At 45.2% G+C, this 143,651-nt stretch overlaps 4 protein-coding genes and 1 long non-coding RNA gene across 10 annotated transcripts; 2 read left to right on the top strand and 3 right to left on the bottom strand.

The window, feature by feature from the left end:
• The first annotated feature begins 18,401 nt into the window (after positions 1-18,401).
• On the top strand, positions 18,402-29,140 carry LOC147198477 (uncharacterized). The gene is made up of 3 exons (XR_015102290.1): positions 18,402-21,768; positions 28,388-28,528; positions 28,710-29,140. It is a non-coding gene; the product is annotated as an uncharacterized LOC147198477 (long non-coding RNA).
• A 7,806-nt stretch (positions 29,141-36,946) lies between these two features.
• nr4a2a (nuclear receptor subfamily 4, group A, member 2a) lies at positions 36,947-125,350 on the bottom strand. Of its 6 annotated transcripts, none has more exons than XM_086123750.1 (14): positions 125,254-125,350; positions 116,543-116,679; positions 116,322-116,403; positions 90,838-91,092; positions 50,879-50,991; positions 48,845-48,971; positions 47,836-47,993; positions 41,471-41,997; positions 40,170-41,286; positions 39,208-39,337; positions 38,882-39,045; positions 38,419-38,621; positions 38,157-38,335; positions 36,947-38,072 (listed from the first exon to the last, which is right to left on the bottom strand). In XM_086123750.1, exons 9-14 carry the CDS (start codon positions 41,127-41,129, stop codon positions 37,813-37,815), a joined length of 1,896 nt encoding a protein of 631 aa, XP_085979876.1. In that variant the 5' UTR covers positions 41,130-41,286; positions 41,471-41,997; positions 47,836-47,993; positions 48,845-48,971; positions 50,879-50,991; positions 90,838-91,092; positions 116,322-116,403; positions 116,543-116,679; positions 125,254-125,350; the 3' UTR covers positions 36,947-37,812. The 6 variants fall into 6 exon arrangements, with proteins under 6 accessions (XP_085979876.1, XP_085979879.1, XP_085979877.1 ...); XM_086123753.1 differs by having other exon boundaries at positions 47,861-47,993; XM_086123751.1 differs by lacking the exon at positions 48,845-48,971.
• Positions 125,351-125,539: 189 nt separating this feature from the next.
• Positions 125,540-132,100, top strand: galnt5 (polypeptide N-acetylgalactosaminyltransferase 5). Its single transcript, XM_086123701.1, has 10 exons — positions 125,540-126,765; positions 126,847-127,013; positions 127,343-127,462; positions 128,311-128,446; positions 128,701-128,820; positions 128,900-129,017; positions 129,453-129,782; positions 130,322-130,402; positions 130,679-130,831; positions 131,300-132,100. The coding sequence occupies exons 1-10, from the start codon at positions 125,864-125,866 to the stop codon at positions 131,444-131,446; spliced, it is 2,274 nt and encodes a 757-aa protein (XP_085979827.1). The 5' UTR covers positions 125,540-125,863; the 3' UTR covers positions 131,447-132,100.
• On the bottom strand, positions 132,093-135,762 carry ermn (ermin). The gene is made up of 3 exons (XM_086123704.1): positions 134,509-135,762; positions 133,873-133,995; positions 132,093-133,277 (listed from the first exon to the last, which is right to left on the bottom strand). Exons 1-3 carry the CDS (start codon positions 134,765-134,767, stop codon positions 133,015-133,017), a joined length of 645 nt encoding a protein of 214 aa, XP_085979830.1. The 5' UTR covers positions 134,768-135,762; the 3' UTR covers positions 132,093-133,014.
• A 95-nt stretch (positions 135,763-135,857) lies between these two features.
• Positions 135,858-142,262, bottom strand: cytip (cytohesin 1 interacting protein). Its single transcript, XM_086123703.1, has 8 exons — positions 141,888-142,262; positions 140,796-140,833; positions 140,646-140,700; positions 139,657-139,759; positions 138,289-138,382; positions 138,006-138,072; positions 137,847-137,913; positions 135,858-137,355 (listed from the first exon to the last, which is right to left on the bottom strand). Exons 1-8 carry the CDS (start codon positions 142,140-142,142, stop codon positions 136,910-136,912), a joined length of 1,125 nt encoding a protein of 374 aa, XP_085979829.1. The 5' UTR covers positions 142,143-142,262; the 3' UTR covers positions 135,858-136,909.
• Between the last annotated feature and the right edge of the window lie 1,389 nt (positions 142,263-143,651).

Below are 143,651 nucleotides of genomic sequence, written 5' to 3'. Positions count from 1 at the left end.
CGCGCGCACACACATACGCAAATTATCTAACTCTTCAGGAGTCAGCTCTAAAATAACAAACCATCTTCATCCTCGTTATTTCCTCTACTATTAGTGCAGTGCCTTGACTCACAAGTTTAATTTGAAACATCGGAGCCTTGAGGTACAAGTGACCCGACTGACAAGTTTGTCGAGTGCACAAAACATGACTGGGACAGCTGAATTTTTTTCACAAACGCCCTCCAGGGTATGATTGCAATATTCTTTTTCGGCCATGAGACCGCCCGCCACCTTCAAATCGTCAAAGTATCACTTTAAGCCACTAACGTACAAAAGGACAATTGTTTTGTCACGAGGAAGGTAATTTAGTCCATGAAGCTGCTCGCTCATGACATCATCGTTAGCTGGCTCCGTGTGTACTGTTTCAAGTCTCGCTGTCTAATTGCTTCTTCACTCTCACGTCCCCATGACGTGGCGGTGATAGATCTCCATTTTCGCTCGCAATTTGTTACACTCCTTGCTATATAATTGGATCAGATTAATTATGATGATGAATGTCTTTCTTGGATTTCAGCGTGTAACCATTCATTGTGAGGCTGTCCTGCTGAAATTTGATATCAGTGTAACACCCCCCCCCCCACCCCAAAAAAATTGTCTCAATCAGTCAACGGAGACATCTTTCCCGATCCAACGAACCCCTGGTTATCGTGGGGGATGCATTCCGAACCCACGCTAAACTTTTTGATATAGTTTTAGCCCTAGTTGTCGTTCTAACTTTCGTGTAATATTAACTTGTGCAAACAAAAATAAGCCTGGCTCACTCGCATTTTCAACGTGCACGCATCAAGCTGTCTATTTGTTTTCTGTGACCTTTGCTCTAGTTTGGCCGTCTGAATCTACGGCACTCTTGGCGGACATCTAACTTAGTTGCGGCCCTCATTTTCTCAACCGCGAACATTTTCTCCACCGCGTTCTGTCCGCAGGCCCGCTAACCTGCACTGCGCAGCCCGTGTTTACCCCCGCAGGCGCCCTCCGAGTTCAATTTCAAGTTTAATAGTTTATTAATGAGAACTACAACGGCTAACCGAGGCCTTAAATCCGAACCGAGCTTCTTCCCCACCTCCCAAAATGAAAGAAAAAAAAATACTGTCCAGTTAAGGCGGATGGACACGAGTCAATTCCCTGTGCATGCGAATGGCTCATTAACGGGGCGAGGCGAGCCCTCCGCGTTTGTATATGGCCGCCGTCGGTGGACGTGCAGAATGGATTTATGGTGTCACTCAGCCCTGGAGGACGACTAATGAGGGTGCGCCAGGCTACCGGCGTCCGAGTGGGGTAATTCCACCCTCAATCCATCCAGCAGGGAGGAGGCAGCAGGAGGGTGCGGGTGGTGGTGGTGGGGGGGGGGGGGTGCGTGGGGGTGCTGCTGCTGGAAGGAGGACACATCCCTCATTATGTGATTGTGTCCCAGGAGCTTTCTTTAATATTTTAATAAATAACATCAGCCCAACAAGAAATTAATGAATAGTATCATTAATAATGAGCCGGCGCCTTGTCGTCATAGGACAGATATTAAATCGAAGCGGCGCACGCGAGTAGGGGTGGGGGAGGGGGGGGCGCGCCGGAGGGGGTGCTAGGTGGATCTCTAGAGCTTTGGGGATTGTTCCAGAAGCAAACAAGGCCAGTGTATGAGGCGGCCGTCCCTCTGTGCCAACAGCTTTTACAACAGGTTGAAAGTAATAAAGGAGGATTTTGCAAACGAAGGAGTTAAGCCGCGGGAAATCTGCTCATGTAGATCGCCGTGAGTGGCGCAGCCAAATGTGATCCTTAATTAAACTTTAATCAAGACGACGCTGTTTGCGAGGAGATGTCGTTTAGAAGAGAGAGAGAGAAAAAAAAAGGAGAGGTGTTCCTAGCCGCCCCCACCCGTCTTGTTTCCAGCCAGTCACCCCTCCCCTTGTCGTGGTCATAAACCCGCTTATGTACCGACTCACCAAAACCTGTTTGTTTGTTTGCTCGTCTCGACAAGCCCGCTATCGCTCCTCTGTGTGCTTTTGCCTTCCGCTCGACATCGGTCCGGATTTCTCCACACCGCCTCGCTTGATTTGCTCGCAGGAAGTCTTGCCCTTTTCCGATGATGCGCGAGCACCGGATGTGTCTGCGGCGGAATTAGCCCGCTCGTTGCGACATAATGTGACGTGAATGTTAGTTGCTTCCATGACAGCGCTGGAAATCACAGCCGAGATGCACTTTATCACATGGGGCTGTCAAGTGGAATGAGAGCAACACGCGCAACAACAGTCCGATCGCTTCTAGTGTTGATTTTCTGGCTTCGCCGTCAAATGTATTTACATCATGACGTAACCTGACGCCCATGAGGATTCATAATCTGGATGGGTTCGAGTTGATTTGCTGAAACCTTTTTGTAAACGCCACAAGGAAGTGAGAAGGAAAAAAAAAATGTACCGTATTTTCCGCGCTAAAAGGCGCACCTAAGCCTTCCATTTTCTTAAAAGCTCACGGCGCGCCTTAAAATCCGATGCGCCTTGTGTACGGTCATTACGGTAATATTTCGGCCCCCAAAATGGCTTCTTGCTCGAGACATGCTGACAACGCAGTGTTCAAACTCAAGGCAATCGGTTACGCAGTTGAACACGGAAATAGAGCAGCGGCAAGAGAGTTCGACGTTAACGAGTCAATGTTCTAACTTGCTGTTGGGATAGGGAACTGTGTCGCTGCTTAATTCAATGCGTTTTACTGACGTTTGATCGTTCTGTTGGTATTTCCTTGCGCGTAGCTCCATCTAGTGGATGCATTGTAGATTGCACCTTATAATGCGGTGCGCACTGTGTATGTAAAAAATTACAAAATAGGCCATTCATTGAAGGTGCGCCTCATAATCCAGTGCGCCTTTTAGTGTGGAAAGTACGGTAAAGCCTGGTATTTTTACTCGTTTTTAATACGTAGTTTTCATGGCACAAGAAAGGGACAAAAAGATGCGGTAAAAAATATGTTAAAAGTCGGGATTTGTGGACCCTGCGTAAATGAGGTTCAGGTTTGTTTTCTGAACATGTTCACAACGAAGCATCCGGTTTCTGGACTGGAACTCTCCTTAAACTTGTCCAATAGGATCACAAATATGAATATGAATAGTTGAAATGGAAGGAAAATCCAAAACAAAGCCATGGCAATGTTCACAAATAAAGTTCACTTTTACGGAGGTATGAATAATTTTTGAGCTTGCCTGTGCGTTTTTATCAGTAATGCTTTCCCTCCCTTAAACGCTGGCCATAGATGCAGGATGGATTTATAATTTCTATCGCGTTCAGCAAATCAGACGATTACTCGGCTACATTGGAACCCGTTTGCAAACATTGGCTTCTTTTCATACAAATTGGCTTTGCGACGCCTTTATCATCAAGGTAAAATATATTCATTTACAGATAGCGGAAATGGGTCACGTCGTTTGCATAATGGTCTGCATGATCGAATCTGCTACAATACAGTATGAGGTAAAGTACTTACGCTTAATCATTGAGCTGGAACCGTATTGTGGAATATTAGACGGGATGCATGTATCGTTGATGCTTCTGCCTTTGGGGTGGGGGGGGGGGGGAAGGATTAAGGCAGTTAGCCCACACTGGTGAATAATTACACTAGAGAAGTTGACCACTGTTCTCGTGGTTACAATACTATTATATATATACATAAAACATTTTTTTTTCCATTTTCTCATTCATTCTCAGAATTTCGTTTTCTTTGCCGTTTGGACCATATGTCCCTTACCTACCACCAATATTGATGCATTCCCAGTTGCATTCAAAAAAAATGCCAGTATTTCCTTCATAATAAAAAGTGGATTACCGTGAATCGGAGGAAAGCGTCACCAGCTGTCTCGGAGAAATGAGGCCGAGCTGGGCAATGTCGTTTTCTTTTCTTTTTTTCTTTTTTTAAATGCTAGAAGTGATATGATTAATTGCATGGACTTCAATGCACCTCAATGCAGCCGGTAGTCGTCGAACCCGCCAATACACAACCGATAATGTGTGTTTACAAAAAAATCAAATCAAATCTAGAAGGCCTCGACAAAGATTGAATAATCTAACAATAACCATAAGTGCTTTTTCACGCGGCGTGCCGTCGGCTTTCTCACCTACTTGTACATACATACGCGATAATGTATAAGGAGTGCGCTTCTTGAATTTCTAAAAACTACGACGCCGGCCTCTGTGAATAGTTTTTTTTGTTGTTTCTTTTTGATGAAATACTTCCAAACGATAGTTTGGTCAATAACGGTTTCAGTCTCCGATGTATCAACAGCACAACTACTGTGAAGTTGACTTCTGCAACTCGGCCCGAAAAGCTGAGCGCCGCCAGACAAAGACAAATCACGAGCGCTGCCATTTCCATCGCGCTGTACATCTTTGAATCATGAATGGCGAAACAATGAACCAACACCGGGCTCGTGGTCGGATGAAAAGAAAGAAATAGATAAATAAATAACGTCTTGCCTTAGCAAGACGTTATTTATTTTAGATTACTCAGCTTGCCTCCCCAAGCCGTCGCCGGAGGAATGACTAATGCGTAGAGCAGAAAAGAAAGAAGGGGTCATGGTGTAAAAGTGTCGCCCCCGGGGTCAGAGCGGTGACACTTAATTGTTGCTGCTGTCATGTGTCACTTGTGAGAAATTTCATATCTCACCCTCGTTAGCCCCCCTCCCGCCCGACTGCTTTTAATCCCCAGCGTGGCAGACGGATCAGCGCTGTGCTGTGATCAAGATGTGTCAGATTACCCCGGGTTGGCTCCTGTCACCGTGATGCCAATCGTGACCGCAGACGCTCGGACCTCATGCGCACTCGCAGGTCTGCCATTTAAACGGCGCCGCGTCACGTTCGGACTTAGAAGCTCAGAAGCGCGCTCGGGTATGCGGGCTGCCGCTTTTCACTTGGGATGGGCATCTGCCAAGCAATCCATCCATTATTCGGCCCGGTTTTGGTTTCTCTTACTCTGCTGGGTGAAAATTAACCCAAATAGCGAAAGCCGGTACCGGTCCAAAGGGGCCTGGATTGCATTGGATGAAGGATTTGACCCATCTTTGAAAGTGTAAATTCTTCAACTCTTCAGCCAGCCCAAATCCAAGCTTCAACTCCAGTCTCCTGGGTCAAAATATTTCAACCCAACCTTGGGAAAAAGTGAGCCAAATGTCGCATTGTGTCTCCGGTGGTATTACCATCAGTGCATGGGGGGGGGGGGGGGGGGGGGTAAAACAAACTCAGTTGTATGTTTTGCCGTTCCTGTTTGTCATTGCTTACAATTCCTTCCTTCCGTTGTTCTTTTTAATTTGAGAACTCTTTGGGAATAAGGCAATCGATACAAATGGCATTATGCCCGGGCAGGTTCATAAATCACACCTCACTCGTCATATTGCTTTTCATACCGCCGGCACGCTGAAGCACACAACAGCATGAATCTTCGCTTACTTACATTTTTTATTTATTTTATTTTTTTGTATCGGAGTTTAAATATCGGAGGTTAAAAAAAACACACACACACAAAAAAGATCATTTTTCATATACTGTAGTACATGATGATTTGAACGCCTTCAAGTAAGTTTGAGTTTGAGTTTTCAAAGACCACGCTGAAGTTCTGACAGCGAGGCTGGTGTGATTTGTTGCTCGTCCAAAGTGGCAACATGTCAAAAAAGGTTTTGGTTCATTTCAAGTTCCCGATTTCAGGGACTATGGAGCTTCTACTATCAAATCGTCCGCCAAATTGTCATCTTGGAATAAATATCACAAAAATGACAAATTCATACCACCAGCTGAAAGGCCTCTGTCCAAAAGTCTCTGTTTTTTCGTTTTTTTTTTCCATCCCATAAATTCATCAAGCCTGTTCACTCCTTCCCTGGCGAGGACGGACGTGATGTCCAATCACGTCGTCAGTTCGATTGGAAATCTGTAGCACAAAAGTAGAGTATTTAGTTCAAGGCGATTGAGGAAAATCGCATGCATGTTTAGGGACGATTAAGTCATTAGCGTCACGTTGGGCGAGCAAACACTTTTTGATAATTGCAGTCAATTTTTCCCCTTTCAGACAATCTTGAGGATGCCTTCTGCTCCGGTTCTGCTCCGCATGCGGTCTACGGATGACCGCCGTCATAATCAAGCCGCAAGCGGTGAGCCTTCGTCTCGGGTTGGGGCTAATTTCAAGTGGGAGAGGCTCCGGCAGAACGTTTCCGTATGTTTAATTCGGCAAAACGGTGAAAAAATGTTTCAATCCAATTTTAGGGGAGTACAAATTGAAGACAAAAGGGCGCGAGATGACAGGCCGGGATGAGAAGTAAAACGCAATCAGCGGCCATCTTTTATTTCCCCACTCTGTCACGCGAGTGTCGGGGATTTGCTGTCATAGAGGACGTGGAAGCTCAAGAGCTGCTGATGACCGAGAATTAATCAGTTCAGGTTTTGGTGCTGGTGAACATGAAATGTCAGCCGTCGCCCCTCAACTCGTGTTGGTGATTTCTTTGAGCCCAACATCACAATAATCCCGCTCTCCGTCCCAGTGAAGGTCAAAGTTGGTCGGTGAGCCGAGAAATACCGGATGAGAGCCGGCCGGCTTCCTTCGACCGGCGCGGCCAGTCTAAATTACGGCATTAGTATATTGATTGGAGATTGACGAAGGGCAATCACTTTTACCGCCGTGACAAGATTATTCTATCCTACTTTTTACGTATTATTATTTGTTGTCTCTGAGTTATTCCGGCAGCGCGGGAGGTGACAGGTTGAATTTGTGCAATAAAGCGGTGCAGTTAGGCGAGCCAGTGAGGCAAAAAAAAAAAAAAAAAAAAAAAGAGGAGGAGACGCCATCCCTGCCGGCGAAGCTGCCATCCTAAATAAAGAAAGATTTCGGCCCGAACGGAGCGCTGATCAATACGTTCATACAAACACAAGCGCATCATTTGTTAAGTGTTGGGTGATAACCTCAGCGGGTCGCACATGAGAAACCGCGGCAGCGAGAGTGAGTGAGGGAGGCTACAGAAAAAAAAAATGAGAGAGATAATAAATTACAGATAATAGAGTTTGGGATGATTTGTAGTATGCAGGAGGGAATTGCTCCATTGTCTTCCAGCCCTTGGAAGAGTTTGCCAAATACAAGTTGTGGAAATGAGCTCGCTGATATTAGAACAGCTGAGTCATGGCAATATTTTATTCTTTCTAACGAGTTCTACGACTTGGTCTTGGGTCCTGGTCTCATAGGTCAGATTCAAATTGACATCGCAGTGGAGTCGAATGCCGGGCTTGGTGTGACATCTTTTTGTTCTATGGCCTCGACATAAATTCAGTTCACATGTTGAAGGTGATCGTTTCGCGAAACGCGAAAGGGTGAAGTGATAAAGCCGCAGATTTGTTTGCAGGATTCCTCTCATCTGATTTAGGACTTTGGGAGTTCTGTTTACGCCACAAAAAACTGCAAGTCCAAGTTCACAACTCTGAGTGAAGTAGATCAAAAGAAAACCAAAAAAATAACTCTTTTACATTAATTCGTGGATCTTTTGCCGTTAATTGGATGAAAGACCTAAATTACAAACATTTATGCATAATAAATCTGAGATTGTATATCAAAATATGGATTTGTTACGCAAATACGGAATGCGATTAGTGCCAGCAAGAAAAACTCCGTTTGTCGAGTTCTTCTGTTCATTTTTTGAATTGTCTGGATGCCTTGTGGCAGGCAACATACTGCCTCTCACAGGTCAGTCTTAGTACTACAACGGGTATCTGCTTCAGTTGACGGCAAGCGGGCAATGTAGCCACAAAAACGATGAGGATTTTCCACAGCTTCAAAGTACAACCAAACAAGACGGAATAAGTGTATGTAGAAATGTACACTCAATTTTTGCCGCAATAAATGATCCGATACGCCGTGTACCGAATCCCAGTTCCTACGCAGCTAATTAGCGGCTCTGTGCAAGTGTGCCCGACCACTAAACAACAATCCCTTCATCTTCACAGTCAATACTAATAAACCCCAATTCAAACATCATCGCTCGGTATCAGCGCGCGTCCTCGTCCGGGAGATAACCACCTAAATCAGACCAATTAGAAAAGCCGGCGAACAGACACGACTGGACGGGTGGCGGTCTTGACGCAGCGTGGGCGCAAAAGGCCGGTGGGACCCCCGCCATGTTATTGGGAGGAGACGCCGGCGCCTGCGTCGTAATGATGGCTAAACGTGCGCCGCATTCACTTACGGGCGGGGGGCGGGGGCGGGGGGGTGGATTGCAGAGACGGGGCGTGACCTTTGCGATATTGACCTGCTGGCTGCCTCCTGCTGGCCCTCCAGCAACAACACAACACGGGAAGAAATTATACCCGCGCCTGTGTGTGTGTGTTTGTGAGTATATGCAACAGTATGTACTGTATTTATGGTGCGTGTGTGTGTGTGTGCTTGTGACACACAGAGGTCTCGCACTCCACGTGCCAGATAGATTGAAATAATCGCCCCCCCCCCCCACCCCACCCCCCTACTCGCCGATTCTTGCCCTCCCAGCGCCGCCTAAAGCAGAAATGAGCACTTGTGAGGATAATTAAAATTGACGATCGAGAATCGACAATTGGTTTTTGAAGACCCTCGCGAGCAAAGCCTCACCGCTGCGGCACACACACACTCGCTGCGCGCCAGTCGCCGCAAACGCTCGATTGAATTCAAGTGTGACGCGTTTATCGTCAGACTGAAGTTTACGTACTGCGGATGAAAACGCTGCGCTCATGAGCCTTCGTCGTGCTGTATTTGCAACTCCGGTTTGCTCTTGGGGAAGAGTAGAATGCAAGAGGGGTGCATTAGACACTTGAAAATTGTCTGAAGTCAGGCCATCCCCCGGCGGTTTTATGATATTGGCGGAGCTGCCAGGACACCTCAAGTTGCCTTAGCGCCGGCGCTAACGTGCCGCCGCACGGACTCCCATTTGTGAGTTGCCGGTGCTCGTGATTGATCCGGAGTGATGTGCGGCATGTTTTGCAGCGTGTGACACATGACGGCTGTTGGATTATCGCTGACACGCGTCGCTTTGAGGCCAGAGCGGGGCCGGCCGGCCGGCTTTGCTCCCGTGAATGAAGAGAGCAGATGAGAAGAGCCTGCGCCGGATGACGAGCAACACACGGCGCAGAATTGAGGAAAGGAGGCGGGGGGGAAGGGGGGGTTGGGGAGGGGGCGGCGGCGTTGAGGCCCCAAAACCCCCCGCCAGGATACCTTCCACAGATAAATATTGATTGTGGACAGTTTTAATTACTTCCTTAAATTGAGCAATTTTGGTTTTCCCAGTTGGCTCCCTGCAAAAATCCATGTCGGCTCCTCCATTGAGGGAGAGGGAGAAGGTTGAGCATGGCGCCCCATAAATCACCGCCGATACATAATTCATTGGAAGCATGCGAAAAGGACAAGACGAGATGCTTTAGATCATTGAAAACAGCAATCGCGCCGCTCTTGCCATGTAGTCTGTTTGTGTGCTCCACGTCTCATCTGAATGATGACGAACGATGCTCGGGCTTCCTCTCCCTTTATTTATTTTTTATTTCTTTTTTCTCCCGCTTGGACCCATTTCAAATCCGAAGGAGTGGTCACAATCGAAAGGCCATTATGTTTTTACAGCCCGATGGAAACGCTGCTTTGGTATGGCCTACTAATTCCCATCGTGATTTTCGCCCACACATCTTCGGGGGGGGGGGGGGCGTCGTGAACAGTGTATTTTTTTTTTCTGCCAAAAATCCGCATCAGCCAAAAAACATTTTTTTAAAAATCCATATGTTCAGGCCCTAACATGCCAGGCAGCACAGCTGTATACTGGAAGAGATGCAACGTCAGCATGAAGAAGGGTCAGAGAAGGCCCCCAACCAAACGTACCTAATTGTCATGATCTGTTATCTTTGTTGACTTTGTCTTGGTTTGATGTTGTTTATTTTTAATTTTTTTCCCATGTTTTGTCATGTTTTCTCCCTGCGTGTCATGACATGGTTATTCGTTAGGGTTTCGTTTCCACCTACTCTCGCCCGCCGCCGTTCTTTGTATCGACCAGTCAGCTCCCTCCAACCACTTGTGAAATGCGGAATCTATTGCAGCCCCCCCCCACCCCCCCCCCCCCGAGCCCTCCACAATAAGCAAATCTGTCACTATATTAAAAAAATGCTGACACCTTTCTATTGGGAGCCAACAGCAAGCACTTTTCGTCAGTGTCGCCTCCACGGCAGCTTCTTCTTTTGGCTAATCTGCAATTTGAAACTGTACTTTCGAACACTTCCACATGACACCCCCCACCCCCCCGCCCGCCTCCCTCAACTCCCTCCTCCATTGAGACCCTTGCTCTCCATATCACCAAATGGATTGTTCAGTGGAATTGCACAATTCCGAGCAAGGCATCATCACCTTGCATTGTGAAGACCTTGACGCTGACCTGTGCACGGAGGCGTGGGAGAACGGATTGTTACACTCTGTTTATCAGAGATGCTGCCACCAACAATTGGCCGGGAGGGGTTTTTTTTTTCTTTCTTTCGCAATGTAGGTAGGTGGCTAAAGCGCTGACCTTAATCCTGAAGGGTTGTGCTGTTATAAACAGAAATGCGTGTGGTCAGCCGGCCGTTTGTCCGTCCGTAACGCAATGCATACAGAGTGAGACATTAAATGTAGATAGACTGCATCAGGCTCGCATGGGATTCAGGTGGTTTGCTTTATTCAATAGAGATGCATAAGGAATAAACAGACCGGCTTTGAGTGGGAGAGAACCGCAAACACAAGCGCTTTGTGTTTGTGTGTGTGTGTGTGTGTGCGTGTGCGTGTGCGTGTGCGTGGTGGGGGAGGGGGATTTGTGTGTTAGTGAGTGAGATCTTGTTTTTGTTGATACTAGTGGCGGGCCTTTCACCTGTTTATTGCCACTCCCAGTTGAAGTTTACCGCCAATATAAACATCAAATCAAGAGAATTTCACTTTGTGCATAGATTTGCCTTACGATGCCCCGATGAGCTAAGAAACAATGCGAAAAACGACACGCGGGCTCACGAATAGTACCACTGTCAAGACAGTCTCAACGTTTCAGCAGCATGTGTGAGAAGCACAAACAGTGGAGCAGCACATGTAGACCGTTACGATAGCACAACTCACGGACCTGTATTCTTTATTGTCGGTGAAAAACAATCGCTTTTAATGTGTCTTATCTGACTCACAAAAATCCACAAAAATGGCGGCAACTTGTCACATCGCTAATTGTACCGCCCGCTGTCGAGAACGGCTTGATTCTAACTGCCACAGACCTGATTTGCTAGTTGAACGTTAACGCTTTGCTCTGCCCAACCACTCAGAGGACATAAAAATGCGGATATCAATTGGGGAGGAATTCTGATTTCTGATTGGTTGCAAAAACAGCCCCATTTCTAATCCGGTTTATCAGACCGTACTATTGATTTTAAGGACACTGGGCAAATTAGACGGACATGGCAACACATACCGTGGAGGCTGAAATGTACATACAGTAGCAGTATGGAAAAAAACCCCTGCAAAATCCAAAGAATAGACTTTTGGGGGGGGGGGGGTGAACATGATATCTAATTAAATGTAGCGTTGTCAATTTGCTTCATTTCGGTCGGTCGCCAAGAGTTATTTTAATGTCTATTTACACAATATATTTGAATTTGTTTATCAAGTTTTTGGTATTAATTTATTACACATTTGCCTAGCATAAGCATTGACCAAAATATGAATATAGAATAAATCTGATATTTTTTCATTGCAATGCAGATACAGTCATTGCTTGTAATAGAAAAATACCTTTAAAAAAAAAATTAAAAAGCATTTTAAATCATACTATTAATCGTGGGGGGGGGGGGGTGAGGGGGGGGCACAACGACATTACTTTGCAAATCGTTCAGCCCTCGTGTGAAGACTTCTTCAACAAACTGGAATGAATCATTTGTCTTATTCAAAAGCAGCATGCGATTACGTCGTTTTCTGTCAGAGCGAGGGTGGCGGTCTGCGTGTGTGTGTGTGTGTGGGGGGGGGGGGGCTTTCGAGAAGCCCCTCATTCTGAGCGCTAATGGATGATTGGTGGCTGGATAGGAGGCCTCACTTCTCCCTTTTATCCCGGCTTGCTTTTGACCCGGAGAGACGGCAGTAATGGGCCCGCCGGAGGGGTAATCATTTCACTCTCGATAAGTTGGAACACCTTTTTTTTTTTTTTTTTTGACGGAGGGAGCTCCCGCGGCCTCCACTTGGTTTATCGCCCCCACACTTCGAGAAAAAAAAACTTCAAGAGGTTTGGCTCCTCTCTCGAAGCTCAAAGGCTCCATCAGCTTCAGCTCCCTCACTCGCCTTTCATGTGCACATAAGCCGCTGAAAGTGCCACGAAAATAAATAAACCCGCTTCTATCTCTCAAATTGTGATCTTATGAATTGGATTGAGCCACTTTAAAAAAAAAAAAACAAACAAACACACACACACACACGATTTGTTATTTTCTCCTGTTTCCCTCCTTTCTGGCGTAATATCCGTTGCTGATAAATGGCCCGGATTGTCGGGCCGGCGTGTGCGCGCGTGATAAGGCGCACACCTGAAGTGACGGAGAACTTTTATGTAAGCACACTGTGGAAATTGTTTGGCCTTCTTCGCTTGAGGAAAATCCCCCATGTTTTGCTTGATTACATTTTGTTATGGTCCCCCCCCCCCGCCCCCTCCCAGCCTTCACCACTCCTTCCCTTCACACGCACACACACACACAATTTTTTAAGCCTGCCCAGATTACTGTTTAATAGGGATGATATTGTGTCGGCTTTATTGGCCATTTGCAGCTGCACCGCCGCTTCATTTAATAGCTCTGTCGGTTGTTAAAAGGATTAGACAGCTGCCTGCCGCACGGCTGTGTACGGTGGGCCTCCGTCCAGAAAGCTCCAAAGGCCATGGGAGGGAAAATCGGACGATCGGGTCGGTCCAAAAGGTGCGATCGGAGATGCAAAAAAAATGTGGCCGGTCGCATTCAAATTAACCGAAACCACCCCCCCCCCCCCTCCCGCGTCTTCCTTTTTTTTTTGTGGCGTGACTCTGATTATTTCCCGTTCCATATCTGAGTGACCTTTAGAAGGCCAGCGGCACAACCCAGAATTGATTAAGTAAAATTGATCCCCCCCGCGCATTCAAAGGATATTAATTAGACACGGAAAACAAGGGAATGAACACAAATTGCTCGTAGCTTCAGCGTCATAACAAATAAAACATCCGGGTGGATTTGGAGAAGTCTGATAATATGTTTACAGCTCCCAATTGAAGTTTTTCAACAACTTCGGACACTGACTGGCACTCTGAAACCGAGTGTGGCAAAGTAGACTTAAAATATCAAGACATACCTTGTGCATTACGATAAATGTGATGAGCATTTTTTTTTTAACGAATCCATACCGTTTGTCTGTCCCCACGTCGTCTGTTATTTTTATGCATCCATCCGTTTTCAACAACGCTTATTCCGAAGAGGCTCACGCGGACTGACTGGAGCCTATCCCAGCTGACTTTGGCCGAAAGTCGGATGACCCCCCCTGAGCCGGTACGCGAGGCACATCTGGAGACCAACAACCCACGCTGCCCGCACGCAAGTCAGGCGAGTGTACCGCTACACCATCACAGACACATTTCAACCAATTTTAAAGTGCTGAAAATGACTTGAGAATGAATGATGGATGGTTGTTGTTTTGTTTTGTTTTTTTAAACATTTTTTTAAGAGAGTAACGAATGAAAATAAGTTAGATCCGCTTGAGCGAGCCTGTTTGGTCAAAATGCTTCAGTGCAGAAGGAACTGCTCAGCCGCGAAGGTATATGCGCGCCGATCAAACTGCTTCGTCAGCTCATCGGTTTAGTTATTGCTGCACTCGTGGCTTCAAGACCTTTGAAAAAGAGTGCGCAAAAGACCTCCGTTATTTGCTTTTATGAAATATTCAAGGCTTTTTGTCATCGGCGTGAGTATAGATTTGAATGCGGGCGACTGGTGCTGGTTGAGTCGTGCTTTTAAAGTTGCCAAGATACTTGCAGCATACTCTGATTGTACGATTGTAAAGGCGTGTTTAAAAAAGAATTGCCGTCAATGCTAAGAAACATGCCGATGGAGTATTTCATATTTATGTATTTCTATATTGCGGATTTCACTTATTGGTGGTGGTGGTGGTGGTGGGGGGGTGATCTGGAACGTAATGCATGGGGGAAAAAAAACATTAAAAGGTTTTCATGAAAGCTTTCTTTTCTGCTGAAGCTGCCGCCTGACATTTTGCGACATCCATACATTTTTTTTCCTTCTATGCTGCCATGACACCAATCATAACAAAAAAATCAAAACGATCACTTGAAGAGTAAGAAAGAAAAAAAAATCCATTTGCCCTCTGCCCGAACAAATTTGAGGAAGCCTTCTCTTGCCAAAGCGAAGGCCGATCAATGTCGTGAATATACCCCTCCCCTCCATCTTTTTTTTTTTGTTTTGTTTTGTTTTTAATTTCCTCCTGCTATTAAATCATTGTCTCGATTTGAAAGAACAGATCAACACGACACGCTCCGGCTGGAGATCAATAGCGGGCCGGAGCGCGGGTGTCACGGCGGAACGATGACGATGAGACGCGGCGCTTCGACGGCGGCCGCCTGGTCGGCGAGCCTTGGACGAAAACACAAAACACGTGGCCGAGCTAACAGCTGTTAACTACGCAAGCTGTGCCCCTCCCCCCTTAACCCCTCCCCCTGCCCCCGCGCGCTGTCAGTTAAATATTCCGGGAGGAACGTGTTCCGACACGGCCGTACGTACGGGCTGAGAAGCCTTTACAGCAATATTGCTCTGACAATTGGCAGCCGGAGAAGCAGGGACATGAGGGATGCTCCAGAGTGCTAACCTATCCCTCTCAGCCCCCCCACGGGAGCCACTTGGCCGGCTCTCATCCACATAATTATAATAAATTTGACATTTCATAGATAATATTGATTTCTTTATTTTAGCATTTCACCATAGGTGACAGTCCAGTGTCAAGAATGAAATTTCTATTGATCTTCCGCGCATTAATCCCTCATGTGTATGTGATCATTTTTATAAGACCTTTTACTGCACATAAATCAATATTTCATATTTTCAGCCACGCCAGAGGAGATGTCATATTTGTAAACTGCGTCTTGACACTAGCAATTCCTTTCTTGTTCGGCTGCAACTGTGCGAGACCAGTCAATTTGGGGTTGGCGGGGGTACAGACAGCAAAAGGGGAGGCGGGGGGGGGGGGGGGGGCGCGGGGGGGGTGTATGTAGTCTGTGTCTGGGCCATGGGAGGAGCCGCCGTGTGTTCTGCGCGCTGATGATGAAACATCATCCTTTGAACTCATTTGCTCTCGGCGTGACGCCGTCGATCCGGAATGAAAATGAACAGGCTAATCATTCCGATTGATCAGCTGAGCAATTTATAAAGAGTATTGAACATCTCGAGCGGCGGTCCTGTTTTTCATTTATACTCGCAATGGCTGATGTTGATCAATTAGGCAAAGAAACGGGGGGGGCCCCACTTTGAACGCGCGGACGTCCACTTGAACTTGTGTCGAGCTTTCATCTTCAATGGAAAACAGATACAGGAAGGATGATTGGGAAGGTTTATGGAGATCTTGATGGGGATGGGCACTTTAAGTGCCTGGGGGGGGGGGGGGGCGGCACATAGGACCACACCTAACCAGAATGATGACAAAAATGCTATTTCAAATATGGACAGAATACAAACATATTTGTAAGATACGTACTCATAATGCATTTTATTATTATTATTATTTTTTTTTTTTACAATCCATTTTTCAAAGCACGTTTAAAAGATCCACTATCTTAACCCAAATCTTTGAATCAAACAACAAAGGTGTGGGAGTTATTTTTTGGTTATTGTCACCCCCCCCCCCCCCCCATGCTAAGGGCTCTTGCAAAAAAAAAAAAAGTAATAATAATAACAATAATAATAATGACCATTCAAGGACGGCACAAGACTGCACAACAAGAAACCGATTTTTTTTTCCCTCCATAAGAATCAACTCACTCAAAATTCGAACATTATGGAACCATGCTTGTCCTACCAATTATTCCAAATCGGCAAAAAAATATATATTTATTAAGCCTACACATGTTGTGGTATGCGGCTATAAAAGACCCAATGGAAGCGCACCAAAATCCACTCGTTAGTGCTTTTTAACAACTGGTACTTTAACACACAGAGAGCAGCAACGCACACAAACAGTTTACGAAGAGAATGTCCATTTTTTTTTTTTTTTTTTTGGTATGACGCATGAAGCTTGGATTTCTATCCAAGCTTCATAGATGGAGTTCCAAATGATTCCACCGAACTGTGCTTCACAACTCAGCCGTAGTGGATTCAAACAAGTTAGGCCGGAACCGCATCGCATTTTGCGCACTTTTGGAATCACCGAGCCAAGTCGACATTGAAGTTGCGGATGAAAAAGAATTGGACCGCGCCGTACTACTGTCAGTGCCGGCAGTGTGGGAATCCGCCCCCCCCCCCCCCCTCCCCACAGAGGACTTGTCACCGTCAACGATCCCTTCCCGGGCCGAGAATTTAAATACGATTTCCTTACTGGCGGCGGCGGCGCATATAACATGACAATAGGCATGGAGAATGCGCCGGTGTTTGGTGAAAAATATGAGCGCCTGAATGGTGCAGACACCTGACCTTTTCCCAGTCTCCCTTAACATGTCCCTTCCATGCAATCAGTTGGAGAACGCCGCGCAAGAAAGGCCAGTCCATTAAGAGAATATGCTAATTTTGCCATCTGCTCCTAATTGATGCCATTTTACCAAGTAAACAAGACTTCTGTCTACAATGGATGTGTTTCTGCCAGTTAAGGATATGTCAGATCAGCTTTTTCCTGTAATTTTCTCTCTGAGAGCTATTGCTGTGCCATTAGAGCAAATTATAAGGCTCTCCTTTTAAAGAGGGATGCTTTTCTGGCTCCGCGTTTCCCCTCCCCCCCTCTCTCCCCCCACTCCATCCTTTCTTTCTCCCTCTCCTCCTTAACCCTTGGAGTACCCGCACAACCAATCAGGATTGCACGTTGGCGAGTAATCTCGTTTAGGGAGCAGGGATGCTTTTAAAATGGATGTAACCGTTTGCTCGAAGATAGATTCATAGGATTTCGGATTTATTGGTTCATGTCATTGTGAAACTCAAATAAATACTTTTTTTTAAATGTAGGATATCATTTTTTTATGACATACTATACTGTATATATGGCGGGTGGCCCGGTGATCCAGTGGTTAGCGCGACGACCTCACAGTGCGGAGGCGCCGGGTTCAATTCCAGCTCCGGCCTCCCTGTGTGAAGTTTGCATGTTGTCGGCGTGGGTTTTCTCCGGGTACTCCGGTTTCCTCCCACATATCAAAAACATGCATGGCAGGCTGATTGAACACCCGAAATTGTCCCTGGGTGTGAGTGTGGATGGTTCTTCGTCTGTGTGTGCCCTGCGATTGGCTGGCAACCGGTTCAGGGTGTCCCCCACCGACTGCCCAAAGATGGCTGGGATAGGCTCCAGCACCCCCCCCCCCCCCCGCGACCCTTGTGAGGATCAGCGGATCGCAAAATGGATGGATGGAAATATAAAAGGCAATTTGTTGCAAGGGCTATTAATGGGTGAAAATCCGTTTTCCTTTCGGTCATCACAGGGTTAAAGCCCCCCCCCCTCCCCACCCCACCCCTTTTGTGCCAGTGACCGCACATTTTTCATGGGAGTGAGAAGCCGTCGGTGTCAGACCGTTTGAGCCCGCTGACAGATTGCCGACCAAAGTGTGAGTGAGTGGCCCCGACGCCGCCGAGGTTTGTCAGCGACGTCGACGCCACTTTGGCAGCTAACACAACATTGGCCCGCGCGCTCGGCAGGACAGCGCATGAACGCGGCCTGTCGACGAGGCGTGATGTGTTATCTGGGCGCCCTCCATCCCATCCTTCAGTTCCTCACTGGGGGGCCGTGACTGAAGCTCTATGAGGACCCTCGATGCGCGCGCTTGCCTAGATTCATCTTGCCTGTCAGCCGCGTAATGCTGTATGAGCTGGTTCCTCCATTCAAGTAATGCTGATGAATCTGCTGTCCAGATGCCTTTTGCTCCACTTTACAGCGACATAAGGGGGAGATGGGGGGGGGGGGGGGGGGCTTGTAGACCCATCAAGATGAACCTTCATCTTAGGCCACAGACGAGCATTTTTCTCCTCCTGCAAAATTGCTCTTTCGCAAACAGGCTATCATAGTGAAGCGTGAGGAAGAGGAGGAGGAGGAAGGACAATGGGCGATTGTTTGTAAACCCTCCGACTTGAGCGTGAGCTGTGTCAGAAATGTTACAGGACTGACACTCCATCTGGGTTGGAGAGGCGATAGCCCCAGTTCATCCCCTTCAATATTTTATTTGATATTCTAAAATATATTTCGAAAATATTTTCTCAGCCCCCCCCCCCCCCCTTTAGCCCCGAGAGAGTAAACAAATTCTGGAGCCATCCCTGGCGTATGGTCTCAGCGTCATGTTGGATGTTGCGAGGATGCGGCTTTAAAAATACGCCAAGCGGAAGGACAATTGATTGGCAGAGAGTCGATTTGAACGATACGCCTGCTCGGATCGTGTCTAAATAGTGGCGAACGGTAGTCTCGTGCAAGTTCCGTCAGATGCATTTCATTCATAAATATGACAAGAGCAGGGCCGAAACTCTCTGAGTCATTCGAGAAATCAATTCATCGAACGCGTTCTCATCATTATAATAGTTTATAAATCATCCCGCGGGTGTCGGAGGGCCACACGAACGATCGGCGGTGGGAAGTGATGCATGAAGTCCGTGGACGTATTTAAGTCGCAAGCAGTTCATTAATGAGGGAAGCCGCTTACGTTGTCTGTTGCAACACTGGCAAAGAGCAGTGACAATGGCGCAGAAATACGTTCATGCAAGATGTGAGGGCGGCAGGGTTGGAATCGTTCATGAGAATTAGTTTTGCTTTTGTTTTGACGCTAGTTTAATTTCAATTAGTTTGACTTCATTTTTTGAGCAGGTTTGTTCCTTTTTGTTTGATTTCATTTTTTTTCTTTCAAAATGCTTCATTTAAGTTGAGTTTTTATTAGTTTTAGTATTAGTTTTATTTATTCATTCATTGTATGGCATTTTTGTCGAGTACACTACAATTCACAAACAACTGTTTGGCTTTCTTTAATACCGAAATAAATATATTTAAAATGAGCCCTGAAAACCGATCTATGATACGGTTTTGATTAATTATATTTATTTAAGATAAGAAGAAAAAATCAGAAAACCTTTATTAGTCTCACAATGGAGAAATTGCCCCCCGCCCTTCCAAAATATTTTTTTCATTTTAATTTTATTTCATAAATAGATAGCTTGTCAATTTAAGTTTTTGTTATTCCTTTAATGATAAGAAGCTTGGAAGCTCTTTGATTGGTGACGAATGAGGCCGGGCCATTGTCACGCCCACAATGGCGCAAACCACCGTTGTTGTTGTTGTTGTTTTTTTAAAATACGCCACCTTGCGAGCTTCTTTGACATTAGCAACATTCAGAGTCACCCACCTCCGCAAAAATTTTCCCCATGTCAGATTTGCGCTGGCTGCGAAATACAACCCAATGTCTCCATGACCTCTGACACAGATGTGTTTTTAGGAATGCGAATATGGTTGGAACAATGAATTCTTCACGCATTTTGATGCTGAGCTTGTTTTTTTGGGGGGGCAGCTCTATACTTCTGTCGCCAAGTCTGACAGTCTCTTGTGAGAAATCCCTCAAATGCTTTCCGTGTAGAACCTTGGTTACATTTCTCCCTCGCTGCAGCAGCACCCCCCCCTCCACTCCCCCCGGTTCCCCGCCCCCGACAGGCCATCCAGGCTGTGAGTGGCACTCGGTGTTAAATTGTCTCTCAAGGAAAGGCTAGTTTAAAAGGCGCGAGCTGGCAGCGGCGCGGACCTCTCAGCTGGCTGTCGAAACAGCGCCTCGCGTGTGACTGACAGTGACAGCAAGGCAACAACACGCCGCTGTTTTTCTTTTCAAAATACTCAAGCAGCCTTTAACAAAGCAACCCGCCCGCACGTCAAAACTTTTACGCCTGATTGTCACCTGCGAACCCGCTTCGAAGCTGAAGATACCATCTCATTGTACCGCCAATAAAACTATTCGTGCGTACGTAAAGATTACGTCCGGTCTTTTAAAACAAAACAAAGTTTTCATCTGTGATTTATTATCACTTGTTTCGAGAGTGACCTTTCGAAATCCAATATTTATATATATAAATTGCGCTCCCTCCAAGCAAGGGGACAAACACGAGTCATCAACGAGCAAAAGAAGACATTGGAAAACGTTGCGAAAGCTTCACAGCCCAAAATTAACAATCTGTATGGTTTTATCCGATTTGATTAAAGGCAAATCTTCCTATTTCGCGATGCACTTAGGGATGACAAAGCACGGCTGTAAATATTGATTTGTTATTTTTTTTTGTGGGCCGTAACCAGGTAAACAATATGTATCTGCATGTATTTGCCGGGCAAATTGAATCCAAATACACATATTGCATCGAGGGTCTCGGACGACAGACGGCAATTGAATTTGTCAGTCAAGAATTCAGTTAAAGAGTCAAAGACCTTTGCTCTGCTGCTGGACAAAATGATCCTCATGTCCTGAGGCACGGATACTAATGCCTCACTTGGCTTTCTTATTGCTCTCCCCCTCACGGGAAATATTTTTCAATTCATATTTTCCGTCACCGCGGTACCGTGGCCATGCGATTGGCCTCTCTGCCTCACAGTCTGAAGAACCGGGTACGAAACTCTGTTGAAGCAAAGGCTCCACAACACGAAACGGCCCAGCTTAGTGAGTCACTTATAGTCATTGTGAAACTCTTCTTCATTTATTTACGCATGAGTGTATTATGCTGCCCCCACGTGGCCAAGTCAAGGAGCTGCAATGAATACATGATGCACTTTTTTTTTTTTTTAAATCAAAGATGGACGTAAACTTCTAGATTATTATTATTTTTTGTGTGCCTTGTTTTTCTCCTGGGCATTAGGTTTGCAAAATAACAATAATATGATATTGGAAAAATCGTAATATTGAGGGAGGAAAAAAAATGACATTGAGAAGATTTTTTAAATGAAGATGGTTCAGCCTTAATATTGGATAGATATACTTCACTTAAAGATTGCACGTGGAAATGGACAGCGTTCACTCCAAATCGGACACTTGGAGCTGCAGTGTAAATGCAGCCTTTGTGACTTGCAATTAACTGGCAACCCATCCAGGATGCCATCAAGGCCAAATGAGCGCGAGCACTAGCAAGTAATAATAAATAAAAGCGTCATTCTGAAGCATTTCATGCATTCTGATGACTCAAATGAGAAGGCGGCCGGCTGACTTAGTTAGTTTGGGGCTAGTCATTCGAGAATGGCCACTGCCTTCCATCGAGAAGCTTTTTCCATCCACCTCCTATATTTTGTTGTTCTACTTCTTCCTTTCATAACTTTGCTGCTGTGAATTGGGAATTTCTCCATTGCGAGACTAATAAAGGTGTTCTTATCTTTTCTTATCTTGTCTTACACGGCTCTGCGCGGCGCCAAGGCCACGCGCGCACGTGCGCGCGTGTGAGCGTTGCCGTGACTTTCCCCTCACGCGCGTGTCGGCGGAGAGACACAAGCCAGACCGTTCCCTGTCAGTCGGGAAGCGACGGACAAGCGCAGTGGGACGGACGTTAATTGGATCAACTTGGGATGGTAAGTAGTACCCGCCCGCCCGCGCGTGCGAGTGTCTTGTGTCATTGACATGCCGGAACAAGGAGACGGGCTGACACCAGGAGACAGGCCACAGCGGACCCGAGTGCCCTGTTACAAGAACCCGCCCACCCGCGTGGCCCCCTCCCCAGCCCACCCCCACCCCCCCTCTCGCAACATTGTGACCCCGCCCCCTCACCCTCTCACACTCAAAGCTGGAATACAATACGGCGTTGGTGTAGCTGACTCGCCGCTCTCCATCCGTGTCAGCCCTGCAGCCGCTCCGGTTGTGTGCGCGTGTGAGGGTGTGCGGCGGACAGGATTGATTAATCTTACACCGGGTGAAAAGCGACTTATTACAGCGGCAACTGGGGGGAAAAAAAGAAAATAGGATGGATTTCACTTTTGAAATCACTTTTTATGATGTTTCTCATACTGATCTATAACCTTTCCGATATTACCGGGAGCATTTTTGATTGGCTGTGAGATATCACGTGTGGCCAATTATGGTTATAAAAGGGCCTTGAAATCAATTTACAGATTTTTATCCGATTTCTTGAGGTGGCCTGGTGGCTGAGTAGTTAGCGCGTTGACCTCACAGTGCAGAAGTAGCGGGTTCAATTCCAGCTCCGCCGTCCCTGTGTGGAATTGGCATGTTCTCCCCGGGCCCGCGTGGGTTTTCTCCCATGAATATTGTGTTTGCGTAAGATCAATTCCGCTGCAAAAAAAAATAAAAAATCCTAACCGTTTTTAGCCATCTCAGAGGGCAGCCATTTTGTCATTTGTTGTCGACTGTTGCTCAGGCTTCAACCAATCACGGCTCACCTTTTTTCTGGGTTTGGTCATGTGACATTCACAAGTTGAGCACTAATAGGCACTGGGACGTCATTTTCAGTTGACAGTAACCGGCAAAATGGCCGCCCGATGAGATGGAAAAAAAAATCTAATTCCTTAAATGCAATATTAATCGGAATGCCGCGATTGGAACGGTGACATCGCATGGAAGACATTTTAAAGAAAAAAAATGGATTTAATCATTGATTTACATTTCTGCTCATGGTCATGATGTTATGTAACAGAATAAAAGGATCCATCCGAGAGGCCAAACCCAGAAAACGGGCGAGCTGCGAGATTCGCAACGCGAGATTTAAAGGCACTTTCGTGTCGGCTCCGGTCGACAGCAGAGGGCGCTATAGGACACATTGGCAGCCACATGAGTTGGATGAAAACTGATGGATTCATCCGCTTCATTCTCATTCCACAAAGGCAAGGTGAAACCGAGCGGTGTGTTTCGACGAGTGGAGGCACATGATCGCAAAGAAAACGCTTGCCTTGAAGTAACGTGACTGTTGTAAATCCGCCAGTCGGGATGAGGGACATGCATGAGCCGCATCGGGGAAACTCGGTGCGGCTGGCGTGTGCGACGTTTGCCGAGCAACATCCCGATCGAGGCTAATACGACACAGTCACCGAGCGCAATGAAAAAGACCCCAGAAGCGTCTGTGTACCTTGCAATCATTTTGCTAGCGCGGCTTCTGGCAGCTGCACTTCCTCCTCATCTCGCAGATCCCACCTTTGGCATTTTTCTTCCTTTCCGTGCACCCCCACCCCGCCGCCCCCTCCGCCTCCCGCCATCACAAAGCAGGCTGACACACTTCACTTTTCTTCTTTTATAGGGATAAATGAAGATGAAGAGCAAAGCGGCGCGGCGCTTTGATTCATGGACGGCGGGAGGTTTTGTGGCTTTTCAGGCGGCCTGCCTACCCGTAGCCTGCCCGCTCACTCGACGGCCGTCAAAGGCGTCGGCAATGGCTGATTATCGCACCAAATATTGATCTCTGGCCGCACGCGTGTCGAAATTCCACCGGCGCGCTTTAATCAGAATCCCCGCCCTCCCTTCCCGGCGCCGTACAGGAAGTGGTGGAAGATATGTAAGAACCTTCGGGGTGGGGGAGACTAATTGTGGCCTCTTCTCTTCCCTTGTGAGTTCGGAGACGACTCCCGACTGTCTGTCTAATGTGGCCGGCCTGTCACGTAGCAAGGTGGTGGTGGACCCCAAAAAGCAGGCAGGAGCAGGGTGTATTTGAAGAATTGTATTTAAAACAAAGAAAACTACATCCAAAACAAATAAAGTCCAAAGTATCAAACAAAAACCATGACTAAAGCTAAAACATAACAATGAACTAAACATGACAGAAACTAAGAGCAAACAGCAACACGCATGACAGTAGCAATAAGCAAACAATGACCCGACACCGAGTGTTCGGGCTGGGAGTCCTTTTAAAGCCCTAATTAGTTATGACCAACAGGTGTGCAGCTTCCGGGGGAGCCCTACAGTGCCACCTGTTGGTCCCTAAACCGAATCATGACAGTACCCCTCCCTCAAGGGACGGATCCCAGACGTCCCAAAGTTGTCCAAAAGGGTTGCCTCGCCGGGGAACAGGAACTATAAGCGACGGTGACCTTCACCTCGCCAGGGAACAGGAGCAAAAGCGACGGCAATCCTTTTGGCTGGGCGTGGGCCCGACGTGGACGGAGCTCGACGTAACGGGGGACAAGGAACAGCCAGACGTGAACAGGGGCTCGGCCTGACGTGGGCGTGGACGTGGCACGGCTCGTCGTCGACGTGAATGCGACTCAACTCCAACGGACACGTGACGAGCCTCGGCTCAACGTAGACGCGGACGCGGACGGGGCTCGGCCCACCGTAGACGCGGCTTGACGAGACGAAAACGGGACGGCCGCATCACCAGCGCCGCCTGAAAGGGGAAAGGGGTGTCGGCCGCAGACGCGCTCCGCCAGGCACATGGTGGAACAGGGACCAATCCGTAGTACCTGCGGGGTCCAGGGGTCGGGTCATTCTGTCACGTTGCGAGGTGGTGGTGGACCCCAAAAAGCAGGCAGGAGGGAGGAGCAGAGTGTATTTGAAAAATTGTATTTAAAACAAAGAAAACTACATCCAAAACAAACAAAGTCCAAAGTATCAAACAAAAACCATGATTAAAGCTAAAACATAACAATGAACTAAACATGACAGAAACTAAGAGCAAACAGCAACACGCATGACAGTAGCAAGAAGCAACAATGACCGGACTGGAGTCCTTTTATACGACTAATTACCAAATGGCCAACAGGTGTGCAGCTGCCGGGCTGCACACCTGTTGGTCCCTAAACCGAATCATGACGCGGCCTTTGTGATCATAGGACTTATTTTCCTCGTCGGAACGAAGTGCGATGGCCTCGCCGCTTGCGCTCATCTCCGTGCGCTACATTTTTACCTGAAATGCTCAGTGAGCTAGAAACAACCCCCCACCCCTCACAAAACCAATTTGACATCTAAAGTGAGGATAACACTGCCTATATTTTTTTTGTTTATCTGTATATTTTTTAAAATATGTTTATGAAAATGAGTAGCTCTGAGGCATTTCACAATAAAATACTGTGAATTGTATATTTGTAACATATTAACCAATGAGTATGACTGTCCGTTTTCTCCCCTAATACTAATCCCTATACTAATAACTTTATTTACCCTACGAGCGCAAAATTCAACCTTACGACGACACTACCGCGCCGCGTTATTTACACCGCGAGAGGCCCAACGAGTGGTCATGCACCGGTAGCCTCGCGGACGCTCGTCGTAGCACGAAAATGCTCAGGACTCGTTTTGTCTCATGTGTAACATGTAATTAAGTTCTACACGCGGTGTGCTGAAATATTCTACCGCGGTGGGAAATCAAGACGGTTGCACTAGTGCCCCCCCCCCCCCCCCTCCCCGTCATTCTACTCGTGCTATTCAACTGACAGCGCTCGCAAAAGGGACATTCAGCTGGGTAGCAAAGTTATTGAATACATTTCTCCTCTTTGTCCTTATTAATAAGACGATTCAAGGCACTGGTAGACTGTGTGACATTCTAGTATCGTTTTTGTTTTGTTTGTTTTCCCCCCACGACTGCTTTGGCACGGAATCAACAGACTGGTTGTACATGACGATGCAGAATATGATTTAATTTTCTTTTTTTGAGGGGCAGTCTGAGCTTCCTTCTTCCTTCCTCTCTTTTCCCGATAAGTCACCCACCGGTTTGCCAATCGAAGCGTCGAGCGCTCTTGACCGGCAGCGCGGTTGAGGCGCGAGCGGAGTGCCACGAGGCGCCTTTTATTTTTTCCTATTTGGTCGTTTCACGCTACGCCGCGCCAGCCTCTGACCTGCGCTCGGCCGCCGGGGGGGGGGGGGGACTGCGGAGCCGCGCGGCTGAAAACGAACACGCGGCGCGGCAACCGCGAGGTCGCGCGAGCCGTTTGAAATCACCTTTGATTCTCCGCGTGCCATCTTTAAGAATCGGGCGGGACAGGAAGTGGCGACGTGACGTCAGTCGTGTGAGATTTCTTGTGGTTCTTTAAGGCTGTCCCTCAATCATGAGAGCCGTGTTAAAATGTGAACATTCTGCCGCTGGTCTCGGAGTCGGCGACGGTGTAGTGGTCCACTGGCCTGACTTGTGCGCGAGCAGTGTGCGATCGGTTCTCGCTCTCTGTGACGTTGTGAGTGGTTGTTGTGCGCCCCGCAACTGGCTGGCGACCAAAACACTTGTTTTTATTTCATATCGCCCACTTACACGATTTTTCAATGTTAGTTTGAGTTCTTTCGTTTGGGGATTTTTCTTCCGGGCGGATTCTGCATTCGAATCCAATCCAACGCGATGCAATCGGCTCTTCTAATGCGTCCGAGGCATTTTCTTTTCCGGCGCGAATCCAATCGGATGCCCCGCTATGCAGTCCATGCAATATTCATGGCTGATCCATTGACTGCTATTCAAGCGGGAACTATTTGAAGAGGGAAAGTTCATGTGCATTTTTGATGGATTGTGCATGTCTTGGCCTACTCTATATGGATAGAGAGCTTGTTTGAAGGTCACTGATTCTCTTCAGTCAGACGCTCGCTCGTGCTGCTTTTTGAGGCGGCGGCGTTGGCGGGGAGACGCCGAGCTGCGCTCTTCACTCCATATTTCTCGAGTGCTTCCAGGACGACGAGCTCGGCTGACCTTGGGTCCTGCTGGAGATGAATCTCTCTCGCTCGCCGTCACCCAACGAGGTGGACGACTGCCAGCTTTTCTTTCTTTCCTCTTTTCTTTCTTTCCTCTTTTTTTTTTGTTCTCCCAAAGTCCACTTCCCCTTGCTTCCGACACTCTCAGCTTTCTGATCTTTTCCGCGTTGTTGTAGTGCATGGCCTTTAAAAATTCTCCTTGACTTCACCGAGGCGCCCGTGAAAGTGATGGCGTCGACGCCATACCCAACACCAATCCCTCCACTTGCCCCTTTTGTCAACGCACACATTCACACACGCAGCATGCTGACCCCGAAGGAATCCGCCACTCCATCTCTTGTCGGCTGAGCTTTTATTTTACTTTTTTTTAAATCATCACAACTTGTGTCGTACGCGCCGGCCGCCACTTTGACTTGGCAAGTAAACAAGTGCAGCGACCTTGCAAATGTGGCCGACGGCGCCGTTGATTTTGAAAGCTTGTTGAGAAAGTGGCAAACTTGTTGACTTGGACAGCCAACAACAAAATGAATTTGAACCAGTTCTGTCTCTTCAGAACTGTCTCTTCATATTTCATATCATTATGAAAAACATACAGTAAGTATGTTTTTTTTTCTTTTTTTAAAGGGCAATACTATAGACTGCTATTTTTCTTCTTTAAAATTTTTGGGCTGGAACAGATTAATGGTCTTTCCATTCATTTTAATTGGGAACAACAGTGCCATCTGGTGTAACGCTGCCTTCTGGGAAGGCGCATTCACCTTGTAAAACGTTTGCAGCGTCAACATAGCGCGGCACTCGTGTTTAGCGCGTGTGAATGGGGCTTTCAACGTAACACGCACAATTTGCCCGTGAGACGTCACGTGCGCACGGCTGTGTTGAATATGTTCCGTTTACAAAATGTAACAGCCACTGAGGGCATATTGCGGCGAGGGTGCACCGGCCCGCGCTGACATTTTACGCCATGGCACGATGGCGTGAGCGGCGCCGCTCTCACACATCAGACCTTGTCTTCAATGAGGGAGATTGCGCACAAAATCGGGCAATTGTCAGATGAATCTGGATTTTTTGGGCGGGGTGGGCGGAGGGACTACGTGGCTCCTCCTCTACAGTTGTGAGATGTCAATACTTGTTGTCAATACAAATTGACTAAAGTGATATTTTTACAAGCTGTTAAATACCTTCTGTGACACATGAATGAAGATTCTATCATGAGGTGTAATCTTCCACAAAAGCCATATTCCATTTTCGTGTTTTATTTGGTCAGAAAATAATTTTATCAATCGAGCAGAAATAAACCAATAACGCAGGCAAAAGGCGTTTTTAGCCGAAAAAAAACGTCCATGTATCGTAAGATGTTTTTAGCCGAAAAAAGAATGACCGTGTATAGTAAGGCGTTTTTAGCCAAGAAAAACGACCCAAAAAATTTTTTGGAAGAAAAAATTGAGAAAGATTCAGAAACAAGTTTAGAAAAAAACAGAAAATAATGTTTTTTACTTTTTTTCAAGTTAGATTGTGGTGATGTATTTAAAAATGAAGTTGAGTTGAAGTGTTCTTTGAAATCAAGCTTTATTTCTTTTGCAGAGGAGACAATCACAAAAGCAGAGGACAAAGTTGCAAGTTGGATGGCTGTCTGCTTGTTGATGGGCGGCGAAGTGGTCAGCTCTTGAGAAGAACGTGGGACAGGTGTGTTGACCTGAGAGGAAAGGCATCTGTGAGTTACACGTAAGTAAATTTCTTGTGCAGACAAAGATATGTTGGGCATGAAACTTACCAGGGAGATAGACTGTTGGGTCTTTCGAGAGCAGGAAGCCGATCATGTTTACTGCTGCCTGGGGAGAAAAAAAAATCAAAAATGTAGTCATGATGGTGCATTGAACAAGTGTAAATGTCTCCTACTTTTCAGGCTGGTCCAAAGTTTGACTTCAGCACTTTGCCAATAACAGGAAGAAGAGCAAAAAGTGTTGTCTGCAGGTCTGTGCTCGTAGGTGGACTCTGGCGGTGAGCAGGTGACTCCCTTTTGTGGCCGGAGGACCCAAGAACGATCTTCCTTCAACTCTGAAAAATGAAATGGTCTGCAGGTCTGTGCTCGTAGGTGGACTCTGGCGGTGAGCAGGTGACTCCCTTTTGTGGCACGGAGGACCCAAGAACAATCTTCCTTCAACTCTGAAAAATGAAATGAGGCTTGGTGTGTTGGGTCTGTCTCAGTGACAGATTGAGGCTGCTGTTGTCTTCTTATCTGATCCAAACAATGTTGTCTTTTCCTCTGATCAAAACAGTGTCTCCCCCTAGCGGACATTCCACGAATTGCACCCTATTAAAAATATTCATTCCGTGTCTTTTGTGCAATTTTTTACTTTTAAATTATCCTGCGGGCCTGATCAAACCTCCTTGCGGGCCGTTATGTGTTATACACCCCTGATGAATAATAAGGCATTTTTAGCCCAAAAAAATGACCATGTATAGTCAGGCGTTTTTAAGCCAAAAAAAAACGACCGTGTATAGTAAGGCGTTTTTAAGCCGAAAAAACGACATAGTATAGTAAGGCGTTTTTAGCCCAAAAAAACGACATAGTATAGTAAGGCATTTTTAGCCCGAAAAAAACGACATAGTATAGTAAGGCGTTTTTAAGCGGAAAAAAAGACATAGTATAGTAAGGCGTTTTTAGCTTAAAAAAAAATGACATAGTATAGTAAGGCGTTTTTAGACCAAAAAAAACGACAAAGTATAGTAAGGCGTTTTTAAGCCGAAAAAAACGACATAGTATAGTAAGGCGTTTTTACTTAAAAAAACGACATAGTATAGTAAGGCGTTTTTACTTTAAAAAACGACATAGTATAGTAAGGCTTTTTTAGCCCGAAAAAACGACATTGTATAGTAAGGCGTTTTTAGGCCGAAAAAAATGACAGTATAGTAAGGCGTTTTTAGCCCGAAAAAAACGACAGTATAGTAAGGCGTTTTTAAGCCGAAAAAAATGACATAGTATAGTAAGGCGTTTTTACTTTAAAAAACGACATAGTATAGTAAGGCTTTTTTAGCTCGAAAAAAACGACATAGTATAGTAAGGCTTTTTTAGCCCGAAAAAACGACATAGTATAGTAAGGCGTTTTTAGCCCGAAAAAAACGACATAGTATAGTAAGGCGTTTTTACTTTAAAAAACGACATAGTATAGTAAGGCTTTTTTAGCCCGAAAAAAACGACATAGTATAGTAAGGCGTTTTTAGGCCGAAAAAAACGACATAGTATAGTAAGGGGTTTTTGAGCCGAAAAAAACGACATAGTATAGTAAAGCGTTTTTGAGCCGAAAAAAACGTCATAGTATAGTAAGGCATTTTTGGCCCGAAAAAAACCACATAGTATAGTAAGGCGTTATTGGCCCGAAAAAAACGACATAGTATAGTAAGGCGTTTTTGAGCCGAAAAAAACGACATAGTATAAGAAGGAGTTTTTGGCCGGAAAAAAATGACATAGTATAGTAAGGCGTTATTGGCCCGAAAAAACGACATAGTATAGTAAGGCGTTTTTGAGCCGAAAAAAACGACATAGTATAGGAAGGCGTTTTTAGCCCGAAAAAAACGACCATGTATAGTAAGGCGTTTTTAGCCCACAAAAACGACCATGTATAGTAAGGCGTTTTTAGCCGAAAAAAACGACCATGTATAGTAAGGCATCTTTGGCCGAAAAAAACGACCATGTATAGTAATGCGTTTTTAGCTGATAAAAACGACCACGTATAGTAAGGCGTTTTAGCCGAAAAAAACGACCATGTATAGTAAGCCGTTTTTAGCCGAAAAAAACGACATAGTATAGTAAGGCGTTTTTGGCCCGAAAAAACGACATAGTATAGTAAGGCGTTTTTGGCCCGAAAAAAACGACAGTATAGTAAGGCATCTTTGGCCGAAAAAAACGACCATGTATAGTAATGCGTTTTTAGCTGATAAAAACGACCACGTATAGTAAGGCGTTTTAGCCGGAAAAAACGACCATGTATAGTAAGCCGTTTTTAGCCGAAAAAAACGACATAGTATAGTAAGGCGTTTTTGGCCCGAAAAAACGACATAGTATAGTAAGGCGTTTTTGGCCCGAAAAAACGACATAGTATAGTAAGGCGTTTTTGGCCCGAAAAAAACGACATAGTATATATAGTAAGGCGTTTTTGAGCCGAAAAAAACGACATAGTATAGTAAGGCGTTTTTGAGCTGAAAAAAACGTCATAGTATAGTAAGGCGTTTTTAGCCCAAAAAAAACGACAGTATAGTAAGGCGTTTTTAGGCCGAAAAAAGCGACATAGTATAGTAAGGCGTTTTTAGCTAAAAAAACGACATAGTATAGTAAGACGTGTATGCCTTACTATACTATGTATAGTATAGTAACGCCTTAATATACTGACGTTTTTTTCGGGCCAAAAACGCCTTACTATACTATGTCGTCATTTCGGCTCAAAAACACCTTACTATACTATGTCGTTTTTTCGGGCCAAAAACGCCTTACTATACTATGTCGTTTTTTTCGGCTAAAAACGGCTTACTATACATGGTCATTTTTTTCGTCTAAAAACGCCTTATTATAAATAGTCATTTTTTTTCGGCTCAACACACCTTACTATACATGGTCGGTTTTTTCGGCTAAAAACGCCTTCCTATACATGGTCGGGTTTTTTGGGGTTAAAACGCCTTACTATACATGGTCGTTTTTTTTTCGGCTAAAAACGCCTTCCTATAGTAGGTCGTTTTTTTCGTCGAAAAACGTCTTACTATACATGGTCGTTTTTTTGGCTAAAAACGCCTTACTAAACATGGTCGGGTTTTTTTCAGCTTAAAACGCCTTACTATACATGGTCATTTTTTGTTGGGGTTAAAGAGCCTTACTATACATGGTCGGTTTTTTTTCGGCTAAAAACGCCTTCCTATAGTAGGTCGTTTTTTTCGTCGAAAAACGTCTTACTATACATGGTCGTTTTTTCGGCTAAAAACGCCTTACTAAACATGGTCGTTTTTTCGTCTATAAACGTCTTACTTTACATGGTCGTTTTTTTTCGTCTAAAAACGCCTTACTATCCATGGTTGGGTTTTTTCGTCTAAAAACGCCTTACTCTACATGGTGGTTTTTTTCGACTAAAACGCCTTACTATAGTAGGTCGTTTTTTTCGTCTAAAAACGTCTTACTATACATGGTCGTTTTTTTTTTCAGCTTAACACGCCTTACCATACATGGTCATTTTTTGTTGGGGTTAAAACGCCTTACTATACATGGTCGTTTTTTTTTCGGCTAAAAAAGCCTTCCTATAGTAGGTCGTTTTTTTCGTCGAAAAATGTCTTACTATACATGGTCGTTTTTTCGGCTAAAAACGCCTTACTAAACATGGTCGTTTTTTCGTCTAAAAACGCCTTACTATCCATGGTTGGGTTTTTTCGTCTAAAAACGCCTTACTCTACATGGTCGTTTTTTTCGGCAAAAAATATAGTAAGGCGTTTTTAGTCCAAAAAAAAAACGACCATATATACAGTATAGTAAAGCATTTTTAGCCCAAAAAAACGACCACGTATAATAAGGCGTTTTAAGCTGAAAACAAAACGACTCTCATCGTCCACTTTGTACCGGCTCATTCGCGACCGACATATCACTACCAGATACAATACAATACATTCCTATTTATACAGCGCTTTCACAACAGCAGCAACTGTAACAAAGCGCTTAACAAAACAGTTAACATAAAGTAAAATAAATAAACACAACACATAACATAAAACACGGACAGTCGTGCAGTCCTAATCACTTTTCCGTCACACGCTTTGTTGTTTGAAACAGTTTAAGATGAAAGAGGAGAGAATCAAAGTGTCCTTTTCCCAGTGGATCAGAGACGTCATGCTCAAAATGTGCACATGTCGGCTACAAGCTAAGTTTCAAAGTCATTAAATAAATAAGGATAAAGCTGGCCAACATGTGTCATTTAAAGCAGATTGTTAGGTTTGCTTGTCAGCCTCCCCGGGGTCGGCCCCGGAGAGCGAACGCATCATTTTAATGTCTCACAATTCACTTCTTCTCAAGCCACTGGCTCCTACCCGCCTGATGGAGGCATTTTTCGTCACTTAGGGAACACGCAGCATGCGTCCTCCTTAACATGTCCTCCATTTCTATCAGGTATTTAAGACTGGGTTTTTTTCCCCTTTGCACTGCTCCAGTGAGCACTGAGCACTGGCTTCATTAAAACTAATTGAATCGGAAACATGTCTGCCCAAGGAAACATTAACTCTTTCCATATAGGACAGTTCCGATTCCGTTTAGTCAATAAGGTCAAAGGAGCGAGCCCACGTGTTCAGTATTGATACACGCTCAAACTATAGGCACGTTTAATCGAGTCACAGTGCGGCATCCATCACTGCTGAAATGTATTGCGTACTTTTGGGATGATGATCTGCTCTTTTGGGAATTTTCCTGTCCAAATGCTCAGAAACACGAAGAGAGGAATGACAGCGGTGCCCATGGTGTTGCAATACTGTGGCCTCCCGCATATCGCAGAGATGCATTCCAGACTTAACGGAATAATGTTTTCAAGACCGTTTGTGTTATAAGTTGTAGTCAGAAGAAGGACAAGGTGATCTGAAAAAATAAATACTCGAGTAATGTACAGATCCCAAAAGTCAATCGACTCAAGTAGCATCACAAAATATTTATACTTGATTACTTGCCACCAGGGCGGCCCAATCGTCCAGTGGTTAGCACGTCGACTTCACAGTGCAGAGGTACCGGGTTCAATTCCAGCTCCGGCCTCCCTGTGTGGAGTTTGCATGTTCTCCCCGGGCTTGTGTGGGTTTTCTCCGGGTACTCCGGTTTCCTCCCACATTCCAAAAACATGCATGGCAGGCTGATTGAACGCTCTAACTTGTCCCTAGGTGTGAATGTGAGCGTGGATTGTTGGTCGTGTGCCCTGCGATTGGCTGGCAACCGATTCAGGGTGTCCCCCGCCTACTGCCCGAAGACAGCTGGGATGGGCTCCAGCACCCCCCGCGACCCTAGTGAGGATCAAGCGGTTCGGAAAATGGATGGATGGATGGATACTTGCCACCAATGCTTGAAACGATGATTTGACAGCGTCCATCCGAACAAGGGAATAAGTGCGCACGATCGCAGCTGCGGAATGTCAAGTAAATACGCATGAGCGATGCGAGCGGTCGTCAAGTTCGGTCAATCTTCCTTCGGCGACCAAGCCGACGTCGGCGGCGCTAATGGCCATTAGAGGCAGGAAGGAGCGCGGGCCTTTGATTGGGGGCCTCGTCATCGCTCTTCCTCCTGCCTTCATCCTTCATACGCGGCTGCCCCATCGATTGCCTGTTTAGTGCTATGACAGATGAAGCCCCCCCCCCTCACCCCCTGCCCGACCATCACCACCAACGCACACGCCTGACTGCTGTCCCAATCAATCCACATCCAAGAGGTGCGTTGCATCTAGGTGCCACTTTGCCAAAGTTTAACATGTTAGTTGTGTTGATGTTCGCTTTTAATGAGTAAAAACAGAACTCTCAAATATTGCGCTTGATTTAAAAACAGAAACTAACGACATCATTCAAACTAATGTCAAGAATCACAATTTTTTATTTGGATTTGATTTGATTTTTTTTGCGGCAATTCAAGACACATTGTGCTGCTCCTTCTGTTATGCGCGCCTTGGCCACCGGAGGGCCGTTTTCTTTGAGGGTCCTCTCCCACCTTACCGCATTTTCTAAAAGAGCCCCCCCCCCCACCACCACTCAGGTGATTCAATGCCACACCTCAAATAAAGAAAAAAAACTAGCACGAGGTGCTACAGTAGTAATGTCATTTCCTCTGGTCATCCCTTTCTTTTATTTTATTTGTATCAGTAATTTCTGCCTAACTAATGCCTTCCCCTTAAGTGCAATCGATCCCTCGGCTGCTTGTGAGTGATTTTGATTTTAAAGGCAGCCTTTTTTCAATTTATGATGCTGCTAAAGTGTATTCTTACCACACGGCTGTATTTCCTCAAATAGTCGCCTCCACTCGAAGAGACTCCCGTGTATTTTTTCACCACACCTCAGACATAGAAAAAACACATTATTACGTGACACTTCCTACATTTCCTAAGGCAAGTCCTTTTCGGGAGATGATTTTTCAAAATGTCTCAATAAATGCCTCCTCTCTAATAAACACCGTACCCCAATCATCCGTATCTATATGTCTGAATTTTTCACGTCGTTAGCAAACGTTTGTCACTTAATTAATGCAGCCATCCATTCTCTTGCTACACTTGGCGGTTGTTTCACGACTTTTGATTGCTTCCACGTTGCCATCTAACGACTGTAAGCTGCTCAGGGATCACCGTTCGGAATAAAAAGTCAGTGAAGGAGCACGACGAGTGAGCATCAGCGTCTTCCCCCCCCCCCCCCCATCACCCCATCACCGTGCAACACAAGCGTGAGGAAAAGTGTGCAGGCATGCAGAAAGGTTGCCGAGCCCCTCGCTCGCGTGCACGCGCGCCCACTCGTAAGCGCAGCTCTAAATGATTCCGGATTGGTTCTCTCCTCCTCGCCATCATGTCAAGTGTGGCGAGGAAGTGAAGTAATGGGGGGTGGGGGGGGGGGGGTCCTTAATGAATTTGGTCCTCCATCACGCCCGGACGTAATGACGCTCATCTTTTTCGCAGCCAAACTGTACTCGGGAGTCAACTCGCGCGACACGCGCGATGCGCCGTTTCGACAGATCTGCTAAATGTCAGCAAACCGCTTCTGAGCGCAATCTCAATTTGCTTTGGAATTAGCACGAGCGGCGCTAATTATTTGGACAATTCATTGCTTTTTTTTTTTGGTCGACGCACAGCCAAAAAAAGAGGAGGGAAGGAGCTGCTGCTCTCTTGATTTGGGATGAGAGTGGATGTGTCCCAGACATGCCTCCTCGCAGCCTGCGGGGCTTCACTTCTTTTGCGCTCGCACACTCAGCCAAAAGCTTTGTGACAGCACACACACACACTCTCACACACACACGCGCGCGCTGTTCTTTTCTGGCTGTGCATGGCGAAGGAAGGAGGAGACAAAAAAAAAAAAAGGAGGAGAGAGGTGAGCTCAAACATGCAAGTCGCTGTGGCTTCGAAGCAACCACAACGTAAAGGATGACAACTGATCATTTTCAAATGAGCTTTGAAGCCAGTTTTGCACAGAAGCATCGGCATGCGGGTTTTGGGTTCCTGTTCGTAATTTGACTGACTCGAGCGAAATCAAATTAAGTCTGGTGAGTTAAATTAAAGTTTCAATAATTTCAAAAATTCAAGTGATCATCATTGATTTGTATTACTGACGCGGCTAAACTCATTAAGAGGGTTTAAGCCTTAAACTCTCTTAATGAGTCAACTTTTGGTTACTTGTGTTGATTTTTCTTTGGCTATTAGACCCACTTAGATTGATTGATTGATTTTACTCGAAATGACGAATGATGGCATTATTGTCGTTTTCTTTCTTTCCTTTTTCCTTCATAAAGCACAGTTGTGAAATTTGACTTGTTGAGCGAAAGATGAGCGAAATTCGCAGAAAGTCGAAAACGGTGAACCAACGGGCAGAAAAGCGACCAATTTGCCCAAAATGAACTTTTCAACATTTTCTAAAACTCACGCAAATAGTGATTTTTAACATTACGGTGCTTTAATAACCTATAATTGTGTTTTAAATACGGACCTGCACGCCGGTGTCATTTCTTAAACGAAACGTTTAAATTCGCAATATTTTTAAACGTGTACACAACCTTTCAATATAAACAAAAAAATATATTTTTAAATTTCAGGAGCAAACGCAAGAAAAAAATGTTACAGGCCTTCACGTAGGATCGCCTCGTCGATTTACGTTTGGTACCATCGGATGTTTTTTTTTTTTTTTTTGCCTTCTTGATGAATAAGAAACGGATTCTCTCGATTTCAACGTTTTATTCTTAAACATTAAATAATCGTTTCCCCTCTGCAATCTGGATGAAAGCTCTGAGGCCTATTACACACTTCACCCCCCCCCCTCCGCCCCCACACACTCCCCCCCCCCCCCCCCCCGTGTAAAATCCAAAAAGGTGGACAAAGCGTGTGTTTTGCAATTTCCCCCTCTCTGTCCCCATGCTCGTCGATCGGACGACAGAAATGCTCTTAAAGCATATCGAGAAAGCTTTATATTGAACAGCAACAATACTTACAGCACACATACAAACGAGGAATGTGACACTTGTACAAACACGATGGCTCCCTCCCTCCCTGGCTGTTCGTCTATACACAAGGAGATCAGATATATAAATGTGTGTGTGTGTGTGTATGCAGATATATACACACACACACACACACACACATATATATATACACTGTATATATTTAGATACGAGTTTGAGTGCCAACTACATTGGTATCAAATCTAGCAGACTACATAGTGTCCGATCGGCTGTATAGACATCGCCTCTGCATGTGCCTATAGAGGAGCAACAAAAATAAATATTCAGAATAAGACATGCGTCGTTTTTTTTTGTTTTGTTTTTTGGAAAATGTTTGGGGGGTGGGGGGGAGGCACGATTTGAAAAGGGGGGGGGGACATCATTATAACAAAATTTGTTCATATTATAAACTGATGCGTCATCTATTCGGTAATGTACAGTGTCCGCATATACATTATATATACTATATATATATACATATATATATAAATGGAATATATTTGACATCTGGAGGTGCTGATGGAAAGATTTGTTGTTGGGGGTTATTTTTTTTGTGACCCACTCAAGTCGTTGGAATTCAAATGCGCAATGTTTGCATTCGATCGGTTTGCCATGCAGCGTCAAAACAAGTGTGAAATGAAAAGGATCAGAAAGGTGTCGGCAAGTTTAGGAAGGTCCTCGGAGGAAAGAAAGGGTCCCGCCAGTCCTGCTTTTGCAGATGTCCAAAAAGAAGAAAAATCAAATTGGGAACGTTTGGGGGGGGGGGGGGGGTCGGGAAATAGTCTGCGTGGGAGCCGCGGCCTGTTTTTTTTTTTTTTTTTTAGAAAGGCAGCGTGTCGAGGAAGAGTTTGTCGATGATGGCTGGCGGAGGCACGAGGTCTTCGAGTTTGAGGTAAAAGATGCGCTGCAGCCCCTGCGTGCACAGCGTGCGCAACTCGGGCAGCTTGCCCAGCAGCTTGGACAGATAGTTGGGCCGGTTCAGGCCGCCGCCGCCCGTGAACGTCACTTGGTCCTTCAGGCAGTTGACGATCTTATTCTGCAGCTCCTCCACGCGCTTGGGCTCCCTCAGCCCGTGTCTCTCTACAAAGCACAACCATCATCACCATCATCGTCAAAACGGCGACGGAGGTTGTCCGATGGCGCCGCGCGCCTCTTTTGCGTCACCTGTGACCATGGCCAGCGCGGCGATGCAGGCGAACGCCGAGATGTCCACGCTCATGCCTTGCAGGTTGGACGAGAACTCCACGATGGCGTCCACCCACTCGCCGAAGCCGCGCACGCACTGCAGCCTGTGCAGCACCACGCCGTTGCAAAAGATCAGCTTGCCTTCCACCGGGTTGGACCTCGAAGCCGGCAAACGCGCTCTCGTTAAAAGCCAGCAAACCCGGATTGGCGCTATAGCGACCGAACGCGGCTCCTCGCGTACCTGTACGCCAGCCTGAGGACGAAGAGCTCGAGGAAGGCCGACTCGAAGAGGAGGTCCTGGTCCGGCTTGGGCAGGTCGCAGAAGCCGGGGATCTTCTCGGCCCAGCCGCGGATGATCTCCATGGAGCCGGTGAGCAGGTCGTAGAACTGCTGGATGTGCTGCGTGTTGTCGCCCGCCATTTGGTAGTCAGGACTCGCCTGGAACTGGAATGCCATTTACACACACACACACACACACGGCCGCTTAATGAAGTCCCTTGAAAATATATAATCCGTGAAATTGCACACTGGGTCGTTGGGCGACTTTTCATTTTTTATTATTATTATTATTAAATTCCGCCCTCTCGACGTAAATTACTCGGCGGGAGCCACTTAAAAGAAAGTCAGAGTGTCGGCCTAACGCGTCGCCAAGTGCTTCTTTCTTCAGTTTGGGAAGAAACGCGCCCCCCCCCCCCCCAACTCACTCTGGAGTAGTCCAGCGCGGACATGGAAGGGTTCGAGTCCACGTGGGCCCTGACCAGCGCGCTGATGAGGCTGACCGGCGGCGACGGGGGGGAGGGCTCCTGGGGGCTTTTGGGTTTGGATGGCAGGCGTCCTCGTCGACCTTTCAGATTGTCAGTCCTCACCACTGCAAAAAAAAAATATAATAATAATCAGCATCGTCACATGCGGAAGGCGTCGAGCCGCGCGCTAATTGCCACCGTGACGTCACATTGACCAAAAAAAAAAATGAAGTAACTAAACCGTGCGTAAAAACCACAAGGCAAGTTCGAGTCGGGCCCGCACGTACCTTCTCTCACCATTCCGACCACAAGGCACTTCTGGAAACGGCAGAACTGGCAACGGTTTCTCCGGCGTTTGTCCACTGGGCAGTTCTTATTGGCTAAGCACACATATTTGGCATTTTTCTGGACGGTGCGCTGCAACGGAGACAGAAACACAATCTCTTCGTGGGCCTGCTTTTCAGACGCTCTTGAAAAGAAACACATCGACTTCGATTTGGAAGCATTGTGGGAGGCACTTGGAAATCAGGACGATTGCGTGCGTAAATTGCAAGCACGCAGCAACCAACATTCTACCGGTGACGGGTTTTTTTTTGACGCATTCCAGAAAGAAAAAAAAAGTGGAGGGAAAGGATCATTTCGTTTCGTGATTCGCGTTTAAATGTTAAAAGCTTCACACGAATGCAGGAAAGAACGGGAACGGGCTGTTTTTTGGACATAACGGAGATTTTAGGCATCCTGTACTTTGCGCTAGAGGGGGAAAACAAACGAAGAAGAAATAAAAAAAAGGTATTTACGTGAAACTGTTGTGCATTATATCGAGGATCCACATTTAAATGGGACATGTTCAATTTGGACATTGCGCGAAGCAAACCACAGCAAGCTAATGACTTTTTGACTTATTGCGCAACCAGGATTGCCCGCTCGAGACACAGAAAAAGTGTCGGCAAATCGTCCACTGTGGTGGGCCTGGTTTTTTTTTTTATTATTATTTTTTTTTTTATGAGCGTCTAATTGTGACTAGTTCAATTCGGAACGTGCCTGCGGGAAGGAACATGTCTGGAGTACAGCGAGGTCATTTTTACGCATCCGGGACTGTGCTTGGAAAAACAACAAAAAAAAGGTCGAGGGATAAGATCACTTCGGGGGGGGGGGGGCGTCTTTCCTCTTAGATCTTAATGCGAAAGGCTTCATTAGCACGCACGACAGGAAACAAGACCGTCGCTTTTTGCGCATCCCTCTTGCCCACCTTAAAAAAGCCCTTGCAGCCCTCGCAGGTTCGAACCCCGTAGTGCTGGCAAGCCGCGTTGTCTCCGCACACCGCGCACAGCCCCTCGTTGGACGGCGAGCCGCGGGAGGGCGGCGACGGCACCTGACTGTCCACCAGCTGGTGCCCGTGGCCCAGCTGCAGCGAGTGCGGGAAGGCCAGGCCGCCCTGCTTGCGGAGGCCGCCGGGCACCGCGAAGCTTTGCGCGTCCAGGCCCCGGTGGTGCACCGCCGCCGCCGCCGCAGCAGCCGCGGCGGCGGCGGCCGCCGAAGCGGGGCCGTCGTGGCCCATGGAGACGTGCAGCGGGCCGTCGAACCGCATCTGGCAGCTGGACACGGGCGTACCGGGTGGGGACTGCTTGAAGGAAAAGAGGGAGAGCCGCGACACGGGATTCTTGCGCTGCTCCATCATGTAGTTGTGGTGGAAAGTGTGCAGCGAGGGGCCGGGGTCCTCCCACATGGCGCCGGGCTGCACCTGGAAGTTGGGCGTGTTGGGGGCGTGCGGTGACGACGGCGGCTTGAAGTACACGGGCCCCGCGTGGGCCATCATGTCGTCGGACTGCGGCGGCAGGTGGCCCTGCTGGTGCGGGTGCGAGTGGTGCGGGTGATGGTGGTGGTGATGGGGGTATCCGTGCATCTGCACGTCCTCCACCTTGATGGGCGACTGCTCGCCGCCGCCGGCGGCGTGCGGGACCTGGTAGAGGCACGGCGGCTTGACGTCGTAGCCCGCCGCCGCCGCGTTGTAGTTGTCCACGAAGGTGCTGAAGCTGGGCAGGGAGGTGGTGGCGGTGATCTCGGTGTTGGTCAAGTCCATGCTAAACTTCACGAACTCGGGAGTGAGGAAGTCGCAGCTGTACTCTCCCGCGGCGTGGTAGCTGTAGCTCTGGGAAGCGGGGCTGGCTCCTTGGGGTGATGATCCATACTGAGCCTGGACGCAGGGCATGGCTGCCGAGGCACGGGAGCGCAAACTTGGCCAGAGGGGGCTTTTGTTTGGGAAAAAAAACGCTCGCTTTCACCTCAACACGGTGCCGGGCTCACACTTGGGACAAGATACGCGACTTGGGACGACCGGTCGGATTTCGAGTTGGCGGGATCTTGCCCTAGAAAATGACACCACAACAGGCATAAAACTACATGCGTGTACCGCAAAAGTTAACACTTTGAACTCGACGTTTCTTATTTCTTGCACAGAATAAATGTCACTCGTTTCACTTGGCGACCTGCGCGCATGCAATCAACACTAACTAGAAACGGATAGCGTTGCCAAAGAAACACATTGGGTACCTCTTTTCGCATCCAGCTGTTCAATCCATGCAATAAGCATTCAGGAGGGCTGCCGTCTTCCCGAAAATGTGCTTGGAAAAGAACAAACAGGAAAGTCGAAGCAAAACCTCCCAAATCATGAAGCCCCCCCCCCAGCCTGTGAGCGACACTTGCCTCGACTAAGCCACTCCAAGCCAATGTGGCTTTGTTTATGTGAGCTACGGATGCGGTGGCCCACGTGTTTGCTGGCGTGACGTCATTGACGTCAACACCGACGCGGGCCAATCGCGGAGCGAAGTGGGAGGGATGCTGGAGCAGTGGGGGTGAAGGTGCCGGTGGTGGTGGTGGTGGTCGAGGGGGTGTCGGCGGCGTTCTCCAGCCCTGCCTGGTGAGCGTGTTTGTCTTGTACTGTGCGATCTATGCTGCTTCCCACATGGACATGAAGCTGAGATGTAGTGGGGATAAAGGCGGCTACGCTCAGCGCTCAGTTTGAACAGGACTTAAGACGAAACACTCTCCACGCGCTCTGGTCTCGTCAAAGCGTATTGCTGCCACACCAGACAAAAAAGAAAAAAAAAAGTTAGGATCAGATCAGTGTCAGACTAAGATTGGCTTCTATATTGGGCAAAACAAAACGAAGCGCTTTCGGTTCAGCTCGCTGGCGGAGCTCGACATGTGTCTTATCACATTATTATGTAAAAATGATCAACGTTAACACGTATAAATGATCACATGAAAACATGAAATTTATCCCGGTAAGATTGAGAGGTGTAAATCCAAACTTTAATCCAACAGCCAACACCAATACAATTGATTTTATGTTGTGGGCGGGGCATCACTTGTCCAACAGATGGTTTCACAATTTAGTACAACATTTGATGAAAATTGGCCCAACCTCTGACCTAACAGTGTCAACCCAACCATTGAGTTTTAAAACCGAGTCAGCTTTAAAAGTGTGTACAACCAACGGTGAACATATTCAGAAGACGAAGCTTTTTCAACGACTCTACGCATCGAAGTGGGCCAAGCTTGTCTCTGAAATTCAGGCTTTGAAATAACTGCAATTACAACAGACATCAGTCGGTGACAGTGTTGCATCACGTTGGATTTGAGATCAGCACAGCTTTTGAGGTGAAGATAAAGACATGACAAAGACAGACATTACAACTGATCAATATATTTTGATCAGTTGTAATGTAAAGTAAAAGTTTTAGTAAAAAAAATTTTTGTGTGTAGATTCCAAGCCTGTAGCATATCAGGTTTTAAAGTAAAGTCTGTATTGCGCAAGCTCTTAAAGGCCAAACTTTAAAATAAAAAAAAATGAAACTATCTGAAAAACTTGATGTGCTGGGGGGGGGGGGGGGGCATTCTTATAATCTGCAGCAAAAAATAGGACGAGGGCCATCTATGATTGCAATTTGCTGTTGGGCAGTGTAATTCTCGTAAAAATGTCCTTTATTTTCATCTTTGTCAATTAATTTCACAAATCAGCTTTTGGTTATTTTAAACAGCAGTACAGAACAAAGAAAGTTGAAAAGCCGTTTTGGAATTGCAGTTGATTACACAAAATTTAGTGACTTTTGTTTTTTATTTTTGGGAGCTTGCACTGCACAAATACACCAAATCTACATATATAACACTATGTATACATTATGTATATGTAATAAGCATTTATTACATATACATAATGTACATAATGTAATAAACATTTGTTACATATACATAATGTACATAATGTAATAAGCATTTATTACATATACAGTACATAAAAGAAAAAAAAAGAAAAAAACAAACAAAGCAACTCGATCAGCTCGAAAAACCAATTCAAACAAGTGATTTCTGAGAAAGTCAACATGAAATGAAAACAAACCCGAATGAAAATATCCAAATATATTACAACCCCTCGTCTGGTGCAAACCGAGCATGGAGCCATCTAGCTCATGGCCTGCCTTTGGTCCCCTCGAAACGCCGCAAAGAGGAGGACCCCCTACCGGAGTATAATGCCCACCCCACTAGGAAGCGCAGCACTGGTGTGGCATAAACCTCATAAAGCTGGAGGCGGGCGGGTGATATTATTGTACCTTATCGTCTGACAGGATTTCTTTATTCCTCAATTGTGTTCCAAATTTAGACTTCAACTTCTGGGGGGGAGGGGGGGGGGGAGATGCGGGTGTGGGGGGGGGGTTGTGTGTGTGTATGTGTGTGTGTGGCGAAGGGTGGGAAAATAGTGCTAATTAGTGGGGGCCTTTCACCAGTTATCGCAGGGGAACCAATTTAGTGGCCGCTAGAGGGAGAAGCCTGATTGCGCAGACTCTTACGGAGACTGATGAAAAAAAATAATAATAATAAAAAAAATGAACCCAAGTTGATACGTCATGGCCAAAATAAACGTATTGTATTGCAGCCCATCTCGAAGTAATCTCACACCAACACCTTGTGTCCAATAGTTGCTGTGGCTGTGTGTTTTGGGCGAATATTAGTGTGGGCAGAGGGCCAAAAAAAAAAAAAAACCTCCACTCGACAGCATCCTGTTATTGTGCAGGGAAAAAAAAAGAAGCACGCAAAGGCAAGCGCGCACCAGGTGCACTCAAGGACAGGCTGCGGAGGAGGGTATTGCACCGGCGCCTAGAGGGCGCTGGTGTTCACTGCTTTCTGATCGTGGAAAGGAACCCTTTTTTTTTTTAATGAACCTGTCCCTTCATGGCTGTGCCGCACCGCCCTAACCCATAATTGTAACTATTGTTAAAATGAACCATCAAGGTGCTCTTTTTGAATTTTTTTCAGATGCGATGACATCATTGCTCGCCATCTGAAGCGCAAGCATAAAGGCAAGTATGAATTTAATTGGTGGTTTGAGCAGTTTATTTACTTTGACTGAAGGATAGTCAAGCGGTCTCTTTCTCGTGCATAAAAATGACCATTCAAGGATGGCACAAAATTGCTGAACAACCAACACAAAGTCCAGGAAGTCATTTTGCACTTTTTTTTTTTTTTTAACAAAAAGAAAGTCTCTCAGAATGTTTACATTACTGAGGTACCGTTTGTCCTGCATATCACTCCAAATTCACCAAAAAAATATTAGGAGTACTCACGTCGGAGTATAAGACCAAGTTTACGTGCAGCGTAGACATTTTTGCCATCTAGTGTTGATTGAATTACCACTTAAAACAGATTTTTTCCCCACAAAATTCTTTTTGTTCCTATTTTCGATTTTTACCGTCTCTCCTGTGATCCCCCATCCCCCAGTTTTTCATGTCAAACATATTGAATGTTTATCGGCGATTTAATGTTTTGAATTTGTAAAACAAATGAACTAATTATCATTTTTATTTAAATTCAATTTTTTTTTGACTTTTTTCTTTTTTTTTAATTAAAGGGTCACACAGTGAGGTCGCATGCGGCCCAGAGCTGACCAGTTACTGACCTATCCTACTTGTCCTACTAATATTTCTCTATAAATACCTGTGCAAATGACAATCGCCGATGTTAGTTCAAAACGTGATGCAGTCAAACAAAAACAATGTTAACATTGAACAATTTGGCTGAAAGGGTAGTAAGATGTAACAAAACAATTGTGAGCATTTTTTTGGGTAGTCCACTTAGCCCGCAACTGTCACACACATCCCTCGGGAAGAAAAAAAAAGCAAAAAAAAAGCTCTTCTGAGGCAGCTCTGAAACTGGCGAGAGAATGGAATCTCCCGAGCCCGAAGGCATCTCTTTGCTCACACTCCTATTTCCCATTTCTGGAATTCCACTTTACAAGCTTAAATGTCTACTTAATATGCTTTAATGCCTGCTCTTTAGAGCCGGCGAGCACTTCATCACTTTTATACACCTTTATATAACACACTGTTAACTAGCAATGCCTCACGGAACAGCTTGTCTTGCAGCTTGCAAGGCGTCCGCATGCCATGATGAAGGTACCTGTTCGCCATGCACAATGAGACAGTAAAAATGTGGCGCGAGGCCGCCGCCGCCATCTATATCAATCCGCGCTGAATATTCATGAATCACAGTGTCATGACATGCTCTGTAATTGGCAGCAACATTAGTAATGACACCGGCGCTATCAAGGCCTTGCATATTCATGCGGCCGCCAATTTTTCCTCACGGCCGCGTTTTGTCTCCCCCCCCCCCCCCCCCCCACCCCTTTTTCAACATCTTCTCAAAGTGGAAATGTATTCCGGAGCTGCAGGTGTCCCCGCTGACACAATCAATTGCTCTCCCGCCCAAAAAAAAATAAAAATCAGATAACGCATTTACTTTCTTTGATTAATAAAAATGTATAAAATTACACAAAGTGCACAAGAATGCAGATGGTGCCAAATTAACCGACTTACAATCGTTCGGATGCATTAGAAAAGGACTTGAAACGCTCCGGTCATCCATCTTTGATCGCGCTTATTCTCATTAGGGTCACGGGTGGGTTTGCGCACTTTGGGGCAAAAGGCGGGGCACACCCTGTGTGGAGTTTGCATGTTCTCCCCGTGCCCGCGTGGCTTTTCTCCGGGTACTCATTTCAAAAGGCTGATTGAACACTCAAAATTGTCCCGAGGTGTCTTTGCGTGCCCTGCAATTGGCAGGCAACCGGTTCGGGGTGTCTCCCCCGCCTACTGCCCGAAGACAGCTGGGATAGGCTCCAGCACGGCCCGTGACCCTTGTGAGGATGTTAACTGTTCTTTTGATGGCGGCGCGGGCACCCGCAGCGGCTCCGCTTGTTGTCTTGCTGTCTGGTTGAGAGGGAAGAAATGTCATCTGTGCTGCATGTTACACATAGAGCACATTTGACAATAAACTTGTACTTGATACTTGATAAAGTGGATCAGAAAATGGATGGATGGATGGATAGTTAGTCAAAATCCGCAATTTGCACTTCATCAAAACCCACTGAAGTCCAAAACATTTTAAAGCTTGGGTGGGCATCGGCGAGCAGGCCTCAGCTCTTCATCCTGCCCAAAGCGATCTTCGACCCAATCGTCCGGATGCAAATAACCCAACTTTGGGTACAAAGTAACACAATCTGCTCAAAATCCGCAGCAAGAGGACCGTGGAAGTCATCCGAGTTCCTTCCAATACACATACAAGCGTGCAGAGTAAAAGCAATGCGTTTGTTCTTTTAACCGTGTTTTGCCGGGCTTATTGCGCTTCCAGCTGTCAAAGCGCCGGAAAATGATTGTGGGGTTTAAAGCAATGGAATATGTATGTATGGCCCGCCTGGATATTCCCTCTCATCGCAAATATGAGAAGCGCACATTTGAATAGCGCGCGAACCGTCGCCGAGATTTGGGTCAATAAGGATCCAAATGTTGATGGGCTCCGGTTCGGCTCTCGCGACGGGATCTCCGAACGGGCCGTGGGCGAGCCGGCGCCATTTCTCATCAGCCCGAGAGCATCCGGCTCATTCGCCGAGGAGTCCGATATCCGCACCGACGCCGCGGAGAAATTGGATTACAAACAGGTAAATGCTTCATTTTTTCTCCGGAGCTGACACTTATCCGCCGAATTCCTGGTCCCCGTGGTCATATTGTTTTATTTGCCCGCCCGGGTTCATTTTTCACTCGAAGGGGGGGGAGGCGGTGACATGTTTGCCTTGAATGACTGCCTGACGCGGAGCTTTCCTTGTTCTGCAGTCTAGGAATCCTTTCACGCCGTAATAACGCTCAGGTGTCCCCAATCGGGCGATTTTAAAAAGGAGATGTTGGGAATTGGCTTTTTATTGTTTGTATAGCTCTAAAAACGGTTGGTTCAAAAATTTGGGGAAAAGAAAATGTGACTGATTCACGACTTGGGTCCATTTAAGCCAATCTTTGGGGTTGTTTTGTTCAAAATGACCCAATTTTGAAAGATGTTTTTACAAAGTGATCCAAGTTTGGGGGTCAAATTGACCCAAGTGCTGGATCGGTCCTTTTTCTTTTTAAAACCCAATTTAGGTGAGGTCGATTGTGGGACACTTTGACCCTTTTTTAAAAGTGTTTTTGTATACAAAACAAAACAAAAGTCATATATAAAATTTTCATTTTGGAAAATAAAAAAACATTTTTTTTGGGGGGGGGGGGGGTTATTTTGTACAAACAAAACAACTAAACAAAGGTTGGGTCAAAGTGACCCAAGTAGCAGTTTTTGCTTTTTCGAGCCCATTATTAGGTAGTTTGCATTAAGCATGACCCTGAACTGATTTCAGCAGGACACGAAACGTGTGCCAAGTGTGCTGTAATTCTTCATCCATGGGGTATTATGACCAAAACAGGTTATTAAAAACTCTGTTAACTCTTTTGAAATTCTTTTTTAAAAGGCATCGTATGCTTCCTTTAAGTCATGAAACGATGTCACCCGACACTGTATGCCCCTCCCCCCCCGCCCCCACCCATCCCCTGCCCCTCACTTACCTGTGGCTTGTTCCAGACAACTCACCCGGGTTGGAGCTGAAATGTCACCACTTTCTGTTGCTTTTCACCACATTTGAGGAATCTCATTTATCACCGCTTGTGTTTTTCTTTTGGAGATGTTTTTTTTTCTTCCCATCTGTATGAACATAGCGGGGCTCCTGGAGGTGAGCGGCAGAGGAGACCAATTAGTGGGTTTGCAGCTCCACAGTCAAATGTAGGCGACAATATCATTGCCTCAAAATCCTCAAAATCTACATTGCATCACACTCGCCCATCCCCAAAAAGAATCACTTTTTGCTCGCCGCCATCGGCGAATAACAATGACGTCGTTCATGTACAGTACTGAAAAGAAGCCGATGAAGACGAATGGCGGCGTCTACTTTAACATTGCCCCCAGTGGACAACTACGTTGCACTCGTCCCTGGAAAATGATTTTTGGCCAGATTGGCTTTTTTTTTTTTTTTTTTTTTTTTTTAACACGACAAGTAATATTGATGTTACCTACTGTATGTGGTATTGTATTATTGCCTCCTTCTGCCGAGTGTTACACTCAGAAGGTGCTTAAATCATCTTCCTCAAATTCTTTTGCAGAGAATCAACTAGCAGCGCAAAAAAAAAAAAAATCAGCAAGAGAAGTTGTCTTTTGCATCTCTAATTAAAATAATGCGGTAAAAATGTGTTGTCAAAACTACGGTGGCGAGAAAAAAAAAAGACAATATTTTAAATGAGAGAGTCTTTTGTTGATGGCCGAATCAAAACGATGCACATACTGCACAATGGTTTCATCAAATTCAGGTAATGAGTGTGGTGCCTTTTTTAAAGCATATAACCCAAGTGAGACCCCCCCCCCAAAAGAAGTCTTTCTTCCTCGCCCTCCCCCCTTATTTCCTATCCGCTGTCATTTCTCAGCTCATATAGCCGCGCACGCCGTAAACCTTTCCCTTGATAAAGGCGTCGGAGTTGGGAAGATGGAGAAGTTCAGGCGCATGGCAGTAAACTTTACAATCACCTTTGGGCTGTTGAAGTGCGAGGTGAAGGAAGAGCGAGCGCTCGGTGGCATCTCGGCAGCCGGCTCCGACTCGGCTTTCTCCCCAAGACTTGGCTGAACTCCGGGGCCTTGATTTGATTGGTGCAGCCTTGAATCATAAGCTTTAATTGCACCTGACATTTAAAGCTTCTCTCTGGTATTTAAAGCGCCGTACAGGTGTGGCTCATTACAGAGAGGGGAGGAAAAATGAAGGATGGGGTGTGTGCATGGGGGGTTGGGGGGGTCATGTTAGGATTTCTCTCATTGCTGGCGCGTTGAAGTCATCACGGTCCCTGCCGCTGTCCCGCAACGACACCTTCGCCGGTGCTCAGTCAAAGCACCCCCGAACGCAAGATCACCCCAATGTTGACGTAGGCTGAGCTGCCCACATTCGGTTATCGATGGCAATGGGTTCGTTTTTATCGAGCTTTCTTCTTACTGAGCAGGAGCGCATCCCCGGCTGACTTTGTGCAAGAGAAGCGGCGTACACCCTGGATTGGTCTCCAGGCAAGTGTGAACAACGGATCCTATTTAAGTTGACGTCACAATGTCGTAAAATGTGATCGTAGCCTATGAGACTAAAACGCGTCACAAAAAAAAAAAAAAAGTTTTTCAGCGGACCAAATACTCACAAGCATGTATTCTAAATCCAGTGTGAAAACAGATACATTTTAGTGCAGCTGACCGAGTCACTGTGAGTAGTTATGAAGCTCGTCTTGGTTTGCGTCCGCTAGGCTGGACTACACTGCCCCCGGTGGCCAAGTCACACGCACCAGAAAGCGCCGCCCCTGAATGAATCGTCATGCCAAACATTTTCATTCTATCTATTTATTACTCCAGATTTGTATGAATGTCCAATATGGAGTGCGATTTTCCTCATTATTATTATTATTTCTTTAAACGACTGAAACCTCAAGATTTTTCGGTCATCGTGGTGAGTAACGTGACGCCGTAGCTGAAAGCGTGCCGCGCCTCACATGGAGTGTAAATGCAGTCTATGCGAGCGTAAACACGTGGCATTTTTTTTCTTTTCTTTTTTTAAAGCAAATAATAGCCAGTAGGCATGACGTTGCAACGGGTCCCGGGATCCATACGTCTGCGGGCAATGTGTGCCTTGTGTTGGCATCGGAAAAACAAAGCATATGTTGATTGTTAGCCAGGGTGTACATAGCATGTCCTGTTCACTCAAGCTCTCCCTGGTAGCGGCAAACTCCCAACTTTGTTTCTGGAGGCTATCTGTCAGAGCTCATTTGGCATTTGGGGACATGTGGATTCCCATGTACTGCAAAAAGGCAACAGACTTCACAAGGGGCTACGGCGACTATCTGACCACTGATCTGTCAGACGCATTCGAATAGCGACGGTGGAGGGGAAGCGGGGGGGAGGTTTGATCTCAAACCTTTTTACACGTGCGCGTTTAAAAGAAAATAAAATGTAATAAAAAAAAGATTTTGTACATTAGAATTGAGAAGGATTTCATGCTAAAATGGACACACAACTGGTCAAATATTTTCATATCATTTGTATGAAGAAAAAAAAATCAAGACTTTAGCTCAAGTAGGTTAATGTCATTAGGTCTGGTACACCAGTGAACCGGTATTTTTAATTTCATTTTTTTTTTTGCATGGTACAGCGACTTAAGTTTGAGAACAGGGCTGTAGAGACAATTTCTCTCAGAGAGAGAGAGAGAGAGAGAGAGAGAGACGGAGAGAAATAAATATCTAGTCAAGTTTCTGTTCTTAGAAGTGCCAATCTACAGTGTTACACATTTTTAAACACTTAAGCTTTAATCAGAAAAACCAAAAAAATTTATTTTTGGGCCACCCTATTGGTTTTGTGTCCACGATTGTTAAGGAAACATTCAAAGAGAATAGCAAGCCCCCCCTACACACACACACACATACACACACACACAAAAGCTTGAGCCTATATGTAATTTCTGCTCCAGCTGTCTCCTCCTTGTCTTTTGCCATATGCAAGTGGGTACATTATGGCAGTGACATTTTCTGTCCTGACCTTATTTAGTGGGGATCGGGCTTTGACTGCTCGGGTTCATCTCCTCGGGATTATTGGAGCCATCACGGTCAGATCGTCGCAAGCGTGCGAGACACGCTCGGGCCTCCGACGAGCTTTGAGGAAAAAGCAGATCGCAAAGGCAGACGGGTGAAAATTCCGCAGGAAGCATCTGCTAACTTGGCGGCGATTTAATCAGGCGAGGTCGATCTAAACACGTACGGGACTCGTGCGTTTTACACACACGGAAGCGTTGCCCGTTCTTGTGTAATTGACAAAAACATCTGTGTACCTGTAACAATTTAATCGGCCGAGTCAGCCCAGCCAAGCATCTCCGCTTCTATGACTGGGAGACATGAAATTCACTGTCATGACCGTCCCCTGTCATTTTGCAGCATTTTATGTGGGCTGCAAGCCCCTTCCTCTCACTCCACTGAGCTTTGTACCTCCAGGAGGCTGCGGCGGGCAGGCGGGTGGTGGGCGGGCAGTGAGCCCAGTAGAGGTAGGGACAGGATTCAGGTTGGTGAAGCCAGGAGGCGGGGGCAGGGAGGAGAGAAGGGGGGGGGCGGGGGGTTTGTCCTCCAGGGAGCTCTGATGCTCATCTCGCTGCGCCGTCATTCGGGGCCATTTTGGCTTTTTAATTGCTGATGATAATTATCATCGTCATCATCATCATCATTTTTATCCTCATCAGGAGCCAGCCGCTGCCACTGTTCATTCATATTAAAAAAAACAAAAAACATCCTGCCTCAAATCCGGCTGTTCCTGACATTTCAAGACTCTTCACAGTGAATTCAGAAAATAAATAATAAATGACGACATGTGCAAAACGTGTTAAGAATGATGCGCGCACAAAACAATGCTGGGTTGTTTTCCGAACCCACCCGCTGGGTAGCTCCGGATTTTGAGCAGATTGGGTGACTTTTACCCGAGGTTTGCTGAATCATTTTGACCCAGCAGATCGGCTTGAAGCTTCTACTTGTGCCAATCGTGGATAAAACGGATCAGTTGTGTCAAGAAGGGCATCCGGTAAACTGCAACGAACATGTCACGCAAGTGTATCGCCGCGACGATGCCAGATGAAGGAAAATTGCTCATGCTTACTAAAAAACATAAGTTATAAAATGAGCATTATTTTTCACCATCGCTATACTGAAAGCCTTTTTCTTGCTAGCTTAAAGTTCACCAGCTAGCTATAGCTTAGTATTTTAGCTAGCTAGCTATAGCTATAACTAGCTATAGCTAGCTAGCTATAGCTGTACCCTGAAAACATGTCTTCTGGATGCCACGTTTTACACAACGGCTCGGTGTTGTGTAAAAGGTCAGTTCAGCTATAGCTAGCTATAGCTATAGCTGTACCCTGAAAACATGTCTTCTGGATGCCACGTTTTACACAACAGCTCGGTGTCTTTCCCGAAATTGCCATACGTGAAATATTTTGTGTTATTCAAGGATCGTAATATGCTGGAACGGAAAGCATTGCACAAATGCCGCATCCGTTTTCCCGCACTAGCGGGCATTTTATATTGCTACAAACTGGGTCTGCTTAAATTCAGTAATAACACACAATTATGTTTTCTAACCAACTCTTTTCAAAACCGTTTTCTCCTTTTTATGACCAATTTATGCAGTAATTGTCTTGTGGCTTGTGTGCTACAATGCAGTGGCTCCCACCACCACAGAAAAAAATTGCCTGCGAATTTTAACTGACTTACTTCAAATAGTTACACGCGCTTAAATGTCCGTTACGCAGTGTGAGCCACCGGCTGAATCACAATGCTACTCTGTTTACCGATTTCCCCCGAAGTGTCTCTCTTAAGTGGACTGACCCACCAAGTGAGCAGGTGACGCCGCGGACGAGCTGGCCTCCACAAGCCTGTTAGCTAGCGAGCTAGCCGGTGGCTATGCAAAGCCCCGCGGTGACTTTGTAGCATCTATTCCAGCCACCGGAGGCTTTATATTTTTACGGCTCCACACATGTACGGATGTGACGGGCGGAAGAAAGATGCCGCGATGTGCTATTCGAGTGACATTCGACAGGTGAGCCGGCTGCGTTTTCAAGCGCATATAGACCAACCGAGGACATTATTTTTCCTGATGTTGACACTTCATTTTATACTGTTTTTTTTCCCCCCGCCATCATTTAAATTTGTCAGGGGTTTTCAACAATTCTACTCTGTGGTGAGTGTGTCAAATGGACACGATATATTTCTTTTCACTTTACAAGGACTTGAATGTAGTGATGCGCCAATCTGCAACCGAGGGCGGCGTGGCGTCATTTAGGAAGCGCAGCAATCATCAAGAGGACACCAGCTTTATTCAGTGTGTGCGTGTGCGCGCGCTAACCACATTAATGGTCACATTTACCCTACAGAGATGAAGAACAGGATGCGAAGCTCTTCCTAATACATCATGGCAGGGTGCATACTCTTGTATGTAATTCATTCTAAAACGTGGCCTTTAAATCTGCTGTTTTTCCGTTGTTCTCTCCCCCCCCCCCTTTTTACTTTTGGCTTTGAATTTATATATTTATTTCCCACAGTGGGGGCAAATGGCTTCCAGCGTACCGTAGCATTCAGCGCAGCCCCAGCAGCTAGCCGGCCTCAAGTCGCTCAAACGTAAAATAAATCAGGGCACAAAAGGGAGCCGCCTCATTCCTGCAAAGGAGCAACCAAACAAGGAGGGACTTGAACTACCTTGGCAATAACAAATAGAAAGAAAGTCACCCCGGACACCAACATTAAAAGTGATTAATCATCTGCGTTCTCTCTTTACTTTTCAAACGGAGGGATTGTCCGGCTATAAATCTTCAAAGATGTACATAAGAATCACTTTCTAATGAAAGCCGGCTTTGTTCATTTGTCACCTTTAGACCCTTTCATTTAAATTACAAAACTTGTGACCTTGTGACTCGGAATATAGATCTCGGCTATTTTAGAGCCGAAGAGGAATTAATCCATAAATCTTGATGGTCGCATTCCGTGTTCATTAAAAGGAATCCACCCATGGCTCTTTTTTTCCTTCTTCTTCTTTTTTGTGCGGCCAAAGCAGATCAGCTGCTGTCAGGGCTTGTTTAGCCTCTTGAAAAAGTCATTATGGGGAGAGTGGAAGCACTTGCGTGTGACACCGGACAGACAGTTGAGCAAAATGAGTCATAGCTCAGCCATATTCGGAGTCAAACCGTTATCTTCGAACTGGAAATGGCCCAAGAAAATGGTGAAAGAGATCGGAATGGCTTTTATTTTTTTGCAATTGTGTATCCTTTCTCCATACTCGCATTTATTCAGTAATTTATATCTATAGTTGATTAGAAATGAGCAGATATACATTTTTGTCACTAATGTAAGGCATATGAGCCTTTTTAAATCAAAGTTTTTAAGCCACGCCCACTTCAACAGTATACCACGGCAAAAATGGAAAAAAGTATATATATATATTTACAAGCATTTTTAGTCCATTCACAGCTACACATTAAATTGACATCATGATGAACATTGGATGTCAAGGACATGCAGACTGCCAGATCCCGAGAGAACTTTTTCCCTAATTTTTTTTTCTGAAATATTAAATTTGTCATCATTTGAGTTAAAAATTTATTTTACTCATGAAAGAATCGCACCTTTTTTTTTTGTTGCCACAGATAGAGAAAGAGAGAGATAGAGCAAAAGATAGAGCGAGAGCTAGAGGGCGCTAGAGCGAGATGGATAGATAGATAGCTGGATAGATTTCAATGGGAAATATTTCATCAAATTGACTGAAGTAAAAATGAGCCCATGCCCGGAACATGCCGTCGCTATTTTATTTGACGCACCTCCTCCTTAATCCCTCATTCGCGCGCCTTTCCCCGGCGCAGGAAGGAAGGTGGACGGGAGGGGTCGTTAGCGGGGCCCCGGCGCTCAGGCCAAAGGGCCGCTGTGGCTTTAAGTGCGCTTCCTTGTGTGGCCGGCCGGAGCATCCAGAGCAGCCATCGCGCTGATGCAAAGTGACAGGGACAGATGTGACATATCGGTTCCGACACACTTCCATACCACCAGTCACAGGCTCGGGGTGACTCACATCCCCCTGCTCTGGTCCTGTCCCCCCGCTGCAGGACAACACCACGATGCTCCAATGAACCTCGCCGTCGCCCGCACTGCTGCCAGGTATGGGGCTGCCACAGCCAATTACACTGAAGTGGTGCACCTAGTGGAGAGGGCAGAGCCGCAGACGGGCTGGTGGGGTTGCGACTGGGGGGTGGGTGGGGGGGGGGGGGGGTTGGACGGGGTTTCTGACGAGTGCGCTATGTACGGGGGATGCGATCGCAGGTAAATCCAACAAAAGCCGCGGCCCGCTTTTCCTGACGCACTCCGTGTAGTGCCTCGCAGCGGGGGCCCGCCGCCGCCGCTGCTTACTCACAGCTCGTTTGCACATCGTCACCGACCGTCGACTGCGGAGGCTTTTAATATTTCATAAACGTATTTTTGCGGCGTAGAGAGCCGTTTCAGGAAACGGAAATGGAATTAGCCAACTCCAAATGGCCTGACTTATCTTTTAAATGTCACGTATCGGTCCGGCTTTGGAAGAATAAAGCGGTTAAGAGTAAAAGAACAAAAAGCGGGGGGCGGGGGGGATTCTGAATCATTTCATGAATAACCGAGATTTGAGGATCTCAACACGTGACCGCCCCCTGATGTTTTAAAAGATGGAAGCCCGCCTCTTGAAGGAGACGGCCCACTTTAAAAGTGGGAGAGGAGGGCCCCACATGGAGAGGGATTAGGCGGAACAGATAATAAGAGGGACGTTTTTTTCTTTTTTTTTTTTTTGTCTTTCTCCAGTTTCCTTGCACAAATGCACACTCGCCGCCTCTTCATTGGACGTCATCAAAATAAACCCAACAACGGTGCAAGGATAGATTGGACACACCATCTGCCCACTGCAGAGGTTTTAATTCAACAGCGGTGCTATGAAAAATGGCTGACGCCATTTACACGTTTTTCAAGATACAAGTCCTCATTCGGCTGATTTTTTTTTTTTCCAATCTTCAACTGAATCGACTGGGTCCAAATAATTAACCCAACCTTGGGTTAAAAGCAACACAATCTGCTCAAGATCCACAGCTAGCAGGCAAGTGGGTTAGGAAAACAACCAAGCATTTGTGTGTGTGTGTGTGTGTATTAGTTGAAGTTTACTCTCAAACAAAGAGAAGTTTTTTCATTTTTGGCTATGTCAAGTGGTGTATCCAAAACTAGCAAATTTGCTTGAGGAGGCCATGCTAGCTTAATGCTGGCACGTCATAGAAATCACAACTGACAGGCTAACACGTAGCATTGAGCGCTGCAGTCGCCCTTCAAGGCCGTATCTCACCGAGCGGTGATGTGATTGCGCGCGTCGCCAATGTTGCTTTTTTTCGTCAGGGTTCGTTCAAGGTCGCAAACAGTCGCAAAGACGTTTGCCAACAATTTTAATGGTCCCAAATAGGTTCTCTTGTCGCAAAGAAATTTTGAACATGTTCAGAGTTTGATGGCAACGAGAAAAATTGACCGGGCATGTCAGGCGAATGTCCGTTTGCAACGGTACTCTGTCAACACTTTTTCAATCGTGTCTGCATGACTGCCCCCCGGTGGCCAGGAGGAGTCACAATGAATTCACCGCGGTTCAAAAACTGTCATTGATGACATATGATTTATTTATGGTATTAGTCCATGTTTGTTTAAAGCACAGTATTGTATCTTTCAATGCCAGACATTTTCGGGAAAGACAACTCGTAGAGCACCGGCCATTTTTGGGCATTTTGACCGATCTTTCATGAGAGACGCAATATTGTGTTGACCGATGACATGCTCGTTGAATGTACCAAACGAAATGATCGACTCGTTTCTTTCACCAGACCGCTGATGGGACAACGGGGAAAATGGCAGCAGCCCCACATTGAGGCCTCTCTCTCTCTCTCTCTCTGCGGTCCTCGATGTCAAATTAGAAGAAGACAGCGTGTCATTCATCTCGCGGTCCTCATTTGCTGGGCCCGCGCTCGCGTTTTGATATGCGATCTCATTAGGCGCTATAGCTCTTCAACGCCGACATTAACAAACATTTGCCTTCCACAATTTTCAAAAGAGTCCCTCAGTCAGGGCCGCCGGGCCCCGCGTGTGACACAAAACAGGCGAGAGGGAAATTAGGTATGTCTGTTTCCTATTAATTACAATCCTGGGAAGTCTCCCATGGACACAAGTCGGGCCACTCTATTACGGAGAGAGGGGGGCGTTCGCTGATAAATTAATAATCCGGCTTGTCACCGGCCACAGATGAATTGCCCCTGGTGATTGATGCTGTTTTCTTTCATAGGGCAGGAATTTGATGTCAGAGCCAAATGTGTTATCAATGCCACGGGACCTTTTACCAAGGCGCTTGGTAAAATGGATGATCAGAAGAAACGCCGACATCTGTCAAGCCGGCGCCGGGGCGCCCATCGTCATCCCTGGCTATTACAGGTAACTAACGGCGGGCCCCTACGTCTCTGTCACTGTCCCTCTGCATCAGCCGCTCCTTAGCGCCGTTGTCTTCGCACTTCATTAGCCACGTGCCAGGAGAGGCTCCCGGGCGCAACAACAAGGGAGCTGTCCGCCGAGCTCTCTCGGCAACGTTCGGGTAAACGCGGGTTTCGACTGGGACCGGGGGTCAACGGCGGGGGTCCACTGCGTTTCTTTATCGCGTTATTACCATGACCGTGTGATCGCCGCTTCAACCGCAAGCGCTGTCAGCATGTGGTACAGCTCTCCTTTTCGCGCCAGCGTATAAGATATACCGGTATTACCGGGCAGACGCCATTGTCACCGATTGGGAAATCGAGTTTTACAGTTACGGTAGTTTTTATTTCATTTTGATATTTTTTTTAATTCTGTTGATTTTAGGTCAGATTTAGAGTGGGTTTGTTAGTTTTTACTATTTTAGATTTTTTTTCAATGATGGTTCATTTTAGTTTCCTTTTTATTAGTTCTAGTATGTCAATTGCAAGTCGATCTATCGAGCAATCTATCGACATTGTGATACAATACAGCACATTTGACAATAAAGTTGTATCCAATCCAATCGTCCTCCTTTATTTCTCAGTATTCTGTGAATGTGAATGCCAATGACCGCGGTCTAATTTGCCCGTCGTCTTATGAGCGAGACAGCAACCTCTACTTCTTGGGTGTGGGGCACCGGGGGGGAAAGAAGCCATTGGTTTGTCGGGCCCCAACATAGGGTTTGCACTCTCCTTCCGTCATGGCGTTTGTGACACTTTAGTCTCCGTTGATGTTATTTGTGCAAGGGCGGAAGGGCATTCCTGTGACCTATCTCCCCCCTTAGCCACCCCCCCACCCCCCAGTTCAATTGACTCGTTGCCATGCGCGAAACAGGGCGCCGCGTGTACCTCGGGTTGAGGCTACGAGGAACGCGGCGGACGGAATTGAAACCAGCTGAATTAATCTCCTGGAAACAGCCGTGACAGGAGCCTGATTATGGGAGTCCCTTGAACGGGGGCCGGCCTGTTTGTGCCCTCCCCTCAGCGGCAAAGCAAAGGTTAATGCAGTCGTCTTGTTAGTTACCCCGCCGTTTGCAACTCCAGTCCACACGACAACGCGGAGATCCTGGACCACGCCGCTGACATCCAAACCAGTTTTCCGTCAGCTTGGACTCTCGGAGAACAGGTGTCGGGTCGACATTTCTCAAATTTGTCGTTGACAAGACACCTTCAAAAACCTCGATGTGACTGTGGCCATTTTTCAAATCCAAATGGACATATTGACTCGATATACTTATATATATATATATATATAAGTATATATTTTGGCTTCTGTCTAATTTGAGCGTTAATGCCAATGACCGCGGTCTAATTTGCCTGTCGTCTTATGAGCGAGACAACAACCTCTACTTCTTGGGTGAATGGGGAGAGGGGGGGTTCGGGTGCCCCCCCATAAAAAAAGCTCCCATTTAAAATCTCGACTCCCGTTAACTTTGCATGGAGATGTTGGCCAGAATGCCTTTTTCATAACTTTCTTCATGTCATTTCCACGGAAAGCATCCGCACGTTACTGGAATCCTGTTTAAAAGATCTTGAAAAGATGCTGGTTTGACGCCAATCAATTCTTCTTTGGAATTTTACGTATACAATACAAACATACATCATGGCTGTTTTCCGAGTATCCCGCTGTCAACTGTCCCCAAAAAAAATCACCGTACGCTTGCACTTGAGGCACTGTAGGCAGCAGACCTAATTCATAACAGCCATTTATGATAATAAATACATGTCCAACAATCTCCAAATCCCCCCCCCCCCCCCCCCACTCCACCACTCCCTTCCAGTCCTCCACCCGACTCTCACTGATTTACAAATAGCTGATGGAGCAAGCAGCTGACAGAAATAAATGAGCTAATCTGATGGCTGTGTAGCACTTCCACCCAGATATTAATTCATCAGGAGGCCACAGAGTGCAGACAGATACAAATTCCCGCTTTAATTATGTATGGGAGCCCGGCTAGGAACAGGAGACACTTGCACGAGCAGGACTATTTCTCGGAGCAACTTTATGAAGCGCTTTGATCCCACGCTTACTTTGCTTTTCTTTCCGATGTCATCGTGTCTCCTTCTGTATCCACCCCCCCCACCCCTCCACCCGCCCGAACAAACACTCGAGACGAAGAAAGCCGCCGTCCCGTTTTTATAGCCGCGGGCTCGCGGAGGACATTTGATAATGAACAAGTGGAAAAAAATAACCTTTGCCACATTAAATGATATTGTTTTCGATTTGCAATTTTTACGAGGCCTTCCTGGAGCCCGTTTGATGTATTTTGTTCCCCACTGCCCGGCCTCAAATGGCCCTCTGCCGACTGGCGGGCTTCGCGAAATCGGTGGAGGCTTTATTGAAGGAGTGACCGGTGGGTATCTAAACAGAATGCAGGGCTATTGATTTCGCAGAAGTGCTCTAATTGTTTCCACGAGACAAGGGCTTGTCGCGATTATTTGATTGATTAGCTTGATGCAGGTCTGCCTCCTCAAGACCCCACCCCCCACCCCACCCCCACCACCTCCCTCCGCCTCCTCCCTCGGCCAGTTAATCGCACTGTAATCCCAATACGATGGTGTATTTCTAATCCATCATCATTATCATGGCTGCGCTCAGCACAAGATTAGTCCATGGGAGACTTGTTTCCGCACTTTCACAATTTCTCAATATTAACTCATCGCCGACTGCGGCGAGCCAATTTCTGTTCCGATCTGATGCGAGGCTCATCGACAATGCAAACGCAGACAAAAGACGTCGTTTTGTCAAGCTATTTACAGTCCAACATTTGAACTTTGCGTTCGTGATTAAACTTGAAATATGTATGGGGTTTTTTTTTTGGGTTGCGTTTTTATTTTTAAAGAATAATGGTCGTTTTTCACCTAAATTGCTACTAGATTAACACTGACTAAGATTTTGTTTTTGTTTTTGAGGAAAACGGGAAAATGACATCGGTTTATCATATATTAATCATATGGAACCGATGCACATGTTTGAATTAAGTGAATCCAAAGGATCTTTTTTTTTCCCCAGAGAATTTACCTACGTATCGTCGAAGGAAACTTTGACTTCAACCTATAGCTGCCCATCAAGGTGCCTGACATAAAACGCATGAAATTCAGGATCGAACAATGCAGCCACAAAACGCAGCGATGACAAGGAATTGACGAGTTACTTGTTCTGAAGAATCCTTCTTTTTTCAAAACAACACAATGTTCTGAAACGCAGCACGTGCAATCCCCTGCTTGCCCACTGGATGGCGCACTGAAATTGACGAAGAAGAAATGACCGATTGGAAAAGACACACTTTAACTAGCTACAAGGCGAAGGAAAACGATAGCTTTGCTCAAATATCAAGAGTGCAAAGTACGCCCTGGAACGGATTAATGGCATTTCCATTCATTTCAATGGATACAAATAATTTGAGACGCAAGAAAGTCAACTCACAAGCCAAGGCACCGCCGTATGCGGCGTATTTGCTTGTTTTGACTATGGCGTTGCGGTTGCACATTTGCAAAGCACAAGAACAGGACAAAGTTTGAATGTCATTCCTTTGTGCAAAGAGTCGACGCTCGAGATCAAATGGAGGAAGGCTTGCTTGCTTGCTTGTCACAGCGCTTCTTCACATTCAAGCCTCAGACTAACATCTCCCTTCAGGCACCGCGGCCGGGCTGACATGTGGCGTATGTCTGGGCGAGACCCTGCTAAAAGTCCCGTGGACATCAAATGAGCAACGGGAAGCCCGCAGCTTGAGAAAAGCAGAGAGGCGAGGGAAGAGGGAAGAAAAAAACAAAAAACAAAAGGGGGGGGGGGGATGCAAGTGTGAAGTGATGGAGCGAGACGCCGTGACTGGCGGAGTCCGCGCAGGCTCTCCGTCCTTGCCTGTGGTGGTGGCTCTTCGCTCATTTGTCTGAGGAGGAAGCGGGTTCTCGGACCAGAGGGCTTTGTCACAACGTGTGAAGGTGACACCTCGGAGGACCTGCCGCCCTCCCGCACACATGCGGCCGGCACGTTTCCTGAAGGGAGAAAGCACTGGCGCCGCGTCTCACGGTGACACTTGATTTCAAGCCGCGGATGCCTCTGCCGACTCCACCGGTCACTTTTGGTGGCTCCACTGGCGTGTTTGAACGCTCCCTTTGTTCACTTCCCGCAACCGTGGAACGGACCGGCTTTGCGGTTTGGCATGGCACACAACAACTGCCATTCCCCGCTTATGAGTCAGACGAACAAAGGAGGCATCAGTGCGGCGCGCTCGGCCTCCACAATGATGGTATGAAAAAGATTTCTTCTTCTGGCTGGATGTTGCCAGTCCCACGTGTCTGAAGAAAAACACGACTTGCGGCAGAGGAGTCATCGAGGCCCCGCTCCAAAAAATTTAATGCCAACAAAAGTCTCTATCTGGTGGCATCTTAAAGCCACTTGAACTATGTTAAAGTGAGTTGAGGAGCTTCATTCAGACAACATTGTCTACAAACGTAGTGTTTGTGGTGTCCGGGTACCAAGGAACTATGCCAATGCAAGTTGAGGACCCCCCCCCCCCCCCCCCGCGTGCTTTGGAGCCATTTTTGTGGCATCTCAATGCAAGACAACTGCTGTGTGGCGAAGTAAGTTGAAGAGCTTCATTAAGACAAAAGTAGAGCCAAGTTTAATTCTCACTTTTTTGGGGGGGGGGGCTATTTATTTGTTCTCATTTTCCATACGGGCCTCCTTTTTAAGTCTTCAGCTGCTTCCTGAGACCTATTAAAAGAATCGATGGCAGCGGTTTAATATACCTCCCGAGATGTTGATCACGCATAAGTTAGCTCGGAAGCCGCGACAAATATCCACCCCGCCTTCATCTGCATGTCTTCATCTTTTATGGCCCATGCGAGGCCTCCTGCTCCACTGCTACTCAGCCGCCATAAATGTTTAAAAAATGACCTTTGGTAACGAGTTTGTCATTGTTTGATTCAGAAATATCAACCGGGCCATTACGGCGGGAGCTATTTTTTCCAATCAATATACAATAGTGTATTAATATTTAATTTTTTTTTATATGTCACTATGTTAGGGAGACAAAAACGAGCAAGGCTGTTGCGATGCGGCCGGCGGCTATTTATTTTCATGCGGTGACACCGAGAGAATTTACTGCATTTCGGCACACGCGCGCACGTGATTAGATGACATAGATTTGGTGTACAGCGGATGTATTTTGACTTGATGGCCTCGACATTGCATGTACGCTGTCATGAGGTCAGAGATCTCCCATACAACTCAGCAGTTGCTTTGTTGGCTCTCAACGATGTTGGTCAAATCATATTTTTAGTTCAATGGGTGCATAGGGGGGAAAAAAAAACGTGACTTGGGCAGGATAAACGGCCCGAGGCACCAAAAGAAAATGAATGCACTTGCAAGGAGCATGGAGGAGCCGTACACACCGGAGAACACTAGGCCACGCCTCTTGAAGGCACACATCAAAACAATGTCTTGGGTTCCTGGTTTATGTTTTACGTGACATTAGAATATGGTGCTGTTTTTCTTCTTTTTAAATCGTGCAACAAAACATTTGTGGTGTTTTTTTGGCGGTGGGGAAGCTGGAATGCCGCAAACTCACGGTGCACTAGCACTGCCGTGGAAGAAAATATCAAAACAAAAAGAATGTTTGATTGTATTAAGGGAGCCTAAAATATCTTTTTCTGGTGCTTTTATAATGACCGTCAAAAACGCTCCCATTTTTGCTGGATTCTGACATGCGTACGTGCTGTTGTTATGGTGACCATTTCAAACGTAAACAGTGGCAAACATTTATCGAAATAGTGTCGCCTCTGGATATTTACTCGTTTCTTTTTGTGTTAAATTCTTGCTGATCATACTGTCAACGCCGCCTCGGACTTGGAAGTGAAGCGCACAGACGACGACGCACGGCGGCTCGCGGGCCCGCTCAACTTTGCCGTGATGAATTTTAACCCTTTGCGGCTCACAACCAGAGGCTAGGGAAGCCTAATCTGTGATCTCAATGTTTCTGGAATGTTTAAAAAGGTCAATATGCTGATATTTTTGACAGCGCTTGACCTTTAGGGAAAAAAGTCACAAAACCATTGGAATTGGAATAACTTCTTTGTTTAGTTCTGCCAAATAATGTATCAGAGTCAAAGCATGCTGTCTCCCAGCAGCATCTGCCCATGAGTGAGCGGACTGTTAATCCCTCGTATTGATCTGATATCAAAAGGTGCTATTTAAATGCAGCGTGGCGCGCCAGGGGCCGCCATCAGTCGGCGGGCGGTGTTTGGAGACTGGCTGGGTCGCCCCGGCCAGGTTTTTGTCTGTGCCTTTGTCCAGGTGGCCCCAACATCTGTAGAGCCGGGCAGAGCGCTCCGACCCACAGAGGCTGAGAAAAGTCAGGCTTTTCATTCATTACTTTGGTGGCGCAGATGTCACATTAAAAGAGCTTTTCATGACAAGAACACAATTGAAGGGTATGAAAGAATGTGGTCAATTCGAAGTCGTTGCAACTTTGCATTAAAAAATAAATAAATGCAGACCTGCACCAATTTTAAAAAATACATATTTTTTAAGATGGTGCAACATATAGCATTTGAGCTCCAGATGGGTTTTACATTATTTGCAGTCGTTTATTCAATTGACATTTTAGGCGGATGATGAAACATATTTTCCATTGAAATGAATGGAGGCGCCATTCATCTCCAGGCTAAAAGAAAAAATTGTATTGTGTTAAAAACTTTATAAAACATATTGCATAATCTTCCCTCCATCAGGGGTTCTGGTATTTTGCAGATTTTTTTTCTGAAGATGATTCACTGTCAAATCCTCTTCAGTCCTGCTTTTTATGCCTACAGAAAACAATGGCTGGAGGTTCGTTTTAGAATGCTCATCGTTGGGCGTAATTCTTGACATATATTGTGAGATGCTATGTTTATTGGCTCTAAAAATATGGCTGGAGTGTATTTAAATAGTGTATTTCTGTACTATGGCTTTCACATATTTGCAGGGGTGGTCTGGAGCAGAACCGAGATGGCGACACTGATGCTATTTGTTAGCTCATCTATGATTTCTTTCATTGTTTATTAGCATGAAGCTAATCAGATTTCATCAAGGCAAAGCTTCAATATGGGGTTGTTCTAAATACATAACGTGGAATTCTTTACGTTTAGTTTGGGGGGGTAGGGGGGATGACAATAAATAGCTTGAAGCCTCTGCTTTGAAAAATGATTCTCTATCTGCGAAGCTGCTGCTTGTTGTCAAGCGAATTAAGTTCACTTGACCGCATACACCGCTTGCGCTTCAAATTTCGGCTCTCAAGTCAAAGCAAAGACGAGTAAGTCGGATCGCACGTATCTACCGGCACCACCGTAGCGACAAAGTAGTGGAAGCGCTTTCCACCTCGTGCGGCCCTGTCCCTTATTATGAATGTTGGTGACCGCGGCCACCACAATGGCAATAATCCCCGAATGTCTCTCCCCAACCCGCTCCTTCAATTCCGGCGGCGGTATTCCCGCACATGCATTAGATTGACCTCACATTAACCCAAATACATTTGATCTTTAAGAGCCATAAATTGGCTTTTGTCATTACCATAGGTTAATTACAGAGATTTGCTCCGTACCGTTGCTACACTGAGATTGCAATAATAAGCGGCGCACAAAAGCCATTCATGCCGCCCGCGTGAGCACTAAATAGGCATTGTTTTGATCTTGCTATTCCTGTCGGGAGTTGTGTTTGCATTGCTCTATTATCAGCGCGCTTACCTCGCAGCACTTGTGATACGGCGAGATTCTGCTGAGGCGGCCTCAAACCGTGCCCTTCCGGTCATTCTCTGCGAAGTAAGTCAGCAAACGTGCGGGCCAGACGTGGACCCCGTGACTCTCACTGCACTCTTAGTTTAAGGTTTCTTTTTGGAGACACTGGTCTATTTTAGAACTTTTACCTGGCTGACCGTTTCGGCTGTTGCTTCAGCCTTCACCGCAGCTGTCAGTACTTGCTGGTCTTAACAACACACTGATTTCTCTGCAGTGTTTTCACATTATTTTCTGTCTCGATAGCGAAAACGCCACATTGTGGGGCGTACGGTTATACCAACGAGTCTGGGAGAAGCGCCACACGCACATTTTATCGGTAAGAATACAATGAGCGATTTTATCTCAAAATGTCCATCTCCGAGTGCTAGGCCGAGATTCGTTTGCGTCATGTTGGAAAAAGGAAATGAAGGCCACACCCATCGGGACAAAATTCGAGCCAAACGGTTAATGTTAGTTCTTTGAGCGGCTTTCATTATTCCATTCGGGGATCCTGGCATAAAATGCAGAGTGTTTTCTGCAAGGGGAAGACACGTTTTCAGTATGAGTGGCAACGTAAGATGGCCGCCCGCGGGTTTCAGCCGTGAGGGGCCAATGGTTAGTTTGTTCAATTGTACGTAAGACTGTATATACACTGCAGTTGTTTTTTTCATCAAGGCTTTGTCAAGGGAATCGTAATGGAGGTGAAAAAAGAAATTGCAGCTCGAGCTACCGGCTGCACGCCATTATTTTTCCTCTTCTCTGAGCACACCTCTTGAAGTGAAAAAAACAAAAACAGAGTGGCATGTTTTTCTTAAAAATGTCATTCGGAATTGTCGAACCACTTTTAAAAATTGCACTCTAGTGCAGCCGCTCCGAAAAGAAGGCGTCTAACAAATAATAATTCCGATCGATGTGAAAGGATATGAGGACGACTTGTAAATACAAGTGGTCGCTTGTAGTGACAAAGCCGCCCATTTATGACTTGACTCTGCAATTTCCCCTCAGCTCCAAAGCTTGCTGACCCAGATTTCTATCTTGCTTCACTCTCGTCATCGTCCTCATTGGAAGGTGCATTATGGCGCCATTACACAATACGCACCGAACACGATACGGGAAGGTTAGAGACCAGATGTACTCTTTGCTTGTACGTGCACATCATAACCACGGTGACAAATAAGCAAGAACGTCAGTCCGCCCTTAGGGTGTACCGTCGTGAAAAGTCGGGCTGGTTTTAGATTTCTGTGCTTCAGTCACATCGCGCAACACGGGAAAATCACCGGATCGCATCTTTCATTGACGTCACACAATCATCCCGATGATATCCGCAGAATGTACTCAAATTCATCTTGAACATCGTTCTTTGACGCGCTTTTACATTGACTAGCGTTTTCTGAGCAGAACAGTGAGAGAAAAAAAATAAAAAATGAGCCCACACAATAATTGCTTCGGATAATCTTTCACTGGCCTCTGACAATCGGGCTTCTGTTAACGGAACGGAAGGGGTGGAAAAGGCTCAAATGTATCTCGAATATCGTTACCCTTCTTTGACATTTTTCAGAGCAGATCGTTGAGACAAAAATTCATATGAACACACCCCACAACACAGATAATTGCCGAGGAGAATCTTTCCGGGGACGTCGGACTTTGATCCCAAAGGGAGGGAAATGCTCTTTTTTTTTTTTTTTATCATCGTATGTTTACCCTGCTTGAGTCTCACCATGTTTTTTTTTTCCCCCCACGTCTGTTTAATGCCAAATTGTAAATAAGACATTTAAGCGCAAAAAGCATGACGGAGTTTACTTTTAATTAGACTTACAGCGAACCCCATTTTTTTTTTCTTTTTTGTACCGCTCACAAACAGCCCTTCCTGCCTCACCTTTCTACAGTGACAGCGCCAAGTCGTCGTCTCCAGCTCGGTGACAATGATGAATGCAGAACATGAAACACATTAATGCAGCAGATTCCGCTCAATGTCAGCCCTTTCTTCACTGTGTCAAGTTAAACAAACAAGATCAAGCTATAGGAAAATGGTAATTGACCCTCCAGAGATACGGCTTCTGTTATGGGTGCACAGAGGTCGAAGGTCTCCCCCCCCCCGCCCTTCACACCGTCCCCACCCCCACCCCAGCCGCCCCCTCTGATACAGTTAGATGGAGATGCCGTTTGAGAAACCTGGTCTGGCCAGTGTGCGGAAGCCGCTTCTTCTTCTTCTGAAGAAGAAAGCGACTTCTCACACTGACAGATGTAAATTTGAAGAAGAAATGGTCATGTTTTTTTTTTTTTTTTAAATCTCTCTATATACATACACTACTCACAACAAGTTCGGGGTATTTGGCTTTCAGGTGAAATGGATGGAAAATTGTCAAAAGTTGACGCTACGGTGAGAACGTATCATGCGAGTAGGACATTTGAGTCGAAGGGTGCACTGGTGATTTCCTCATCTCAAACAATTCATGCATTCATGCACCACAGCAAAAAATTTCAACGTCTCAATAGCTCGTCATGTGCCCTCGAGCAGCGGTCCCCGACCTTTTGTGTCCCACGGACCGGTTTCATGTCAGGGAATATTTTCAGGGACCGGCCTTTAAGGTGTAACGGATAAATACAACAAAATAATATGATATGACCAACGTGAAAACGGCGCTATTTTCGGAACATAATAATTAACACGAATCATGACACGAGGAACGTCCGAGCTGGCCGAAACACTCTCTGGTCGCTACGGTAACGTTTAAAGGCGCCTTCAAAATAAGATACAGGTGCATGAAAAATATGACTCACCACCGCCACATACTATGCAGACTGGGCTTCGTGCTTGGGAATCTCCCGTTGAGATAAATCCATATTTTAAGTAGGAAATCCTGATACTGTCTATTAAATGTAGCCTTCTTTTTCCTGAAAGTCGTAAGGTCCTCTTCTGTCTCCTGGCTGGGCCTTTTCCCTTTCCCAAAGACTTTTTTTTTTTTGTTTTTTTGTAAACTCATTTTGCTAGCTCCCGGGTTTCATTTTAGCGGTAACCCATCATGTGACCGAGAAGCGCGCCCTCACATCCGACAACATTCCGACATTTTGTAGACGGATTTATATTTTCAAAATAAAACCTCTTAGAGATTCCGAAATGAATAAAACGGAAGTAATGCAAGTTATTTACTCTTTCTGTGCGGCCCTGTACCAAATGACCTGCGGACCGCTACCGGTCCGCGGCCCGGGGGTTGGGGACCACTGCCCTAGAGCATCAATTACAGCTTGACAGCGACGTCTGAAGCTGTTCACAAGTCGACGTCTTGTCCGCCGAGGCAAGGCATCCCACTCATGGGTTTGACCTGCATGAGATGTTGAAAGGCTGATTGAGGCATTAAGGTGCGAAGGGCCGCGACATTGTGATGATATGAGGTGTGGGAATCAAAGTAATTGGGACTTGAGTTTTGGACTTGGAACTTGTGGACTCATATCCCTTATGATGGAAGGTCGCGGGATAATGAGGAAGATGGGAAAAGCGAGGACTTGTGCGTGCTACATATATATTTATATTTTTCTTCCCAGTATAAGATAAGATAAGATATCCTTTATTTGTCCCACACTGGACTAAATAAGAAAACTTGCTTTCTCTAAACATTTAATCAGTCAATTCAACCGGGTTCAATTCCAGCCCCTGCCTCCCTATGTGGAGTTTGTATGTTCTCCCCGGGCCTGCGTGGGTTTTCTCCGGGTACTCCGGTTTCCTCCCACATTCTAAAAACATGCATGACAGGCTGATTGAATACTCTAAATTGTCCCTCAGTGCGATTGTGAGCGCAGATGGTTCTTCGTCTCTATGTGCCCTGCGATTGGCCGGCAACTGGTTCAGGGTGTCCCCCGCCTACTGCCCGAAGACGGATCGGCCCCCCCCCCCGCGAGCCTTGTGAGGATAAAGCGGATCGGAAAATGGATGAATGAATTCAGTCTGCGCCAAAATCTCACCCAAGTGCGTTTAAGCATTCAATTGGAGGGCCAATCCGACCGCAGCCGAGACGTGTAATTGTGTTGCACTTTACGACGCCGAGCGGCGGCCTGTGTTTGTTGCCGGCTTTCAATTTCTGTATCTGTCGCTGCAGTTGGTGTTTTTACGACCGTCAATTTATTACCTGGGTTTTTGTGCGCCCGGCCACTTGCGTTTATAGAGTAATAAGGGAATGTATTTAATGCGGGGCCCGCTTTCGGTTGCCGCGCGGATTGCGAGCATGAATCACGGGGCTTGATTAAACCGCGCTGTCCCCGGCTATTACGCGTGCTTAATTTCATACCGACTATAAATAAAGCAATTATTTTCTTATGCACACTGTCAAAGTTAAGAGCTGGCGTGTTTGGTTGCGCCGAGACAATTGGAGATGAAGGCTGTTTCAAAGACGTATTGTGCATCTGCAGCGCCCATCTGCTTAATCCATCGCTCATGTCGACCGCGGCGGCTCTTTACGAAGAGCGCTGCGAGGTTTTGATTTCCGCAAAGCTCTCTAAACGACGCCGCCGTCTTAACGAGTGCCCTCGTGAAACTGGAGTTCCAACGCCGTTTTTTTTCTTTTTGGCTTGCGTCTACAAATTGTCGCTGCCCGCCGCTTGGGTCTTACGCAATGGCAAATTCCTCAAAAACAAGAGAGAAATCCTCAAGACCGAGTACGTGGGAGGGCTTATCCCGATGTCAGCTGCCAAAGGGAACGCGGGAGGATGCTTCTCGTTCAATAGACGATTGCTTTTAGTTCTAATCTTCATTGTCGCTCTCGCGCAGTTGCACGCAGTTTTTTTCTTGGCCGCGAGTGAGAAAAAGACAAAAACAGGCAAGTGGCCGCCACAGTCCCATTTAGACAGAGAGAGAGAGAAAAAAAGGGATTGATGATATGCATCCTATAGACCACAGGTGCCAAAGTCAAGGCCCAGGGGCCAGATCTGGCCCGCCACGTCATTTTATCTGGCCCGCAAAAGCAAATCATCTATGTCAACTTCCATAATCCTTGCTTAAATCTGTACCAAAATCTCAAACCGTCATACGTAATAAATAACGGTGGCATTTTGTAATAATTTTGTTACCCTATTCAGAATCAGAATCAGAATCGCCTTTATTGTATATTATTAATAATAAATATATATTATTATATATTTATTGATACTCACTTGAGCTATAATTGAACCGATTTCAACACGAGTGAACTATCTTTTTTTTTTTGTGTACAAGTAATAATATGATGTGACGATTAAACAATTATTCGGTTTCAATGTCTTAACGGCCCTCTGAGGGAAAAATGAGTTTGACACCCCTGCTATAGACAGACAGAAAAAATTTCAATTCAACTTGATTCATGATTTAATCCCCACCCTGCCCCCCCCCCCCCAAAAAAAACTCAGCTGTTCTAGTAGGCTAATCCTGACATTTGTCACATCAAAACAATGAAAGCCGCTAGCACCGGACGAATGACATCAAAGCAAAGGGAAATTTCTCAGATGAATTTTTTCGGATGTTTTTCTGCAAAATTTCTGGTTCGCAGGGTTCCACTATATAAACTCATAAGTTAAAGTTAAATTCCAGACTACCTTAAATCTCGCTCTCAGGTATTGCGTGTCACGTGGCCATTCAATTGCGGATGCCTCGTTTCCAGACAAACAGCAGATCTGAATGAAACACGACTTCATCGGAACTTTTCCGATCCTCCACCACAGCCTTCCGCTTCGTGATGTGCTGCGAGTGTTCTCGTGATGTGCTGCGAGGTCTCACGTTTCAGCATTTTCTTTCAACGAGCCTATTTAGGACTAAAACGCACTCTAACCTCCCTTTACGGACTCTCCCGCGCGCGTACAAATTTGAGCGGCATTATGTATAATCATGCGTGCCGACTGGAGGGCCTAAATACATTGTAATTAGAAAATAATGAGGCAGCCTTCATGGATGGGAGATTTCTACTTAACATTTTCCCTCGGAAGTCAACGGTCTGAAGTCTAAATCAATGCGGAGAGGTTCCCGTCAGCCCGGCGATATTAAAGTTGATCTTGCCTGTTAAACTGGGAAGATGTGCACACACAGGTGTAATGGCCACGCTGTCGCTATTAAGGCCAACACTTCCTGTCGCCTTGGAGGTGGTCATTTCGAAGTGCTGCTCATTCAGCCTAATCAATGGTTGAAGCGGCAGCCAACCATTAAATAAAAAAAGGGGATGGAGATTAGCTGCCGCTGATTGGGGTTAATTGGATGTAATCGGAATTTATATTTTACAGCGGACGACTCATTAAGAACGTATTTAAAAATAATGTCATTTGGGCTCAGGTCATTTCATCATTTTACTTTGGAGGGAGGAGGGGGGGGGGGGGGGAAGTGTCCCGTGGACCCCTTTTCATTGCGGGTGAAACATTCTAGACCCAATCGCTTTAAGGGAAATTTTAGAGAGACTCTGGTTAAAAAAACAAAACCTTTTTTAATAGGTTCAATTAAGACCCTTTGAAAGCGAATTCTGAGATTTGCCACAAAATATAAGACATATTTCTCGACAATCGGTGAAAACGTGTGCAAAAATCAGTCCGTCGTGTAGCTACGGCATTCAACTGTTTTCCACCATTTCACATTTTTCGGGCATGGCAAAAATGACGCAAATCGCTCCTCCCACACCACACACATCTGGGCCTCGGTGTGCCTATACATCCTGAAAATGCTTCGGGCTGGTGTGGCTGCTTTAGAGCGCCTCATTGTTGCGGCGTGGAAAAGCCTCGCAACGACTCGGTGGGTTATGCTGTACTCCAGCCACCAGAAGCTAACAACGCTCTTCTCTGGGCTGTGCGAAATTTACAGGAACATCCGATAATCTTCTAAGCGGCCCAATTAGTCGAAACGTGGCATTCTGATTGTGGAGTATCAGGCAAAATGGCCACAAACGCAATATTAATCAGAATGATCTATATTGATCAGTGGGGCCTCGCCGAACAAATTATTGTCATGACCATTTTTGAATTGACGTCCCCTTCAAATATCGTACACGTTGCACTTACTGGACAACGGTTAGGCTCCCCATGTGAATCACTGACATAGTTTTCCAAATATTGCTTATTTGTCACTCCCGGTTAAACTTGAATGAAAAACTGACACCTATTGTTAAATTATACGCAAAAATGATGAACCGAACCCCATCATTGAATCTGATGAAAGTCCGCTAGCTTATTGCTAATACACCTTCAAACAGAGAGCAACAAAATCAAAAGATTTCAACTAAAACGGAAGTGAATCAAGCCACTGAGGACAAGCAATTTGGGCTACATCAAATCCTGATATTTGTCCGATTTGAAGGATTCCGTGCAAATGGTTCTGCTCATTTGCCGGCGTCGGCGCGGGCCCAGCGGAAGCGCCGTCGAGCCGCGGCCCGCAGCTCAGACGGACGGATTTCCCCCACTAATCCGCTTGATGTAAGTGAATTTCGCTTCTAATGCGCGCGCTTGCGAGCTGTACAACAAGCCAGAATGGGCGACTGGAGGCTCATAAATTGACGAGGAGAGCGAGGAGGAGAATTCGAGCGCGGCACGAGAAGAATGTGGCGCTTCTCCGGAAGGCGGGCAATAGGTTTTTATCAGCCGCTGGCACCGTTTGGCCCGCGAATGGAGCGGGGGGGGCGGGGGGGGGGTGCAGGGGCCCGCCGTGGGAATAGCTCATGGGCACCGGGCGTTCACCAAAATCCTCCCAAGAAGAATATCAGCGCCTCTCACATGCCGCCGCCTGATATCCGAGCGCCGTAGCTGAAAACTATCTCCATTGTCCAGTTTGATTGCCTGAATCAAACTGATTTACTGCAAATCCATCTGAGCTTTGATAAATCTATTACAGTTTCATTTCGCTGATTTCATTAACGTGAATAAAACCAGCCATGCTTTCTGCATAACTGCCTTTTAATGGCTTGGCCCTGTCACCTGCCTCAGTATTAATCCCTCTGACTTATTGCTCCGCAGAGGGAATGAGTAATGGGTATTTGAATGTGATCAGCACAGTACAATGCAATTAAGGAACCAGTACTGTTCTGTGCCTTTAATCCTGAACTAATTTGAATTGCAGTTTGATAGCACTGTGAATCCTGCATAATTATGTAGGGTGCATATTAAACTCTGTGACAAACCGAAGAGGCCTTTAACTAGCCCCGCCGCGAGGGCTGCAGCGTGGAGAGCGACACAAAGGTAGCCGGCCACGCCGCCCTGGAAGTCACAATTACCCACGTCTTGGCTGACAGGTGAAGCTGGGGCTAAAAGGGGGGTGGGGGACACTTTCGTTTCAAAAATGGCTGATGAGAACGTCTCCCCCCCCCCCACCCCGTCCTCTTCCGACAATTATGTTCGACTGTCATTTCACCCCCGGAGAAGAGATGCATCACGGCCTCGGATGTGGTCGCCGCTCGTGGAAAGAGGAGTTAGCGGGTGTTTGGTATTTGAGGCTGCGCGGGCAACATTTGGTGGTAAGCGCGGCGCAACATCAAATGTGATACACGACTCAGGTATATTGTTAAAAATGTTATTCGGTGACCTACAGTATATCTCGGACAAAAGCAGCTACTACACAGCACAACGTCTGTGGACGTGGAGAAAGGAAATTTGTTGTATGTATACAGTTCAGTTGTATTTGACTTTAAACTTCAATACATTTGTGCTTCGCGTTTAGAACCAAATTTGTATGGAGTTCATTTTTTTTTTTTTGGTCAACATTTATGTGAAATACAGTCTACTGAATGTTTTTTAAGCCAGTGTTGATTTTCAAGCTAGGCGTATTGTGACCACTGCGTTCAATAATAAATACTATTTAGGAAGGTGAGGTGGCACTCAGTGTGCTGCTCCTTCTGCTGTGCTCGCCTTAGCCACCTGGTGGCTGTAAAAATACAGACATTGTGCACATGGAGACGGTCTCAGCTACTCTGTCGGTTGCAGTAGTGATCGTTGTTTGCGGAAGATAACAGTGATATGTGAGTATTGTTTTTAATGTCTTTCTGCATGTGCTGCTACACCAGGTGTGTTCAAAAATAAAATTTTAAATGGCTTTAATTAGAGGCTGATATGGATGTTTTGGGGGGTGTGCAATACCAATTCTGAGCATATCATCCCAATAGCCGTTACGCTTCCAACACTAAAGATATGGATTACAGGCAATACATTTAACTGTATATAAATTTTAAGGGGGGGGGGGGTTCTTTTGAACTCATAGCATGCAATTCTCTTGTTTTATGTTTATTTGACTGTAAACTTCAAGGGGGAGAGGCGATGAATGGCTAGAAGCCTCTTTTTAAAAAAAAATTGATCTGCCAAACTGCTGCTTGTTGCGGAGTGAGCTAAGATTACTTTCACAATACAGCATTCATAAATTTTTGCTCATAAATCAAATAAAGAAATCGGCCAAAGGACGGCTCGTATCTCGAGACACTCTTAAGTCGGGCCACTTGTATCTCAAAGCATCGCTTCATTTGTATATGTACGTATTTAGAAGACAATCACGACCCATCTATTTCGAGGTTTTTTTTTTTTTGCTAAATTCTGTCAACATGTCAGCCGGAAGCAAAACCGGCGCATTCTTGTTTTTAAGGTCAGATTATTGATTTAGCTCCTTTATTGGATTGCGCAGGTGTACCTAATGAAGTGTCCCGCAAGTGGGTAAACACAATAAAGAGAAGACGTAATACGACAGCATCCCCGGGAGAAAGGCTGCGAAAACTACGCTGTCAAGTGGTCCGACTTGGAATTGGGCATCGCATAAGATGCAGATAGCAAGACATTTAAGAAAAAGGGGGGCTGATTGTGAGAATGATAAAAGATGCAGAAACGGGAGGGGGTTAGAAAGTAGAGAGCGACACAAAAGGGGCCGCTGGCTAAATTAAGGCATTGTGACTCAAAATCCTCCTATAATAAGGTTCATGCTGTCTACAACTTCATCATTTCCCCCTGAATGATAATTACTTTATTCAATCATGTTCAAGGTTTTAGTGAAAGCTAGCATTGATTGATTAACTTCAATTACCATGCTCGCATTTGCATAGATAAAAACTGCTTTTCAATTTGTGAGTGGCACGCGGGTGGAAACCCTGCCTTGATATTTGCATTTCAATGTGAACGGTGAAGGATAAAGGTGGGAGCGGGGTCTGATCACTGCTAAGCCCTTTCTGGTCGGCTGCGCCAGCATCTATTTTTCCATAAACACCCTTTGTTATGTTGTTGGTCCGCTCCTTTCACGCAGAGAGAGTCAGCGGTGAGCTCTGTTTGCCGGCTGGCTTGACAGCTCTGTTTGGGGGGGGGGGGGGGGGGGGGGGGGGGGATTAGGACGCCGGTTGCACTACTCAGTGGAGAGCTTAGGTGAGCCCGGGCTGAGGCGCTGGCGAAAGCATCACGCAAGACAGAAATAGACAGTCGGGAAATTTCACACTCCAAGGAATAGTACACGGGCGTTCCACGTTCACCGGAGGCTGGCTGAGCTAATGAAGATGCACATGTGTACAGTGCAAGAGACGGCGGGAGATAATTACGATCATCTCGTGTCCATATCACTCATCATTAACCAGACTGAAAAACATATACGAGGCGGCTGAATTGATCGTGACAGATGCCAGCATCATTTAAGCTTCGCTTTATGCGAAGTCTGTCAAACTTATAAGGTGCGTCAGAAAAGTTCCGGGACTGATGTCACCAAATAAAAGGCAGTACATGGACAAATTGTAGGGAGCGCTCTGCTAATGAAAGAAACCCCCACAGTGGTCACAGAAATAACTTGAATCCATCAAAAGTAATGATTAATAAAAACAATGAAAATCAACCTGGTGTGTCAAACTGGCGTGCCAAAAAATATCCAGTCATGCCTCGAGTTGAATTCATCCTGTGACTCTACTCATAAAACAAAAAATGTTCCATTGAAATGAATTGAAATGCCATTAATGTGTTCCAACCTTCCCCTAAAAACAACAACAAAAAAATGTCACGTGTATTAAAAAAGGGTAAAGCAATGCAATATAAAGTGATATTCTTAATTAGCGTGAAGCTAGCAGACCGACAGGCTAAGCTATGCGGCTATTTGAAATATACAAGGTGTAATTCTCCGAATGAATCATTCAAACACACCAGGAAAAGCACAACCACATTCACGTTAGGATTTAAAGAGACCACATTTGTCCGCTGGAATAACTTGCGTAGAGCTAATCTGAAGCTGGAGGCTGCCGCTAAACATATGTTAGCCTGTCCGCAAAGGTAAGCGCTCGTGAGTAAGTGATGATAATGACGGGAGAAGAGGAATCTATTAGCCCTTCCGTTTTTGCATGCCTAATAATCAGATTAATTCAATGACACTAATTTAGAGCAAATGATGGGCCCGCTGGTGTTAATTCAACCTGTGTTTCCAGATGCTCATTTCTAAACAGCTAAGTGAACTAGCTAATCACACCCCAACCATCTGGGAATTGCCCTCCGAGGCAGCAATAGGAGACGGGCGGCGTAATACGTTTTAAGACGGCGACTGATGGCTGCCTGCGTGGAAACATATTGGCGCTGACGTTTTCATGTCAGTCTTTCGAACAAATAGGGTGGTAAATGTGAGCGCCCCCCGGTAGTTAAATCCCCTCCACTGAAGGCGGCGAATGCAAATGTGCCTCTTTTGTGCAAAGGTAAATAAGGTCAGTAAGGCTGCGTTAATGATGAGCAGATCTCACAGGTGCGATTGTCAAAGCATGGCTCTGAGATGCTTTTGCTCCTGTGACAATCACTCAGTGCCATGCCGACGAGGATGGCACACTCACTAATGTATCTCCAAATTTCCACCATGTATTTAAAAAAAAAAAAAAAAAAAAAGAGGGAAAAAAAAATCATGCAAATGAAGCAGGTCCTCAATTGGAAGACACTGCATTTGGGTGACATTAATCAAAGGAAAATATGCAGACAAAGGTGACAGTAATCCCAATACTCATGCATAAGTGGCACAGCTGTGATTCGGCTCACTTCATACTTGTAGAGAACATGAGCGCGTCGCGGCAAAAAATGGAAATTCTATACGTCGGGATAAAGCGCCCCCTCTCATTAATTTTATTTTAGCTCGCAGTGATCAAGTGGCTACTGACTTCTTTTTTCACACTTACATGCTCCTGCCTTCCAATTACAATAACGCAATTACACGTAACTGTTGGTTTTTCCATTAACACTTTGGAGTTGGCATGTGGGAGAGGGTCTTTCTTTTTTTCTCCCCTGGAAAGGAGGACATCCTGTTAAAAAGTGACCATGTACCCATCTTGTGCATGAAATACAAGTTAGCGGGTTGTCTTTTACCTGCGTCTACCTGCATGGTCAAATTATAAATGAGTCTCTTTTGTCCAAGTTTTAAAAAATCTTATTACTGTGCGAAGGCTATCGAGCAGGGATGGGCAACTTAAATGTTAGAGGGGGCATTGTCATCAGTGCTACTCGGGGGTGGCAAAATATACTGTATGTTCATTTCGAAAACATTTTTTCAATCTTAAAATAATAATTATCATTCAAGGATGGCACAACACTGCTGAACAAGAAACCAACATTAAGTCTAAGAACTACATTTTCTTCCTACAAAAATCAACTCACTCCAAATGTTAATATTATTGGCAAACTATGTTTTCCCTGGATATCATTCCCCCACCGAAAAAAACGAACCCTAATGACACTCAAGCAACATTCGTGACATTCGCAAACACTACATTCACCGCTCAATGAGATACCACTTGTAGCATGTGGTATCCACCACAAGGATTTCCTCTTGACAGCACCAAAAGACACAATAAGCGACGTTTATATTTGTCGACCGGAATCTGTTTGGAAAAAGTTCACTGACACCGCTGAATATTTTCATTCGGTACGCTTTTTAACGGCTAGGCTTGGGAGACGGCTCACCCAGCTTGGCTGTGAAATTCAGGTTGAGAAAACACTGTGATGGCTAACATGGGCAAAAGAAGATACTCTGCTCCGAGGTTTGGTGCTTCTATTGGTCCTCTAAAATAGCTGGCAGGCAATTCGTTTGATACTAACAATATGAGCAAAAATTTGCTTGACACAGCTATATATTTTAGATATGAGAAGTCAACTCTCAAACATGGTGTCAAATGAAAATCCTATAAGGGAGATACCCTATAAGAACTCCAGGGGATATTTCTGCTCCATTTGTTCCCATCAAAAGCCGGATGATCCACTAGATTTTCAATACGTCACTCCACCTGTCACTTCTCACCACCGGACATAATGGACAAGAGCCCCTCTTTTCTCGGCGATCATGTAGCGCAGGCCTAAAGTGGCTCGCGTGGTATCACCCCCCCCCCCCCCGCCCCCGCCGCCACCTCGTCAGAGGTGCCCCCCGCTGGCCGGAAGGGACCTCTTTCCAAGCTGGAGTGCCTCCTGCTGGGATCACTGGGGCGATGGAGAGGTGGGGCGCGGGGGTGGGGGGCTAACGGAGGGTGGAGGGTTACAACGACTTGGAGAAGATTCTCGACAGCGTGCACCTCCCTCTCTGTGCCCCCCCCCCATTCTCTATCCTTCAATCCCTTGCCCCTTATTGCCCTCCCCCACAAATAGAGTGACAACGTGGATGTATCGTTGCCATTTGTCTCTTTACAGGCCTCTCTTAAGTGTCAGGCTACAAGTGTGGTTCGAAATTAAAAATCAGAAAAATGGCAGTAGTAAATTGCAGTTCCGCACTCCACTGTGGGGGTCCCGTTCCAAATCAACCCACCATAACTGAAATCAGTGAAATAGAAATACCCAATTTAAATCCTGCAGGCATGTTTCTTATTAAAACAAACATTTTCAATAATACAAAATTAAACAAATCTTGAAGGACAGCAAGAGCAATGATAAAAATTGTGCACAAACAGTGCAACAGCGGACTGATCCCTCTGTTTGCACAACGAATATACATCATCAATAATCATGGACAAAGGTGTACATTATAAAACTACTTTCTGTAGGCATAAAAAGCAGGATTACCACGGATGGCATTCAATCATTTTCAACAAAAACTTGGTTGTGCTGAAATGCTTTGTTTCATTCGCCTTTCGAATTTACAAACTCGGTAAGCGTGCCACCATCTAGTGGTTGACAGTGGGATTACACCCAAAATAAACAAGAGTTGGACCAAAATAACAGCGCAAAAAAAATCAGCGAAATAGGACCGCGTATCTGGAATTTACAATGCAGGGTGGGGGGGCCGCATTCTCTTTTTCAGCCATCCCACCTCTCCCAAACTGGCTCTCTATCAATCATCCCGTGAGTTTGATTCGTCATATAATGCAAACAGCCAGGTAACCTAAGTCACAAATAGGAGACGGCAATATCAATTTCATCCCAGCAAGAGCGTTAAACAAAGCAAACAGTGGCGTTGAACTTTGATAGCGCTAAGCCTTCCCTGCAAAGAAAAGGCAGAATTTAGCTTCAAATCTATATTCCTGCTTGGAAAAGAGATTGTACTGTGTTATCAAGAGGGTCTGTTTACCTAGTGAATCTACATATGGCTATCTAATATCTTTGTGCCATTGAGCAGGTTGGAGGCTGGAGTCCCAGGGGTGTCAAGCCTGGGATTATGCATGGCAGGGGTTGAACTATTGCCCCCCGTGTGATTGAAAGACCTCCGCCATCTTAGGCGCTGTTTATTGTATATTTGCATTGCTCACTTCTCGGAGGCTGCGGGGGGAACTGTGAGTGGTCCGGCACTCCATATCTGGGCCGCCGTAATTTGGTTTCCTCCGGATTCCGCCCTTCGTGTTTCCCGGCCTGCAGGTGAGACTGAGGGCTTATAAGCAGACTGAGGGCTTATAAGTAATCATTTAGTTGATTGACCAAGCTACGCTCGGATCAATACATCTCAGCAGGCGCCGTGAGAGAAAACACATCATGGGTTATTTTCAATCCAGCATCTAAACGGGCGTTTGGGATAAATGACCAAACCGTCTGTGTTTGGTGTTGAGGAACAGTGTTTTGGTGTGGATTTTGAAATCATGAGACTTGGCTGCTGTTTTTCGAGTAAAAGAATTCACAGATTATCCCATCGATAAAGCATTAAAAGTAATTGGATAAAAATTGATTTGGCACTATTAAGCACAATTAACGTGCAAGTGAGGTGCAGGTATTATTTGTGTCCACTTTGGGTCGCTGAACTCAAATTCTGTTGAAGTATCTGTAACTTTCAGCGTGTATAGCTTTAAAAAAGCAGAGCCTTGGCTGGTGAGTGACATGGGTGTCAAAAAATTAGAGTGTAGAGTTGTCATCGGCAGATTACATGTTTGTTTTCTTTGCGGTTGTTCAGGAACTATGTTGAGGTGAGGGAAGAAGCTTCATTTATTCGGTCCAGAGCTTTGTCTATTTGAAACAAAGTGCTTTGCCGCCATTCCTTTTTTTTAATGTATTTATTTATTTATGATTATTATTTTAAACAAAAGAAACTGGATAAAAAGAAGCACAAATATGTTTGACAATGCAATGGATTCCCTCTATTCTCTCTGTACTGACCGGCAAGGAGTTAGACCATAACAGCTATTTGAAAAATATATTTTCCTGCGCTTACACAACATCTCAATACATTCTTGTGAAAACAGGCTGCATCGGATCATTGCGAATCAGATTTTCCCACTGAAGAGCAGATTATATTAACAAAAGATAATTGCATTCGGATCCTTGCCCTGAAGTGGTCAACAATGCAATTTCACTAATTTATCCTGGTGAAAGGTTGACCTTAAGAAATGTAATTACACACACCTGAGTTACACGAGAGCCTAAGCGGTCCACAAAACGGTTACCGTTGAAGAAGGTGTAATGGCACACAAAACAATTAGCCCGTTGTTGCGGGAGCTTAGAATAATTGCAATGTAGCTTCTGGCTTAAACAAGCAAGCGATTATGAATAAAAAAATAAAAATAAAGCAAACACACAGGGTCCATATAAAAGCAAGAATGCAGCTAGCATGCTTATTTCGTGTGTAATCTAAATCAAGCAAAAACATTTAAAGGAGGAAACACAAGGCACCTGCTCCATCCAGTGGGAAGCGGCATTAGTGTTACATGACCACGTGCAATGAAGTGGTTTAGAGTAACCTGTTATAAACACACATCATTTATGAATTTTAATAGGTCTGGCCATGCCTCATAACTATGCATGACTTCATACTTTCATAATTGACAGGAAATATGAACTGGGCCAGGGGTCGCCTATTAGAATGACTTTTCATTAAATTTTTTGACAGCCCAATACACAAATGCGGGGTGGATTTCTTGAGCATATCCATGTAGTGCACATGAAGCTTTAAAGTGGAATCCCCTGAGGCTAGGAACACCGCTCTTACAACTGTATGCACGAATAGAATAGAATACAATAGAAATGAACTTGTTTCATTTTTTTAATGAAGAAAATAAGACTATGATATATTATAAAACAGAACAATTTAATACAATGTATGTGTATCGTGGTTATTTCAGTCTGGCTCATTCTCTGGTGTGCTCGAATTGGCCATTCGGCGGCAATGCAACATATTCACGCAGACAAACGCATGTGACCCAGTAATCTGCAATAATAACAATCATAATCGTTCTTTGCAGAGTATATGCCTGGGAGTGTGATATTGTTTGTCTACATATGCTGCTTCACTGATTGTGTTCAAATAGCCAGAATGAAACTAATTGGAATGGCATTAATCCTGTTCTTTCACACACAAAAAAAAATCCAGGAAAAAAAAGCTCTGTATTGGATACAAAAACAACAAAACAAAAGAGAATGTAAAGTAATCTGGTTTTATAAAGTGTCATTATTGTACGTATCGCATTCACAGATGGGATGTGTGCTTTAAGGGGCGGGGCCTGGTGAAAAGCATCAGAATTCATCAAATCATTTTTAGTCTGCAGAGTTGAGCAGGCAGGTAGGACGAATTAGACACAAACCTGATACAGAATATTTGTTGTTGTTGTTTTTAGGGGCAGGGCACAGCAATCGAAGAATGTGTTGTGGGCGGCAGAGGAATTTGGGCCCAATCACCCTGGTTTTTAGCACATGCACACACAATGTTTCCCCACAATGTAAATCGACACCTCTGGGCTGTAAATTGCCACAAAGGGGGCTCTTGAGTGAGCGACTTAACATCCATCCCACTCACAATTAAGCAGACAGACTGACATTGTCGCTTCCTACGCTACCGCAACACTGGGGACTTTGTTGACATGGCGTCTCGACAAAGCGGGAAACAAACTGGAGGAAAATATTTTCAGCTGACTCATCGACTGGGCATTGGTTACTCGGACACTTGAATGAGAGCAAAATGGAATCTGCTCACAAGTGTCGCTTGGTTCAATGTTGGACTTGTACTGAATTAGTTGATGCTTTTCAACAATGGGTGGGGAATAACAGTGGGAAACACTCATCTTCGTCGGGGGAATTTCTGAATTAGGTTAACCACAATGTACAGGAATGAGTGTTTTTTTTCTATGCACACTTTCTGGGTGTGACCACACCCTCACTTTCTCTTTCACTCATCCCTTAAAGAGGCCACGCACCACTTTGTAAGAAATTATTTATTTTGGCCGAGGCTATATGAGGGCTTTCCACTGTTCTTGAATTGACTTGAAAGTTTCAAATCAATAAACATCAAACATTAAAAGTGCCCAAATTAACAATTGGATTAGTTGAGAAGACCCATCGGGGGGGGGGGGGGGTAAAACTAAAGAACGTTACGGTGGCTTCATGAATGTAGATGTGTGTCAGACAGAGAGGTAAAGATTTGTATTTTACAATAGCAGTGGTGATTAGCATCGTAAATAATTCAAATTGTAGGCGGTGAAGGTAATGGTAAAGTGTTAATATAACACTGTCTTGAAATGAAGGTTCCCATCCAGCTCCGAGAGTTAGCGTGTCGACATTTCGTTCAATAAATATTAAAGACTTGCTACCGAGGTGGATAACTAGCTAACTAACATTGCTAACATCAGCAAGTGCTAGTTTCCGCTGTGGAGTAGCGACTCGTTTCCTGGGTAATAAGTACTTTTACTGTTGTACTGCTGTGCTATGATGAAACCATATTTGTTTAATGGAAAAACCGTCGTGACCGAATTATTTTTTTTTAAAAAGTAACTAACATATGAGATGTAACTCTAATAACATGAGCTCATACTACATTTGCGCAAGGTTATCGTACCGTCAGAATCTGAAAGGACTGTTTTCATTTTAAAAGAACATTTCTCGACAGTACACCAACACTTCCATCGAACAATAAAACTATTCTTCATCAACAAAATCAAATGCCTTACGGAGGACATTCAATTACAGAACAATGCGCACGCATATCCACACACAAACAGTCTAATACCGCATATAAGAAAACATCAGAGGAAAGCATGAATATATTACCATCTCCTTTTTATTTATTTTTTAAATTCCTGACACTTACAGTAGTGGCATGTTTTTGTAAAAGGATATCATTAATCATGGGTATAATCAGATGACATCAGGTCATGGCCCACTAAGTGTGTTTTGCTCATTATGGTAATATGCAGAAGAGGGGTCTGTATCGGCTTTTTATTAATTTATTTATTTGTAGTTATTATTTATTTGATTTTTATTTTTGACACTTTGACACTTCTTTTCATGACAGCCTACTTCCGATTCTGGCGGGGAAGATAAAAGATGAGGAGCATGAAAACCACAGCAATCGCTTTCAATAACCGGCAATTAACAGGCATCTTAAATCTTAATAGCCTCATTTGAGGAGAGCTTGATGTTTTAATTTGAGCGCTTAATGTAACATGTGTACGCGGATGCAGAAAATGTCAACGCATGCACTGAAAATGTACCATTTCCATAGTTGACTACCGTACACCACTATCGCCCTGCTGATTTATTCTTCTTCCGACGAGACTACCGGATATTGTACTTTACTTTATCGCTGGTGTTTTTATGTTACTCTTACATTTTCCCATTACGGCACACATGAAGGCTCGTGTTAATGGGTAAAGTCGAAGTGTGCTTACTCATCTGAAAATGATTTTTATGTGTCGAGGTTGTGGCATTATCTTAATTCAAACCGCGGCGGTCTCGGCTCACGAATGAACGGAAATCATTTGTGGGGCTGCAGAAAATAAACGTCGAACCTATTTACTATCCGCTTGATGTATGAAGTTTGTGGTTTTGATGGCGCCCGATTACGTCCGAGGGAGAATGACCTTTAGTGGCTACCGTATTGTAATATAATGAGGACGTGTCAGTCAGGGGTAGTACAGTGATGAGACGAGGGCCGGCCGGGCGGCATCGGGAGCATCGATCCGGCGCTGCCGTGAGTATTGAGGAGAATCTGAAATATTTCAACACCTCCCTTCTCCTGGTTGAACACACAAAGACCCGAGATGAAACAATAGATCATCCTGTTCGCTTGCTGCGTTGTATTCGATTGCGATTAAATCCATTCGATTAAACTGCTTGAGTGGGAAATTGGTAACGCGCGCCACTGGCGATCAACGCAGAGTCATATAAATACATATTTTAATAGTTGTCGCCGAGCGGCGAAGGTGATGAAAATTGATATGTTGACGGCTTCTCTTGCCCCCGCCTTCTCATTAACTCTGGCCCCGGTAATATGACCTGGGAGAGATTTTCTCCTCCCACTTCAAAGCCAACACCGAGTCGCTAAGCCCTGCTGGGTAAGCCCTATCTCATAAAGAACAATTAAGTGGGCCAATCAGACGGGCTTAAAGTCACTCCTCCGGTGCCTCAACTCCATAATGAAGCAAAAGATAACATCAGCCAGGGCGTGCGGCCACGTGGATTCTCGTCATAATCACGGTCAATCATAATGTTGTAATTTGCTGGGACTCTTGCTTCAAGGACTACTTGACGCATGATTTGGCCTAACGGGATGATCAATGTTTTTTTTTTTTTTTAATCTTTTTTATTTTGTTTTTCTGGTTCTGTTTTATGAGGCCTTCCCCGTTTGTTTCACCGTGCAAACGAGCTCATTGTGAGTTGGCTGTCGTCGCCGAAGAGGTGTCTCGCACAGATGGACATTGTCCGACATGTTCTGGCGTTCACCATTGCCACGGCGTCGTCTCAGCTCTGAAAGCGAAATCTCATCGGGCGTTTTAATCCAATCACAATGGGAACAATGATGAGCGTTTTGCTGATGCACGTAGAAAAGGGTGGCCAAAATGACGTGACTTTCGGCAACGGTGTTTGGTGTGACGTACAAAAATACTGGCGGGACGGCAAGGTTGCTTTTCAACACCACCAAGGAGGGATGTTCAGTCAAGTGTCAATCTTAACTCCCGTGACCCCCGAGCTCACTCCCACAACCCCATTCCGGCATTCACCATTTCCACAGGTAGAAACAAGCGGCTGAAATTACATGACTTTTTATCTTAGTTAAAAAATAAATAAAAAAAATTAAAATTAAAAAGCGCCTGAATGTGATGTGAGTCTGCAGTGAATAGTTTATCTCTGGGGTGTTAGCCCTAACTATGGAAGCGGAGTAGCGGCGAAACATTAATCACCAAAGTATTATGGCTCATATCCTTGGACAGCACATTAATTCAGGTGGCTATTAGGCTGCAGCCTTGCAAGCCAGCCTTCAGAAAAAAAAAAAAAAGGAAAAAAAGGGAGGGGGGGGGGGGTGTTGTCCAGATTCAAATTCAGTTGGCAGTGTACACAGTGCGGTGAGCTGCGGCACTACTATGGCGCGACCATGAGAAAGGCAATTTTCTAATTTGAATATAACCAATAAAATGAGTATATTTAGTGGAGTCTGTGCTGCGGGTGAAACTCAGAAGAGTGGACTTTAGTGGGCAGTGGCAGCGTAATAACTCCGAGCCAGCACTGCAGTCTTTCCTGTATTCCCTGTCAATACAGGCAGACGCTCTACCTGCAGATGGGTGGAAAAAAAAAAAAAAAACGGAGTGAAGGAACACCAATTAGAAAGGCTCTCTCTCCTGCACTTCCTCTGAAAAGCCAGGCTCCGCTAAAGGTCAGCCTGAAATTTGAATGACAGGGCCAAAGTCTTTTACTCATAATTTTTGTGTTTGCCATAGATTTTGGAGCAATTCACAGCCTTAGAGGCCTTAAGTAGAACAGCAATTAATTGTAATGAATAATCTGACAAATCTGGTTGACATATGGCCGCTAATACTCCTCCTTTCTAGAGGGAGCGCTGGAAGGATTAGATTACCTCAAATGATATCTGGGAGTGCTGTGCCATCTGCATGTACGGGGGAGCGGCAGCGCACGTTCAACAGGACGTGGGCGGAAGTGGGGTCTGCGCCCTGCCGCTCCACTTCCCCGCAACTGATTTGGGAATAGGACCGGCTTCTTTTTTTTTTTTCCCTGCTCCCTTCCGTCTTATTGAACCAGCTGCCTCGCATGAAGTTAAAAAAACAACAACGCAATAACGCGACGCCGTTGCCAAAATGGAACACGGAAAGCAAGAGCAAACAAACACGACAGAAGTGACAAGTGTTGTGTCAACACACAAACAACAGCCTCCACGCCGAGCCATCTGAGCACAGGCGAGTTTATTAAAAGCATCTAAACGAATGATTACTTATTATCCCTCATATACGGTCTGCACGTGTCTGCCGTTATACTTCTAAAGCCCTACAAATGATTTCTATCGGACGAAAGATGTATGCAATCAGCCGCGCCCGAGTTTTTCATTCATTTCTATTTCAAGGCAGTTCAAGTTCAAATAGGCAATAATCAGATCATGACACATTCACAAAAAATAATTTCAACTTAGTCATTTACCGTGAATTATTTTTTTTTCATTACGCTTCATAAAAAAAAAAGGTTATCTCTATAAATTGTCTTTTATAATGGTTTTATACAATAATGTTTTTTTTGTTTTTTTGTAATAATGCTGCCACGGACACTTTGGAGATCAGCACAGATTTTAAATTGGAGAAAAAGATGAAAGTTCGGCGCCTGACACTCGAAAAGTGTATGGATGGTATATGCGTAAATTTAAAAAGATTATGTGTTGCTGGAGTTGCTAGCGAGTGCGTGGAGAGTGTGAGGAAAAAAATGGCGTAGTTCATAAATTGAATGGTGAATGCCATGTAATCAAAGCAATGACGTTGAACTGTAGCCACGCGGCGAGTCCAAATTGCTCACGGCATGTTTATTAGTTGTATTCCTGTAAATTATTACTTTGTACTTTGCTATTAAAAAAAAAAAAAAAAAAAGTCCTTTCTCAGTCTTGTCTTTGTTGTGTTCACAAAATATGAAGGTCAAATTTACTGTTCTGATTGATAGGTCTTTGTTTCTTCCCCACAAAAAAAAAAAAAAAAAAAGCTCATATTTGCCACTTTTTGGTCAGAAACCGGTGCTTTGGGTGAAACTAACCTACGTTCTACTCTGGATGACCGCAAAACGTAAATCGCTAAAAACAAACTTTTTCTGGTGGGTTGGGCATTTACATCATCGCAAGTCAAGTCAACAACAGTATTTATAGAGCACTTTCAAACAGCCATCGCTGCATACAAAGTGCTGTACATGGAGCAATTTAACATGCACAATAAACAGTAAGACAAATCGGTAATAAAGGCGGTAGAAAGCACCAAACAGTAAAACCAAGAACAAATCTAAGCCATGCTGAGTCGAATGCCAAAGAATACAAGTGAGTTTTGAGGAGGGTTTTGAAGATGGGCAGCGAGGAGGCTTGCCGAATGTTCAGTGGGAGGTCATTCCAGAGAGAGGGACCAGCAACAGAAAAGGCTCGATCCCCTCTGAGCCTCAGTTTAGTTCTTGGTACTTCTAATAAAGTCTGGTCCACAGACCTGAGGCGCCGGGCAGGTGCGTAGGGGCGGATGAGCTCAGAGAGGTAAGGTGGCGCGAGATTATTCAGAGATTTGAAAACAAATAAGAGGATCTTGAAAATAACTCTAAAATGAATGGGGAGCCAGTGAAGGGATGCCAGAGTAGGAGTTATGTGCTCCCTCTTACGAGTACCAGTCAAGAGGCGAGCGGCGGCATTCTGGACCAGCTGAAGGCGCTTAATGGAGGACTGGCTGACTCCAAAGTAAAGGGCATTGCAGTAATCGAGCCGGGATGTGACAAAGGCATGAATTACCGTCTCAAAGTGTTCATGTGAGAGGAGAGGTTTTATTTTGGCTAGCTGTCTAAGGTGAAAGAAGCTGGATTTAACAACGGCACCAATTTGCCGATCGAGTTTGAAATCACTGTCCAGTTTAAGGCCCAAGTTTGAGACTGTTGACTTAAGATAAGGAGACAGGGGGCCCAAGTCTACAGGATGGAATGTACAAGGGCCACTGGGACCAAACAATAATAAAACAATAAGTTAATTGCAGAACAATAATCTGCCGCTCTCGAAAGATCGGTCGAAATGCTCTAAAGCAAACAGCTGGCAATATTGGGGACTCGACTGTAAAAATGAGTTCCGAAAAAGTTCAACAGCATCCAAGTAAATGCGCTTCCAAGCTTGCTCGTGAACTGAATTCAACTCGCAAATCAAGGCGCCCGCTTCACTCTGCCGAGTCCTCTCAAATTAACTCTTAAGAAAAGGGATTATCTCCCAATCACATGTCGTGTGCCAAATATCGCATACGCCTGAGCAGCATTTAGGTGACCAAAAAAAAAAAAAAAAGCAGCGCCGAAGCGCCCCCTCTTTCAGCTCGGATATCAGTCACCGCCGTGCTTTCTGATCATCACTTTAACCCCGCCCGGTGTAACTGCGATGCCGAACACCACGAGGCACCTGTCGGCATAAGAGCACTCTTTTGTGTTGCTTAGAAAAAGCATTGTGAGTGATCGTTCAGGAGCCAGGTCTGCTATGATGGCGGCAATATAGAACATTTCTTCTAACCCCCTCCCCACACCCGCCCCGCCCCAACCTCGTGCACCAGGCGCCGGTGTGTGGCTTGCATAATTGCCGGGGAGCAGGTCTTAATTTAAACCGGGAGGGTAATTATCATGCAGAGCATACCCCACCCAGAATGTTTGCATAACTATCACAAGCGTTTTCATAAATGATGCTTTAATTAGTCTTAATTAGAATTTGTTTAAGTCAGCAGGGAATGCAGGGCCCGTGAAATGATGTATGTAATAAGCATCAGGGCCTGCTCTGTTTTTTTCCCCCCTTACTCGGGGAATAGAGCCGACAAAAATCACATCACATTAAATTGATTCAGTCAGAATTAAAATTCTTATGGTATTAATTAAATGGGTGGTGGGATGAGGGTGCGGGCGGGATCTCATTAGCAGGCTGTGTGGTGAGGCAGAGAGCCTCTCTGCCAGCAGATGTGACGGTGTCAGAGCTGCCGTACATGCTCGCCATTAGGGCCCCCCCACCCACCCACCCCTAGACAGGGAGGAGAGAGAGACAGAAGAAGGGATGACCTGAGAGTGACAGAGGAGAGAAGAACTGCGCAGGAAAAAAAGGAAGGCGTGTGCTGGAGGAAGAATTAAGTGCGAATAAGAGAAAGACGGCAAAAAGGGTAGGAAGGCAGCGCGTGTCTCGGGCGAGACTGAGGGAGGAGGACGGCGAGCGGGAGGAGGGTTGAAGTGGCAGCACATTAATGGGCTGCAGGCTCCTCGCCGTCTATAGCTTTATTTAGCTTCGTTTGCTCTATTTGGCTGGAATTCAATAAGAGGAGAGCTAATGACTTGACCAGATAGCCTGTTATCAGCTCTGATGAGACGCGCACTCTCTCTCTCTCTCTCTCTCTTGCCGTGACTTGATACTGCTACACTAGCCTAATGGGCTCCTGGATTGCTAGCAAAAGGACATTGCAGTACAGCGCCGTACAGTACGGACCACCCCGCGCAAGAGGAGTTCATCTTCATCGCAATTAGTCCAAGTGTAAACGGGATTTGGGCTTCTCGTGACCATGATAAAAGTTATCATCGGAGAGAAAGGATCGAACGAGCTGCATGGTGCCGTGTGTTTGTACGCAAGTTCAGGGATGAGCAACTTACCTGCTGGAGACATAATATGCGCGCGTGTCGGCATATGTGCATTTGGATATACAAAAAATGTTTGAACAAGCAAAAATAACGACATCGCGTGATATTTCTTTTGGCAGCACGAAGGGCTCTCATGCATAAAACTGAGCATTCAAGGACAGCGCAAAACTACCGAACAGCAAACCAAGCTTAAGTGCAAGAAGTCATTTTGTGGTCACTGGTGACGTTACAACTGAAAACTACACAGTGGCAATTTGCATTGAGCATGTTTTGGTTTTTTTGCAAACCCCCCAAAATCTTCAACAAATGCTGATAAACCTCCAATGTACATTTTGCATGAACCCCCAGCCCCCCCCCCCTCCCCCCACACGCAACAACAATTCTTTAGTATGCCAGTTTATTCTATACCGTCCTTTGCTGTCAACTTTTTGGGCTAAAATGCTGAAGTCTCAAAAGCATTTATGTCTCAGTCACTCGATCAAATTTTCTTTCTTGAAATTCGCAGGTAAAATGTGTCATTTTGCTGCCGCCATCATGTTTTTGAAGGAAGAGCCCGAGCTCAAGGGCCTTCGACATATTGTTCTATTCACAGTCAGCGTTACAGAAGCTCCCCCCCCAAAAAAGGATTTTGATTCTTACCAATGCTGTTAATTGAGGGCAGTTGTGGCGTAAACCTTACATTGGGTGGCGGTCTAATCAATGTGTCGCGCACGCTCAGTATTTGCTTGTTCAATTTGGAAGGGTCGCTCACCCAAAATACTCGTTAGGATGCTAATAGCTCGGGCCAAACTTGTGCAGAATGAGAGCGCTGGACTAAAAAAAAAAAAAAAATTTAATTTGCTAGTGTTAAGCGAGAGTTTTCTCTGCGATCAAAGCGTGTCTCTTGACTTAGCTTTTCATCCCTCAGGTAGTGCGTGGCATCATCAGGTCAGCGGATAGGAGCGATGTTAAACAATGGCCGCATTGTTGAACCCCGCAGCAGCTGTCAGCTTCAGTGAACTGCAACCTTGAGAGGACAGAAGAATATAAAAAGGAGAAGGGGATAAAAATCACTTCCAGATCGCACACATTTATGTCCAAAAGTATCTTTCTATTTTTTTATTTATTTCTTGCTGCAGGTGGAGCATTATTTTCCAATAGGGTGCTCAATAAACATTGCACATGCATGTTTCCGATTAAATAATTCACTGCCGTGGTCAATAAAGTGAACGTTTGCAGCGGAAATCTTTCATGATCCAAAATGCCTCCGTAAAGCCTGTCGACATTGCATGCGGCAGGCATTGTAAACACCGCCTGCTATGGAATCCAATGAAAATGATAATGCAGGAAAACAATGGCCCGCGGCAACGTGGCGGCAACCCGGCGGAGAGAGCCGATCTTACAAGGCATCACTTTCCCAGTATTAGGAGCGAGCGTGACCGCTAGGAGGCCCTGCATAAATATTTGGGGTAAATACACAGTACATCATTTTTCTTCACACTTGAATTGCATTATGATTTCCATGCAGGCTCAGGTGAACCGGGGTCAGGGGACTAAATTAAGTGGGCCCTGGAAGCAGCTGCAGCGGTTCCTCTCTTTAACCATGCTTGGCTGGTTAAGCTATCAAAAGCAGCTTGTACATGCATCATAAAAAAACACTGCGCGCGTGTGTTAAAATGGTATTAAAATGCTGTTGACCCTTAAAATTAGAAAAGGAAACATTCAACTCTTTGCATGACAATGATTCCACCTCCGTCAAAAGCACAGTAGAGGAGAGAGACGTGCGAGCGAGGCCCCCTCGGAAATTTATTGACAGGCGAGCAGAGAAGTGAGGAGGTTCATTTATGACAATGGGGCGTGATGACATCACACCATAAAAGCCCACCGCCGGGTCACGCGACACAAGCTGCATGCGTTTGGAGTCTTTGTGTTTGCTATGCATGAATACGTAAGTGGGAGAGCGGGTCAGTGGTTGACATTGCTTCCCTGTGATGTATTATGACATCCACAACTACGCCGTTTTCCTTTTTGGGTCTCCATTTTCTGTGCTGAGCCTGTAGCGCCTCAACTTGATCCACTGCTACTTTGACTTTAATTAGTTCCGGGACCAAGCTCATACATACATTTTGCCCATTGAAATTAAATGTTATTAATCTGTCCTGGTCTCACATTTTTGCGTAGTACAGAATTGTATAAAAAAAAAGAATCTAAATTTGGGCAAAAAAAATTAAAAAAAATAAAAAAGTGGCCTATCCCCAGCATTTTCTTCCATTGCTGAGCAGTTTTTGAACCATTCAACGCTCTGTACAAGAGACGATGCGCATCCCAAGCGAGACTTGTGAGCCAATCTGGGCAATGTTGCAAATGAATGAGCAAGACTTCATGACAATGTCACATTTACTGCATGTTTTTCATCAGTGTGATAAATTACCTTGATCTGCCGAAGATTTGACTGAACAGAGCGGCCGCAAAAACATAGATTAAAGAAATGATCATCGTTGCATTGCCTCTGTTACAAGAGATTAAAAAAAAAAAAGTTTTTCTGTTCTGGTCCTTCCAGATTCACTTCCTGTTCTTATACGACATTGTAAACACAGGCCATTATGATGATGTAGTTTTATTCTACTAATAGTCGGTTATATATTCATTAGTCTTTTAATTGGCTAACTCTGGGGACCGCCAGCAATTGCGGTCGGTCACACACGCGCATGCAGTTCTCAGCGTAGAAAGACCCCGATGAAGTCACCTCCCCATGAACTTTTGCTGGAGCACTCTTCCTCCAATCATTGACAATTTCAGTACATTTGCCAGTTTTTGAGAGGAAAAGCAAAGTCTTGACTGCGAACGTGGGGAACCTGTGACATCTGCACTGACATGCTGGAGATAATCCTCCATGTGATTGTCAGACAAATTGGGGGTCATCGGCGCCGCACACAGCTGAGCGTGGCGCAAAAAAAAAAAAAAAAGGCCACGGAGGGAAATGTTCAATCACCAGCCAGTCCATTCGGGAGACTTCGCCTTTTTCAGCCTCTTCAGCGCACGGTTCATCTCCCCGCCACGATGCCACGCTCGCCTTCTCGGCCCACAGCTGCCGAGCCTCCGCTGGGAGGGAGCTGTATTATGGCTGGGTTAATTTACTGATTAATATCCAGCCACTAGATCCCGCTTTCCCCAGATGGCCAATTAAAAACTACAACTGGCAATGCTCATAGGCCTGGCAGCAGGTTGCCGTCGGGCCCAGGGCTGGAGGCTGTGACAGAAGGTGCGGGTCCTGGTTGGGGCCCCGATAAGAACCACGGACTATGTGACTCTTTGACTCTCTGCACAGTGTAGAAGGACACACGAACGCCATAAAAGTGAGGAGGGCAAAGAGGAAACAAGGTCTACCGAGAACACTTTTTCCAAGTTGCTTTGGCTTCCATGCCGAAAAACAAACAAACCCACTACGGTGTTTTCAAATCACACAATCGTGGGCCAGTGGTTAAGAGGTGTGGCCAAGCTTCTGTGTCTGTGCGCTTGGCTATCGTCCCGGTGTTCAATGAACGGCTGAAAAGTGCGTCTGTGGCTGTGGCTCTCCTTTACATCGTACTTTATAAAATCATGTCGAATTGACATAATTCAAGACAAGTTGAAGCAAATGGAACGTGCTTCGATTGTGCTGCTCCTTACGGTGAGTGCAACTCGGATAAACACGGAGACGTCTCAGATCATCAGTAAATTGCAATGAGAATTGTGGTTCGTTGCAGAGGATAAAGAATATGTTCCAGAGTGTTGTGTACTCTGAATGTGTTGCTACTGGCTGCGTACAAATCAAAGTTAGGTTTGCAATTGCAGCAACAGCAATGCTAGTGTAGGTATGCCTGCCAATGGGGTTTTGCATTGTGTGTTAGCAATGAGCCCTGCGATTGGCTGGCAACCAGTTGAGGGTGGACCCCACCGACTGCCTGAACACAGCTGGGATGGGCCCAATCACACCCACGCCCCTTGTGAGGATAACGGGGTTAGAAAATGGATGAATGGATGTTAGCGTTAAGCTAACAGGCTTTCTGAAGGGAACACCACGTAGTCGTTTTAAATACACAGCGTGTAACTTTCATTTGTTTGATGACAGCATACCTGAACCGTAGCGCTCGCCATTTTTACATGTAGGACAATAAAAGTCATTCACTCGTTTTTAAACGGTGCTATTTTTTGTTGTTGCGATTGTCAGCATATTGGCATGAAATTACACAGAACTGCAAAGCAGCATACAGTACGTCCATTGGAATCCATTCTGCAGCCTTTGCATTATAAAGACACGGCTATGTTTGGGGTTGGGGGTGGGGGTCATTTGAATACAGCTCTGTTCTTGATACTGACACAAACTTATCAATGGGCTTGCGTCGCCACGGAAACGCTGCATACACAATGGCTGAAGCAGCTCGGAAAGGAGGTGTAATTAATAACCCAATTACAGGCTAGCGATAGGAAGCCGGACAGAACCGTGCGCTTCCTTGTGCTCGTTGATAAAGGAGAATTTCATGCTAACAGTTGTACTCCTACCGGGTCAGCTAAACCAGGGGTATCTGGGCCATCTCTGTTTAAAGAGGGGGGGGGGGGGGGGGGGGACAGAATTGATGGCCCATTTCATTATGTAATTGGCTCTTTAACTTCTTTGTCCCAAGCAATCGCTCTTTAAACCCCAGCTCGTGGTAATGTATGCAGAGATATGAGGCTAGTCTCCGACAGATCATCGGTAAATAGACGTCATCTTTGCGGCACCTTTCGCCAACCTGGAAGTGTCATCGTAAAACCATGCAACGAATCAAGTCAGCTTCAAAGATGAGTTCTACGCCGCTCCTTCAGGATCATACACCACCGGGATATCAAAAGTAGGATCCGAAGTTGGAACAAGGCTCCAGTCAGCCTTTAAGCTGCCACCCTCAGTGTCGGGGTACAAGGAGCACAAAGCTAGATATGATTACCCGCCCACAACAGAGCGATGCGTCCTGCCCTCCGACCCCTGAACCGAACGGTGTCCCCGACGTCGAATCAAAGTAAACACCGCACCCCTGTTCAGAGCCTCTGAAGTGGCTAGAGGTGAGAACACAACACGAGTGACCCGCTTTCCTTTCATTTCCCTCTTCATAAAGATCCGACAAATGAAAAAAAAATAAATAAATAAAGCAAAGACACAAAGCAGAAGTGTGGAAGGCAGTACCCTTGATTGAAGGTTCAGCAGAAGGATCACTGCGAGAAGGTCACCCAAGAGCCCAAATTCACATCCCATAATTGAGTAACAGGGGGTCGCTGATTACAAGGCGAGCGACACCGAGGACTAGAAGACAGTGGTTGGAGTTGCGCGCACCTCGCGAGATAAAAATAAGAAGAAGAATAAGAAAAAAAAATAAATAAAAAAAGACAGACAAAGCGCCAAAGAGGGTTGTGGAACGGCAGACAGAATATTGGATGGCCTCACCGCGGCGAGAATGAGGACTTAATTAAGTGAACAGTCGGATGCGGCGGCGAGCACTATATCAGAGAGACAGAGAGCGATAATTCTCTTTATGTAATTAGATCAATTGGGCATGAAGTGAAGACGCTTGATCCAAGAGCAATGTGCCGCTGAAGTGGGAACACTCGGTGAGCTTTGATTGCCTTTTTGATTGTTAATGCAAAAGGAGACCGGACCGCCGTATAAATATCTCATTTTCCAATTAGCCCGTTCCACCATTGTTTGCCGTTTTTTAACAGTTTTTGTTTTTCACTCGGATGACTTTACTTTTGAAAAAAAATACGTGACCTTAATGTGCGCCATAAATATCGTTTTATAGCAAACCCGCGCACCAAATTCAAATCATTAGCCGTAATTAACGGCTCCGCTGATGAGTCACCGGAGTGCTTTACGTCCACTTATTTGGCCGATAAATCGACACCAAAAGACTCGTTCGGTGTTATTCCAGGATATGGATTTTGAGCTCAATGAGATCCCTTTGGAGTTCCACTGGTGAGCAGTGAAAGATGCATAATGCGTTTGAGCCCATTCTTATGAAAATTGGGGTTTACTTTTTACCCCACTTGAAGAAGTTATCAACGATAGTCACATCAAAAAAAAAATTTAAAACCCCACCATAACAGTTTCACAACTGAATTTTAAGGCACAGAAATGCGACATCGAATCGATTTCTCGGAGGCCCGGCGGGTACAGACAATCGGGCTGTTTTTGCCCCTTCCGACCAAGGACATCAAACACTCGACAACCTTATGTCTTAAAATCGTCCTATTTGATCATCTTTTGGTCTGAGGTGTGTTAAGGCCGCAATCATTTCTCCATTGCGAGACTAATAAAGGTTTTCTTATCTTATCTTATACAACGCTCGCACCTTCGGTCCGATTTGGAAATAGCCGGGAACTATCGGCACGTTCCAGATACAAAAATCTTTAAAAGCAACGAAAAACGCTAATGTCTGTGTACCATGCCCAAGTCGCCAAAAGTGGCCCGCAAGTGCATGTTTGGTCGTGGACCGAAGACTTTTATCACAGAAACAACCCGTGTGGAACAGGACGTTGCCAAGACGCAAGAAACCGGCGCACGCTGAACTAGGATAAAAGGACATGAATCGGGCGTTAGCCTCATTTTGCTAGCTTTGGCTAGCCAGATCGCCGCTAGCTTTAATAGATTCACACCAGCCGCAGCGGGACCTCCGAACAGCGGCAAGGACCAAGGGAAGCAATACAAGGTGTATCTTGATGGCCAAATGATTCAATCTCATCACGCGCGGAAAACAAATGCATGCTAACGAGAATTTCATTTATCATAGGCGGCACTGTGTCGTTACTTTCGTAGGAGCTAATATAGCAAATGGTGAGCGATACTGCTCGCAACTTGAGATACTCTCAAGTCGGAGTGCTTGAAAGTCAAGGTACCCCCTCTATGGGATTGTACGACTCGGGTTTTAGCTTCACCTTTTGCACAGATGCTTACTAAATTCTCATGAGAACACAGATTGATTATTTAAACACAAGCTACTGAAATGCAAACAAGCAAAAAAAAAAAAAAAATTGTCGCGATAAAATAAAGGAATAAAACAGGAGGCGAGGTCTTGATAAACTGATCAATCTTTGATCCGGGCTAAGTCAGAGTGCGCTCTCAGCACGCGGGTCCACAGGAAAGGCGTGTAGTAGTTGTGTGGCCCAGTGGAGCATTAGACTGTCTCTGTCTGTCTGGCTCTGCAGACAGAGGACACGAGTGAGGGATGGGCCTCGCCGTCCGGGGGAAACGACTTGTGTCCGCCGCCCACACTGCGCCTCCTTTGTGTGAAATTGGCTGAGAGGATGTAGACATATTCCACGCACTGATCCATGGCGGAGTATAAACAAGAGGGGGATCTTGGTTTGCCTCCTAGAAGGTCAGGAAGCTTCCCCGTGAAACAGTAAGTGACACTGCCTCTTCGGCGCTCACTAACAGTCTGACCGGTGGAACCTCACCCGCCGCCCCTCCCTTTTCCCGAGTTCTATTTTTCTTCTGATGCCGCCCTGCATATTCAATGTATTGCACAGTTCAGACGAATTCCGAAAAAAAAAACCAAGTGACTGAGTCCCACTGAAAAAAATGGACCACCAGACTATCCATGGCCAGTTTGAGAAATATCCAAACAACAGTCTTAACGGCACTCTAAAATAGCAAACTTTATAAAAGCATATAGCCATGACATAATTTAATAAATGTCCAGAAACGCAACTGTTTTGCCACTTTTTTGGTTGTTGCTTCAATTCAATGGACATTGGACTGCTTCTTCTGGTGTAAGCCCAGTGGCCACTTGGGGGCAGTACAATAAAGACTGATGTACAGTACAGGGGGACTGTCCTCAGTACATCAATAATATTGGCCGTTCTTTGCAGAGGATAAAGAATATATGCCTGTGAGCGTTATCGATCTGCAAATATTGCTCCACTGTTGTGTTCCAACTTCAGTTGCTTCAAGCAATCATCTCCAATGAGATTGGTTTTTGGTAGGACAGAAATTTCCTAGCCGGCCAAAAATGGTGCTGACATACAATCCCAGTCGGGATGTATTTGCGCGGCTATTGAAAGCTTTTGTCTTTTTTTTAATCTGTGTTGACCGCCACCATGCTGTGGACCAGTGGAACAGTTGTTTGGGACGATTGACTTCAAGGGTTATGACACGACTATCCAAATGCTATTTTTTTGTTAGCGTCAAACTGCTGCTTGTCGTGTGAAGCGAGTTTGGTTCATTTTTGCTTTCCAGTCTAAGAAACAACAAAAAAATGTCCAAATGACGGCTGGCGACTTGGAAAAACTTGCAAGTCGGGTCACTTGCATCTCAAGGCGCCCGCTGTCTGAAAAACTATCCCAAGTTGTTGGGGGGGGCGAAAAAAGTGAAGTCCTTATTTCAGCACCGGCGGAGGTCACAATGGCCGAGACAAAAGGAAGGAGATCTGTGCATGAAATCCGATTGCGGCTGCAGTAAAACGGACTGGGGAAGGCATGAATGTAATTAAAGTGGCTGACACTTTTATGCTGGGTAATGGGAGTCCAGGGCCCGGCTATTCCCACACGAGCTCCTCTCACAGTATGGAGCACATTTTAATACCAACGCGCACAATGACTTAAATGCAACTCTCAAGGCTTTTGTGGAGATTTAATATTGATGTGTAAACAGGATAAATGCCAACAACCTGGGGTTTAAGGGGACACGGTAAATAAACACTCGGCCGTATATAAAATATATAAAACCCTGTCAAGCATCTGGAGACAGCAAAATTCTCATTCTCAACTTCTGATGCGATTTTCTGCCACATAAAAATCCGCAATTATGAAACTTATGATCTCGAGTACGGCTGTGAAATTAAACTAGACCGAGCGCAAAAAAAAAAAAAAAAAAAAAAAAAGCCGCGTTGCATCGCAGGACTAACGTCAGGAGACAAAAAAAAAAGGGGGGGGGGGGGGTTAGGCCCGCTCCAATCAGTAACATATTTATTCGTGCAGGTGAGAAGGAAGGGAGCATTTAGATCACAGAGGGGCAGATAATGAAGAAGTTAATAAGAGGAATGGTACTCTGAAATGTTCCTCAACCAGCCAGATCCTCGGGATTTAATCTGTAATAAATAATCCGGCATCATTGCAAGATGGCATCTCATAATGGCAAATGAAATATGCTGGTATGATAGGTCCAATAAATCTGGATTTTCCGATGGTTCCCCCAGGCTAGGACAATATGCAACCGTAGTGCTCTCTGTCAGGAAGAGCAGATCTCAGAGCCGTCATAAAATCTAAATGGGCACTAATTAGGCAAGCCTTGCCTCTCACACTTACTATTTCTATTGACATTTTCAGCACGCCGCCGCCGCCACCACTGCGCCCCCCCCCCCCCCCACCTCCCCCCCTCGCACTACCATAAGTCACTGAGAAGAGAGAACTCCCTGGATTGCAGAGCGCCGGGCTGTTAATGGGAAGTTCAACTTAGTGGTAATGAATAAATTTGCCCTCCCATGCAGCACTGTTTCTTTTTGTCTCGCACCCCAGCATATTCATCAGGCTAAATGGTCATTTGCGTCTCGGCATCCATTGCCGGAATCGCCTTTGCCACCAACTCATTGCAAAAAATAAAAATAAAAAAGGTTGGATGATGTTTAAATGCTCACTTTTCATGATGCAAATTATTCTGTAGAGCGCATGGGGGGGATGAGGTGGGGGGGCGGGGGGGGGGGAGATCAGGTAAATATATACGTCCGCATTCCCGCCTGCCTGAAATTAATAAAAACCTAATGCGCGCTTGGCAAAGGACTGCTTGTTGAACATATGCTGCAAGCATGGCTAAGCCATCTGGCACCGAGTCAAGTAGTCCCACCAACTGTAGTCTTCTGCTACCTGACAGCGGAGAAGCTTTATTCCCCGGGTATCGGGGGGGATGGTGGATGAGGGGGGGTGCACAAATGGAGAAATATTATTGAAATGATTATCTGCATCAAGACTCAGATTTGGGCTGACATTTCGCCGGCTCTGTGTAATCCGAGGGGTTGTCGACGAGAGGGCGGAGAGGGGGTTTGCCGGTAAGCCTTGGCGGCTTGATTAATGAAGCCAGGATACCGGGCGGACCCAGCCCACCTCCACTCAGACCCAGGGGCCGAGCCCCCGCATATGAAATTGGCCTACGCTGCTCATCTCCCTGGGAAGCGAAGGAGCCCGATGAGCCTCCCGGCGACGCTCTACCTCGAGTCGGAGGAACGGCGCACTCCAAAGCCCGTCGCATCTGGGCTTAGGAGGCCCGGCACCTCGCGCCGGGCGGCGGAGGCAGGGGGTGGGGTGGGGGGGGGGGGCGACGCTCGACGAGGAGCGGCATTCAAATACGTCATCCGGTGTCAAGCGCATTTCGCTCAAAGTGAGATTGCTTTTTCCTCTGCGGCATTGTAACTTTTTCCACAGATTCATATCGCCTAAAGGACGGCGTTTGAAAAATAGACGCCTTCGCGCTAGCCCTAACCTGAACCCTAAAACGTGAATTAGAACCATTTCATCTTTGGTTTTCGGGGGGAATAGAAGAAAGAAGTCCATGCTCCTTTCTCTGCCATATTGTGTGATCACACTATGGTGAGACCAGTGCAATGCGTCTGTGGTTGGGGGGGTGGGGGGGGCAGTTGCATGAGGCGGATGATAACATCATGACCTCGCCGAAGGAGTAAGAATAGAGTCGAGAATACTTTTTGTACTCAAGGTCCGATCATGCCCAGTTGCCCGACATGCAAAAGCCCCGTGGCGGAGATTGTAACTCATCTTTTGTTCTCTACTAAAAAAATAAAAATAATAATAATAATTAATAATAAGTCAGGGAAAGACTACTAGAACAGCTGAACAGTTAGCAGTCAGTGTTAGCACATAACTTTCCGTCTCCTGCTGGCATTCACTCCCAAAGATGTTTTTAAACGTCTTTTCAGACTTGGTCCAGAATTGGCTAGTAATGAATGAGTTAATAAAAGCTGATTGGACAACTATGGGAAATTCATTATTTCAAAGGCCCCTATATTTGTGTCAGCATCGATAAAAGGAAGTAAAAAAAAAACTTTTGAAGAATTTCTCATTTTTCATCACTGAATCCTCGCGTGCCGGCGCGCTTCCTCAACCCCTTGCGCCTTGACGGATGAGCCTGTGAAGGCATTTCAGGTCGCTGGAAAGCGGATCGCGGCCAGCCAAATTGGTGACCGGGAAGGGGAGGGGGCGCAAATCTGACATCTAGCTCATGAATGAGCGCAGAAGAAGAAGGCAAAAAAAAAAAAAAAAAGGAAAAGTCATTCAAAAAAGGCAAAGTGCATCTTTAATCATTCCGTGTCAATGATTAGTCAGACAATGTCGCTTTGTTAAAAGTGCTCTGTAATTAATAACGGCGCTTACGACGGAACAATCGAGGGAGCCGCTGTCACGACTTGTACTATTCTAGAGAGGGGATTTCTAAATAGTGTAAATTTGGTGTTTACCTATTGTGATCCAGGCGGTGACAAGCAGACCCTCTCCCCCCCACCCCGACACCCCCCCCCCCCTGCCCTTGCTAACACAACCGAGGGAAAATGATTAATTGCGAGCTGGCGGCTTCTACGGCTTCAAGAGTAAATCAACTTCTAAGAAGTGCTAACTTGCTAGAATATAAACTAATTTTAGGCCCCAGATATTAAAATATAATCCATCTTCTTCTTCCACAGGGAAAGCTAATTAGAAAATGTGACTGGCATAGTCAAGGAGAGGTGGAGGCAATGGTGGGAATTAGGCAGCTGGGGGTAAGGGGGGCGGGGGACTCATTCCCTCGTTTACACACGCTTGCTTTTTCTGGAGTGTCTCGTGATTCCTTCAAAAATGTTTGCGCGGTCGACACGAAATGACACAGGTGCAAATACGGTATTGATGCTTTACACTCTATTTGAGCCTTACACGCGCATTCACTTCAATGCAATGACCACTAAAAAAAAAAAAAATCGTGGCCCGAGGCACGAGAGCAACCGGGCTCCGACTCGACTGCTCTTTTGTTCCTTTTATGTACTGACCTTATGCATTGAAACATGCACGACATATTCCTCCGTGCGCCTCTTACAGCAAAGATAGTCCTGAAGTAAATAAATAAATCGGGAAATAAGGGAATCGTCCGAAATGGATTCAACAAAAGCCTAAAGAGCAGTCGCAGTGACACTTCTGGTGAGTCTTTTGAATGTCACGTGTGCAAGAAGTCAGCACGATGGGCGCACACTGTGTGCGACATGACACACTCGCATTTTGCAACCGAGCTGAGTGGGTCCCAGCCAGCCCGGATCTGTGGAATCCCACAAGACAATCCCCCTGAGAGTCCCAATGCTCGGAGTGGTGACAGCTTAAAGGCAATAAGCCAATAATAAAGACCAGCAAAGTGGCCAGGCATGAGCGGGAAGGCTTTTCCCTCTTCCTGCTACTTCCAAACCGGCATTGCCACTCAAGATGTCCTTTCTAGCACTTTGGTGTCAATTACCGAACTGTTGAAATTAAACAGAGTTGAAATTTGACGATGGTAGAACCCGTGAAGGAAATAAATTTGTTCGCAATTTAGCAGGCAGTTTAATCAGTACAATTTAAAAAAAACTTTTGGACTATCTTTAAAAGTTCGAATAATTAGCTTGCTAAATCCAATTATGGAATGTATAAACATGTTACGGGGTCTGGTTCACAAGGGCGAGCGTCTGGAGTTGTTAACGATATTCACATTATCACAAAAACTGGTCGGTGTCTTGTGGCAAAAAAAAGACTAAATAATGGAAAATGGGCAACTGACGACATTCGGAAGGGAAATGAAAGCAACGCTTGAACTGGTCAAGTTTCATAAAAACAACTCATTCAGGTTTTAACATGCCATGTTGGTTTGAAAAAAAAATCTAATTAAAAATAATAATAACACTTAGAAGGTGGGTAAATCTTCAGTAGCCAGATGAGGAAGCACTCATTTGAGGGGATGTGGAAAGAAGAAAGCTGCTCAAGGGTCGTGTGAGTGTGAGCTCGCGTGTGCAACCAGCAGAAAACGGATTGGAAATTCAGTACTGCAACATTGCCATCTTTTGGCCAAAGTGCAGATTCAGAAGTACGTTTCCTCACCTTCATGCTCTTTTAGTGCATGCGTAAATATGGTCTGATTACATAAATGAATACATATGTTGGTTTCTAGACGGCCAAGAGTGCAGTCATTAGTACATAATTTGAATATACAACTTCGGAGTCTTGAAAGTGTAAACAGTGAGTACCTCAGAGCTCTGAAACTGTTTAAAAAATATATATTATAAAATGTGTAATTTGGAGCACACGGACGGGTACAGCAAACCCTTTTAACCGAGATTAATGAGTACCGGTGTTGCAACAAAACCTCCAAAGTCAAACTCGATCATTTATGCGTGATGTTGGTCGACTTCCAAAGTTGCTCGAAATTTCAAACCACATTTCCCCATCGGACCTCTCATGTGAATTCTTTCACCACAGGCTCAAACTGTCACCGTCGTCCAACATTTCATGGCTTGACGGATAACGTGATTAACTGTCAAGTGTAAAGAGAAGTTAACCACTGAAACACAAAAATCAACGCTGCAAAACAAACAAACAAACAAACAAAAACTCGGGGGAGTTTTGGAAGGGTTTTTGTAAAGCAATAGTTTTATATTAAAAAAAACAATTTTTGTGGTGTACAACAGAATGTGAATTGCCTTGGTCAAATTAATCTGTCTGGAAGTGATGAATTCATTAGTCTCACTCATATTGTACTTAGAGGTCAGGCCAGTTCCTACGAGGTAATGCGGTGGACTTTCAGTGTGGTACAAATACCACCAGTGGTACGAGAGAGAGCTGAAGAATCTCTAAATGACACGATAAACAAAGACAAATTACACATTCAAAACTTAACTCATACAATCACACATATTGGAATGAAGCATGTCACTACGTATCCAGCCTGTTTATTTGGTTTCAATCCAGTACAGTACAGTATATATGTACTGTATATGTATAGTAACTTTTGAAATATGACACCCTTTTTTTCCACATTCAGTTTAGTTGTATTTAATTTGAATTTTGATCTTTCACCATTTGTTGTTGAAATCTTATTTAATACTTTTTGGGAATAAAACCTTAGTTTTCGAAGAAAGCGTAAAGCGTTATTGTAATGTTGGTTATGACGATGGTGGCAGTATTTATTTTATTATTTCCCCCCCGCCAGGGTGGTACTTGGTGTCGAAAGCTGGTGAACCGCTGATGTAAACGTGGCTTGACCTCCACATTTAGTTTGAGGCCCGAAGGCCATTTTTCCCAGAAAACGTTAGTTGAATTTTGGGACGTTCCATTTTGGAGGCTCGGCCGTGCCCCCCCAAGTAACAATGGCCTCATTTGTCGTGACCCACTCACGCTGAGCAGCTATCATCGGCCCTTCTTCTTCTTCTTCTTCTTCTTGTCAGTAGATTTACAAACATGTCGTGAGAGGGAGGCTCGAGTGGATGTCCTCTACCTGAATAAATATTGCCCGAGCGCCGCCGCCACCGCCGCCCATTTTCCCACGGTGGCGTACGGGACATCACGGATAAGGCAGAGGATGGGCTGTGACAGCGAGAGTGACAATTCATCCCGTCAACGCCCTCGCTGACTGACATGTCACATTCTCTGATGACTTTATTGTGCTCCCTGTCACTGCACTTAATCTGCGTGTCAGTCAAGCGGCGAGGAGCCCCCCCACGCCGCCATCGCCAGACAGCGCGGCTAATACCCAGCCTTTTAATGACATTAGATTTGGAGTAATGCCATTCAGCATGGCACTGATATTATCGCCTATTTTGCATCATTCAGCGAAACAGCCGGAGCCGGGCCGATAGAGTGCTGGTCATTTCCCCATCCATTTCCAACTGGATGACAGATGTCAAGACGAGAAGCGGCTCTTATTTACTGTGCCCGTGTTTTTTTTTTTTTTTATTTATCACAGGCAGACATGATGTCTCACTTTACTCTGGGCTGTCATCGGATGCATCATTGGCTGTCCTTCTGCGTGAAATCTGTAGCAGGGCAGTGCATAAAGACGAATAGTTTCATTTTTATTTTTGCTTAGCTAAGATGAAAGGGCTTGTGGAGGGAATTTATTTATTTATTAATTTTTTTTGCTCACCTCTGGCTGTGAGGAGGCTGAATTAATAGTGATGATATCAAATCAAGGAGTGTGGGTGATAAAAGTCAAATTCATTAAAGCGCCCAGGTACTGTAAGCAACCATTTTCTCTGTGAAGGCAAAATGAACGGGTGATTATGGTCATCAGCGTCTATTTGTTAAATCCCACGCAAAATGCCCCCCCTACCCCCCGCACCATTTCAGGTAATAATGTATTTTGTGCTCCGTGCATCTCAATGTAAGGAGATAAAAAAATAAAGAAATCCTACGTGGAGGCCAAGGTGTTGCCTGTGATCATTCTCCGCCTCGTCGTAAGCATCCGTCCAAACCTCTCAAGGTGACGGAATGAACATTTCGCTTTGAAACTGTTCAGATATCCTGTCATTGAAAATAAAGACGCGTTTACAGCCTAACATCTTTTTGTTCTCCCTCTCTCTCTCTCTCTCCCCAATTGACAGTGCTTTTTCTCTTCCATCAGAGCTGCATGGTCTAATTAAATCTATTTAGCATCATAAATATTCCATGGGGACAGGTTGACACCGTGAATTAATGTCCCGCCTCAATGCCAGCGCCTCTCGATCCGCGCTGGAGAAGAAGTTAGCACAGTGGCAGGTAAATAAATGCTTCATACAGCATTCATGCGTTTGTTCAAAATCAGGGGTGTTTTTACTTTCTAATGCAGTGGGATGAAAAAAAAAACACCAACCAAACATGATATTGATTAATTCACAAGATTTGATTAAGTTGGCGGGAGGTAAAGTGGACTTGGAGAATATTTTTTGATTACGCATGAAAAGTGGAGTTGGAAGATGTTTGAAGAGTAATTTACAGTTTGGTATTGTTGCCTGAGTTTTTTGGGGGGGTTTTTGCTTGCTTATTAGCATCAATCTGTCCTTACGTGGGGTGAAAAAGTACAAATGAGGGAAAAGTCGTCAATAATTTGAAAACTACTTGCTAACATTCCCAACTTAAGAACACGACGCATGTTGGCTTCTAATTACAATTCGCTTTGGAGGTGACCGAACCGTAACTCGATTCCAAAAAAACGACTTCAACGGGGACTTCAGTGCTTGAAGCTCAAATCAACAAAAATTAAAAAGTCTTTACAAAAATAAACAAATAAATAAATACATGTTTTTTGCAAGTCTGGGCGCTCCCAAGTACCACTGTACAGTGAAACTCCTCTACAACGAAACCTATATGGGCAAAAATACCCCCTAGTATGAAAATCTTTATGCATTAACACATACGTTTGTGAGTATGTGTGTGTGTGTGTGTGTGTGTTTGCATCTGAGATCAAATTTGCTACAGTGAAAACCCCCGTTGTGAAAAATGTCTTGTTGCAAACATGATTTCGTTGTAGAGGAGTTTCACTGTATTTGTCTTTCTGATTGTTTATCATCTCCCTCCGTCCCAGCATCTTGAATGTTATCTGTCAAAATATTTTGGGGTTTTCGGCCTTGGTGCAGATCTGCACTCTATTCCGCCAAATTCCAGTTGCTGCTGGTCTCGTCCACTCCTCATCATTACAAGCGGAAATAAGACCATTAAAGCACACGTCAGTCAGAGCTCCTCTCTCCCGTGCATGTCATTACGCCGGAGAAAGAAGTGAGGAGTCGTTGTCAGGTCAGTCTCGACAAAGCTTCGGTGGATGTAGGTTAGCCGACGTCACCTCATTAGTAAGAGCCCGAGCGGTGGTCTAATGAACTTAAGACAATGCTAATTAATGGCAGCCAACAAGGGCTTAACATTTTTTTTTTTTTAGAAAGCGCCACGTGCCGAGGCGGCGCGTCTGACAGCGTTTAAGCAACCCTTAATCCGACTGCAGTACGACGCGCGCGGTTCGAGGCGCCTCCACCCCACACCGCGTGCGGGAGCGGGTCAAAGGGGGCGGCTCCATTCCTCCGCTGATGGAGTCACCTGTGACAATCCTTTATGGGCTGATAAAGTAAAGGAACAGTGCGCCGGCTTGGCGGAGGCTCTCCCCGGGGAGCAGGTGTCAGGGTTGTCTATCAGAAGGCTGAAAGGAGGAAAGGGACATGTAACCGGGCTCTATTGTATCCCGGTTGTCATTGACTGATCGGCTCCATTTAGCTGGCTTTCACAGTGAATGAAACCACCTGAATGGATGAAAGCGAGACAGGCTCGCCGACAAACAAGGAGCCGTGGAATATTCATGGAGGATCTGCGAGGAGAAGATTAATGTATTAGAAATTAAAATGGGGCCCGGACGTATGATCTTGCTCTAACACTTGGCCGGACCTGTGTCACCCGCCGCTAGCACCTGAAGTCAGCACATGCCGCTGCCAAGGTGGAGAGGAATCATTAAGCACCCTGCCATTGTGTGAGCGGAATAATCAAACTTCGCCCTCCGCCGCTGCCACCTATCCGCAACACCACCCCCCACCTCCCACCCCCCCACCCCTCTTTCCACCAATTCTTTCCCACAGCACTGACAATGAATAATTCCGGAGCCATTTGCAATGTTAACGGCACCTATCTGGGCCATCCATGCCTTTATGATAAGAGCTCCAAATATGCATTTCAACAGTCTGAACAGAAGCTGCTTCAGCGGCATTTCAAAGGACACCTGTCAGTCATCTGAAAGAGCTGTCAGTCTCCGTCACGCAACGGTGTCGGCGGAATGGCCCCAAAAGATAATCTTTAGTCTCTCGGTCTCCACCTCCCTCCCTCACATCAGAGCAGTTACATTTGCAATAGACTGACAAGTGATTTACACTGGAAAATGGATTGTGTTTAAACTGAAGAACGGGGGGGCGGGGGGGGGGGGGGGGGGTGCTTATTCTTTTAGGTGGCAGTCTTCCTTGCTGGCATCAAATCAGCTATCCTAAATGTGATCTGGGCCAAGCTGAATGTCATTATGCGTGATACCGGGAGCACTAGTCGGGCTGCGGGGCTCAAAGGTGACTTTCGTACTTCCTATCATGAGAAATAGACTGCGGCATCTACGAAAGCGGTGAGCTCGCCGCGATGGATGGGTGGGGATCACCCCCCCCCTCCCAAAAAAAATAAAATTCCCCTCTCCATTCTTTTTTGAGCAGGGCATCATTGCCGGCCTACTTACTTTATAGCCTCAACGAAGAGATGCTCTGATGTGCTTATTTATTGCTTGAACAAGTTTCACTTTACGGGCACTTGGTTGGCAAAGAAACGAGTGACGCTTCTTGCCTCTGCCCCCTCAAGAAGGCCAGTCATTTGTGAAGCACGACTACCTTGTGCGCCACCAGCTGTTGGTGGTATTTACAGCTGAGATGTGTTTGGGCTGAAGCTTGGAGGGCCGGCGCCACACGAGGCCTATTCCCACCCCCCCCTCTTTTGGCAACTCTGTACGGAGAAGACAGGCAGTAACCCTGATAGTGCACCAACACCGCAGCAGAACAACAAGGAAGAGCGTGGGAAAGTTCAGCACCATGTTGGACTCAAATTGAGCTCTGGTGTTTCTCGATACAACCGATCCAACTGAAGTTTTTTTTTTTGTTTTTAAAGAAGCGAGCGCCTTACAGTGTGTAGTCGGTGAACTCCGCTCACTTCACAAAAAGAAGCAATTTAGCATGGTGAACACTTGTTCAAAAGCGAAGCTTCATTCGGTTTCCTGCCAGTTAGCTTGATGCTAACAAGAAATGCAAAAAGGTGCTGTCAAGCTAACGAATAGCATTGCTAGTCACGGTGTTACAACCCTTTAAGCGGCGGATATAGAACGCAGTGGCGTGCAAATGGTGGGGGGGGGGGGGGGGGGTAGGGGAGCTGACGGGGGCAGCGGCCCTGGGCATCGACATGAGGGTGGGGAGGGGGGGTGTTCATCCACAGCAAAGGATTGAAATGGGCAGCAAAATGTCATTTGCCGGGCAATATACCAGACGCATGTCAACCAGAAAAATACAACGGCAGCCAACCCCCACAACCGTCAACTTGTGGTGACCCTGTCAGATCCGGTAGTACACCCGTATATTCATAATATAATACACTACGTTTCCATGCTCATTTCATATTTGGCATTTTTATATTGCACAATTGCATTCATGACTATTAACCCCACTAAAATCAAGACACTGCGATGAAACCATATTAATGCTTCAGAGAACAAATCACATCCAAAATTATGAAAATATTTACTTAGCATTCCAACAATGCACATTTGTTTTTTTGTGTTCTAATAAAGACCGTGCTACCCAAATATTTATGTGACCGTTTTCATGCGATTCATATTTTGAAGGACCGGCATTATGAAGATAAATTATTAAAAATATCACTCACGATTAGCGATATTAGTTTTAGCAAGCCCAGTCGTTTGCCGTATTCCGACAATCGTTTACGATAAATAATAAGCACGCCATCAAGTGTCGCAGTGGTGCGCATTGTCCTAAGACTTCGAAGTTCTCGGTAGCTATTTACGCATTATTGAACCGCATCATCGAGGCTAACCCCGAAACATGCCTCCGTTATTTGGTCACATATGCGCCGGTCACCATTGTTGCTTGTGTCATCACAACATCTTGTTTCGGCCTGGTTGTTTTCGTGATAAAAGTATTTCGGTCCAAATCCGAAAATACACTTTCGGGCCATTCTCGACGGCCGAAAATATCTCGACTGACCTGGTTGGGCCGACGTCTGACGGTAGGTAGGGGCCCGATACAGCGGCGCGCTGGCCCCCGAACCACTGCTAACGGTGAACGACATGTATTACGACAACTCAGAGCCTAATCGCAGTCTGACTGTTTCCGCACTGTCCAAGAATCCCCCCAAAAATTGTGGCCGAGGTAAGTATCGACTTGCGGACATGCAGACAGGTTGTCTGATAATGAACCCTGACGCACCAGATCTTCTTTTCTCTTGTGTTTAAACTCGCACTCGCACTTTGTTACTCGACTCTGCGTTTGCTCATAAAATGTGCCGTCTGAACGGCAAACAAGACTGCAGGGAGCAAAAACCGAAGCGAATCTCGCCGAAGACACGGGAGCACACGCCGGAATGATTCAGAAGCGAATAACATGTTAAGAGTTAATCAAATGAAGTGAATAAACGAACAAAAAGGGGCTCGTTATCTTGCCTGCGCGTTTCCCCCCGTCGTGGAATCCTCGCGCAAATGAACGTCAATAGATATTCGTGTACAGCAGCTGTCTTGCAAATTATTCAGCAAGTATAATTTTTTTTTTTTTTTTTTTGCAGTTGAGGAGGACACCAGAAAGCCATTCACCTGAGTCACAAATGAGTACGTAATTGACTCCTTAGGGAAAATAACTCAGCCTAACTACTGGAAATAATGTGTAAATTCAATACGTTTCCTAATGAGCTCATTTGAGTTTGCCGCAATTATATTTGCCAGTCTAGGTGCGGATAAAATTCCGCAGCCGGGCTGAGGTGAATAAAAAAAAAAAAAGAAAAAAAACGCCCCCCCCCTCTATTAATTAAAATTAGCATATGGGCCTGTCAACACTTCTCAGAGGCACGTTGTAACAATGCCATTTAGCCCTGCATCGAGCAATGCCAGCGCAATGAATGAATGCATGCGGCGGGTAAATGCCTCCCCACCGCTAGCGACAGGGGCGGAATAGGACTGGCAGTGCTGGCTCTGACGCACAAAAGAGGCTGCGTTTTAACAGCCAGGGCCTGGCCTCTGACCAGGGGCCATCCACATCAACACTGGTTACACTCCACCATATCTCCCAGCTACTGGCCCGGCCTACCGGCGCTGTAAACGCAGAGCGACAAAAAACAAATGAAGACCGCTACAGCGCGAAGACATGTGTGTAGACAGGAGTGGTTTATTTATATATATTTTTTGGGTTAATTCTCCTTTTTTTAAAACGACTCCAACTTGCTCGTTGTACCTGAAGCTAACTGTAAAACCTGCGCTAGCATGCTACATGATAGCAGCAAACTTCCTAACAAGCAGCGGAGAGTGAAAATTCTTCAGGAAAGATCAATGTGCTTGCTTTGAGGTATTTCTTACCATGACCATTGAAGTTTACTCGAAAATTTAAAACAACAAAGCCAAGATAATTCCATGTTGGGTATTTCACATCGCCACATAACATTGCCTTAGGAAAGTCCGCCGTCTTAACGTTCACACACGAAGCAAATATTTCCAGGGTCGCCGTCCCACTAATTTGCCGATTTTTGGGGACGGTTGACTGCATTTACTCTTGTTTCTACCGAGTGTAATTCCACTGTCAACCACTAGATGGTATTGAGTTATACATGTGAAAGAAATACAAAACAGGAAGCATGTAATTCTGCTTTATCCACGCACAGACTTTGGGAATTATTATTGATGAATATTGTGAGATGTTACATTAATTATGTTGCTTTGGGGGTGGGTGGGAAGGGGGGGCTTTGTCTCCTGTAAACACAGAAGTATAATACAGTGTTTGTGTCTTGTATTTGTCCTTAACCAGCTATTGTTGTTTTTAAAGTGCTCTAAAACTAACGTATTTCTGTTATCCATCGCGCTTGTTCTCTCAAATATGTGTTAAAACGTGTTTTTATTATGCATTTAAAAATATTTTTTTTAATTTAAATTAAGTGCTGAAAATGCTACAAAGAGCACGCTTATATAATATTTTAAAAGGGTATTTGTCTATGATGAAATTCTCTCATTGTGTGGGTGGCCTGGAACATGATGACTGTATCTTCCTTTTAAAACGACAAATCTTCCTTGACTAAGTGTTTTGCTTCATCTAAACAACACCAAAGCTTGAAAATAATTATTCCGCCACACCGGCCGGGTATGAATCCGTCATAAACTAAAAAAAAAAGAATTTCTTATCAAAAGGCGCCAGAAATGAGGAGCCGATGAGCAAAGCGCACCCGTATTGTTGTCTGTCATCGTTACACCGACGCTGCCAGTGAGAGGTATTGTTGCTCAGTGGAGCACGTGAGGCTGGAGTTGCATTGTCGTGCCAGGATTTTAAAACAGGCGGAGTTATCAATAGAGAGCAGACTATCGGACTCACTCGGCTGTGCCTCTCGATACACTTGACAACCTCGCGCTGCCGCACGTGACGCACAGCCAGATGCGGTCGCGCGCAATCGGCCCGCCGCGCCGGGCAAACTCTTTGTTCCCCCATCATGGATCCAGGTCCGCCCCTAACGGAAAAGATGACACACTCCTACCGCCAAACTATTTTTTAATGAACAAAAAAACGTCATCACAGTTGAGGATACGAGTCGCCGGACTATATTAAGACGTAATTAACCCTGTGATTTGCTTCTGGTGGCAGTTCAATGACATGGGTGGGGAGGAGAAGGCCTGGACTGATCTCCCCCACCAACCCACTGCGATTACCTGCAGCAGGGCAGGAAATGTAAAAGCCTTGGGCTGGATTTGATATTTCCAGCTTTCACATGTATCCCATGACCTGGACTACATCTAACAGAGCTCGACTGGAGGTCATGAGGAATCAAGAGGCGAGGGGAGGAGAGGGAGGAAGGAGTATTTTCTCCTCTTTTATTTACCCGAGTCCCCTGTGATGGCCGAACACCCCCCTCCCACACACACGCCCACTACCAACCCTCATTAGACGCCATTACCACTCTCACCTCTGCACTAAAAGAACTGCGACTAACTTTTTTTTTTCCCCTCTGTCAGGGTAGCTATTAAAAGATTACATATTCACACTTGTGTGAACCGAGCCTTAATGAGGATGAAGAGGGAATGCTGCAGTTTGTCTCCACTCAATTGGTGTGGGGGTGTTGGGAATGGGAGACTACAGGCAATATAGTGTGGGTGAAGAGTGAGTGACCCATCTTTTTAACTTAAAATTAATTCATAAATCCTAAATTAAATAATACACTAAACAAACTTGTCCACCGAAGTGAATCAAAAGACAGCGTCTTATTAATCCGCCGACTGCAGTGCACTTTCAATCCGGCACACATTCCTGCACATAGCCTTCAATCAGCGCTCTGGACCATTCCTCCAAACGTGTGTGTGTGGGTGTGTGTGTGTGGAGTAATGCACCCTCGAATTCCTCTCACCCCTTCCAGCACAAAAGAGCAGTGCAGCAGGCTGCCACGAGCTGATTCAATCAAGTGTGTTACATTGTACACCCATGGGCAACAAGGCGACTTGTATTTTTAATTAATAATGTAATACTCCCGACTCCAAGGCGTGGCCCTTGGCATTGCTACAGCGGGGCTTTGTTTTTTCCTCCCCTTTTCTAAATATTTTCAAGATCCCATTCAAAATGCTGTAAGCGGTTTTCGATACACACTCCGACTCGTGGGAATGGATTTACGATAAATGTAAGAGCATTAAGTGCACCTGCAATGTCATGACAACAATCGTGTCAAGAAATACCGTATGCCTTTACAAGGACAATACTGCTCGGTATGGATGGTCACTCAAAAATATAAATACACCGATAAATCAACATAATTTTGTCAGTTGTCATGAATGGAACCGATTTTTACACGGTCGCCTGTCATGAACCAACAAGTCATTAAAAACGAATAGCGAAAAATAAAATAAAATTCTATGTAACGAATGTAATGTCCACTATCTTTGCATTAAGCCTTTGTTTGGACTGAATTTTGTTCTTTTTCAAACTTATTTTCCAACTGTGTCACGGTTAAGAATCTGCCCCCATTTATAAACTGCGTTTAGCTACCACAAGGTGGGAGCAAAGCACAACTTTCCGATTAAATAGCGTCCCGGGCTGACTGAATAAAGCTCCTCCCCTTATGTCAACATAGTTCCTTGACACCAAGTTGCCGGTAGGAGTTTCTTCTGAGCTGCTCACCGTTTGGCCATTTTTTTTTTCTTTTTCACCTTCAGTTTGAGGCGCCATATAGTGGCACTGAACTCAACAGTTCTTCAAATAAAAGGCTGAAGTTTAGTGTCAAACTACACATCAAACAAAGAGGATTAAACATTACGTGTTTAAAACCCAACCCCACAGCCAGCACGTTCAAACCCTCGTTTGTAGCCTACTTTAAGAGCACGTTCTAGCATAGATATCCAAATGCGATTCATATTTATAAAAAAGTGTTTTGAATAAAATTATTTAAGCCCATTAGAAAAAAGCGGAGGGAGAAGAGAAGACGTTCCATGTAAAGAGAGGACATGGTGTGAATGAAAGTTAACGTTCAGGGCTATGAAGAGGGAGACGTGGCCTTAGGTGCAATGTTGGAAGGAATAACGAGCACAGTGAAGGGTGAACGCACGCTTCTTTGGAGATCCTGCACCCCAAAGGAGCCTTCGGGGAGCTTAAGGGCTTGTGGGATACGGGGCTGTGCTCAACCTTTATCTGCCGCCACACACAACTACAACCACACACACACACACACACACACACACACACACACACACACACACACACACACACAAGGACAATGGCGAACGATGGCATGTTTACAGCACGCCCTGAGAAATACTGACTCATTTGTTCACACATAATAAAGACATTAACTGAATATTTAAAATTAAACTTACTGCATAGTGCCCTTTAGGGCGGGAAAATGTACATATTCTAAAACCGTTCGCGTTGGAAAACTTTTGCTTTGAAAAATAAAAACCTTAAAATCACAAATCTGTTGTTTTTTTTGTTTTGTTTTTTTAATGAAAATATTTTAATTAGCTGAGATGCGCACGGCCACCAGTAAATCCAAAGTGATTACTCCTGCCCTGGGAGAAAGGCTGTCTCTTTGCGCTCTGTCAAAAGGTCAATTATGGCCCCAAAGCGGCTTGCAGCGACAGTGACCTGGAAGCGCTACTGATGACCCCACGTCCAGGGGCCCAAAAGAGTTGATCATCTAACATGCAGGCTGCCCGCAGCCATGGAAATCTGACATTTGTCCTTATTCAAATGAACACAAACAATATGCATCTCATGCCTCGGCCTAACCTTGTGCCAAATTTATACCCGCCGACTGAATGCATTGTCCTCCTTCACCGAGGCGCTGCCTTTTGCCCAGCGGTATGGCCGGGTCACACGGACCGCCAGCGCGCTTCGACACCGGTCGCCTCGTAAGTCATACTGAAGATCCCAGCAAGGGCATCATCAAAAAGTCAAGGGAAAAAAAATAAAAAACAACTCGATTTGGATTGGGCGGCCCGGTGGGGCCAGTGGTTTGCGCATCGACCTCACAGTGCAGAGGTACCGGGTTCAATTCCAGCTCTGGCCTCCCTGTGTGGAGTTTGCATGTTCTCCCCGTGCCCATGTGGGTTTTCTCCGGGTACTCCGGTTTCCTCCCACATTCCCAAGGCATGCATGGCAGGCTGATTGGACACTCCAAATTGTCCCTACGTGTGAGTGTGAGCGTGGATGGTTGTTCGTCTGTGTGTGCCCTGCGATTGGCTGGCAACCGGTTCAGGGTGTGCCCCGCCTACTGCCCAAAGATGGCCGGGATAGGCTCCAGCACCCCCGCAACCCTTGTGAGGGTAAGCAGATTGGAAAATGGATGGATGAATGGATTTGAATTGACGCGTTCTGAGAGAAATTTCTTTCAGAAGATGATTCTTGGCTGCGTGCGCCGTCTCTCTCATATTTAGTGACACATATTTTACTTCGCATAGACCATTACGAATGCGTGCTTTCCGACAGAGCTCAATTTAAGGAGAAATACTTTTTAAAAGTCCCCCAGACGAGTATAATAAGAAAGCATTTCTTTGAGGCTTTTTGTGCTCTTGCCTTGTCTCCTGAAAACGGCAGTTTAAAAATCTGGATTCTGCCAATATTCGGGTTTTAAAAGGGTCATTGACTGCATGGTAAACAGTCGATGAAGGCACTCAAGTGTTTAGATAGTTGGGGGGGGGGGGGGGGGGGGCTCATGCTGGAGCCAAAGTGTGTCACTCTGCATCATTTTAGCCACGGCCAGAAAGTGTAAAATATTATAAAGGAGTTTACTGCAACATCAGTGGGCCCAAGCATGTTCCTTGAGGATCACACATGCACTCTGTAGCCACAAGTGAGATATTCTCAGTGTATGCGAGTCTTTTCAGCAATTATCTTCCAACACATCGAATCTCTTTCGAAAAAACAATCTCCAAATTCACTTTCAAGATTCTTTCCTCGGGAGAAATATTGCACATCTTTCGGACTCCTTGTTCATTAACCCCGAAGAACATCTGTGAGGTCACCGCGGTTGTACCTGAGAGATCTCGGTTGTAGTTCATCCCAAAAGCCGCTTAATGAGGTTGATGAAGACAAGTCTCTCTTGCTCGCCTTCCATCCTGAAGTAAAAAAAAAAAAAGGTTAATCCACCTCGATGAGAATGTTATCGCCGCAGCACCGCTGCATACACACTCAAGCCCCCCCCCCCACGCCCTCGCCCCCACCCGACAGCATGCACTCGCCCGAAGCAACACCTACCACGGTAAATGTTTATCCATGTGGACTCCCCATCTCAAGCTGTTTTTGTCCGTGTGCGCAGAAGGTGGCGGGCCGGCCCGGGAACAGCGCAGGCTCGCATGTCTGCAGGGCGTTCTGCGAAGCATGATCACGAAAAGCTGAAACATGGAGGAAAAGTGCAAAAGGTTGAGGGGGTTTTTTTTCTTCTTCTGCGAGTCACTTAATTTCCTTTTTCCCCCACCCGCTGTGGTTCCGCATCACTCTTCTATTACGTTTCGAGCACGATGGAAATATAATACAGATCGCACTGCTGAACAAAAACAAAACAAAAAAAAAAAGACATTGAATCACGACACTCTCAAATATAAAAATGGAGACCATTTGAATAATAAAAGTGAATTTATCGTCCCCTCCCCCGCCCCCCTCACATAATTCACATCACAAAAAAATTTGAAAAACGGACGCTGGCCATCAGGTTGTTTGCTGCCAAGTGATATTTGCTTTAAACAAGCGATTGCCGGCAGTGGCCGAGGAGAAGAGTCCAATCTTTGGGGCGCCTCTGCCAGACAGCCTCAAATCAAAAATCTCAAAGCAATGCACTTCTTTCCGGCTCGGTCAGCTGTAAAGCGTTATTGATCCGGACAAATGAAATTTGTTCGCGTTGATCGATCAAACACATTATCTGAGTTTTCCAGTCTATTACCGGCAAGTAGGAAACTGGAAAGGCGTCAATAAATACAGCCGGGTCACCCCAGGTAGATTCCTTTCAAGCAACACGCGCTGTAAATACAGCCGACTAAACACAAGCACTTGGACTTAAAAGGTAATGGAGCTGCATCGTGACTAAACACCAAGCGGCCGCGGAGCCGAGATGCGGAAAGCACTTGGGTAGCACCTTCAAGGTCTGCAGACACTTGACTGTGTGCTGAATACTTGGCCTGGTCTTTCCTGCCCCTCTTAATACCACCCCCCCCCCCCCCGTTCCCCACCCCACACCAAATCAATCTACCCCCGCCCCACAAGCACACACGTGAAAGCCTTCCAGCTGGCACCCGCCAAGTGCACTTGGCAGGTCAGCGGGGAACATGAGAATTATACCTATATCGCCCCAGAAAGCAATTCTCAAATATCACTGGAGTACAGCACTTCACCAGGGACCGGTGAGAGTGAATGGAACAAAAACACACACAAAAAAAAAAAAAGCTCCTTCTGGCACGCCTAGCGCAGGAGGAAAGTTTAGCAAAGCAAGGAGACGGCAAGGATTCTTCCAAGAGAAAATCCGGCGACGGCTGCCGGCAAAAGTGCGTAACACCGGCAGGCCCAAGTGCATTATTCTTAATTTTTTTTTAAAGACAAATGTCACTGACGAGTAAGTAGTTTGAGCAGAACAAGGTGCAGTCCAGGTGCAGGCAAACGTTCCAAATGTCTGCGGACGTGTGTCATCAGATCAACACGCGCCAATTAAAAAGGTCAAGCAGGTTTGGATCGAGATGCGCTTTTCTGTTTGTGGAGATGTTTCAAGAAACTAAACGGGCCCAGTGGTACCTCTACTTACAAAATTAATTAGTTCTGGAAGATATTTCTTCACGAGAAAATTTTGTAAGTCGAGACGCGTTTACCATGTAAATGCCCTAATCCGTTCCAAGCACTCCGAAAATTCACACATAAATGTTTTCTAAAGCATAAAAATGCATCAAAATAGATATAATTGAACATTTCGCGTGAAGAGACATTCGTAAGTCGAGGTACCACTGTATTCAGATCATTTGGCTCAAAAAACCTGAATGACCAAACAAAATGAAAATGCTCGATATAGACACCTCATTCGAAATAAAAAGGCAGAATCAGAATGAAAATTAATTTTATCGCTGGGAAATCGGAATAGTCTTGTTGCATTCCATCTGTGCATTTTGAAAGTGATTCATGCCTTTGTCACCTCTCAGATGGATTACTAGAATGCACTTCACATTGAAGTCGGCCAATCCTCCATTAAGCGTCTCCAGTTGGGCCAAAATACTGCTGCTCGCCTCTTGACCAGTACACTCAGAGGGAGCACATAACTCGCTTCACTGGCTCCCTATATAAACACTTTCTGATGATTTGTTTTCAAATCTTCAAATGACCTCGCCCCCCCCGTCTTCTTCATTTGATCATTTTGACGGTAATCATTTTGAGCTCACAAAAATCCAAAATGTACTTTCTTGGAAGAACACCATCCATATCAACATATTGAGCGGACAAAAGTTGCAGCGAACTGTGCAGTTTGTCGAACTCGAACGTCATCGGATCACGTCTCCGAATGTCCTCTTGGCATTCATTCACGCCAACTTGCTCGAAATAGGAACCTGCAGCCGCGCAATGGCGATAGAGCAGCTCCGATAGCTCCTTTATTATGGAAAAATATTTTAAACGCCGCAAAAAAAAAAAAAAAAAAAAAAAGCTGCGACCACCTCGTTCCTTCCCCGTTCCCGCCACTATCACTCCAGCTATTGATAAGATGTCTAAATTTATAGCGGAATAATTCTGCGGGAAAAGAGATAAAAGGTTGCTGAATAAAATATGAGGCGAAAGGCTGTAAATTGTCGCAATGCATATCATTTCATTCAAACGTCGGACGCAATTACCATCTGCTACACTCATCAGTGCCCATCCTTTATGACTTAATTATATGTTTAATGCTATCAGATCAAGGAAAGGGCAAAACAGATGAATGAGAGAAACACGGCAAAGATTGGGCAACAAGACAAAAGGCGGATGCAAAGTAACATAAAGGGCTGAAATTGATTCCGCCGAGCAGGAAAATGGGACCTTAATTCCGGGGACAATGTTGCCTCATCTCCTGTGCCTTCTAAGATAATAAAGCCAGCGTGTTGCCAATTTGTCTCCGAGCAGTCAAACAAAGGGAGTCGAGTTCCTTTACATCCATCGTGATCACGGCGATACTTTCTAACCAGACAGACGACCTGAAACTCATTTATCGCGCCGCCTTGGAAATGAAAGTGGCGGTATTTCAGGTTCTGCTTTAACCCTTTGAGGGGCAACGGTTACTACGGTGGACAGCTTATCGTGTTATCGGGTAATAGGTTAGCATTATCGGTGCAGGAAATAAAATAACGCCATTTTGGAGTCGTTTTGCGGGTTATTCATTGACCCGGTTTGGTTTATTTTTGAACCCAACTGTTATTCGAGTTCGGTCTTTTGAATGTAGTTTCAGCCTTTCGCTGGAGTTTTTGCGTGCTCTCCCCTTTCCTTCCCCATTTTAAAGATAGTTTGGTCAAAAAGAACCACTTGGTCAAATTAATAAAATCGATGATATTAAATTAATTTACATTCAAATGGGATCATTTTGTACATTTTTTTTTTTTTGGTGGGTTATTCTTTTTCACCCCAATTTTGGGGAGGTTTAAAAGAATAACCTAAAAAGTTGGCTTAGTCCCTTTTTGACACTTATTTTTGATCCAACTGTTATTAGGGTGCTCATTTGTTTGGTAGGTTAGGCGGCCACTTCCTGGATTGATGGAACATGACTACGGTAGTAGAAATGCGGTGCCACTGAAAAGATTTTTTTGCGTTTTGGATCTGCCTCCTCGCGAACATGCAACATGCTCCAGTGGAAATTACGACAAAGCTCGAGATGGCCTCAAACATTTAAAAAAAAATAAAAAAGTTTTTAAAAAGGGGTCAAATTAATTTTAAACAGTGCTGGGTGGGTTTTTTTGTTTGTTTGTTTTTTTTTGCTTTAATGTTCAAAGATTTTCACCTGACTTGGACCCAATGTCGTTTTTGAGGACACATCGCGGCGAGTTGGAGCCTATCCCAGTCGATTGTGGGTGAGATTGTGACACCAGAGATTGCGTTTGACCTTTGAGATTCCAATTGCCGACTCCAACGTCATTCCTTTGTGCTTTCTCTATTCTGATACAACATTAGCAAGGTTTTTAATTACTCCTACCACCAAGATTTCATGTTTCATCACACTACGTTTTCCTTTGAAATAATTAAAAACAACCAACCGGGTGTATTATCTTGTGACGCGGTGAATCGGAAAAACTTTACGACGATCAAACTTTTTGTCGCGCGTTTCGATTCAAATCGTGTAAGACAGCATCCACAAAGCGAAGCGGGCTGGTCCAAATGGCTGTGGGCTAAAACGCTAGCCAGTGGGCATCCCGGGTGCCAGCGGGCACTGTCCTAACTGTGTACCTTTGGCCAGAACTCATTACAGGCTGACATTTAGGCCTGCTGCTGTCCATGCCAAGTCAGCCTTCTGGATGGAGACAAATTATGTAGTTATTTTTTTATGTCGGACATTAAGTCATGTCCGGTGTGAGCCAAATGAGTCTCACCTTCATGTCACCTGAGAGGAAAGCAACAAAAGGCTGCGGAGGTCTTAAACAGGGGCGGCTATTTTGCTTAGTGTGTAAAACATTCCCTTATTACAAATAAGACGAAAGTGAGGTGAATTATGTTCCTTATAACGATAAAGAATGTATCCAAGTACTCCTGCACATTCGAAGGAAATCCAGTGGAATAATAATGATGGACACGGAATTGATTAAATTCCTTTTTTTTTTTCACATCATAAAAAGAATATAATTTCTGTAGACGTTTCTTTCAAGGTGATTGCAGACTTTAGTTTTTACATTTGACTGCATTCCCAATTTTATAAGTCTGTTAATATACAGTTCGGTTCAGTAATTCGTAGTAGAATCGAATGAAAGACAAGGTATGACTCAATGGATTAGAAATGCCAAGTTCAATTCCAGGAGTTCGATTCAAAAAGTCGAGCATAATATCGAATCCCGACTCGGAGCAAGATTTCATGAATTCATTTTGGATGATTTTGGCTTTTAGCAAAAGGAAAACCTAAAATGTACCATCTCGGGAAATGTGAACAAACACATGAGGGAAAAAAAATGGGTTGACCTTCTGGAAAGTATTTTCTGAATCTATAAAATAAATGAGCAGTGAAATACATCTTTCCACCATTTTATAATTTACCAAGATGGGCCTGTATGCGAGTTCAATACAAAACAAGTCATTGAAGTCTAAACCAACAGAAGAGCTTTCGGGAAAATTTTTGCATTTACTTGTTAGGAATTACAGCCATTTTATGTAGAGGCCCTTATTATTATTATTTTTCTTTTTTTTAGTATCACTTTTAACTTTATGCGGCAACTCGCCAGCCATAAAATTAGGAACACTTGCCACAATGTTATGAAATCTGCGGAGTCAAATGTGGGGTTTTTTCAACGAGCACCAAGTTTTTCAGTTGGCAGAGCGGGTCACCCGATGACCGAAGAATCTTCGGTTTCGAATCCTGGCTCCAGCTGTTTGCTGTCAGGTATGACCCCCGCACCTGAATTTGCCCCCAGTGGGCCCCGCAGCGTGGAGCCTTGTAAGACGCCCGGTTAAGTGCGATAGCGGCGTTCTTCCTTGACCCAAATGAAAATGAACGGCTCTAAAACGAGTCCTTATTTGAGATAAAGGCTAATGTTCGTTCTTTTATAGGCTCCGTTTTCCTCCCCTTGACTTAGGAAGGCGGTTCCTTGATGTGACCAAAGTGCAGCCTGGTTAAAACAGGAACAGAACTAAGGCGCCATCTTGTGGCGAATGTCTCAGCACCACTCAAGTGATTTTTAATTTTTTTTTCTTTGTGCCCTCCTGTTAGCCATGGAAATGATGGGGGCTGTAAAACAATTTAAGTTTGAACTGATCAAATATTAGCACGGGAACCGATAAACCGAGGGAGTGGCGATTATATTAAATGTGTCACTGCTGCATACTCTAAAGATGCAGGAAACGACTGGTGACATTTATAACATTCGAGCACATTAGAGGGCAATTACGACCGAAAATAAAAATAAGTGAGCCGACCGCACTCGCTAGCCGGTCGCTGTCGTGGAATCGAACGTCTCCAAAAGTTGTTTGTGTGCTCTGTGGCATCGGCACAAATTGCAGATAATTGCTCATTGGGAGGATTCGGCATTCCCTTGCGTGCACACGGCGAGGAATATTTTCTCACTTTGAGCATAACCAGACACAACCGGGCATGTAATTGATTAAAAGTTAATTGTGCAAAGGTCTGCCTGATTGGGGCCCATCTGTCAAGCTGCACATGCGCAAATTCTAATCATATTTCATTAAGAGCGCAAACAAATTGCATACATCACAGTTAGGCTGCAAACTGTTATGAAACAAATTGGCTTTTTACAATGAAGGGAAATTACATCACATAAGCAAGTATTACACCCACCTCCCCGAGCTATATTTCTTAATGAATCCTCTAATGAATTTAATTGGCAGAATGTGCATAATTTGGAGATGAAAATGTCAGCGGGTCAGACTTAAGCGTGTTGTGTTAGCAAAACATGACCCTCATGCGAATGACGCGTAATTGTGGGGTGGGGTCTAATTAACATGTTCTAAAAAGGTATCGCGGGGCGTGCGTTGATGCTCATTTTACACGGGGCGGTGTCAAATCACCGTTTGCCTCCGTTTAGCGACATCTTCTTTGCATCAACTGGAATGTCATTTTGTGTTCGTCATAAGGGAATGAATGACACGTCTTGGGGTGACTCAGCGCGCTTCGAACTCAACACGGAGCTCATTCCGAAAGCCTTTTCAGTCAGGGCCACGGATTTGATTCTATAGCAGGCTTGGGAAGACCAATAATGTCTGCTATTTAAAATGGAAAAAGAACCATTTCAAAATCATCTGTTAACAAACCGATTGCTTCATTTCATGAGATTTTATGCCTGTAGGTCATGTTGATTATTGTTTTAAGTAAAAGCGAGTGTTTTATTTTGAAAATATTTTCTTTTTAATAAAAATCTTTCTGGCAAAATTCTGAGGATTTGGATAATAAGGCCTCTAAAAGATGAATCAATCATCAAAAATAATTTCATAATCGATTCGTTGTTGATTAATCCTTGCACTTCTAATTCCAATTAAATTTTACCATGACTTATTTTTTAATATTACCATTTAATTTAGATTAGGCTGATTTTACACTCCTACTATTCAATTTGATCTCCTGAATATGTTCTCACAAAAAAACTCCAAACATTTGTAAATTCTGCATGTCCGCTCCATGCGGCTATCTGTGACGACCCCGAGCATGAACTTTCTTCGTCATGCTAATCCACCCGTTGCCTTTCTCTGCCCCAATGCGCAGGCGTTCCTCCCAACCTCCTTAACCCCGTTCAATTTAACACCAAATACAAATTCAGCTAATGATGCCATCACGAGTGTGCATGTATGTTTAACTGTGTGAATACATGAATACATTGGTGCAGTCCATGAAAGCGCCCAAGACTTTGCCTGGGGCTCGTCCCGAGGCAAATCATCGAGCTCACGCACACTAATGAAAGAGTGTGTAGCGCCAGCTAAGGGCAGCCACGGCGGGAGCCGCTGCTACCCTCCCTCCTCACGGCGCTGTTAATAGTCTGCATGGAGCCAAAGGGACTCCCCGGAGAGGCTGGCTGATGAAGAGGCCAACCTGTGGCCGTCTCCGCTAATCACCGGCTAATGGCTGCACTAACATGCCTCTTACAAATGGGATTGTACATGTGTGCCTGCATATGTATGATATGCGCTCTGCATGCGTGTACGGATGTGTATGTGTGTGTGGGGGGGGGGGGGGGCTATATGGGGACACAATGAGTTAACTATTACAATATTTGGACTGAGGCGTGTTGGGGTGCAAATCATGTTCTCATGTTTTGCTCCTCGCTAACTGCATCTTATTGGGCTTTGTGCGATGTGATTTAGGGCCCGTCGCAACCGCAAAAGGAATGCAGTCGGCGGCTCATAACCACACACTAGGCCAGGGGTCGGGAACTCTGGTTCGTTGAGAGCCACATCCTGCCTGTTTTAGATCTCTCCGTACATCAGCACACCAGATTTAGACGATCAGCTCTTCAGCAAGCTCTGCAGACGCCTGAAACGATCGTGATCAATTGAAACAGGTGGGAGGGATCTGAAATCGACAGGATATGGCCCCCGAGGAACAGATATTGGCTGTTATATCTGCGATCCTGCAACTAATATTTGAAATTGCAATAAATCGAGTGGCCGGCCGCTGCACAACAGTTTCATCGCATCACCGAGTATGCGACAGGCCTGGGAGTTTTGAAATTGCAAATACTGAACAGGTTTAACCCCCCACCCCAAGTATAGAGGATGTAAAATCCCTTTTAACACACCACACAACACACCATAATCACCCAGGATGATCTTTCAGAGGCCATCCGAGGATAGGGCCTTTGATCAGGGGGGATTTGATGACCAAAAAGTAAATGAAATAAGATTCGATAAAACAAAATGGGATGGATCCGATAAAAAGTGTTGGGATACATCAGATTGAATAGGAGTGATTATGTAGGACAGGTTTCATTAAATTGGATATAATAGCATAGATAGCACATTTTTAAGATCAACAGGTTTGAGTTGGACAGTCAGATCGACAGACAGATTCATACATAACGTTTGTGCTCTATTTTCTTTTGGGGGGGGGGTTGAGCTTTCATGTCGACGGACAGATTCATACATGACGTTTGTGCTCTATTTATTTTTTTTTGGGGGGGGGGGGGGTTGAGCTTTCAAGTCTGCACAGTGGTGATAAACACAAACACTTCCCCGACGCCGCCAGAGAGATAATTAGCGTCGCTCGACAGGTGACGCCGCATTTTAAAGCCTTAATGGTGGAAGGAATTTGCGACAGGTCTTACCAGAAATTTGGGTGAATCGCATGCAGCGTGTCAGTATCTACCAGTAAACCAGCAATTATAATGAGGAACTCATCGACCTGTGGCCGTTTTAAACCGAGGAGCACAGACAACACGTCAGAAATCAAGTTACAAATTTGAAATCCGCCATTCTTATCCTGCCAAGTCGTTTCCTGTGAGCGTGGAACTACTTTATTTTGAAATTCAGCGCCCGGGTTTCCTGTTGGGCTTCCACGCTACCTTGACGTCACCTCGGGGGCGTTTTGTCCAATCAGAGTTACGCTGCTGCATTTGGGCATGAACTCACCGCTTACATGCTTGACAACTTGAAGAACTTGAGTGAGTCGGGGGTGGGGGGGAAAGAAGTTTAGGACAGTAACTTTAGCTTGCAACGCTTGGATCACGGTGATGGTGAATAAGTTATCACCGCGACGGTCTTGGGATATTCTCCGAATAACGCGGTCATTCCGTCCCGTGTGAGATTTGTTGTAGCGCGCCACGCAGGCAGCTAATACCTCCGTAGGAAAGAATCTATAACGTGGAACGCACTTGCCTCGGGCTCAATGTGATACTTTGATTGTTCGCATTTGGGGAAAAAATAATAATAATTAAGATGATACCGTGTTGGAGGTACCTGCGGAGCAGCAAGGGCGTCCTGGGCTTCGTGTTCGTGGCTTCTGTCATTTGGTTGCTGCTGGACATGGCTGTCCTCCGCTTGTCCGTCCGCGACGTCAACAGTCGTCTACTGAAGGAGAGAGTGATCCGGCAGCAGGTCCTGGCCAGGCAGCAGGACAAAGTTACCCTGCTCATGGAGAAGTTCTTGGAGGAGTCGGTGGTCAAACAGGAGGACTCTGACAAAGACTCGGACGGTGCGGACGTCCAACCCTTCGGACTTTACAGACGTCGTAGAAAAGATAAAGCAGCTGTTAAGGATAACCAGAACCGGCGAGGCAATCCGAGTAAGGTTGAACCGGAATCGGTTGCTAAAGAGCCAGTGGATTTGTCTTTGAGCGATGCGTCAGTGTTGCAAAACAGCGTCGTGAAGAACGACTCGGTTGCACCGAGCCGTCGCGCTGTCAATGCGGAGATCGTCGAACCCGCGAAGGCCGCTCCAAATACAAGCGTGCGAGTGTTCAATCAGCCCCAGGCCGTGAAGGAACAACTGCCCGTTCAAGAACTTCCCTTGAAGGAGGACAACCAAATTGAAGAACCCCCCAATCAAGGAGCGCGCAACACGTCTTCAGCGAATGAGGAGAAACAACTCCAAAATAACTCGATGGTCGTCCAAGTGAGAGACACCCATCCTGTTAAGGCGAGTGTCCACCAGGTGCTGTCCCTCGACGCGACCGCCGCCCCCAGAGATCCCAACGCCGTGGGCCAGTTCGGCCAGCCGGCGACGGTCCCGAGCGAAGACTCGCTGAAGATGAAGCAGAGGTGGAACGAGGGCTTTTTTAACGTCTACCTGAGCGAGCAGATCCCCCTGGACCGAGCCATTCCCGACACCAGGCCGGAGATGTGAGTCGCACACCCCCCTTCCCCCACACCCCCCCCTACCCGACTCATCTGACACGACCCGCTCTTTTGTTTCCCCACCAGCTGCGCCGGCGACGTGGTCCACGACGAGCTGCCGTCCACCAGCGTGATCCTCTGCTTCGTGGACGAAGTGTGGTCCACCCTGCTGCGCTCCGTTCACAGCGTCCTCAATCGGTCGCCGCCGCACCTCCTCAAGGAGATCATCCTGGTGGATGACTTCAGTAAAAAAAGTCAGAGCGCCGTTCTACCTTCACGGCTCGAGTGCATTGATCATGAGCGGCGTTGCCGCAGTTGCACGGAAATAAGACGCGTTACCCGTGACTTGCTTTCGAAAGTAATTTGGTTACTTGGCTGATTATTTTGATTTTGAAGATAACTACATGAAGCGACATCAGTTGGGGTGAGCTGCGGCCTATCCCGGCTGACTTCGCGATAGGCCGCAGCTCACCCACCTCAGCTCAGAAGCGCTTTCAAAAATGGGCGCGTGACGTTCGTTTTCGCCGTGTACCTTTTTCGTGCTTCGGTTTTCAGTCTCTGGGCATTGCCACTTTGTTTTCAGGATACCTGAAGGAGAATCTTGACCACTACATGGCTAACTTCAGCAAGGTCCGAATCATTCGCCTACAGGAGCGTCAAGGCCTTATCAGGGCTCGGATGGCTGGAGCGGCAGTTGCCACAGGTCGGCTCCGCTTTTCACGTGTTCAACTTCATTTTTGTCCATTTTTATTTTTTGGTAAGAGCTAAAATGTTTATCGCCGATTTCAGTTTCTGTTCAAGCGTCCTTGTTTTGTTTTTTTGTTTTTTACCAAGCACATTTTTTAAAAAATGTTGTGGCCATAACAGTGAGTTAAAAATGTAACGACTTCCACTCAGTTATGCCATTAGGCTAATGATTTTAATATCAGGCAGATGGGCCAGGTCAAAAGATATAATTATATATTTTTTTAAAAGAAACGTTTTTTATGGTATTCTTTATAATTGATGGAATTATAAATACGTTATTTTTTACAATACACACCAAACTATTAAGTTCAAATAATATTGCTCTTATTTTAATGGTTTTATTGCAACGAATGGTGATTATTTAACCAAACATTTAATGCAGTACATAAAAAAATGTTTTGTCAAAATATTATAGCTATATACTTTTATACTAGTATATTTTTATTTTCTTAGTCACAATAAATCCATCCATCCACTAATTCACTTTTTTTTTTTTTTTGATAAATGGGGGAAAACGTGTGGACATACTGTGTATATATATATACACACACACATTTTATTTAGGTACAAAATAGTAATAATAATAAGTAGTAATGCAAAAACTTTTACACTAGTCTTGATCATGCTTGGTGGGTTGGATCGATGTACCGAGTGGGGCCCGCGAACCATATTTTGCCCACGGTGTCGACCGACATCTGAGCCGCGCTTGGACACAAGAAGCGTCCATCTGTCGAATGTCAACGTTAGCGCTGTGTGTCATCGTGCGGTTGTTTTAGCCTAACAGGATGTTTGCTCTGCTCCCAGGTGAGGTTCTCACCTTCCTCGACTCTCACGTGGAATGCAACGTGGGCTGGCTGGAGCCTCTGCTGGAGCGCATCTACCTGGACCGCAGCAAGGTCGCCTGTCCGGTCATCGACGTCATCAGCGACCAGGACATGAGGTGACACCCAAGATCCATTTTTTTGTTCAAAGTCGAGCCCATTTGATTTGTACAGCGCCAATTCAATACAGATGTTATTTTAAGGCAACATTGGGCAGGTCGCGCAGGTCAAAAAAAAAAATCTACTGAGCCTCCAAATGAGCGAATGCTGAGCAATGCGTGGTGCATGCATGTAAATTCCATGCTTGATTTACTGTTTAAAAAAAAAAAAAAAAAAAAAAAAAAAAGTTCTCTGCTTTTCTTTTCCCCTTCAGCTATAAAATGGTTGACAACTTCCAGAGAGGCATTTTCACTTGGCCTCTCACGTTTGGTTGGAACGCCCTCTCAGACGAGTACGTCAAGAAGAAGAATATGACGGCGGCTGATCCCATCAGGTCCCCAAAACACTCTCACCCGCCGTTTTGTTTCCCTTCATGGCTGTCGCTCACCTTTTGTTTTATGTCGACCTCCCAGATGCCCCGTCATGGCCGGAGGGCTTTTCTCCATCGATAAAAAATACTTCTATCAACTTGGCGCCTACGATCCAGGCCTGGAAGTTTGGGGTGGGGAGAACATGGAGATTTCTTTTAAGGTAGCACTCAAACGTACCGAGACCGAACCTGTTTGCCTCTTGAACTCATCTCATCAACCCGCAGTCGCTTCTAATTGGAATTACGATCATTTCTTATGATTTACTGACCGCCTCCATTTTGAATCGAGGTCTCAGTTAATCACCGGGTGCCTCGTACACTTCAACAAATAACACATTTCCTGCACGGTTAACATCAGAATGTTTTTAGCTTGGCAAACACCACTGAAGTTGCATTTTTTTTTTTTTTTAACCCAGCTATCCAGAAGAAAAATACCATTCAAAATATCCGGTGCGGTAAAACAAATTGTCAAGGAATGGACAATGTTGTCGTATTAGGGACGTCCCGATCCAATCACGTGATCGAAAATCCGGACCGATCACGTGATTTTTTCAACTGATCCGGTATCGGGTGAAAAAGATCTACTGCCCGAACAGGTCTGGATGTGCGGGGGCCAAATCGAGATCATCCCCTGCTCCCGAGTGGGCCACATTTTCCGAGGACAGAACCCGTACCAGTTCCCCAAGGACCGGCGCAAGACGGTGGAGCGCAACTTGGCCCGGGTGGCCGAAGTGTGGCTGGACGAATACAAGGAGCTTTTCTACGGCCACGGCTACCGCCACCTGCTGGACAAAAGCGTCAGTGACATCGGTGACCTCACCCAACAGATCCAGCTGAGGGCCAAGCTCAAATGCAAGAGTTTCAAGTGGTACCTGGACAACGTGTACCCGGAGTTGGAGGCTCCTTTAGTCAAAGCTGCGGGTCTGGTACGTTGTCCTTCCGCACTTCAGCGGAACCTCGATTGAACAGACACAATTGGGGGAAGGGCTCGTTCGTTCAAAGCGATTGTCTGTTAACTCATTCACTCCCAAAGACGTTTTTAAACGTCTTTTCAGACTTGGTCTAGAATTGGCTGGTACTGAATGAGTTAATATCACAGTACTTTTTTTCATGACCTAAAAAAAAAAACTCAATTCGGTATAAAATTGTTTTATACTTTTGGTTCATTGCATAAAAATTCCCATTACGGTACAAAATTATTGTCAATAAATATATGTATAGATTGTGTTGAACAGCAATTCTGAACCATATTTACACTTTCCTGTCTACCAGTTGATGAAGTTGTGAAGCCATTTACCGGTGCTGTGGAGAATTTTGACTCAAAGGGACTGCGCAAAGCGGCCTTTTGAGCGGACCGGAGTCTATTTTCTCCCTGTTGAATTCGGGGCACGTTGACTCGAGGTTCCACTGCGCTGAAGTTGAAAATCAGAGTGAAGAATTCAAAGCTTTCTCCCGTTTGACGCAGGTCTTCAATCGAGGCTTGAGAACTTGTCTTTCTGTGCTTACGGGTGTTCTCTTCTTTGAGACGTGTGATCTCAGCAAGCAGGTAAGCGTGAACTCAAGGAAATATGCACTTGGAACACAACTGTCACTCAAAGTAAAGTTTCCAGTACATTTCCACGGGAAATCAAGTCGATGCTAAAATCTATTTTCCCCAACTCTATTTAAGTTCCCTTCTAAAGAACCAACCCTCCATTTGACAAATTTCTCATTTATTCACAGATTCTGATCAATTCCCACAGAAGGTTTCCAACTATGAAAAATGCCGGACTGGTGTCACTCTTCTCCGAAACTATCGGTCACTTTCCTTTTGACTTTTCAGAGTCAGCACTTTAACTACACGTGGCTGAAGCAGATCCGCCAGAAGGACATGTGTGTCGATCACGATGCCAACGAAGGCCGTTTGACTTTACAGCCATGTAGCGTCGAGCGCACCGCACTACGCTGGCTGCACAAATCCTCCAAGTCAAAACTGGTAGGTCACGCTTAGCATGTTGCGCACCCTCCAACCAGAAGCGACGCCATATTTTGCTTTTGTCGGCGGCGACACGAATTTCCAGACCGACGGGATGCTTGCGGTGTAATTCCCTTTCAGATTTGTTGACTGCTTGTACTGGAGTGTCTGAACAATTTCAAATCGGTTTGTTCATGAGGGTTCATTTACATGCCATTATTTCGATTTTCAATATCAATCCCGTATTGTATGAAGCAGGTTAAGCGGCGGCGTTCGACTCGGGTGTTGCCCCAACTAGTTATTGTTGTATCTAAACGTGATTAATTATGATTAATTATTCATTTTGACAGACAGAACAGTAAACCCGCCCCCCTCCAGTTCGCCGTCGTGCTGTTTTTCTGATTTCGTTTTGGACAATTAATAACCATTTTGACGTTTAAAAAAAATATAATAATAAATATTTTGAAAATCCTTGTCGTCTATTTCCAGCCTCAGCACTTGGTGGCTGAGAATGGCGCCAAACAACCGTGTATGGAAGTGATCAAATCCTCAAAAGTTCACACCCTTCACCTCGCCGCCTGTAAAGTCGACAGCCTCTTCCAGCAATGGGAGTTCACAAACTACTACGCACAGTGAAGAGCAACAACTTTCTGGGGAAATGTGCACGAGATACGTTTAAGGTTCACGTCCTAACGGACCTCAAGGTGGATATCAAGGATAGGGAATAAAAGCTAAGTGAGTAATTCATGTCACGCAGGGACAGTGGAAACGTGCAATGATTTCATGCCCTTTTTTTTTAAACAAAACGGTCTTTTCCTTATGACTCCATTGACATTATGACTCCACTGGGTCAAGTTTAAACCCAAGTTGCCCAGTTGGAATGGGGGGGGGGGGGGGGGGTTACATTTTACAAAAACAAAACAATAATATGTCGCCAACTGCAAATTAAGACCAACTGTGGACCTGGTTTGTATCCTGTGAATGTGTCGGACTACATAGAGATGATCGAATCCAATTTGTCTAAAACGTATCAAACGGGTAAAAGCCGAGCTGTCTTTTTTAAAGATGTGGTTTACTTGAGGTCTCCTGTGGTTTTAAATGCTGCATCACTCCGGTGGTGGGAACTGGGAACGGTTTCTTTTTGTACAGTTGTGCTTTGGACACTAGAGAGAGCTGTTGACCTGAAATGATCAGAAAGCCTCTCACAAGGACTTTGGTGGGGGGGGGGATAAATGTCTTTTGTTTTGGAAAAACGTACAAATAAAATGAGAAGAAATCTGGATTAAATAGCAGTTATGTGTTTATTTCATCTTCGCATCATCTTATGTTTGTATTCGAAACATAGTGTAGAATAAGTTTTGTAAGTATAGTAGCGTACATTTGTGTTTGGATGTCCCATGACGTAGGACCTTCACAACCAGTCTTTGTAAAAAAAAAAAAAAAAAAAAAAAAAAGTAAGAGCACAGAGGAATGGGCTGAAAAAATGTGCCACCAGAAACTGAATTCGATTCGTGAATTCAGATAATTGCGCTGAAAATTTAAATCCGAAGCGAACAATTTGAGAATTTGAAACTCAAGTCCAATAAACCTGAAAACGATTTTAAAATGATGACAATTTTCTCTGACGCTGTCTTATTTTAATCTCACTGAAAATGCATCTCAATTCACTTCCAGGTCATTCAAAGCAAATTCAGTTTTTTAAAATCCAGATTCAAATGAGCAAATTAGGAAGAGAGATCGACGGCAGATGCACAGATCTCACGTCATCCAATCAGCACCTTTGAGCACTCTCTCTCTCTCTCTCACCCCCCCCCCTTTTTTTTCCTCAATGAAGAAATGAGAGTATAAATGATTCCAATTTGATTTCTGGTGCTACATAGTTCAGTCCATACAGAGGTGTTAAAAACACAACTGAATGCAGCTTTTTCAAGTAAACGGTTTGAAAAGTTGAACAAAAAATAAAGGGAACTCATCATCATCTCTGTGGAACTTCAAAATCAATAAAGTGTCAAGAGTGTGGGCAACATAACAGGAGACGGCCATGTACTATCATGGCCAGAGATGTGATTTAAAATGCCCTTTATGTTTTGTATAAATGAAGTTTTCTACTAATTAGCATACTGGTTTAGCATAATGCCCTACGAAATGATCTGAATGGGATCATAATTTAGATGTGAAAATTGGTCGCCTTTTGCACCATGCCGTTACAAATTCATCATAACGTACTCAAATTCCTCGATTTTCTTGCGAGTGTTACCTCGCTGGATCTTGCGGTAGGAGACGGAGCTGTATTTGGAGGATTCCTGGCGGGCCAGGTTGTCCGGGGACTTCTTGGGGAGAGGTAGAGTGGCGTAGGCGGGGTCTCCGGAGAAGACGTCGGGATCCTTCTCCGTCTTGCAGCTGGAGCTCAGCTGCTTGGAGAAGCTCACGTCGTGAGGTGGCTGCTTCTGCTCAACTGGTTGGTCCTCTTACATGTAAGCAAAGAGAAAGTAGCACGACGAGAGTGCTAGTAGAGCAAATGTGTCTGACTAGTAATGTTTTTTTTCCTCTGAAAGCTGTCTGGCCTGGTTTAGTCTTTGCAGCAGTCATTCGCAGTCAGTGAGGGTTGTGGGTCTTTTCTCAGATGCCCTTCCCTTATACAAAGGTGTTCCTCAGTGATCCATATTAGGTCCACTACTGTTTCATATTTATGTCATGAGCATTGCATTGCTGCACATAATTTCAATACACGCCTGTAAACTGATCAGATTATCGATACATCCAGCTCCTCCTTGTTTATGTCAAACAGTAGTGGAAGGGAAAAAAAAGTTACCAGTAAGACCAAGTCAGTCTACTAATGCGGCCTTGTCGAATGGAAGGCATAGTTGGAGAAAAAAACCCTACTAGCAAGACAGTCGTTTTCTAGTCATGCAGTGGAGCTGCAGTATTGAAAAAAAAACATGTTACTAGTATGCCCGAGTTGTTTTACTCGGACGCTAAATCAGTAAGATGTTCAACAGCCGTTATACTAATGCACACTCATATCTAATATCATAAAGTAGTGGAAGGATGCACATGCGTACCTTGAGTCTCAGTATCTCGCCCCCGCGTTTCTTCAGCCCGGATTTCCTCACATGGCTCTTGGACTCGGATCCGGGGGGCTTCCCGACTACTCCCTGAAGGTTGTCTGTCCACTCTGGCCCCTTCTAGGATTGCAAAAGTCTGTGAATTTTCAGATCTGCCCTCACTCGTCGAAATGCGGTACTCTGATGAATGTGGCGGTTGCGGAATCAGAATTATGAGCATGAATCTATCCTATTCTCTCGATATTGGTGCGGCCATTTTGTCCTTCCACTGGAATTGACTTCAAAGTGCCGCGGGATCACAAACGTCACTTGGGCAAACTCGGACAACAGGTTAGCCGTGACGGTGGCAATGTGAAAACCTATTTTTTCTTTCTGCAATTTACATTTTCTGGAAATACTTATTCTGCAAATTTACTGGAAACCTCTTGGAAATTTACAGAAAATTCACCACATTTTCTGGAGATTTATTGAAAATATGCTGGAAAATTTCATGGAAACTGATAAAATTTCTGTAAATTTGAGATTTTCTGGAAATGCATGTCTTTTTGTGGAAAGTTACCAAAAATTGACCATAAATTTTCCAGCCCCTTTTGCATCGATATCCACTCAACTGTTCAACTCATCTGCACCTGCCTGCATCCGGAGATCCGTTGGGCCTTCCGAGCTCCTCGGCTTGGTCTTCGTCGCTGTAGAACACAGAGTCGTCTCCTTCCTCCACTGCCCACACGTCTCTGTCATCTGCTTCGGAGTTGTGGAGCTTCATCTCGGGGGTGAATCCGCAAATGATCTCGAGTACCTGCGACGCCATGACAGCCTCCTCCTCCTCCTCCACCGCTTCCTCCCCATCGGCATCTGCAGACTTCGGAAACATTGGGCTCTCCTGCATCTCCATCTTTTCAAAACAGTTTGGCTTTTTTATACCCGTTGACTCAGAAATGTAACGTGCCGAAGCAAAGCATTGCGTTCATGTCCGGTCGCAGCGACGAATGAGAGGTTCAAGGTCTACGCTTCTCTTGCGAATGGTTCGGAAAGAGTCGGTCCATGTAGTGCTGGACGTTGGTCGTGCAAGGTCAAGCTTGGCAGTCCTCTCCCCGATGTAATCGTTTGTGAGCGTTGGATCGCCAGCGAACAGAGGTTTTGTTGTGGGCTCCAACAAAGCCTCTTTGTGACTCGAGCTTCACAACATACAGCGACTGGAGCCAATCCCTAATCTTTCTTGGGTGACCAATCTTCTTTCTGTAATGTTTCCAGGCGGGATTAACATTCTACCGTATGTTTACTATACTGCTTATCTGTTCTCTTCTAGACGTCTTGGGAGTTAGTCTTGGGAACAATTTTTTACGAAAAAAAATATGTGCAGTGAAACCACAAAAATTTTCTGTGACCCACAAAAAAACTCATCTAGTCACTGTTGTGATCCACAAAAAAAACCTCATCTAGTCACTGTTTTTGTTCTCAAGCCAAAGCCAAAAATATACGTGCATTGCTTTTGCACCATACAGTATTTGGTTGTGAAGGAACTCTCTTGAAATGAGACAAGAAGGGCTTTGGCGCAATCAGGGGGCATATCGATGCCAAGGATGTATGTTGAAGAGAGTCACGTGGCTTCATGTCCTGTTTTGGAGCTATCGTGTGTTATTTTGGTTCCAATGAACTATGTTGAAATGGATTGAGGAGCTTCGCGCCGTGATGTAGCGCCTTCTTTGTGGTAAGGAACTATGCTGAAATGAATTGAAGAGCATTTAAGTAGATCTTTGGCATTTGGGGACCAAGAAGCTATGTTGAAGTAAATCAAGTCGCTTCACTGAAAGTGAAATGCGTAGATCAAAGGCTGAGCTCACATTTGGAAATGAAAACAGAAGCGGTCACACCTCCCTTACCCACATCCTGTATCTCTTGTCGCGCAAGAGTCCCTTATTGGTTCTAAATACGACTCCGGTTGCTACGGAGATTGTCTCTGTGGTTGCGACGAAAGCAGGAAATGCATTCAGTCTTTTATTCAAGCTAGTAGGATGCTGCGGAATTTGACATCCGACAACAATTGTAAACTTGCGAAGATTACACTCGGCGCACGCTCAAAACAAGTTTTCATAATGCTTTTGTGCCACCCGCTAGAAATCAGTGAAGTGGAGACTGGGTGTGGAAAAAACAAAACAAAACACAAAGAGTCCGTTATAAACAGCCAATTCTGATCACTGTCCATGAACATAACCACCAGTAGGTTGAAACGTAAACATTGCGATTGTCATCCACCGTTGCCGTTTTGTGACGTACTCAAAACACCGAAAGGCAGGGTAGACACATACCGATAATCTGAGCAGTTCTTAAATCAGTCTCGCACGGGGCAGTCTTGGTAAGAGCCATTTTTTGGGAGGGGAGGAGACTCATGATTGGCATTGGAGTTTTTGTGCGCACGTGAGCTTTGCTATTGATCGGCTCGATGATCGAATGTCTCTATCAGATATTCCGTGCCGTGGAGTGTCAAGAGTGACTTTTTGTCTCTGATCTCCTTGGAAAATGTTCTTCTCTCGGGAGTTCCACTCAACTTCTGGTTTCAGAGCAGTCGGAAGCAAGTCAGATTTTTGGTTTGGGGGACACGTGCCTGTACAAACGGTTGTGTGGTGTGATTATCCTTTGGTGTGGGTCAGGTGTGAAAAGAACTAACTTTAATCCTTGATCTCCTCTCACGGATCAGTTTTGGTTGCAAAGTTTTTTTGTCTAATTTTCAATGGAGGAATCATTGTGTGAGGTGTGCGTTGGTGACCAGGGCTCTGAAAAAATGATCGTGACCGATTATCCTGTGGTGCGGGGTATTATACACCACACACTATCAAGAGCTGTAACAGCACAGTGTTTTCCCACGTTTTCTATGAGCTCTCGCATTTAAATGATTGGTTAAATTGTTAGATAAGATTTCATGTACCTGTTTAAGAATGAGATTGTCCAGTTTGTCATTATTTAGACAGAACCGATTTCTCGACCAATCCTGAGCCGTTTGTTTTTAGAATCATGGCGGTGTGGCGCAACGACCCCTTTAGGTCTCCTCTTCTTCAACCGACCTCTGATGCAGTCCTGGAATCAACTTGAGGATGTTTTTCCGAACGTTGCTCCGTTTGTTTTTTCTGGGCAGGGTACCAAACAAAGAGGTGATCCTTGCTCGATCCCAGGTAGGAGACTGCGAGCCGATGCTGCTGCCGCTGCTGCTGGCCAAGCTGGAGCTGCTGGATCGCCCGATGGTGTGATGGAAATGACTGGAGCCGGAGGAATACTTGCGCGGGAAGAAGTGTTCTTCTCGGGTGGCGCTGGCTGCGCCGCAGGGGCTGGGTAAGCTCAGGTCCCCGAACACGCTCCCTTGGTCACTGTCGTCTGTCATCAGTCCCCTGTAGCTGCTGTCACTGGAAAAGCGGAGGCTGCGGTGGCCCATGGGGGAGTTCTGAACTTCTGAAGAATCTGTTGAGAGGTTGCTTTCCTTCAAAGTGCCTGCAGACGAAAGACAGGAAAGTCTCGGTGAGTGAAAACTTAAAAAATCTGCGAGCCATCGCAGTCATCGACCAATATTTGGTGGGATTGGGACGGAGCCCTGCAGTGAATAGTTGCCCTAAAATGCTATCGGGCATTGCTGGCGCTAATTTGTATTTTTGATTATCAGGTTCATCGTTATGGAGCTTCTGAAGAACTTGCTGATGAGCCGATCATTTGAATCGGGTGTGTTGAACAGGGACACTTTTAAAACCGGCGGGAGTGCAGCTGTTTAGGACCAGACTTGCCTAGCCCTGGTCTATACAACCTGATTTTTAATTCATTCTGTGAAGCCTCAAATGAGCGAATTTGTGAAGAGTAGAGCGCAAATACGTGGGCGATTACCGTACATGTCAAGTTCATGCTTCAATTCCCATCACGTGACTGCACAGATGAGAGCGCGTGTGAAAAAGGAAGTGCTGTGGTCTGACAGCCGAGCCGAACCCTCTCACCTCCGATTAGGCGTTGTTCCCGTAATGTAAGCGCTTGCAGCTCCAGCAGTTTCTCACTCAACGATTGCTGCGCAGGAAGCAAAACAACGACAAAAACAAAAAACACGAGTTACAAATCTGTTGCTTTTGTCCTGGTTTAAGCGTGAGCGAGATATTCACCTTAAGCTGGTTCACCCTCTTTTCCAGCTCGATCCACTTCACCACACTGCCGCAGACCGTCTCCAACCTGGGATGGAGAACAGGCGCTCATCAACAATCGGGCCCCAATTTCATAATTTTCCTTGCTCCCAAAGAAAGTCAGAAGAGGGCAGATTCTTGGATGTATTAAAAAAAATAATCCGGCGGCAACAGTCGCAAGTGTTAAGCTTGTTCAGTATTTACGATCGCAAATTCAAATTGGCCAATCCACAAACTCCAAACTATGCAGCGCATGTTGACTTACTTTAAACTGTTGGTCGATCCTCGTATCAAATCGAGGATGTGCTGATGAGAGAGACCTTCGATGCTGCCGCCATTGATGGTGATGATGACGTCTCCTGTGATGGTGAGAGGTGATAGGGATGAGGACGTGACCACAAAAAGCATTTGGAGGCCAAGAAATACAGTCACTGGTCGGCGTTATCAGTCACACCCGTGCAGCTAAAACTGTTTCGATACAAGCGCTGTGGAAAAATGAACCAATGAAATTCAGACATTGCTTTTGGAATTGTGGGTCGACAGAATCAAACATATGATACAGGCCTGGACGATGATTACCCTAGAGAAGATTGAAAATAATCGGTGACAGGTTCAACCAAGTTGGGACCTCAAATTGCCATCACGGGGGTCTTAAAACTTCATCGTAATTAGTCAGAGGGGCCCATTAAAAAGGTGAGAAGTAGTCATTGTGTTGTTTGGTGACATGGTGTATATCAGGGGTGTCAAACATACGGCCCGCGGGCCGGAACCGGCCCCCGAGGGGGTTTGATCAGGCCCGCGGGATAATTTAAAAATGAAAAAAAAGCATAAAAGACACAAAATGAATATTTTTATTAAGATGCAATTCATGTATTAACCGCTAGTCATTGTTTCCTCTTTCGTTTGTAAAGTGTAGGTGGGGGTTACATTTAGATTTCATATGCACATGTGTAAATGGTTTAAAAAAAATCCTTTCTTTATAAATCTTGTTTAATCTTAAAATGCATGACTATATTTTTAAATACTAATTGTTCAAGTTTTGTGCCTTTGTACAATCAGTGGGATCAGTTGCACTGCATATATGTGAATGATAAAATTAAATTGCACATTTGTCAAAGGAAATCTAAGGTGTTTTATGAAATGTTAGGTAAATGAAATGTAGGTACATTTCAACATTTTCCTCATGTACTTGTGCGTCGCTATATCAAAACAAAGGAAAGACATATTTTGGTTATTTATAGCAGAGTATGGTATAATTTTAATGGTCTGGCCCACTTGACATCGACCGAGGCCGTATGCGGCCCACAATATGAAATGAGTTTGACACCTCTGGTGTATATGGACCAGAGGAAGCAAAGGAAAGAGTTGTCTCTATTAGAGAAATCATAAGCAAGCAGGTTAGTTTGATGACGCCGTCACAACCTTTTAGAAATTCAAATTCTGCCATGCTGGTGTCTATCATGTCATTATTTCTCAATCAAACAAAAATCAGGCCGACGTGTCGTGTCTGTGAAGCCTGTTGAAAACAGTTTTCTCATCGGATGTGCAGTTGTACTCAGTCTACGCTAAAAGGATGAGAAGCAAAAAGGTAAAATGAGGTCGAACATTTCAGAGGAAGTGGGCCCCCGTTCACCTGCGGTCAGGCCGGCGGTCTCTGCGGCACTGTTGTCCTCCACCCTGCTCACGAACGTGCACACTTCCACGGCAGAGCTGCTCCTCAGCTGCAGGCTGTGAGTCTGCAACGACGGAAAACTTCATGAAAAAAAATTATTAAATAAGAAAAAAGCCCCCCAAAAAAACAGATGCTTTGAGTGAAGCCTGAAGGTTTTGCACAAACACTATCTGCAATTTGGAACCGTTCAATGGGAGGGTTTATTTCCGAGAACAGCCATCTCCCTAGTCAAGAGGGTGTGTGCACTTGTGAAACCACATTTATTTTCTCAGTTGTTTATTTTTACTTCCACTTTCTAAAATATAGTTTCTTTATCAATGAGGTTGGACAGGTTGGAGGTCAGATTAATGGGGGAAAAAAATGTTTTAGTCTTTTTTTCTAACAACCACAAAAACCTGACATTGTGAACATTTGTGTAGATTTTTTATCTTAACTGAAAAAAATTATTTATATACTGTATATATTTTTTTTGGGGGGGGGGCATATTATTACAGTAATTAGGTTTGATTTGACTTTTTTTCAGAAAAGGCATTTGATTTTTTTCAAGAGTTTAAACATGTTTTCCAGAGTCAGTTATTCTCTAACAAAACATGTATTTTTATTTTTATTTTTTAAAATGTACTTTGTTACATGTTCAACCCTTGTTCAATTTTGACTTTAATTCCACAACAATACACATATTACATTTAATGTTGGAAAAAAAATGCACCTTTTGCCATAAGGTTATGACTTTTTATCGCAACAATGTATGTGTAGGTTCTTCGAAAGGTTGACATGACATGAATTTGCTATCGTAGCATTACAACCTTTTTCGGAAAAAAATGGCCCATTTCTTCATTCCGACGGCATTTAGCTTTGATGTAGTCGCTATGTTTAATTGCCGTTAAGATTACGAGGGGTCCTTCGAAGAATTTCACGCCCCCTCCAAGAGATTCCTGGGTAAAAGGTACCTGAACTTCAAATCCAAAGGTGTCATTGTCTTCCTTTTCCAGGACAATTGTGATTCTGCGCATGAGTAAATGTCAAGGTCACAGTTTGTCCACAACACATTTCATCTTCAAAAATAAATCAATAGGATCAGAAGAACAGTGATGGTTTACCTTTGCGGATCAGAATAGTCAACCAGGAATTGTTTCGGCTGCAAAGTAAGAAATGCAAAAGCATGAATGATGCATGTACTGTACTGTACAATTATCACATTTGACTTCAATACTGCAATGCCATGAAAACTTTAGCACTCACAATGTTAAATGCATCACAAGAAGGGTCACAGTTGAGTATGTGTGTGTGTGTGTGTGGGAGGGGGGGGGGTTCTTGTAACACCACCATGTTGCATAACAAATTAGATTTTTTTTTTTTTTTACAAATCAGGAGCTTTTGGGCCACATATTCACACTGCTGTCGGCAATTAGTTGAAAACTTGACAGCAAATCCGGATAATCTGCCGCTCAATATCGAATTTGACAAAATTATCCTTCAACATAACTAGAATTGTTTGGATCGCTTCTGCATAAGCCAAATTTCAGTGTGTACTTTTTTTTTTCAACTTATGATTCACACAAGTTTTATTAACGTGTGTGGCAATTGAAAAAAGCTATTAAATTCAGCGGTGGGAGGTAACTGAGTATGAATACTTGATTAGTACATTTCAGTCGATTCAGTATATATCAGTTTTTTTACTTGAGTATTTTTTTTCGACATATTTTTCCTGCCGACAATTCGCCAGGTGCTTTCTCTACTTTTTTGCTCTGTTTCAAAAATAATCAAAGCAGCCCTTGTTCATCCTTTCTAGTAGAAATCTACTTTTGCTTTTTTTAAATTTGGACGTAAAATTCAGTCTACTCATTTACTTTTCGGTCAGTAAAGGAGTCGATACAGAAGCGGTTTTCTGGCCAGGTGCTTTCTCTACTTTTTCGCTCTTGGTTTCAAAAATGGTCAAAGCAGCTCTTGTTCATCCTTTCTAGTAGAAATCTACTTTTGCTTTTTTTAAATTTGGAAGTAAAATTCAGTCTACTCATTTACTTTTCGGTCAGTAAAGGAGTCGATACAGAAGCGGTTTTCTACACGTGTAGCTTATCTGTCGGCCGATTTTTTCAGACTCTGCGTACTTTCGATACAAGTAAAGCCTAAACGTGGTTGTAAAAACAAGTTTGGTTTTAGGAAATCACAACGGAAGTGTTATTAAGTCTCACCTTGGCTGCTCTGGGCAGCGAGTCGCTGTTGTGTCGGTGTCTGGGGTGGTCGTTGCTGCCCCTCAGTGAGCGTCTGTACCACAGCGAGCTTTTCTTCCTTTCGGCGCCGCCGGCCAGGGATGGACGTCCGCCGGGGTTCATGCCGGACTTGAGGTGGAGGTGGAGCGGGGGCAGGAGGTGGGTGGGGGGGCGAAAATTGGGATCGAGTCGGACCCGAAAGAAGCGGAGGCGTTTCAGAGCATCGTCGTGCTGCATCTGCCGAGCCGTGGGCCGTTTGTTTGACGGGGGCGTGCGCGTGCGTGCGCGTACGCTGCGTCTGAACGCCGAAACGCGTCAAAGCGGATGCGGACGTCAACTGACGTTGCGAGGCGCTCGTGCGCACCCACGCATCGTGCATCGTGACCTGTCAACCGAAAAGAAATGTTCTTTGACAAACATTCACTTTAAAAAACAGGTGTTGTTAAAGATCAATATTTACATTTAATCTGCCAATAGGTGAATGTACAGGTGACGAACCGCGGGTCAGCGGGGGTCATCAGTCTTCGTTTCCAGCTTTTTTGTTTGTTTGTTGATAAACGATGTTTTCTATGAAAACAATAAAAGTGAATGTAAAGGAATAAAGAGGTTCTCTTTTAGGTGTCACAGTCTAGTGAGCACACAAGTGCATGTGCTGTGCGGCACAGTCGTTACACTGCATTGTCTCCATTTGCCCTGCGTGAGCAATAGAGATCAAATGAGATCAACTTTTCAGTGTCCATCCATTTTCTGACCCGCTTTATTCTCAAAAGGATCGCGGCGCATGCTGGAGCCCATCCTAGCAGTCATCGGGCAGTCGGCGGGGGACACCCTGAACCGTTTGCCAGTCAATCGCAGGGCACACAGAGACGAACAACCATCCGCACTCATATTCACACCTAGGGACAATTTGGAATGTGGGAGGAAACCGGAGTACCCGGAGAAAACCCGGGTCCAACATGCAAACTCCACACAAGGAGGCCGCAGCCGGAATCGAACCCATGTGAGGTTGACGCGCTAACCACCGGGCCACCGGGCCACCTGTGAACAATATTATTTCTAACTGAATTACACAAGCTTATTTCATGAGGTGAAGAGGGTGAGCCACCTATTTAAAGTGTCAAAGAAACGCTAATGGAATGTAAAGCCAGTGTGGCTCTGCGGTCTGCAGACTTGATCGGGTCAACTAGTGCAGCACAGAGTTCAAAGCAAACATGGCGAGGCAGCATTCAGCTGTTACGCCGCACACAAATGGAATAAAGATGCCAACAGTCAAGCCCAAGTGTAAATGCTTTTCAAGCTAGGCTCCTTTCCCTTTCCTTTGATTAAGGTCTTTTAAAGCATTTTTAAATACTTAATTCCATATGTAAGATTGCTTTTTTTTTGGTGGTAATTTTAAAAAGCTGCTACTTTTTTCTTTTTTTTGTCTTCAGTTTGTTTGTTTCCAAATGCTTTCGAATGTACTTTTCAGCTTACTTTCATCTGCACCAACCAGTAGTTAAAAAAAAATAAGCTTACTTGTTTTAGATTCAATAAATACTGAACACTTTTTACTGGTACAATTAATTTAGTTGTATGCTTACTTTAAAAATGAACTTAAAAGTTGACTTTTTGCCAAGGTACTCCCAACTTTTCTAAGCTGCTTACCTACTGATCTCATTGTAAAGTTTCTTTACGTACTAGCAGATGCATGGGTCTGATGGGGAAAATAAAGCACGGGGGTCAGTCACTCCCCTCGAGACAGTTATT

The sequence above is a fragment of the Hippocampus guttulatus genome, chromosome 11 (assembly GCF_054856545.1).
Source record: "Hippocampus guttulatus isolate MCC_2025c chromosome 11, RoL_Hgut_1.0, whole genome shotgun sequence".
Lineage (NCBI taxonomy): Eukaryota > Metazoa > Chordata > Actinopteri > Syngnathiformes > Syngnathidae > Hippocampus > Hippocampus guttulatus.
This window is presented reverse-complemented; position numbering and strand designations above follow the sequence as displayed.

What these genes read in the sequence shown, in the direction of transcription:
- nr4a2a (XM_086123750.1), bottom strand. Translation starts at nt 41,129, where the DNA reads ATGCCCTGCGTCCAGGCTCAGTATGGATCATCACCCCAAGGAGCCAGC. An exon ending in GCTGCAAGGGCTTTTTTAAG is followed by an intron (nt 39,338 to 40,169) that starts GTGGGCAAGAGG and finishes TCTCCGTTGCAG; the next exon opens with CGCACCGTCCAGAAAAATGC. An exon ending in CGCGCTGGCCATGGTCACAG is followed by an intron (nt 38,073 to 38,156) that starts GTGACGCAAAAG and finishes TGTGCTTTGTAG; the next exon opens with AGAGACACGGGCTGAGGGAG.
- galnt5 (XM_086123701.1), top strand. Translation starts at nt 125,864, where the DNA reads ATGATACCGTGTTGGAGGTACCTGCGGAGCAGCAAGGGCGTCCTGGGC. An exon ending in CCCGACACCAGGCCGGAGAT is followed by an intron (nt 126,766 to 126,846) that starts GTGAGTCGCACA and finishes TTTCCCCACCAG; the next exon opens with CTGCGCCGGCGACGTGGTCC. An exon ending in ACATGGAGATTTCTTTTAAG is followed by an intron (nt 129,018 to 129,452) that starts GTAGCACTCAAA and finishes CTGCCCGAACAG; the next exon opens with GTCTGGATGTGCGGGGGCCA.
- ermn (XM_086123704.1), bottom strand. Translation starts at nt 134,767, where the DNA reads ATGGAGATGCAGGAGAGCCCAATGTTTCCGAAGTCTGCAGATGCCGAT. An exon ending in CAACGGATCTCCGGATGCAG is followed by an intron (nt 133,996 to 134,508) that starts GCAGGTGCAGAT and finishes TTGCAATCCTAG; the next exon opens with AAGGGGCCAGAGTGGACAGA. An exon ending in GCGAGATACTGAGACTCAAG is followed by an intron (nt 133,278 to 133,872) that starts GTACGCATGTGC and finishes CTTACATGTAAG; the next exon opens with AGGACCAACCAGTTGAGCAG.
- cytip (XM_086123703.1), bottom strand. Translation starts at nt 142,142, where the DNA reads ATGCAGCACGACGATGCTCTGAAACGCCTCCGCTTCTTTCGGGTCCGA. An exon ending in AGAGGGTGAACCAGCTTAAG is followed by an intron (nt 137,914 to 138,005) that starts GTGAATATCTCG and finishes CTTCCTGCGCAG; the next exon opens with CAATCGTTGAGTGAGAAACT. An exon ending in GGAACAACGCCTAATCGGAG is followed by an intron (nt 137,356 to 137,846) that starts GTGAGAGGGTTC and finishes TTTCGTCTGCAG; the next exon opens with GCACTTTGAAGGAAAGCAAC.